This window comes from Heterodontus francisci, chromosome 23, assembly GCF_036365525.1.
Source record: "Heterodontus francisci isolate sHetFra1 chromosome 23, sHetFra1.hap1, whole genome shotgun sequence".
Lineage (NCBI taxonomy): Eukaryota > Metazoa > Chordata > Chondrichthyes > Heterodontiformes > Heterodontidae > Heterodontus > Heterodontus francisci.
Window position 1 is genome coordinate 48,063,419 of NC_090393.1, and position 144,179 is coordinate 48,207,597.

The window sequence follows — 144,179 nt, forward strand, 5'->3', positions numbered from 1 at the left end:
CACTACAAACTTCCCTCCAGCCCGAAAAACATCCATTAACCACCACTCTGTTTCCTGACCCTCAGCCAATTGCGTATCCATGTTGCTACTGTCCCTTTTATTCCATGAGCTATAACTTTGCTCACAAGTCTATTGTGTGGCAATGTATCAAATGCTTTTTGAACATCCATGTACACCACATCAACAGCATTGCCCTCACATCAACAAGGAGCTAATAGGAGGACAGATCTTGTAACAGTCTCTATCACGAGGGACAAAGTATTTGACAAACTAATGAGACTAAAGGCAGACAAGTCGCCAGGACCTGATGGCCTACATCCAAGGGTTTTAAAGGAAGTGGCTGCAGAAATGGTGGAGGCATTAGTCGAAATATCCCAGAACTCACTGGATTCCGGGAGGGTCCCAGCGGATTGGAAAACCACTAATGTGATGCCCCTGTTCAAGAAGGGAGGGAGACACAAAGCAGGAAACTATAGGCCAGTCAGCCTAACATCAGTCATTGGGAAAATGCTAGAGTCCATTATTAAGGAAGAAATAGCAGGACATTTAGAAAAGCTTAACGAAATCAAACAAAGTCAACATGGTTTTGTGAATGGGAAATCATGTTTGATAAATTTGCTAGATTTCTTCGAGGATATCACAAGCAGAGTTGATAAAGGGGAACTGGTAGATGTAGTGTATTTGGATTTCCAGAAAGCATTCGATAAGGCGCCAGATAAAAGATTATTGCACAAGATAGGAGCTCACAGTATTGGGGGTAATGTATTAGCATGGATTGAGGATTGGTTAACACACAGAAGAGAGAGAGTCAGGATTAATGGGTCTTTTTCAGGTTGGAAAGACATAAGTAGTGGAGTGCCACAAAAATCAGTCCTAGAGCCTCAATTATTTACTATTTATATTAATGACTTGGAGGAGGGGGCAGAGTGTAATATATCCAAATTTGCAGATGATACCGTTTCCACTAGTGGGGGAATCTCGAACTAGGGGCCATAGTTACAGAATAAGGGGACACTCATTTAAAACTGAGATACAAAGGAATTTCTTCTCTCAGAGGGTAGTGAATGTCTGGAATTCTCTACCCCAGAGAGTTGTGGAGGCTAGATCACTGAAAGTATTTAAAGAGGAGGTAGATAGATTTTTGAAATATCGGGGAGTTGAGGGCTATGAGGAGCTGGCACAAAAGAGGAGTTGAGGTCTGGGGCAGATCAACCATGATCTTATTAAATGGCGGGGCAGGCTTGAGGGGCCGAATGGCCTACTCTTATTTCTTATGTTCTTATTAAGCCTCTATAACGTCTAGCAACTTAGTTAAGAAATTCCTGCTGGCTTTCCGTAACTAACCCGTATTTGTCCATGTGCCTATTAGTTTTGTCCCAAAATATTGTTTCTAGAGGTTTCCCCATCACCGAAGTTAAACTAACTTGCCAGTTCTGATGACGGGTCACTGACATTAACTCTGCTTCTCTCTCCACAGATGCTGCCAGACCTGTTGAGTATTTCCAGCATTTCTTATTTTTATTTCAGATTTCCAGCATCTGCAGTATTTTGCTTTTATTAAACTAACTGGCCTCTCGATTTTCTGGGCTTATCTTTACACCCTTTTTTTGAACGTTTGCAATTCTCCAGATAAATTTGTTACAGAAAAAGAATAAGGTTGAACTGTGTTCACTGACGTAAGGGGTAAATGAAGAGATTGTCACTGTTTGGATAACTAGTATTTTAGCATCAATGTGGAACAGGAATAAATGTGCAAGTTTGGCAGAGAGTGACATGTGCAAAATATGGAACGCTTCACGAATTTGCGTGTCATCCTTGCGCAGGGGCCATGCTAATCTTCTCTGTATCGTTCCAATTTTAGTATATGTGCTGCCGAAGCGAGCACGATTATTTTATTAGACTTAGTGTATTATAAAGCTTCAATAATATAAGCACTTTTACATGCTGGTGATCTTTTTGCTTTCATTTTGATCTAAATTCTTGCTACAATATAATACACAAGGCACATAGAATCTAAAATAGCAGAGCTCTACTTTATTATTTATAATGTGGTCGTATAAATATTGAAAGTAGATTTTGGCACAGTGGATTATGGTCGGTAAATGCAGATGAGGGCGGTGGGCGGGGCCTCAGCTCGAAGCTGTTGGGTCCAGTAGGCGGGGCATGCTGCTGAGATTAGGGGGCGGGGTCAAGAGCGCGGCGTCTGCTGTTGGGCCCGATTACTGTTGAGTGAAGCTGGTGCTCTCGGTGAAGCGCGATTGGAAGCTAGAGGTTGGAAGTTCACAGTCATGGGCCGAGCAGACGTTTTGGACCCAATCCTGGTGTGGAGAGTGCGGTTGAGAACAGTCTTCAGTTAGTGCCCGAGCCCGCCTTTACCAAAGACATCGGGCTGTGCCTAGGCCCGGGCCCTTCGCCCACCCCCTCAGGTGACTCTTGCCCCCTCCCTCGCCTACTCCCTGCCCAACCTCCTTCTCCCTGTTCCCCTTCACTCGCCTGCCTTTCCACAACATATTATGAAATTTATTATCCTATATATTATCCACTACCATACTATATTATCCACTAATATTCCTTATAAGCCCACTGATTCCCACAGCACAGCTACCTCGACTAAACTTCTTCACACCCTGCCTCCTGTAAGGACTCCAATCCATTCTCCCAGTTTCTCTGTCTCCGACACATCTGTTCTGATGACGCAACCTTCCACAACAGTGCTTCTGATATGTCTTCCTTTTTCCTCAACCGAGGATTCCCCCCCCCCCCCGTTGTGGTTGACAGGGCCCTCAACCGTGTCCGGCCCATTTCCCGCACTTCTGCCCTCACCCCTTCCCCTCCCTTGCACCCCGCCAGCCTCCACATCCAAAGGATCATCCTCTGTCATTTTCGCCACGTCTGGTCCACTCCTCTATTACCCCCGACACCTCATCGCCTTCCCACGGCACCTTCCCATGCAATCGCAGGAGGTGTAATACCTGCCCTTTTACCCCCTCTCTCCTCGCTATCCAAGGCCCCAAACACTCCTTTTAGGTGAATCAGCGATTTACTTGTACTTCCAATTTAATTTACTGTATTCGCTGCTCACAATGTGGTCTCTACATTGGGGAGACCAAACGCGGACTAGGTGATCACTTTGTGGAACACATCCATTCAGTCCAAAAGCATGACCCTGAGATTCCAGTTGCTTGCCATTTCAACACTCCTCCCTGCTCACATGCCCACATCTCTGTCCTGGGATTGCTGCAGTGTTCCAGTGAACATCAATGCAAGCTCGAGGAACAGCACCTCATTTACCGATTAGGCACACTACAGCCTACCGGACTGATCACTGAATTCTTAATTTCAGAGCATGACAGGCCCTTTTATATTATTTATTTTATTTTAGTTTGTTTCGTCATTCATTTTTTTTAACCATGTGCCTGCCCACTGTTTTTTTCATGTTTGTGCTTTTGCCTAGGGCTGTTCATTATTCAGTCATTTAACACCCTCTTTGCACTCATACATTGTCTTTCAACGCACCATTAGCACACTCTTTGCCTTTGCCCCATAACTCCTTGTCAGTTAATCTCTCTGGGCCTCTGCCCTATCAACACCTCCCCTTTTGTTATTTTTCCCCCACCCCCACTTTATTTGCTTAAAACCTATTACATTTCTAACCTTTGCTAGTTCTGATGAAATGTCACTGGCCTGAAAGGTTAATTCTGCTAGCCTCTCCACAGATGCTGCCAGACCTGCTGAATATTTCCAGCACTTTTTGTTTTTATATTATATATTATGAACTTTTCTTTTATTCTAGTTTCTTTTCTTACTCCACTGGTGGTTATTTTTTCAATTTATGCTTACTAATCCTAGTTTTGAATGTGCCCAGCATGTTCTCCATTAGATGAAGGTCATAGAGTCATAGGTATTCCATTTTCTGTCAACTGTGGTATTAACAAATCAAATCAATCCATTTTGTTTCTTCCCAACATTCTTGTAGTTGCACTTTTTAAAATACCTGCATGTGTTGGAGCCTCCCTATTTCTATAACCTGCTACAGAAAAATCTAAGTTCCTCCATTTCTTGCCTCTTATGCATCTCCAATTTCCTTTACCCCATTATTGGCAGCTGTGCCGTCAGTTCTCTAGGCCTCGAGCACTGGAATTCTTTGCTTAAACCTCTCCACCTCTCTGTTCTCCTTTAGGATGCTCCTCAAAACCTACCTCTTTGACGAAGTTTTTGGTCACCTGTGCTAATACCTCATGTCAAATTTTGTCAGATAACACCCCTGTGAAGTGTCTTGGGTTTTACTATGTTAAAGGCACTACATAAATGCAAGTAGTTGCTTTGAACAATGTCAGGATCATTCAAATTAATGTTACTGGTCAGAAGCTATCATTATTTCTGCTCTAATAGGTACTTTGACTCTTTTTCCTTTTTAGGCAACTTGAATGTTGTGCCAAAGATTTAAAGAAAACTGGATGTTCTGTTTGTAATGGAATTAAGACCCAACTCAACACTGAAAAGCATTTCATCACTTCACTCTGTGCGGTCCACACCAAGGCTCTCGGGTCTGGCTCAGATTACACACAGTTTATATTTAAGCAATGCTGTTGCTTCACAAAATCAGAGTCTCTTGCTAGCCAGTGGAGTCACTTGTATAATCAGTGTGACGCCAGAAGTAATCAGTTCTATGTTTCCAGGCACTGAGTATATCAATATTCCTATTGCAGATTCTCCTAGTTCACAGTTAAATGAGTATTTTGACATGGTGGCAGACAAAATCCACCATGTTGAAAAATTGCATGGACGAACACTGCTGCACTGTGTTGCAGGTATCAGTAGATCGGCTACTTTGTGTCTTGCTTACCTCATGAAATACCACCACACATCTCTGGTCGAGGCTCATGCCTGGTTGAGGGCGTGCAGGCCTATAATTAGGCCAAATAGTGGATTCTGGAAGCAGCTGATTGTGTACGAAGACAGACTCTTTGGGAAAACCAGTATCAAAATGGTTACAACGCCTCTGGGAGTCATACCAGACATTTATAAAGAAGAAACAAGAGGAATAATTCCTTTTTAATATTGTACATCCAATGCATAATGTTCATTTTGCCCAGGTATGTTTGTGCTAGAAGTTACTACTCATTTGCCGATAAAGGCATCATGGATAAGATGACATTTCCTTAAGAACCACGCAAAAAATCCCCAAAATTTGATGGCCTTCATGCAAGACAAGGGTCAACTTTAGAAAACTCCTGTACATTAGAATTCTGTTCTTTATAATTCCTGAGGTCCACAAATATCTTCTCTACACCACTTTCATTTCAACCATCCCATGTTCATCCACTCTTGTTCTGATTGACTAGTGCTATGATATTCAATGGAAAATCTCCCTTCTGCAGTCAGTCCTGGGTACTGCTGACTTGAATCTGCTCTTCCAGTAGCTATGCTGCTGGTTAGTTATTGATTTTAAATCTGCAGTGGGACCTTGCAATAACTCTAGTATTCAGGAGGGAAAGCTGCCATTAAAGTCTCAATGCACTGAGGGAATAGCTGATGATTTCAGCTGATAGGAATGCACTTGTGCTTCTGTTGGATGTACTGTCTTTGGAGAATTTGCTGCATTGCGAAGGTATGATCCATGTGTAAGATGAACTCTCTCATCCCCTCAAGCATCACTTCTAATCCAAACTAAGAGACACAATTATAGACTTGTATGTGACTATATATTTAAACAATTTGTTTTTTGTACATTGCATTCAATTCTAAAGGCTTATTAATTTTACACGACTAGCCTTAATTGCAGCACAGCTTAGAGTAAGACATAACCAAAGTGATAAATTTGAAACCGTTTACAAACTACATAGATGTAATGTTTAAATTTGTAGGTGCCCACTTTAGTATACTACCTATAATTAATGCTAAATACTGGTGTTGGAGGTTAAACACAGTGATACTATTTTCATCAGAACAAAGAGGAAAACTGGAATTCACAGGAGCCCTCTTAGTATCTAAAGGACAACGTTTTTTGGGAGGTCTTTAAACAACATAGAAAGGGCCATAGTTGAAGGGTAAATTTCCTTCTCCAATCACTGACTGCACTGCCAGTTATTTTTATTCATTCTTGTAGATGTTACTCTGTGGCATCGATGCACTGGTGGTGGAGTGAGTGAATGTTTAAGGAGGTGGATAAGGTGCACATCAATCTGGCTGCTTTGTCCTGCATGGTGTTGAGCTTCTTGAGTGTCGTTGGAGTTGCATTCATCCACCAAGTGGAGAGTATTCCATCCCACTCCTGACTTGTGCCTTGTAGATAGTGGAAACGTTATGGGGAGTCAGAAGGTGAGTCACTCATCACAGAATATCCAGCCTCTGATCTGCTCTTGTAGCCACTATATTTCTGTGGCTGATTCAGTTAAATTTATGGACAATGGTGATCTTCACCAGGATGTGGATGGTGGGGGAGTTTGACAATGATACTGCCATTGAATGTAAAGGAGAGGTAAGATCTTTTGTTAGAGATGGCCATTGCCTGGTGAATGTTACTTGCCACTTATAAGCCCAAGCCTGAATGTTGTTCAGGTCTTGCTCTGTGCGGGCTGGGACTGCTTTATCTGAGGAGTTGCGACTGGAGCTGAACACTGCAGTCATCAGCGAACATCCCACCTCTGACCTTGTGATGCAGGGAAAGTCATTGTTGATGCAGCTGATGATGGTTCGGCCTAGGACACAACCTAATGGAACTCCTGCAGTAAAGTCCTGGGCTGAGCTGATTGGCCTACTTTGTGCTAAGGTATGACTCCAGCCAATGGAGAGTTTCCCTTGGTTCCTGTTGATTTCAGTTTTACTAGGGTTCCTTGATGCCACACTCAGTCAAATGTTGCCGTGATGTTATGGGCAGTCACCTCATCTCTAGAATTCAACTCTGTTATCCATGTTTGGATCAAGGCTGTAATGTGCTCTGGAGCTGAATGGTCCCAGTGAAACCCAAACTGGCGATCCAGGAACAAGTATGAAAACAGAAAATGCTGGAGACATTCAGCAGGTCTGGCCGCATCTGTGGAGAGAGAAACAGAAGTTAACATTTCAGGTGTGTGACCTTTCATGATGAAAGTTTCTAATGAAAGGTCACAGACCTGAAATCATAACTTCTGTTTCTCTCTCCACAGATGCTGCCAGACCTGCTGACTGTTTCCAGCATTTTCTGTTTTTATTTCAGATTTCCAGCATATGCAGTATTTTGCTTTTGAATTCATGAGCAAGTTATTGGTGAGTAATTGCTGCTTGATAGCACAGTTGATCCCTTCTGTCACTTTGCTGAGGATAGAGAGTAGGCTGATAAAGGCAAATCTTGTTTACCTGGGTCTCCAACTAAGGGTTGCAGTTTCAGAATAAAAAGTCAGCCATTTAGGACTGAGCTGAGGAGAAGATTGTTCATGAATCTCTGAAATTCTGCACCCTTGAGGGATGTGGATGCTCAGTGGTTGAGTATAATGAAGACAAAGATGGATAGGTTTTTTGGTGCAATAGAATTGAGGAATGTGGGATAGGGCAGGAAAGTGGAGTTGAGATAGAATATCAGCCATGACATTATTGAATAGTGGAGCACATTCGAATGGCCTACTCCTGCTCCTATTTCTTATGTTCTGATGGGGCGGTAATTGGATGGATTGGATTTGTCCTTTTTGTGGACAGGACATGCCTGTACAATATTCCACTTTGTCAAGTAGATACCAGTGTGGTAGCTGTACTGGAACAGCTTGGCTACGGCTAGTTCTAGAGCACAATTCTTCACTGCAGCCAGAATGTTGTCCATCTTCTTTGCTGTATCAAATTGGCTGCAAACTGGCCTTGGAGGGGACTTTATGAGGAGGTCAAGATGGGTCATTCATTCGCTTGACACTTCTGAAGATGGTTGCAAATGTTTCAGTCTCATCATTTACACTCACATGCTGGGCTTTTGACATCACTGAGGATGGCAGGGCTAGTGGGGAGGTTCATGAAGCCTCCTCCTCCTTGCATTAGTTGTTTAATTCTCCACCACCATTCACGACTGAATATGCAGGACTGCAGAACTTTGATTTGATCTGTTGATTGTGATATAGTTTAGCTTTGTCTACATGGCTGCTTCCACTGTTTAGCATGGATGTAGTCCTGTGATGTAGCTTCACCGTGTTGGCATCTCATTTTAGGTATACCTGGTGCTGTGCCTTGCTACTCTGTACTTGTCATTGTGCTCTTTGCATTCCCTGTTTTTATTTTTTTCAATCAGAACAAGTTGTTTGAGGGTGGCAGGTACGGCATTTACCATATGCAACCAGCCATGTCTCAATTGTAATCTCAGTCTTCGCTTCCTCCACTCCATTTCTGCTTGCACTGCATTTCTCTACTCCCTTTCGTCTTTCAAGAATTTTCTCCAAATCCTTATGTTTGGCCATGGCTTTCTTCTCCTTTGTAACCTTTGTTTTCATTTGCCCATGCTTGGTGTCTATCATATTTTTTGCTCTATATTGTAAATACTCTAAAACACCTTGCTACATATGAGGAGTGCTATTTAAATGCAAGGTGTTCTTGATGTCATGGAAATAAACAGTGTGCTGAAATTAAAGGAAAATTGGAAGAATGGAACATCATTTTTTGTGACCAGCTGGCTCCTAGATCTGATGCATAGAGAGAGATAGAGCACTGAAACAGGCCCTTCAGCCCACCAAGTCTGTGTTGACCAATCCCATATTCCCTACCATTCTCCTACCTACACTAAGGGCAACTTACAATGGCCAATTCACCGATCAACCTACAAGTCTTTGGCGGTGGGAGGAAACCAGAGCACCCAGCAGAAACCCACACAGTCTCAGGGAGAACTTGCAAACTCCACACAGGCAGTACCCAGAACCGAACCCAGGTTACTGGAGCTGTGCGGTTGCGGTGCTCGCCACTGTGCCGCCCATGCAGCGTAGGTTGAACATATAGTCATGGTCTCTATTATAAGACCTCACCTCTAGGTCTAGAAATCTGCCTCTTATCAATTATTCATTATAGGGCTTGAATTTTTGCCACAGGTTCTTCCCAGGCAACAATAGAAGACTTGAAAGATTCAATGAGTTTGCAGTTTCAGAAATCATGGAAAATCTGAAGGACATGCTCGTTAATGTTTTTCTTGAAGAATGTGGCATTTCGAGAGTCACACACAGGTGTTATTAGCTACAACTGCCTTGCCATTTACCAACTATAGCCTCATGTCATTCATCACAAGAGCAGCACAACTCTGGAAATGTCCAAATGGATGCAACAATCAGCAAAGAATTCTGCATATTAGGCAATTCATACATGCCAATGCAAAAGAACTAGCAAAACATAAACAACAGCTTCAAAAAAGCTAACAACTCAAAAACAGCTCTGACATGAAAACAAGGCAGGGGCTTTGTAACTAGCTGGACGTATGCACAACATCATTCACTGGTATTGGAAGAAGGTACAATATCAATGGTCCAATTTTCAAGTGGCTTTCGGAGACTGCTCCCTGTAAAACTTTGGACTTTGGTGTTAAAATTAATGACACATTCTGCTTAACTTTAAGCACTTTGATGATTCGCAATTGATAGCTTTTTTGTTAAAAACAAAAACACTAAACTTAGATTTTGGATTTTCAACAGACCATCACTTACCCAAAATTAATTCATCCAGCCACGTAGCCATAACTAATCCCCCACACCTCCAATTTACAAAGTCAGTCCACAACTTCTGCCACAGGTCACAGACACAATGTAGCCCTAACACATTCACTGAGGAACTCTCTGCTCAACTTCTACTGCAGGTAAGCTGGTCTTCTTGTTCCGTTCTGGTTGGCCAAAGTCCCACTCCCAGCTCCTCACCTTTTACCCCAAAGCATAGTTCACAGCTTCGACCACATGATTACCATCCATTCTTTTATTCCATCCATTTCACCCCTTTGTGACCTGGAGTAAATACATTTGAAAATACTGTTTCAGCAGAACATCTCCATAATGAAGGACTCCACTGCCTCGGTGTCGAGCTGCCTTTCTCTTCCACCAGGTTCCAGAAAACATGACTGGCCTGTTCTGTCCATCGATACTTTGTGAGTTGCTGAGTATTATCAGCATTTTATGTTTTTGTTCCAAATTTGCAGCATGTGGTATTTTGCTTTTCATTAATCTGCACATATTACAGAATTAATGTTTGAAATATATATTTTAAACGTGAAAAATCTGAAAGCTCGACAACTTTGTGAAGTCAAAAGAAGTTTGAAATGAGTGAGGTAGAGGAGGAGATGAATAAAGAAGCTGAGTTTGTGTGAAGACTTGTGTTTAAAGCAGAGGTGAATGCTTCACAGAAGGTGATATGTTTTGAAAATGTAAAATATGGAATGCTTCAGGAAGTTGCATGTCCTTTCGCAGGGGCCATGCTAATTTTCTCTATTTTTTTCCAAAAATATACATTATTTGTAAAATTTGAAAAAATACATTATATGACAGTTCCATTTTGACATCACATAAAGTGCAATACAGATCAGTTTCTTTCAAAACAGTACCTGAGGTGTCTCACTACACTTGTCTTTATAGGTTATATTGTAGGTTACATCGAACATTTTCTGGTGCATACAGTCTGTTTAGTTTTATACAGTTTCCAGCCCCTCATGTACTATGGGAGGAGGGCCTTACACAGTGGCCTTTCCCCATTGAACCTTTGTGGCGGTTGCCCCAAGCTTTAGTGCGTCCCTCAGCACGTTGTCCTGGACCTCGGATTGTGCCAGTCTGCAACACTCAGTCATCGACAGCTCTTGCACTGGAAGACCAGCAAATTTCAGGCAGACCAAAGTGCATCTTTCACCAAATTGATGGTTCTCCAGCTGCAGTTGATGTTTATCTTGGTGTGCGTTCCTGTGAACAGTCCATAGAGCACTGAGTCCTTCATTATGGAGGTGCTCAGGATGAGCGTCATCAACAACCACTGCATCTATTTCCAGAACTGCTTTGAGAAAGCACATTCCGGAAGAAGTGGATAATGTACACTTCCCCACCACAGCCGCCTCAAGAGCAGTGTGCAGAGGTGGTGAGAATTTGTGCTACAATCAATTGCATAAAACGAATTTTTATGACAATTACTATTTGACTTTCATATTTTGGGACTTCCTAACATAGATATTGAAAGGAAATTAGATTTCTGTGTACTGAATTATGGGCGCTAGTTTACATAGTTCATTGCTACCCTCTTCAGACATGCTGGTTCTACACTACATTCACCCTCAGGATGCAGCAAGACAGGGCAGAAAGGGTTTTCTTCAAGCATTTCCAGAATAGCACATGGATACTATTGACTGTAACCCCCTTGCCATTTACCAGTGATGTAGTGCCCCATGTCATTCATCAAAACTGCAACACCACACTGGAAATATCCAAACGGGTGAAGTAATCAGCAAAAAGTTCTGCATGTCAGGCAATGCATACATGCCATCGTTAATGAACTTGCAAATGAGAAGCAACAGCTTCAGGAAAGCTAACAGCCCTTTCAAAATCAAACAACTCAAGAACAGCCTGTACATATGAAAACAAGACACGGACTTTGTAATCTTAGCTGCAGGTATACAAATATTCACTGGCATTGGAGAAAGGTACAAAATTAATAACTAGGGGGCATAGATTTAAAGTAAGCGGCAGAAGGTTTAGAGGGGAGTTGAAGAATTTTTTCACCCAGAGGGTGGTTGGAATCTGGAACACACTGCCTGAAGGAGTGGTAGAGGCAGGAACACTTACAACATTCAAGAAATATTTAGATGAGCACTTCAAACGCCAAAACATACAAGGCTACGGGCCAAGTGCGGGGAAATGGGATTAATTAGGTCAGGGTGCTTCATGGTCGGCATAGGCTCGTTGGGCTGAAGCGCCTGTTTCTGTGCTGTAAAACTTTATGACGGAATCGTCCAATTATCAACGGGATCTGGGAGAATGCTCCCCGTAAAACATTGGACTTTGGCATTAAAATGAATGATACATTCTCATGAACTTTAGGCACTTTCATAATTCACAATTGATACAACTTTAGTTAAAAAAGGAATATTTATTTATTGATACAGCAAATCAGCCCACCGAGTCTGTGCCGACCATCAACCACCCATTTATACTAATCCTACACTAATCCCATATTCCTACCACATCCCCACCTGTCCCTATATTCCCCTACCACCTACCTATACTAGGCGCAATTTATAATCGCCAATTTACCTATCAACCTGCAAGTCTTTGGCTGTGGGAAGAAACCATAGCACCTGGCAAAAACTCACACAGACACGCAAACAGTACCCAGAATTGAACCCAAGTCACTGGAGCTGTGAGACTGCAGTGCTAGCCACTGCGCCGAATACTAGAGTTATATTTTGGATTTTCAACAGATCATCACTTACCTTAAATTTGCTTCATCCAGTCACATAGCCATATATAATTCCAATTTACAAAGTCAGTCCACAACCTCTGCCTCAGTTCACAGACACACTGAACCCTGAATGCTTTCACTGAGGAACTCTCTTCTCCCCTTCCACTGCAGTTAAGCTGGTCTTCTTAGTCCATTCTGATTGACAAAGTGCCAATCCCAGCTGCTTATCTCTTCGCACAAAGCACAGAGCATAGTTCACAGTTACCATCATATTATTACCATCCATTCTCTGTCTGTTGCAGCCATTTCACCCTGGAGTAAATACATTTGAAAGTATTGTTTCAGCTGAACACTGTGCTGGCGATTTACTGCACAGGATGGTCCGGTTTGCAGTAAATTTGAGTTGTCTGTCCTGTCCATCAATACTGTGTGAGCTGTTGAGTATTATCAGTATTTTGTGTTTTTGTTGGAGATTTGCAGCATGTGTGTTATTTTGTTTCTTTGTAAATCTGCAAGTATTAGAGAATTAATGTTTTAAATGTTTTGATTATGTTAAAGGTATGTTTTAAAAGTTTGAAATGTGTAAGGCTGACGACTTTGTGAAGTGAGATGGTTGAAATGAGTGAATTAAAGAAGGTGCTGAGTTTATGCTGAAAGCAAAGGGAAATATTAATATTCAGCAGCAGGTGAGATGTTTTGAAAGTGTAAAATATGGAACGCTTCACGAATTTGCGTGTCATCCTTGCGCAGGGGCCATGCTAATCTTCTCTGTATCGTTCCAATTTTAGTATATGTGCTGCCGAAGCGAGCACGATTAATGATGTGAACTCAGTGGTTTATCAAGCTTCAATTACGTAAACACTTTTACATGATGTTGGTTTTTTTCTTCCATTTTTGAACTATATTTTGATACTCAAGGAGCAGTGAATCTAAAATAGCGAGCTCTACTTTGTTATTTATAATCCAGTCATCTAAATATTGAAAGTAAAGTAGATATTGGCAGAGTGGATTATGGTCTATAAATGCAGATAAGGGTCACGTGCACAGTATTAGCTCACCCACACTGCATTCAGTGGGCGGGGCCTGTTGCTGGGACCAGGGGGCGGGGTGGAGTGTGTGTGGCCCTGTCCCTCCCACGCTCCTCCTCTGCTCTTCCATGCGCTCTCTCTCCCCCTCCCCCACTCCTTTCACCTCCCACTCTCCCCCTCCCACACTGCCCCCTCCTCTGCTCACCCCTCTTCCTTTGTTGCTGCCTCTCTTCCTGTCATCACCTCTCTCTCCACCCCTTCCACCTCTTTCTCCCTGCCCACTCCTCCTTCCCCTCTCCCCCCTCCCCTCACCCATTACCCATCGCCCCTGCATCCTCGCACTCCCAGTCCCCTCCCAAACTTTCCATCCCTCTCCCCTCTCCTTTTCTCTACCTCTCCTCCCGTTGCCCTCTTTCCCTCCTCCCCTATCCCGTCCCCCTCCTCCCTGCCCACTTCTTCCCTCCTCCCCTCCACCTTCGCCCCGCACCACTCCCCCTCGCCCCTCACCGCTTCCCCTCCCACTCTCACCATTCCTCTCCCACTCCTATCCTCCCCATTCCTTTCTTACCACACCCCTTCCTGTCCCACCCTCTCCTGCTCCCCTTCCCCCATCTCCCCTGACACTTGCACCTCACCGCTCCCCCTTGGCCTTCCCCTGATGAAAGGTTAACTCTGTTTCTCTCTCCACAGATGCTGCCAGACCTGCTGAGTATTTTGAGCACATTCTGTTTTTATCATCTTAACCTTCTGTTTCCCTTTATCCATGCTTGGTGTCTATCATTTCTTTTCCCTCTGTATTGTAAAGTATTCTGAACCACCATGCTGCATATGAGGAGAGGTATTTAAATGCAAGGTGTTCTTAATGTTATGGAAATAAACAGTGTCCTGAAATGAAAGGAAAATTGCAAGTGAAAGAATGCAACACACCTTTTCTGACCAACCGTCTCCCAGATCTGATGCAATGTAGTTTGAACATACAGTCATGGTCATACCATGATAAGATCTCACCTCTAAGTCTAGAAATCTGCCTCTATCACTTATTTTGTCACAGGTTCCTCCCAGGCAATAGTAGGAGACTTGGAAAGAATCAGTGAGTTTGCAGTTCCAGAAACAGGGAAAATCTGTAAGGACATGTTAGTTAGTGTTTTTCTTGAAGGATGTGGCATTTCAAGAGTCGTACCCGGGTGTTATTAGCTACAACCACCTTGCCATTCACCAACTATATATTGCCTTATGTCATTCATCAAACAAACAGCACAACTCTGGAAATGTCCAAATGGGTACAATAATCAGCAAAGAATTCTGCATATCAGAAAAATCAAAAAGCATAAGCAATCGATTCAAAGAAGCTAACACAGGCCTTGCTCAAAAACAGCCCTGTCATATGAAAACAAGACACGGGCTTTGTAACTTTAGCTGGAGGTATGCACAACATCATTCACTGGTATTGGAAGAAGGTACAATATCAATGGTCCATTTTTCACTGGCTTTCGGAGAATGCTCTCCGTAAAACTTTGGACTTTTGCATTAAAATTAATGATACATTCTGGTTAACCTGAACCACTTCCATGATTTGCAATTGATGCTTTTTTAGTTAAAAAAAGAACACTAAACTTAGATTTTGCATTTTCAACAGACCATCACTTACCCAAAATTTACTCCACTCACATTGCCATATCTAAACCCTATAACTCCACTTTACAAGTTTACCAAGTCAGTCGACACCTTCTGCTACTGATCACAGACACACTGTAGCCCTAACACTTTCACAGAGGAACTCTCTTCTCCCCTTCTACTGCAGTTAAACTGGTATTCTTGTTCCATTCTGGTTGGCCTAAGTGCCAATCCCAGCTCCTCACCTTTCATCCCAAAGCATAGTTCATAGCTTCTACCACATGATTACCATCCATTCTCCCATTTATTCAATCCATTTCACTCTTTCATGACCTGGAGTAAATACATTTGAAAGTACTGTTTCAGCAGAACATCACACTGGCAATTTATTCCACAGCCTCAGTGTCAAGCTGCTTTTTGTGATGGAATATAGGTATAATAGGCTTGATTAAGTAGAATTTGGAAATAGTTAATGTATCATGCCTTTAGAGTTAAAGATTGAATAAATAGTTAGTTTTCAGAACTCACTAACATTGCCCTTTAATGTGGTAGAGTTAAACATTTCAAGGTCTCTGTTAGAATAGAATTGCTGCTACCAGGGGCTTGGAAGATAAACACACACATTGAAATGTCCTGTGTGACCTCAGTAAGAGGTAGCAATAAAACTTAATTAGTTTATGGGGTTGTTGTTCAGACAGGTCAGCTCCAGAGGTTGCAGTGGGTACCATGGAAAGGGCAATTAACAATAAATGGAATGTACTCACAGGAACAAGAGAGGTCAAGTAAACACAATTATAAGCATTTTGACCAGATAAAAGCTCACAACTTCAAATTCCAGTAAAACATTAAAGACATGGATTTGAAAAGGAACACAGGAAGGTCACATCTAATGCAAAAGTCATAGGACACCTTAGAAATAGTATCAAAATATAAGGTTCTGAAACAGACACTTAGGAGTGTTGAATCCTCAACAGCATTTCTCATCCCATGCCTTATTCAGGGATTTAAGGTACAAGTTTACTTTAAATTTTGATGGATATTCTGGATATTCTAAGATAATTTTGCTGTAACATGAGCAAGGTTAAACTTTTGCATTCTATGTTAGAAATAAGAATATGTGTTACATCTCTCAGTAATATTTGATATTGTGATGTACTCATCCACTTAAGAAGTTTATTGCATGTTAAATTCTTTAATATATATAATGTAATAAATCGTCTCATGTAGCATTCTATATAAAACTGCAAAAACACCCTCTCTGTGTCTCTTTTAAGTGCAGAGATATGTATTGAAGAGAGTTTCCCAGACCCTTATAATATCTGGGATATTTATGACTTAGCCAGAAAAATATTAGCAGTTGGCTATCCGAAAGATGCTAAAATTCTCTGTTGGTTTTCTTTCTTTGAGGGAAAGCTAGTGCAATTCTTTGGATCCAAATAAGTGTCTGAGAATTTGTCTGGTTTGAACTTAGTTAAAGGAGATTCACGGGGATGTGCTCCTGATTTGGTTTAGTCCCTGCAAGGGGTTAAAGTCATAAATCACTTCAGTTGGTGCCCAAAAACGTGTTCTTGTTGTTAACAGAATCCTGCACTTATATGTTAGCCTTTAATGTATATTTTAGATTTGTAAGTACGGAAGGAATGTTTTCTGTCCGTGGTTTTAAGACCCTGACTTAAGAATCTAGAGATGGCAAACTCTTGATCACGTTTTGTGGATCTTAAATCAGAACTCCCTCATTCTAATTTTGAGGTTCGGAAATTTCCTTTAAAGTTCACTTTAAATCCCAGTTGCGATTAGGTCCTGACGTATTTTAATTCCTAATTCAGGTTCCGTTCTGATATAATGACTAATGAAGAAGGGATTGGCTTAATTTTTCCGTTGGGTGATCCAACAACTTGTTTTAGTAGATTACAGAATCCCATTCCACTGCCACAGGGAGATCAGGTGCTAGTCTTTGAGATAGATGATTTTGATGCCGTGGTTCAGTTAGATCTCATGGTACTATTGTGTACTCATCCCCAGGAGGAAGGGATAACACGTATTCAGTGGGATAATCAGACTGATACCCCAGACCTACAACATCCTTTAATGATAAAATGCACGCCTGCACAATTCAGTGGCCTAATGACTGGTGCACGGCAGGGTGGGGGTATCCATGGTAGAATTGTAGGTCCTGGGTCTCCCTACATAAGTGGTGGCCATGGGTTTCAGATTAGATGGCTTCCTCACAATGAGGTTCGTGATCAAAATTTGTGGGAGGATTATAGACAGCTTCTGATACATCACCTTCAAATGAAACAGGCACTTCTCCAGGCTTTTGCTACTGCTGGTGCTGCAGGCTTTCCTCTGTCTGTGGGACAGCCAGTGCAGTCTCAAATTACACCCTCAGACAATGTGAATCTTAACTCTAATATGCCATGTGTAGCAAGCCCAGTCCCAGTAAACAAGATAAAACAAGGTGGATTTTAAATAACCTTGATAGACTTGACACTTGTTGTCAAGGCTGGAGTGCTGCACATTTATGGCAGCTCCTCTCCCTGATGTTAAATTCTGATCTCGTTCCCCCCCCCTACACAATTAATAAGTGCAACAGCTGGATACAAATATATTCCCACCTCCTGATCACAACTCAGGGAGGGCAAGTAATGGGTTCAATCAAAGAAATTCTTCAAATGGTTTGGTAGCTGCCTATTGATTAGACAAGGACCTTACACATGGCAACTGGGAAATTGTTCTAGGTTGTCTGGCTAACCAGTATCAAAATTCTGCGCTCAGACTATCCTGTGAAGGAGCGTTGGCTGCTTATCCTGGTGACCAGCAGAGGTGGGATAATGCTGAATGCATTATCCGCTCGAAACATACCTTGCTGGGTCTGCCCCACACTCAGCCTGTGGTCCAACCAGATCCTAAGGTTGAAAATAATACGGACAGTGTCTCTGTTTCATACAGGCATGGGACAGGATAGGACTTGGACTCCTTCTTGTTCCAGTCGCCCACAGACTTGTTCCTTTGGGCCCCCAGACGGGCGCTCTGGTTGGTCTACACCGCCATCTTGCCAGGAGCGCGAGCAGCAAATTTACCCAGAACGGTCTAGCATTACACCTCACAGAGATAGCAGGGTCAGCTGGGATCTCTATGGGGATGCATTTTACACTGGCCGTTCCTATCACAGAGTAATGGGAGGTTCCAGGACTGACAGAGGCAGGGATCAGAAAGACTCCAAAGGGGGTGATAGTCATGACTGTAAGCCTTCTGATAGACAACCTAAGGGATCGGTAAAGCATGAGACTCCTAAGAGGGAGGGGCAGACTTCAGTTAAAGTCATCCGAAATCAAGGCAGGACTGATAGTCAGGACTCTGAAGCATTTGACTCTCCACAGTGAAGGGCTGGCACCCAGCCAGGGTCTCTTGAATTCCCCTATGCCCTGGCAACACTGCCCACTGCTGAACAGGTAACGGCACTCTTTGATACGGAGGCTGATTACTCAGTCATGGATCCTGTACTTATAAGAGTCAGATTTGGGAAGCCCACTTTATCAGTTATCATTAGGGGGATTTACACAGTGTAAGACACAGCGGATTGCCTTTTATACAATTCCTGTTATTCTTTATGATATTACTGCCACTCTGGAGGTGGATTTAGTACCTGATTTGGTTTGCCTTCTTATTATAGGACAGCCTGATAATAAATACTTCCTAAAGAATACGTCCAGGCCTGTGGAAGCATCCACGGGCCAGGATGACCGACAGAAATATATTCAGGCACAGCTAGACCGCACATGCCTAGAGGGGGCGATAAGGGTCTATTGGAACAGCTCCTAAACAAGTACTACCCTTATCATCAGCATCATCCGAATCAATGTGGCAAGGTAGATAGAGAACCTCATTCTCTTGATGCAGGCTGGCACAAGCCCAGGAAACAGTGGCATATTCAGGATCACAAAGGGAAATTAGATCTACTCTATACTATTAGGGATTTAGAGGAACAAAGTGTCCGAATATAAATGCCCTCTAGAGCTAATTCGCCATTGTTTGGCGTCCCTAAGCCTGATGGCAGGTAGAGATTACTAGTTCATTACACATCCCTTAATAAAGTTTCAGTGCCGAACACTACTCAACAGCAAAATTCCACTGCCCTTCTTTCTGGAATAAATGTGCCCACTGCTGAACAGGTACAGGCACTCTTTGAAAAGTTTAAATCTTTTATTGATTTGGCTAACGGTTTTTGGTCACATCCACTTGAAGAATCCGATTGGCAAAAATTGTCCATTGGAAAAAAAAAAGTGTAGGTAGGTAGTAGGAGAATTGACGGAAGGTGGGGATGTGAGAGGGAAAATGGGATTAATGTAGGATTAGTATAAATGGGTGGTTGATGGTCGGCGCAGACTCGTTGGGCCGAAGGGCCTGTTTCAGTGCCGTATCTCTCTATGACTCTATGCCTATGACAGCCCTGACGGTTTTCAACACTGTTGGACTAGATTACCCCAGGGATTTCGAAACAGTCCAGTTCTTTTTTCTGCTCATGTTATCAATCTTTAAAAGACCCGCCCAATGTTAACTCTTACGTGGATGACATTTATGTTTCACATAATGTCCTCCAGGAACATTTGCAGGCTATTGACACAGTTTTGTCCCAGCTTACTGCTTTTGGATACCTGATCAACATTAAAAAGAGTCAGTTTATTTGAGAGAAAGTAGATTCCTTAGGCCTCCATATAACTGGGAATGGTAGGGGATTAACTCAGTCCAATACAGAGAAATTAGATTCAATTCAATATCCCCGAACTTTTAAAAATTTGCAGGCAGGTTTAGGACTCCTGAACTTTGCTCGATCAGATACACTGACCTTTGCTGATCTCTCAGCACCTCTGTATGCTAGAGTAGGCGAGACAGTAAAAGGCCCATTCACTTTTTCCCCAGATGATTACTATAGATTGCTAGAAATCCCTCCCTGTTGTCCCCTCCCTCTACCACTCCTCCCCTTCCACCTCTTCCTCTTCCCCCTTCCCGCTCCTCCTTTCCCCTTGCCCCTCCTCCCCTCACCCATTCCATATCGCCCCTCAACCCTCTCCCCCCCAGCCTCCTCCTTCCACTCCCAGTCCCTTCCCAAACCACCCCTCCCCTGCCAGCCCTCTCCCCTCCCTCTTCCTCTAGCTCTCCTCCTGTTCCCCTCTTCCCCACATCCACTACCCCATCTCCCTCCTCCCCTACCCGCTTCTCCCCAATCACCTTTGCCACTCACCATACCCCCTCGCCCCTCACCGCTTCCCCTCCCACTCTCACCATTCCTCTCCCACTCCTATCCTCCCCATTCCTCTCCTGCTACCACACTCCTTCCTCTCCCACCCTCCCCTGCTCCCCTTCTCCCATCTCCCCTGATACCTTGCACCTCACCGCTCCCCCTCGGCCCTCCCCTGATGAAAGGTTAACTCTGTTTCTCTCTCCACAGATGCTGCCAGACCTGCTGAGTATTTTGAGCACATTCTGTTTTTATCATCTTAACCTTCCATTTCCCTTTATCCATGCTTGGTGTCGATTGTATTTTTTTTCCTCCATATTGTTAAGTATTCTAAAACACCTTGCTACATATGAGGAGTGCTATTTAAATGCAAGGTGTTCTTGATGTCATGGAAATAAACAGTGTCCTGAAATTAAAGAAAAATTGGAAGTGGAAGAATGGAACATCATTTTTTGTGGCCAGCTGGCTCCCAGATCTGATGCAGCGTAGGTTGAACATATAGTCATGGTCTCTATTATAAGACCTCACCTCTAGGTCTAGAAATCTGCCTCTTATCAATTATTCATTATAGGGCTTGAATTTTTGCCACAGGTTCTTCCCAGGCAACAATAGAAGACTTGAAAGATTCAATGAGTTTGCAGTTTCAGAAATCATGGAAAATCTGAAGGACATGCTCGTTAATGTTTTTCTTGAAGAATGTGGCATTTCAAGAGTCACACACAGGTGTTATTAGCTACAACTGCCTTGCCATTTACCAACTATAGCCTCATGTCATTCATCACAAGAGCAGCACAACTCTGGAAATGTCCAAATGAATGCAACAATCAGCAAAGAATTCTGCATATCAGGCAATTCATACATGCCAATGCAAAAGAACTAGCAAAACATAAACAACAGCTTCAAAAAAGCTAACAACTCAAAAACAGCTCTGACATGAAAACAAGGCAGGGGCTTTGTAACTAGCTGGACGTATGCACAACATCATTCACTGGTATTGGAAGAAGGTACAATATCAATGGTCCATTTTTCAAGTGGCTTTCGGAGACTGCTCCCTGTAAAACTTTGGACTTTGGTGTTAAAATTAATGACACATTCTGCTTAACTTTAAGCACTTTGATGATTCGCAATTGATAGCTTTTTTGTTAAAAACAAGAACACTAAACTTAGATTTTGGATTTTCAACAGACCATCACTTACCCAAAATTAATTCATCCAGCCACGTAGCCATAACTAATCCCCCACACCTCCAATTTACAAAGTCAGTCCACAACTTCTGCCACAGGTCACAGACACAATGTAGCCCTAACACATTCACTGAGGAACTCTCTGCTCAACTTCTACTGCAGGTAAGCTGGTCTTCTTGTTCCGTTCTGGTTGGCCAAAGTCCCACTCCCAGCTCCTCACCTTTTACCCCAAAGCATAGTTCACAGCTTCTACCACATGATTACCATCCATTCTTTTATTCCATCCATTTCACCCCTTTGTGACCTGGAGTAAATACATTTGAAAATACTGTTTCAGCAGAACATCTCCATAATGAAGGACTCCACTGCCTCAGTGTCGAGCTGCCTTTCTCTTCCACCAGGTTCCAGAAAACATGACTGGCCTGTTCTGTCCATCGATACTTTGTGAGCTGCTGAGTATTATCAGCATTTTATGTTTTTGTTCCAGATTTGCAGCATCTGTAATATTTTGCTTTTCGTTAATCTGCATGTATTACAGAATTAATGTTTTAAATATATATTTTAAACATGAAAAATCTGGAAGCTCGATATGACTTTGTGAAGTCAAAAGAAGTTTGAAATGAGTGAGGTAGAGGAGGAGATGAATAAAGAAGCTGAGTTTGTTTGATGACTTGTGTTTAAAGCAGAGGTGAATGCTTCACAGAAGCTAATATGTTTTGAAAATGTAAAATATGGAATGCTTCAGGAAGTTGCATGTCCTTTCGTTGGGACCATGCTAATTTTCTCTGTATTTTTTTCCAAAAATATACATTATTTGTAAAATTTGAAAAAATACATGACGTAACAGTTCCATTTTGACATCACATAAAGTGCAATACAGATCAGTTTCTTTCAAAACAGTACCTGAGGTGTCTCACTACACTTGTCTTTATAAGTTATATTAACAACATATATTAACATTTCATGTCGAACATTTTGTGGTGCATACAGCCTGTTTAGTTTTATACAGTTTCCAGCCCCTCGTGTACTATGGCAGGAGGGGCTTACACAGTGACCTTTCCCCATTGAACCTTTGTGGCGGTTGCCCCAAGCTTTAGTGCGTCCCTCAGCACGTAGTCCTGGACCTCGGATTGTGCCAGTCTGCAACACTCAGTCATCGACAGCTCTTGCACTGGAAGACCAGCAAGTTTCAGGCAGACCAAAGTGCATCTTTCAGTAAATTGATGGTTCTCCAGCTGCAGTTGATGTTTATCTTGATGTGCGTTCCAGTGAACAGTCCATAGAGCACTGAGTCTTTTTTCCCCCAAAATATACTTTATTCATAAATATCCGTAAAAAATGCATTACAAAACAGTTCAAAACAGCACCAGATTGACATTGCAAAAAGTGCAAAGGAAATCAGTTTTCTCCAATACAGGAGTAAATTGCCTCTCAACCCTTCCATTCTATTTTACATGCCATGGACATTTTACAGTAAATCCATATTTTGGTGTATACAGCCCGAGGGGTTTCCCATGGATCCAGCCCCTCAGTTCACTATGGTGGGAGGACCTGACACAGTGGTCTTTCCCCATTGAACCTTTGCGGCGGCTGCCCCAAGCTTTAGTGTGTCCCTCAGCACGTAGTCCTGGACCTTGGAATGTGCCAGTCTGCAACACTCGGTCGTGGATAACTCTTTGCGCTGGAAGACCAGCAAGTTTTGAGCAGACCAAAGAGCATCTTTCACCAAATTGATGGTCCTCCAGCAGCAGTTGATGTTTATCTCAGTGTGCATTCCTGGGAACAGCCCGTAGAGCACAGACTCCTGTTACAGAGCAGCTTGGGATGAACCTCGACAAAAACCACTGCATCTCTTTCCACACCTGCTTTGCAAAGACACATTCCAGAAGGAGTGGGCAACTGTCTCCTCCCCACCGCAGCCACCGCGAGGGCAGCGTGTGGAAGGGGCAAGACTCTGGGCGTGCAGGAAGGATCTGATGGGGAGGGCCCTTCTCACCACCAGCCAAGCTACGTCATGGTGCTTGTTTGGAAGTTTTGGTGATGAGGCATTCCGCCAAATGACTTTGGCAGTTGGCTCGGGGAACCATCCGACCGGATCCACCATCTCCTTTTCCCGTAGGGCCTTGATGGACCACTGCTTGATGGATTGGTGGTCAAAGGTGTTTTTCCGCAGAAACATTTCCACGAAGGATAGGTGGTATGGCACGGTCCAACTGGATGGAGCGTTCCGCGGCAATGTGACCAGACCCATCCTTTGTAACACCGGGGACAGATAAAACCTCAGCACATAGTGACACTTCATGTTTGCGTACTGGGGATCTACGCACAGCTTAATGCAGCCGCACACGAAGGTGGTCATCAGAATGAGGGCGACGTTGGGTACATTTTTCCCGCCCTTATCCAGAGGTTTGAACATCGTGTCCCTCCGGACCCGGTCCATTTTAGATCTCCAAATAAAATGGAAAATGGCTCGGGTGACCGCCACAGCACAGGAGTGGGGTATGGGCCAGACTTGCGCCACATACAGCAACAAGGTGAGCGCCTCGCACCTGATGACCAGGTTCTTACCCACAATGGAAAGAGCTCGCTGCTCCCACATGCTAAGTGTATTGTGTACCTTGGCTACTCACTCCTTCCAGGTTTTGGCACACACCCGGCCCTTCTGCACCATATCCCCAGCACCTTCAGGTAGTCTGACCTGAGGGTGAAGGGGACAAAGGATCGGTCGGCTCAGTTCCCAAACAACATGGCCTCGCTCTTACCGTGGTTAACTTTGGCTCCCGAGGCTAGTTCGAGCTGGTTGCAGATGCTCATCAGTCTGCGAACGGACAGCGGATCCAAGCAGAAGATGGCGAAGTCGTCCATGTACAGGGAGGTTTTTACCTGAGTGCCTCCACTGCCTGGGATTGTCACCCCTCTTATGCCCGAATCCTTCCTAATGGACTCAGTAAAAGGTTCTATACAGCAAACAAACAAGACAGGGGAGAGAGGACAGCCCTGTCTGACTCCAGATTTGATTGGGAAACTTTCTGATTCCCACCCATTGATTGAGACTGCGAGACTGATGTTTGTGTAGAGCAGTTTGATCCAATTGCGGATTCCCTCCCCAAACCCCATTTTGGAGTCCACGTCCATCATGTGGGTGTGCGATATCCTGTCAAAAGCCTTCTCCTGGTCCAAGCTGATGAGGCAGGTGTCCACCCTCCTGTCCCGTACATAGGCAATTGTATCCCTGAGTAGCGCAAGACTATCAGAGATCTTCCTGCCGGGTACAGTACAGGTCTGATCGGGGTGGATCACCAACTCCAGAGCAGATTTGACCCGACAGACGATGACTTTGGACAGAATCTTGTAGTCCACATGAAGCAGCGAGATGGGGCGCCAATTTCTGATTTCTGCCCTCTCCCCCTTCCGCTTGTAGATGAGGGTGATGATGCCTTTCCTCATGGATTCTGACATGCTGCCGGCCAGAAGCATACTCTCGTATACTTCTTGCATGTCTCGGCCGATCCAGTCCCACAGAGCCGAATACAACTCAACCGGTAAGCTGTCGCTTCCGGGAGTTTTACTCGTCTCAAAGGACCTGACGGAGTTTGTCAGCTCATCCAGAGTTAGCGGCTTGTCCAGACTCTCCCTCATGCTGTCATCTAAGACCTCTGCGATAGATGACAGGAAGGACTGGGAAGCCGTGCTCTCTGTGGGCATCGCATCATACAGCCCAGCATAAAAGGATTTGCTGATCCTTAGTACATCGGACTGCGAAGACGTTACCGAGCCATCTTCTTCCTTCAGGCTGCTGATCACAGAGCTCTCTCTGTGTACCTTTTGGAAGAATTAACGCGAGCACGTCTCATCCTACTCAACGGTGCGGACTCTGGACCGGAAGATGATCTTGGAGGTCTCCATGGCAAACAGCGAGGCCTGCTGGCTCTTCACCTCTTGGAGGTCCTCCTTGACCTCGACCCCCATCGACTGCAGCAGGAGCAGATTTTGCATTCTTTTCTGGAGTCGGGACATTTCCCTCTGTCTCTCTCTCACCCTCTGAACACCTTTGGAGATAAAGAACCTCTTGATGTTCTCCTTGATCGCCTCTCACCAGTGAACTGGAGACTCAAAGAGGGGTTTCACGGTTCTCCAACCTTTGTAATCCCTTTTGAGCTCCTCAACGTCCTCTAGGGTTAGCAGTGTAGCATTGAGCTTCCATGTCCCCCTGCCAACCCGCTGGTCATCCTGTAAGTGACAGTCAGCCAGTAAGAGGCAGTGGTCGGAGAAGAACACTGACTTAACGTCGGTGGATCTGACCGTGATAGCACAGGACACAAACAGGAAGTCAATCCCGGAACAGGCAGACCACTCCAATCTTGATCACGTGTATCTACGCTGTGCTCCATCTGCAGGTTTGCTGAAGATGTCGTGCAGCTTGGCAACTTTTACTGTTTCTGTTAGGAATCTGGACGTAGCGTCCAGTTTGTTGTCATCACTGCCGGATCGTCCAGCTGTATCGATGATGCAGTTGAAGTTAGCGCCTAGAATGACCGGCCTGGACTTCACCAGCAGCAGTGGTAGCTGCTGGAAGACGGTCAGCCGCTCGCTGCATTGAACCGGGGCGTACACGTTGATCAACCGGAGCGGAGCGTTGTTGTACATTACATCTGCTACGAGGAGACGACCGCCCACCACCTCCTTAACTTCGGAGATGGTGAAGTTACCTCCCCGCAGCAGAATACCCAGGCTGGAGGAACCGGAATCATTACCCCCTGACCAGATCGATGGCCCGTGGGACCACCATCGCAAACATTGCCTGTAGGTGCTGAGGTGTGGTATTCCACACTCCTGCAGAAACAGTAGGTCGGCTTTGACCTTGGTGAGGTAGTCCAAGGTTGAAACACATCACGTAGTGGATTTAATGCTACGCACATTAATTGAAGCAATCTTTATAACCATTTTTAAGTTAGTTGTTGCTTCCCACACCATTTGTCCTTGCTAGTCCCAGTCCTTCCTTATGTTCCTGCATATCCATAGTGTACACAAGCTGTTTCACATTCGTTAGGCTCAGAAACCCCTCCTGGTTTCTCATGCAGGGTTTGTTCTGCTGGGGTGACATTGTTGTGGGGGGGGGGGGGGGTCTTGTAGGCAGCAAGGCTTGGGATATCCTCTGCTGTTGGGATCTTTCCCCTCTGTTCCTCCTCGATAATATCAATGCTCCCGGCTTCCCGGAGCTGCAGTGCGCCCGACGCTTCTTTGTTCTCGGTGTCCAGGAGCTGGGATGCGCTGGGCATGTCACTAGGTTCGGTGCTTTGGGTTTGAGGCGCGCTGGGCCCATCACAGCCTCCAGTGCCCTCCGCGGAGCTGGGGGGGGGGGGGTGCTTTATCTTCCAGCTCCTTTGAGTTCTGCCGCTTCTTTTGCAGGTGCCATCATTCCGGCCCTTCCTCGTCCAGTGAGCAGGAGCTGCCATAGTCTGTCTCAGATGGTAGCCTCCTCTTGCCACTGGTTTGGCTTTGGGTCGTGGCCTGTTCCATTTTTGGAGGTTTGTTCTTTGTGGTTTTCCTTTGTACCATCTGCCACTGACCTGTTTGTCCATCTGCTGCCTCCTCCTCCATTGATTCTGTCTGTAGAGGAGGGGTTTCAGGACACAGGATAGGTGTTGGGTCGCTGGTTTCTTCAAGCATTTCCAGAATAGCACACGGATACTATTGACTGTAACCACCTTGCCATTTACCAGTGATGTAGTGCCCCATGTCATTCATCAAAACTGCAACATCACACTGGAAATATCCAAACGGGTGAAGTAATCAGCAAAAAGTTCAGCAAGTCAGGCAATGCAAACATGCCATCGTAAATGAACCTGCAAATGGAAAGCAACAGCTTCAGGAAAGCTAACAGCCCTTTCAAAATCAAACAACTCAAGAACAGCCTGTACATATGAAAACAAGACACGGACTTTGTAACCTTAGCTGCAGGTATACAAATTATTCACTGGCATTGGAGAAAGGTACAAAATTAATCGTCCGATTATCAAAGGGATCTGGGAGAATGCTCCCCGTAAAACATTGGACTTTGGTATTAAAATGAATGACTTTAACTTTAAGCACTTTCATAATTCACAATTGATACATCTTTAGTTAAAAAAGGAATACTAGAGTTACATTCTGGATTTTCAACAGATCATCACTTACCTTAAATTTACTTCATCCAGTCACATAGCCATATCTAATTCCCCCATAACTCCAATTTACAAAGTCAGTCCACAACCTCTGCCTCAGTTCACAGACACACTGAACCCTGAATGCTTTCACTGAGGAACTCTCTTCTCCCCTTCCACTGCAGTTAAGCTGGTCTTCTTAGTCCATTCTGATTGACAAAGTGCCAATCCCAGCTGCTTATCTCTTCGCACAAAGCACAGAGCATAGTTCACAGTTACCATCATATTATTACCATCCATTCTCTGTCTGTTGCAGCCACTTCACCCTGGAGTAAATACATTTGAAAGTATTGTTTCAGCTGAACACTGTGCTGGCGATTTACTGCACAGGATGGTCCGGTTTGCAGTAAATTTGAGTTGTATGTCCTGTCCATCAATACTGTGTGAGCTGTAGAGTATTATCAGTATTTTGTGTTTTTGTTGGAGATTTGCAGCATGTGTGTTATTTTGTATCTTTGTAAATCTGCAAGTATTAGAGAATTAATGTTTTAAATGTTTTAATTATGTTAAAGGTATGTTTTAAAAGTTTGAAATGTGTAAGGCTGACGACTTTGTGAAGTGAGATGGTTGAAATGAGTGAATTAAAGAAGGTGCTGAAGAAAGGTGCTGAGTTTGTGCTGAAAGCAAAGGGAAATGTTAATATTCAGCAGTAGGTGAGATGTTTTGAAAGTGTAAAATATGGAACGCTTCACGAATTTGCGTGTCATCCTTGCGCAGGGGCCATGCTAATCTTCTCTGTATCGTTCCAATTTTAGTATATGTGCTGCCGAAGCGAGCACGATTAATGATGTGAACTAAGTGGTTTATAAAGCTTCAATTACGTAAACACTTTTACATGATGTTGTATTTTTTCTTCCTTTTTTTTTTAACTATATTTTTGCCAGAATGTAATATGCGAGGTGCAGTGAATCTAAATTAGCAGAGCTGTACTTTGTTATTTCTAATCTGGTCATCTAAATATTGAAGGTAAAGTAGTTTTGTCAGAGTGGATTATGGTGTATAAATGCAGATAAGGGTGGTAGGCGGGGCATTAGCTCAGCCACAGGCTCAGTGGGCGGGGCCTGTTCACAGAATCTCAGAATAATACAGTGCAGAAGAGGCCCTTCGGCCCATCGAGTCTGTACCGATGCATTAAAGACACCTGACCTGTCTACCTAATCCCATTTGCCAGCACTTGGCCCATAGCCTTGAATGTTATGACGTGCCAAGTGCTCATCCAGGTACTTTTGAAAGGATGTGAGGCAACCCGCCTCTACCACCCTCCCAGGCAGGGCATACCACCCTCTGGGTAAAAAAGTTCTTCCTCAAATCCCCCTTAAACCTCCTGCTCCTCACATTAAACTTGTGACCCCTCGTGACTGACCCTTCAACTAAGGGAAACAGCTGCTCCCTATCCACCCTGTCCATGCCCCTCATAATCTTGTACACCTCGATCAGGTCACCCCTCAGTCTTCTCTGCTCCAGCGAAAACAACCCAAGCCTATCCAACCTCTCTTCATCGCTTAAATGTTCCATCCCAGGCAACATCCTGGTGAATCGCCTCTGCACCCCATCCAATGCAATCACATCCTTCCTATAATGTGGCGACCAGAATTGCACACAGTACTCCAACTGTGGCCTTACCAAAGTTCTGTACAGCTCCAACATGACCTCCCTGCTTTTGTAATCTATGCCTCGATTGATAAAAGCAAGTGTCCCATATGCCTTTTTCACCACCCTATTAACCTGCCCTTCTGCCTTCAGAGATCTATGGACAAACAAGCCAAGGTCCCTTTGTTCCTCGGAACTTCCCAGTGTCAGGCCATTCATTGAATACTTCCATGTCACATTACTCCTTCCAAAGTGTATCACCTCACACTTTTCAGCATTAAATTCCATCTGCCACTTTTCTGCCCATTTGACCATCCCGTCTATATCTTCCTGTGACCTAAGACACTCCACCTCACTGTTAACCACTCAGCCAATCTTTGTGTCATCCACTAACTTACTGATCCTACCCCCCACATAGTCATCTATGTCGTTTATATAAATGACAAACAGTAGGGGACCCAGCACAGATCCCTGTGGTACGCCACTGGACACTGGCTTCCAGTCACTAAAACAGCCGTCTGTCATCACTCTCTGTCTCCTCCAGCTAAGCCAATTTTGAATCCACCTTATCAAGTTACCTTGTATCCCATGTGCATTTGCTTTCTTGATAAGTCTCCCATGTGGGACCTTGTCAAAGGCTTTGCTGAAATCCATGTAAACTACATCAACTGCACTACCCTTATCTACACACCTGGTCACATGCTCAAAAAATTCAATCAAATTTGTTAGGCATGACCTCCCTCTGACAAAGCCATGCTGACTATTCCTAATCAAATTTTGCCTCTCCAAGTGGTGATAGATTCTCTCCTTCAGAATTTTCTCCAATAGTTTCCCTACCACTGACATGAGACTCACTGGTCTGTAGTTCCCTGGCTTATATCTACAACCTTTCTTAAATAGTGGGACCACATTAGCTGCTCTCCAGTCCTCTGGCACCTCCCCCGTGGCCAGAGAGGAATTAAAAATTACAGTCAGAGCCCCTGCAATCTCCACCCTCACCTCCCACAGTATCTTGGGACACAAATCGTCTGGACCAGGGGATTTATCCACTCTTAAGCCTTCCAAAACCTCCAATACCTTGTCACTCCCGATGACAATTTGCTCAAGAACCTCATTGTCTCTCTCTCTAAGTTCCATATCTACATCTTCATTCTCTTGGGTGAAGACAGATGTGAAGTATTCGTTCAACACCCTACCAATGTCCTCTGGCTCCACCCACAAATTTCCCCCTTGGTCACTAATGGGTCCTACTCTTGCCCTGGTTATCCTCTTCCCATTGATATACTTATAGAATATCTTGGGATTTTCCCTACTTTTACCAGCCAGAGCTTTCTCATATCCCCTCTTTGCTCTCCTAATTGCTTTCTTAAGCTCCATCCTACACTTTCTGTATTCCACTAATGCTTCCATTGATTTGCTCTCCTTGTATTTGCTAAAAGCCTCTCTTTTCCTTCTCATTGTACCCTGAATGTTTCTGGTCATCCATGGTTCTCTGGGCTTGTTGCTCCTAGCTATAACCCTAGAGGGAACATGTTGGGCCCGTACCCTCCCCATTTGTTGTTGGGTCCATGGGGGCGGGGAGGAGTGTGCGTGGCCCTTCCCTCCTCCAACTCTCCCCCTCCCCTCCCACTCTCCTCCTCTCCCCTCCCATGCTCTTTGTCCCCCTCCCCCACTTCTCTCACCTCTCCCTCCAACACGCCCTCCCACACTGCCCCCTCCTCCGCTCAACCTTCTTCCACTGCCACTCCATCCCTCTCTGTCGTCCTCTACCCCACCTCCCCTTCTACCTCTTCCTCCGTTCCCGCTCCTCCTTTTCCCTCATCCCTCTTTCGCTCAGCCATTCCCCATCGGCCCTCCACCCTCTCCTGCCCCACCCTCCTCCTTCCACTTCCGCTACCCTCCCAAACTTCCCCACCACTGTCTTCCATCTCCCCTCCCTCTTTCTCTAGCTCTCCTCCCATTCCCCTCTTCCCATCCCCGTCCCCCTCCACCCCTACCTGCTTCTCCTCTCCTCCCCTCCACCTTCACCCCTCACTATTCCTCCTCACCCCTTCCCCTCCCACTCTCACCATTCCTCTCCCACTCCTATCCTCCCCATTCCTCTCCTCGTACCACACTCTTTCCTCTCCCACCCTGTCCTGCACCCTTTCCCCCATCTCCCCTCATGCCTTGCCACTCACCGCTCCCCCTTGCCCCTCCCCTGATGAAAGGTTAACTCTGTTTCTCTCTCCATAGATGTTGCCAGAGCTGCTGAGTACTTTGAGCACATTCTGTTTTTATCACAACCTTTTGTTTCCCTTTATCCATGCTTGGTGTCTATCATTTTTTTCCCTCTGTATTGCAAAGTATTCTAAAACACCATGCTGCATCTGAGCAGTGCTACTTAAATGCAAGATGTTCTTTTTAGTTTAGTTTTGAGATACAGCACTGAAACAGGCCCTTTGGCCCACCGAGTCTGTGCCGACCATCAACCACCCATTTATACTAATCCTACACTAATTCCATATTCCTACCACATCCCCACCTGTCCCTACATTTCCCTACCACCTACCTATACTAGGGGAAATTTATAATGGCCAATTAACCTATCAACCTGCAAGTCTTTTGGCATGTGGGAGGAAACCGGAGCGCCCGGAGGAAACCCACGCAGACACAGGGAGAACTTGCAAACTCCACACAGGCAGTACCCAGAATTGAACCCGGGTCGCTGGAGTTATGAGGCTGCGGTGCTAACCACGGCGCCACTGTGCCGCCCAAAAAAGCTATCAATTGCGAATCATCAAAGTGCTTAAAGTTAAGCAGAATGTGTCATTAATTTAACACCAAAGTCCAAAGTTTTACAGGGAGCAGTCTCCGAAAGCCACTTGAAAAATGGACCATTGATATTGTACCTTCTTCCAATACCAGTGAATGATGTTGTGCATACGTCCAGCTAAAGTTACAAAGCCCCTGCCTTGTTTTCATGTCAGAGCTGTTTTTGAGTTGTTAGCTTTTTTGAAGCTGTTGTTTATGTTTTGCTAGTTCTTTTGCATTGGCATGTATGAATTGCCTGATATGCAGAATTCTTTGCTGATTGTTGCATTCATTTGGACATTTCCAGATATGTGCTGTTCTTGTGATGAATGACATGAGGCTATAGTTGGTAAATGGCAAGGCAGTTGTAGCTAATAACACCCGTGTGTGACTCTCGAAATGCCACATTCTTCAAGAAAAACATTAACGAGCATGTCCTTCAGATTTTCCATGATTTCTGAAACTGCAAACTCATTGAATCTTTCAAGTCTTCTATTGTTGCCTGGGAAGAACCTGTGGCAAAAATTCAAGCCCTATAATGAATAATTGATAAGAGGCAGATTTCTAGACCTAGAGGTGAGGTCTTATAATAGAGACCATGACTATATGTTCAACCTACGCTGCATGGGCGGCACAGTGGCGAGCACCGCAGCCGCACAGCTCCAGTAACCCGGGTTCGGTTCTGGGTAATGCCTGTGTGGAGTTTGCAAGTTCTCCCTGAGACTGTGTGGGTTTCTGCTGGGTGCTCTGGTTTCCTCCCACCGCCAAAGACTTGTAGGTTGATCGGTGAATTGGCCATTGTAAATTGCCCTTAGTGTAGGTAGGAGAATGGTAGGGAATATGGGATTGATGGTCAGCACAGACTTGGTGGGCTGAAGGGCCTGTTTCAGTGCTCTATCTCTCTCTATGCATCAGATCTAGGAGCCAGCTGGTCACAAAAAATGATGTTCCATTCTTCCAATTTTCCTTTAATTTCAGCACACTGTTTATTTCCATGACATCAAGAACACCTTGCATTTAAATAGCACTCCTCATATGTAGCAAGGTGTTTTAGAGTATTTACAATATAGAGCAAAAAATATGATAGACACCAAGCATGGGCAAATGAAAACAAAGGTTACAAAGGAGAAGAAAGCCATGGCCAAACATAAGGATTTGGAGAAAATTCTTGAAAGACGAAACTGAGTAGAGAAATGCAGTGCAAGCAGAAATGGAGTGGAGGAAGCGAAGACTGAGATTACAATTGAGACATGGCTGGTTGCATATGGTAAATGCCGTACCTGCCACCCTAAAAAAACCTGTTCTGATTGAAAAAAATTAAAACAGGGAATGCAAAGAGCACAATGACAAGTACAGAGTAGCAAGGCACAGCACCAGGTATACCTAAAATGAGATGCCAACACGGTGAAGCTGCAACACAGGACTATATCCATGCTAAACAGTGGAAGCAGCCATGTAGACAAAGCTAAACTATATCACAATCAACAGATCAAATCAAAGTTCTGCAGTCCTGCATATTCAGTCGTGAATGGTGGTGGAGAATTAAACAACTAATGCAAGGAGGAGGAGGCTTCATGAACCTCCCCACTAGCCCTGCCATCCTCAGTGATGTCAAAAGCCCAGCATGTGAATGTAAATGATGAGACTGAAACATTTGCAACCATCTTCAGAAGTGTCAAGCGAATGAATGACCCATCTTGACCTCCTCATAAAGTCCCCTCCAAGGCCAGTTTGCAGCCAATTTGATACAGCAAAGACAATGAACAACATTCTGGCTGCAGTGATGAAGAATTGTGCTCTAGAACTAGCCGTAGCCAAGCTGTTCCAGTACAGCTACCACACTGGTATCTACTTGACAAAGTGGAAAATTGTGCAGGCATGTCCTGTCCACAAAAAGGACAAATCCAATCCATCCAATTACCGCCCCATCAGAACATAAGAAATAGGAGCAGGAGTAGGCCATTCGAATGTGCTCCACTATTCAATAATGTCATGGCTGATATTCTATCTCAACTCCACTTTCCTGCCCTATCCCACATTCCTCAATTCTATTGCACCAAAAAACCTATCCATCTTTGTCTTCATTATACTCAACCACTGAGCATCCACATCCCTCAAGGGTGCAGAATTTCAGAGATTCATGAACAATCTTCTCCTCAGCTCAGTCCTAAATGGCTGTCTTCTTATTCTGAAACTGCAACCCTTAGTTGGAGACCCAGGTAAACAAGATTTGCCTTTATCAGCCTACTCTCTATCCTCAGCAAAGTGACAGAAGGGATTAACTGTGCTATCAAGCAGCAATTACTCACCAATAACTTGCTCATGAATTCAAAAGCAAAATACTGCATATGCTGGAAATCTGAAATAAAAACAGAAAATGCTGGAAACAGTCAGCAGGTCTGGCAGCATCTGTGGAGAGAGAAACAGAAGTTATGATTTCAGGTCTGTGACCTTTCATTAGAAACTTTCATCATGAAAGGTCACACACCTGAAATGTTAACTTCTGTTTCTCTCTCCACAGATGCGGCCAGACCTGCTGAATGTCTCCAGTATTTTCTGTTTTCATACTTGTTCCTGGATCGCCAGTTTGGGTTTCACTGGGACCATTCAGCTCCAGAGCACATTACAGCCTTGATCCAAACATGGATAACAGAGTTGAATTCTAGAGATGAGGTGACTGCCCATAACATCAAGGCAACATTTGACTGAGTGTGGCATCAAGGAACCCTAGTAAAACTGAAATCAATAGGAACCAAGGGAAACTCTCCATTGGCTGGAGTCATACCTTAGCACAAAGTAGGCCAATCAGCTCAGCCCAGGACTTTACTGCAGGAGTTCCATTAGGTTGTGTCCTAGGCCGAACCATCATCAGCTGCATCAACAATGACTTTCCCTGCATCACAAGGTCAGAGGTGGGATGTTCGCTGATGACTGCAGTGTTCAGCTCCAGTCGCAACTCCTCAGATAAAGCAGTCCCAGCCCGCACAGAGCAAGACCTGAACAACATTCAGGCTTGGGCTTATAAGTGGCAAGTAACATTCACCAGGCAATGGCCATCTCTAACAAAAGATGTTACCTCTCCTTTACATTCAATGGCAGTATCATTGTCAAACTCCCCCACCATCCACATCCTGGTGAAGATCACCATTGTCCATAAATTTAACTGAATCAGCCACAGAAATATAGTGGCTACAAGAGCAGATCAGAGGCTGGATATTCTGTGATGAGTGACTCACCTTCTGACTCCCCATAACGTTTCCACTATCTACAAGGCACAAGTCAGGAGTGTGATGGAATACTCTCCACTTGATGGATGAATGCAACTCCAACGACACTCAAGAAGCTCGACACCATGCAGGACAAAGCAGCCAGATTGATGTGCACCTTATCCACCTCCTTAAACATTCACTCACTCCACCACCAGTGCATCGATGCCACAGAGTAACATCTACAAGAATGAATAAAAATAACTGGCAGTGCAGTCAGTGATTGGAGAAGGAAATTTACCCTTCAACTATGGCCCTTTCTACATTGTTTAAAGACCTCCCAAAAAACTTTGTCCTTTAGATACTAAGAGGGCTCCTGTGCATTCCAGTTTTCCTCTTTGTTCTGATGAAAATAGTATCACTGTGTTTAACCTCCAACACCAGTATTTAGCATTAATTATAGGTAGTATACTAAAGTGGGCACCTACAAATTTAAACATTACATCTATGTAGTTTGTAAACGGTTCCAAATTTATCACTTTGGTTATGTCTTACTCTAAGCTGTGCTGCAATTAAGGCTAGTCGTGTAAAATTAATAAGCCTTTAGAATTGAATGCAATGTACAAAAAACAAATTGTTTAAAATGTATAGTCACATACAAGTCTATAATTGTGTCTCTTAGTTTGGATTAGAAGTGATGCTTGAGGGGATGAGAGAGTTCATCTTACACATGGATCATACCTTCGCAATGCAGCAAATTCTCCAAAGACAGTACATCCAACAGAAGCACAAGTGCATTCCTATCAGCTGAAATCATCAGCTATTCCCTCAGTGCTTTGAGACTTTAATGGCAGCTTTCCCTCCTGAATACTAGAGTTATTTCCCATTGCAGATTTAAAATCAATAACTAACCAGCAGCATAGCTACTGGAAGAGCAGATTCAAGTCAGCAGTACCCAGGACTGACTGCAGAAGGGAGATTTTCCATTGAATATCATAGCACCAGTCAATCAGAACAAGAATGGATGAACATGGGATGGTTGAAATGAAAGTGGTGTAGAAAAGATATTTGTGGAGCTCAGGCATTATAAAGAACAGAATTCTAATGTACAGGAGTTTTCCAAAGTTGACCCTTGTCTTGCATGAAGGCCATCAAATTTTGGGGATTTTTTGCGTGGTTCTTAAGGAAATGTCATCTTATCCATGATGCCTTTATCGGCAAATGAGTAGTAACTTCTAGCACAAACATACCTGGACAAAATGAACATTATGCATTGGATGTACAATATTAAAAAGGAATTATTCCTCTTGTTTCTTCTTTATAAATGTCTGGTATGACTTGCAGAGGCGATGTCACCATTTTGATACTAGTTTTCCCAAAGAGTCTGTCTTCGTACACAATCAGCTGCTTCCAGAATCCACTATTTGGCCTAATTATGGGCCTGCACACCCTCAACCAGGCATGAGCCTCGACCAGAGATGTGTGGTGGTATTTCATGAGGTAAGCAAGACACAAAGTAGCAGATCTACTGATAGCTGCAACACAGTGCAGCAGTGTTCGTCCATGCAATTTTTCAACATGGTGGATTTTGTCTGTCACCATGTCAAAATACTCATTTAACTGTGAACTAGGAGAATCTGCAATAGGAATATTGATATACTCAGTGCCTGGAAACATAGAACTGATCACTTCTGGCGTCACACTGATTATACAAGTGACTCCACTGGCTAGCAAGAGACTCTGATTTTGTGAAGCAACAGCATTGCTTAAATATAAACTGTGTGTAATCTGAGCCAGACCCGAGAGCCTTGGTGTGGACCGCACAGAGTGAAGTGATGAAATGCTTTTCAGTGTTGAGTTGGGTCTTAATTCCATTACAAACAGAACATCCAGTTTTCTTTAAATCTTTGGCACAACATTCAAGTTGCCTAAAAAGGAAAAAGAGTCAAAGTACCTATTAGAGCAGAAATAATGATAGCTTCTGACCAGTAACATTAATTTGAATGATCCTGACATTGTTCAAAGCAACTACTTGCATTTATGTAGTGCCTTTAACATAGTAAAACCCAAGACACTTCACAGGGGTGTTATCTGACAAAATTTGACATGAGTTATTAGCACAGGTGACCAAAAACTTCGTCAAAGAGGTAGGTTTTGAGGAGCATCCTAAAGGAGAACAGAGAGGTGGAGAGGTTTAAGCAAAGAATTCCAGTGCTCGAGGCCTAGAGAACTGACGGCACAGCTGCCAATAATGGGGTAAAGGAAATTGGAGATGCATAAGAGGCAAGAAATGGAGGAACTTAGATTTCTCTGTAGCAGGTTATAGAAATAGGGAGGCTCCAACACATGCAGGTATTTTAAAAAGTGCAACTACAAGAATGGAGTTCCAAGAGTGCTGGAAATATTCAGCAGGTCTGGCAGCATCTGTGGAGAGGCTAGCAGAATTAACATTTCAGGCCAGTGACATTTCATCAGAACTAGCAAAGGTTAGAAATGTAATCGGTTTTAAGCAAATAAAGTGGGGGTGGGGGAAAAATAATTTAAGGGAAGGTGTTGATAGGGCAGAGGGCTGGAGAGATTAACTGACAAGGAGTCATGGGGCAAAGGCAAAGAATGTGCTAATGGTGTGATGAAAAACAAAGTATTAGTGCAAACAGTGTCCTGAAATGAAAGGAAAATTGCAAGTGAAAGAATGGACCAAGTGGTTCCCAGATCTGATGCAATGTAGTTTGAACATACAGTCATGGTCATACTATTATAAGATCTCACCTCTCCGTCTAGAATTCTGCCTCAATCACTTATTCATTATAGGGCTTGCATTTTTGCCACAGGTTCCTCCCAGACAACAGTAGGAGACTTGGAAAGAATCAGTGAGTTTGCAGTTCCAGCAATCGTGAAAATCTGTAAGGACATACAGGGCAGAACAGTGAAGCACTGGTTAGCACCACAGCCTCACAGCTCCAGCAACCTGGGTTTGGTTCTGGGTGCTGCCTGTGCAGAGTTTGCAAGTTCTCCCTGTGATTGCGTGGGTCTCCTCTTGGGGCTCCAGTTTCCTCCCACAGGCCAAAGACTTGCAGATTGATAGGTAAATTGGCCATTGTAAATTGCCCCTAGTGTAGGTAGGTGGCAGGCAAATTGAGGGAAGGTGGGGATGAGGTAGGGAATATGGGATCAATGTAGGATAAGTATAAATGAGTGGTTGATGGTCAGCACAGACTTAGTGGGCCAAAGGGCCTGTTTCTGTGCTCTATAACATGTTAGTTAATGTTTTTCTTGAAGGATGTGGCATGTCAAGAGTCGTACGCGGGTGTTGTTAGCTACAACCACCATTTACCATTTACCAACTATATATTGCCTCATGTCATTCATCAAACGAACAGCACAACTCTGGAAATGTCCAAATGGATACAATAATCAGCAAAGAATTCTGCGTATCAGAAAAAGCAAAAAACATAAGCAATAGCTTCAAAGAAGCTAACATAGGCCTTGCTCAAAAACAGCCCTGTCATATGAAAAGAATACACAGGCTTTGTAACTTTAGCTGGACGTATGCACAACATCATTCACTGGTATTGGAAGAAGGTACAATATCAATGGTCCATTTTTCACTGGCTTTTGGAGAATGCTCTCCGTAAAACTTTGGACTTTTGCATTAAAATTAATGACACATTCTAGTTAACCTGAACCACTTCCATGATTTGCAATTGATGCTTTTTTAGTTAAAAAAAGAACACTAAAATTAGATTTTGCATTTTCAACAGACCATCACTTACCCAAAATTTACTTCATCCACTCACATTGCCATATCTAAACCCCATAACTCCACTTTACAAGTTTATCAAGTCTGTCGAAACATTCTGCCTCTGATCACAGGCACACTGTAGCCCTAACACTTTCACAGAGGAACTTTCTGCTCCCCTTCCACTGCAGTTAAGTTGGTATTCCTGTTGCATTCTGGTTGGCCTAAGTGCCAGTCCCAGCTCCTCAGCTTTCACCCCAAAGCATAGTTCATAGCTTCTACCACATGATTACCATCCATTCTCTCATTTATTCCATCCATTTCACCCTTTCATGAACTGGAGTAAATACAATTGAAAGTACTGTTTCAGCAGAACATCACACTGGCAATTTATTCCACAGCCTTGGTGTCAAGCTGTTTTTTCTGATGGAATACAGGTATAATAGGCTTGATTAAGTAGAATTTGGAAATAGTTAATGTATCATGCCTTTAGAGTTAAAGATTGAATAAATAGTTAGTTTTCAGAACTCACTAACATTGCCCTTTAAGATGGTAGAGTTAAACATTTCAAGGTCTCTGTTAGAATAGAATTGCTGCTACCAGGGGCTTGGAAGATAAACACACACATTGAAATGTGCTGTGTGACCTCAGTAAGAGGTAGCAATAAAACTTAATTGGTTTATGGGGTTGTTGTTCAGACAGGTCAGCTCCGGAGGTTGGAATGGGTACCATGGAAAGGGCAATTAACAATAAATGGAATGTACTCACAGGAACAAGAGAGGTCAAGTAAACACAATTATAAGCATTTTGACCAGATAAAAGCTCACAACTTCAAATTCCAGTAAAACATTAAATTAAAGACATGGATTTGAAAAGGAACACAGGAAGGTCACATCTAATGCAAAAGTCATATGACACCTTAGAAATAGTATCAAAATATAAGGTTCTGAAACAAACAGTTAGGAGTGTTGAATCCTCAACAGCATTTCTCATCCCATGCCTTATTCAGGGATTTATGGTACAAGTTTGCTTTAAATTTTGAGGGATATTCTGGATATTCTAAGATAATTTTGCTGTAACATGAGCAAGGTTAAACTTTTGCGTTCTATGTTAGAAATAAGAATATGTGTTACATCTCTCAGTAATATTTGATATTGTGATATACTCATCCACTTAAGAAGTTTATTGCATGTTAATTCTTCAATAAATATATAAAAGTTATTAAATCGTCTCATGTAATATTCTATATGCAATTGCAAGAACACCCTCTCTGTGTCTCTTTAGGTGGAGAGATACGTATTGAAGAGAGTTTCCCAGACCCTTATAATATCTGGGATATTTATGACTTAGCCAGAAAAATATTCGCAGTTGGCTATCCGAAAGATGGTAACATTCTCTGTTGGTTTTCTTTCTTTGAGGGAAAGCTAGTGCAATTCTGTGGACCCAAATAAGTGTCTGAGAATTTGTCTGGTTTGAACTTAGTTAAAGGAGATTCATGGGGATGTGCTCCTGATTTGGTTTAATCCTGACAAGGTGTCAAAGCCATAAATCACTTCAGTTGGTGCCCAAAAACGTGTTCTTGTTTTTAACAGAATCCTGCACTTATATGTTAGCCTTTAATGTATATTTTAGATTTGTAAGTACGGAAGGAATGTTTTATGTCCGTGGTATTAAGAACCTGATTTAAGAATCTAGAGATGGCAAACTCTTGATCATGTTTTGTGGATCTTAAATTAGAACTCCCTCAATCGACTTTTGAGGTTTGGAAATTTCCTTTAAAGTTACCTTTTAAAGTTCACTTTAAATCCCAGTTGCGATTAGGTCCTGACGTATTTTAATTCCTAATTCAGGTTCCGTTCTGATATAATGACTAATGAAGAAGGGATTGGCTTCATTTTTCCGTTGGGTGATCCAACAACTTGTTTTAGTAGATTACAGAATCCCATTCCACTGCCACAGGGAGATCAGGTGCTAGTCTTTGAGATAGATGATTTTGATGCCGTGGTTCAGTTAGATCTCATGGTACTATTGTGTACTCATCCCCAGGAGGAAGGGATAACACATATTCAGTGGGATAATCAGACTGATACCCCAGACCTACAACATTCTTTAATGATAAAATGCACGCCTGCACAATTCGGTGGCCTAATGACTGGTGCACGGCAGGGTGGGGGTATCCATGGTAGAATTGTAGGTCCTGGGTCTCCCTACATAAGTGGTGGCCATGGGTTTCAGATTAGATGGCTTCCTCACAATGAGGTTCATGATCAGAATTTGTGGGAGGATTATAGACAGCTTCTGATACATCACCTTCAAATGAAACAGGCACTTCTCCAGGCTTTTGCTACTGCTGGTGCTGCAGGCTTTCCTCTGTCTGTGGGACAGCCAGTGCAGTCTCAAATTACACCCTTAGACAATGTGAATCTTAACTCTAATATGCCATGTGTAGCAAGCCCAGTCCCAGTAATCAAGATAAAACAAGGTGGATTTTAAATAACCTTGATAGACTTGACACTTGTTGGAGGTGGAGTGCTGCACATTTATGGCAGCTCCTCTCCCTGATGTTAAATTCTGATCTCGTTCCCCCACCACCTCCCCCCCCCCCCCCCCCAACCAATTAATAAGTGCAACAGCTGGATACAAATTTATTCCCACCTCCTGATCACAACTCAGGGAGGGCAGCACAGTGGCGCAGTGACACTACAACCAAAGCTTCCGAGTTTTCTGCCCTCTCAGGTGCGCACTGCTGCTCCTCAGCTTGTCCTATCGAGTGGCGCGCAACTGTCTTCTCTGCCCACATTTTCCCGTTACCAGAGTTTCTGTTCTATTTTTAAACTTGTCATGTGACAACCAGTAAACATTGTTGCCAAACCAGTTCTTTCAGTGTCCCCTTCATGAATCTCGAAAAAAAACTGGTCCAACATTTCTTCAGTTTGACTAAGAATTCCTCAAAATATATTTTAACAAAAAAACAGAAGCACCATCACAACATGCAGAATGGGGCGGCTCAGTGGCGTTAGGGGCGGCACAGTGGCGCAGTGGCTAGCACTGCAGCCTCACAGCTCCAGCGACCTGGGTTCGATTCTGGGTACTGCCTGTGCGGAGCTTGCAAGTTCTCCCTGTGACCGCATGGGTTTCCGCCGGGTGCTCCGGTTTCCTCCCACAGCCAAAGACTTGCAGGTTGATAGGTAAATTGGCCATTGTAAATTGTCCCTAGTGTGGGTAGGAGAATGGTGGGGATGTGGTAGGGAATATGGGATTAATGTAGGATTAGTATAAATGGGTGGTTGTTGGTCGGCACAGACTCGGTGGGCCAAAGGGCCTGTTTCAGTGCTGTATCTCTAAATTTAAAAAAAGTAATGGGTTTAAACAAAGAAGTCCTTCAAATGGTTTGGTAGCTGCCTATTGATTAGACAAGGACCTTACACATTGCAACTGGGAAATTGTTCTCGGTTGTCTGGCTAACCAGTATCAAAATTCTGCGCTCAGACTATCCTGTGAAGGCTGCTTATCCTGGTGACCAGCAGAGGTGGGATAATGTTGAATGCATTATCCACTCGAACCATGCCTTGCTGGGTCTGCCCCACACTCAGCCTGTGGTCCAACCGGATCCTCAGGTTGAAAATAATCTGGACAGTGTCTCTGTTTCATACGGATAGGACTTGGACTCCTTCTTGTTCCAGTCACCCACAGACTTGCTCCTTTGGGCCCTCAGACGGACGCTCTGGTTGGTCTACACCGCCATCTCGCCAGGAGTGCGAGCGGCAAATTTCCCCAGAACGGTGAGAACGGTCTAGCATTACACCTCACAGAGATAGCAGAGTCAGCTGGGATCCCCATGGGGATGAATTTTACACTGGCCGTTCCTATCACAGAGTAATGGGAGGTTCCAGGCCTGACAGAGGCAGGGATCAGAAAGACTCCAAACAGGATTGGCATCCACCCCAACGAGGTGATAGTCGTGACTGTAAGCCTTCTGATAGACAACCTAAAGGATCGGTAAAGCATGAGACTCCTAAGAGGGAGGGGCAGACTTCAGTTAAAGTCATCCGAAATCAAGACAGGACTGATAGTCAGGACTCTGAAGCATCTGACTCTCCACAGTGAAGGGCTGGCACCCAGCCAGGGTCTCTTGAATTCCCCTATGCCCTGGCAACACTGCCCACTGCTGAACAGGTATCGGCAATCTTTGATACGGAAGCTGATTACTCAGTCATGGATCCTGTACTTATAAAGACTCAGTGGTCAGATTTGGGACGGCCACTTTATCAGTTATCATTAGGGGGATTTACACAGTGTAAGACACAGCGGATTGCCTTTTATACAATTCCTGTTATTCTTTATGATATTACAGCCACCCTGGAGGTGGGTTTAGTATCTGATTTGGCCTGATAATAAATACTTCCTTAAGATCATGTCCAGGCCTGTGGAAGCATCCACGGGCCAGGATGACCGACAGAAATATATTCAGGCACAGCTAGACCGCACATGCCTAGAGGGGGCGATAAGGGTCTTTTGGAACAGCTCCTAAACAAGTACTACCCTTATCATCAGCATCATCCGAATCAATGTGGCAAGGTAGATAGAGAACCTCATTCTCTTGATGCAGGCTGGCACAAGCCCAGGAAACAGTGGCCCATTAAGGATCACAAAGGGAAATTAGATCTACTCAATACTATTAGGGATTTAGAGGAGCAAAGTGTCCTAATAAAAATGCCCTCTAGAGCTAATTCGCCATTGTTTGGCGTCCCTAAGCCTGATGGCAGGTGGAGATTACTAGTTCATTACACATCCCTTAATAAAGTTTCAGTGCCGAACACTGCTCAACAGCAAAATTCCACTGCCCTTCTTTCTGGAATAAATGTGCCCACTGCTGAACAGGTACAGGCACTCTTTGAAAAGTTTGAATCTTTTATTGATTTGGCTAACGGTTTTTGGTCACATCCACTTGAAGAATCCGATTGGCAAAATACTGCAATGACAGCCCTGACGGTTTTCAACACTGTTGGACTAGATTACCCCAGGGATTTCGAAACAGTCCAGCTCTTTTTTCTGCTCATGTTATCAATCTTTAAAAGACCCGCCCAATGTTAACTCTTACGTGGATGACATTTATGTTTCACATAATGTCCTCCAGGAACATTTGCAGGCTATTGATACAGTTTTGTCCCGGCTTACTGCTGTTAGATGCCTGATCAACATTAAAAAGAGTCAGTTTATTTGAGAGGAAGTAGATTCCTTAGGCCTCCATATAACTGGGAATGGTAGGGGATTAACTCAGTCCAATACAGAGAAATTAGATTCAATTCAATATCCCCGAACTTTTAAAAATTTGCAGGCAGGTTTAGGACTCCTGAACTTTGCTCGATCAGATACACTGACCTTTGCTGAGCTCTCAGCACCTCTGTATGCTAGAGTAGGCGAGACAGTAAAAGGCCCATTCATTTTTTCCCCAGATGATTACTAGAAATTGCAACAACTGTGTCGTGATGTACAGAAGGCTATAGATTTGGAGCAAGGGGACTTCCAGGTCCCACTTAATCTTCATGTTAAAACATCTCCTAAAGTAGCAGTTGCAGTTTTTTACAATGAAAATCGAATTGTGCCGGTTCAGTTTCATTCTTAGAATTTTTCCAATGTTGAAAGACAGTACAATAAAAAGGAAAGGGTTATGATGATGATAGTTCAGTGCCTCATTGAAGCATGATCCCTTCAAGGGATACACCCCGTTACAATTTATAGTGAAATGCCAGATTTGAGATCAGTTTTGCGAATGGCCTTTGATGAGAGAAAAGCCGCTCAAATCCGATACGACAAATGGGCCTCCTTTTTGAATGATCCCATGCTCATTTTTAAGTTTCTATCCTCAGATATGGACTTAGAACACCTCCCTGTTATGGAAGATGATGATACCGAGGAGGGAGTCAAACAAGTACAAGTTGAATAAGTATTTAATAAAAGCAAAATACTGCGGATGCTGGAAATCTGAAATAAAAACAAGAAATGCTGGAACCCCTCAGCAAGTCTGGCAGCATCTGTGGAAAGAGAAGCAGAATTAATGTTTCGGGTCTAGTTCCGAAGAAGGGTCACTGACCCGAAACGTTAACTCTGCTTCTCTTTCCACAGATGCTGCCAGACCTGCTGAGTGGCTCCAGCATTTCTTGTTTTTATTATTATTGAATAAGTATTTACTGTGATGGGTCATCAATGATGGTTACAAAATGGATATTGCAACAATCCTCAGCTGGGATGGGGATAGTAATAGGTACCTTTCGGGATTCTTATTCTTTCTATCCAGAAGAATTACTATCCATACCCATTGGCCAAGGGACAGCACAGTATGCTAAAGCAGCAGCATTACAGTATGTTTTAGAAAAGGCAGACCCTATTAAGCCCACATTAATTTGTACAGATAGTGACTATTGTAAACAGGCTTACAATCAAGACCTTGGGTTCTGGGAGCAAACAGGTTTAACCAATCATAAAGGTAAACCCATAAAACACAAGTCGTTGTGTGAAGATATTCTCTATTTGCGAAAGGAGAAACATAATTGTCAGGTAATTCACATACCTGGGCATACCACTGGTTCAGTACATTCAAAGGGCAACAGTCTTGCCGATGGACAGGCAAAACCTTCAGTCTGCATGACATCTTCTTGAGAGCGGCCTCCCATAGTTAATGTAATCACTAGGGCAAAACGGGCAGCTAATCGGGATGAGGAACTGATTCAGCTATTAGACCCGACGAAAGAGAATCCAAAAGTATATCCATCAAAGTACTTCTATCCGGAGACCCTGACTGGTATTGTACTGGGTAAGTTGCTCAAGGGTGTCCGGGAAGTACCCCCGAACATCTTGTAAATGAAGCTCACGAAGGTATCGTTCAGGCACATAGTGCTGCCCAAACAACATTCTGTAAATTGACTCCTGTATATTGGTGGCCAGGCATGCTTAAAGCCTGTAAAACATATGTGGCAATTTGTAAGCCATGTAATTTGATCAACAAATCATCACTTTATTAAACTGCCACCATTGGTTCCTGTGAAGCCGAATAAATCATCAAAGAAATTTTTTTGTTGATTTCATTGGACCACTACCCCCATCAATGGGGTATAAACATGTTCTCATTTGTGTTGGTGCCTGCACTTCTTTCTGCTGGCTGGTGCCCACAAAAATTGTTTCGGAAACCGCACTTGTCAATGCTATTATTGACATTATTACTGCAGCTGGTGCACCCAAAATCCTGCACTCTGATCAAGGCGGAGCCTTTGTTTCCAAGATTTTCCAAGATTTCCAAGATGGAAGGTCACAGAGCTGAAACGTTAACTCTGTTTCTCTCTCCACAGATACTTCCAGACCTGCTGACTGTTTCCAGCATTTTCTGTTTTTATTTCAGATTTCCAGCATATGCAGTAATTTGCTTTTGAATCCATGAGCAAGTTATTGGTGAGTAATTGCTGCTTGATAGCACGGTTGATGTTCCCTTCTGTCACTTTGCTGAGGATAGCGAGTAGGCTGATAAAGGCAAATCTTGTTTACCCAGGTCTCCAACCAGGGGTTGCAGTTTCAGAATAAGAGGTCAGCCATTTAGGACTGAGCTGAGGAGAAAACTGTTCATGAATCTCTGAAATTCTGCACCCTTGAGGGCTGTCGATGCTCAGTGGTTGAGGATAATGAAGACAAAGATAGATAGGTTTTTGGATACAATAGAATTGAGGAATGTGGGATAGGGCAGGAAAGTGAAGTTGAGGTAGAAGATCAGCCATGACATTATTGAATAGTGGAGCAGGTTCAAAGGGCCTACTCCTGCTCCTATTTGTTATGTTCTGATGGGGCGGTAATTGGATGGATTGGATTTGTCCTTTTTGTGGACAGGACATGCCTGCACAATTTTCCACTTTGTCAAATAGATGCCAGTTATTTGGCTGTACTGGAAGCGCTTGGCAAGAAGTATGGCTAGTTCTAGAGCACAAGTCTTCATCACTGCAGCCAGGATGTTGTCCATCGTCTTTGCTGTATCGAATTGGCTGCAGACTGGCCTCTGTAATGGAGGGGACTTTATGAGTGATAGAGTTATATCGCACAGAAACAGGCACTTCGGCCCACTGTGTCTGTGCCGGCCATCAAGCACCTAAGTATTCTAATCCCATTTTCCAGCACTTGGCCCGTAGCCTTGTATACTATGGCGTTTCAAATGCTCATCTAAATACTTCTTAAATGTTGTGAGGGCTCCTGCTTGTACTACCCCTTCAAACAGTGTGTTCCAGATTCCAACCACCCTCTGGGTGAAATTTGTTTTCCTCAAATCCCCTCTAAACCTCCTGCCCCTTACCTTAAATCTATGCCCCCTGGTTATTGACCCCTCTGCTAAGGGAAAAAGTTTATTCCTATCTAACCTATTAATGCCCCTCATAATTTTGTATTCCGCAATCATGTTCCCCCCTCAGCCTTCTCTACCCTAAGGAAAACAACCCTAGCCTATCCAGTCTCTCTTCACAGCTGAAATGCTCCAGCCCAGGCAACATCCTGATGAATCTCCTCTGCACCCTCTCCACTACAATCACATCCTTCCTATAGTGTGGTGCCCAGAACTGTACGCAGTACTCCAGCTGTGGCCTAATTAGCGTTTTATACAGCTCCATCATAACCTCCCTGCTCTTATATTCTATGCCTCGGCTAATAAAGGCAAGTATCCCATATGCCTTCCTAACCACCTTATCTACCTGTGCTGCTGCCTTCAGTGATCTATGGACAAGTACACCAAGGTCCCTCTGACTCTCTGTACTTCCTAGGGTCCTACCATCCATTGTATATTCCCTTGCCTTGTTAGTCCTCCCAAAATGCTCTTTCCCTGGTTATCCTCTTGCCCTTAATATACCTGTAAAACACCTTAGGATTTTCCTTTATCTTGCCCGCCAGTGTTTTTTCATGTCCCCTCTTTGCTCTCCTAATTACTTTTTTAAGTACCCCCCCCCCCCCCCTTACACTTCTTATACTCCTCTAGTACCTCCGCTATTTTCAGCACTCTGAGTCTGCCATAAATCTCCTTTATTTTCCTTATCCAATCCTCTACATCCCTTGACATCCAGTGTTCCCTGGACTTGTTGGTCCTACCCTTCACCTTAACCGGTATATGTTGGCTCTGAACTCTCACTATTTCCTCTTTGAATGACTCCCACTGGTCTGATGTAGACTTTCCTACAAGCAGCTGCTCCCAGGCAACTTTGGCCAGATCCTGCTTTATCATATTGAAATCGGCCTTGCCCATTTCAGTACCTTTATTTCCGGTCCATCTTTGTCCTTTTCCATAACTAACTTACATCTTAACAGAGTTATGGTCACTAGCCCCGAAATGTTCCCCCACTGACACTTCTACCACTTGTCCAGCTTCATTCCCTCGGATTAGGTCCAGTACTGCCCATTCTCTTGTTGGACTTTCTACGTACTGGTTCAAAAAGCTCTCCTGTATGCATTTTAAGAAATCCGCCCCTGTAAGCCTTTTACACTAAGACTATCCCAGTTGATATTGGGGAAATTGAAATCCCCTCTTATTATTACCCTATTATTTTTACACCTCTCTGACATTTACCTACATATCTGCTCCTCTATCTCTCCCTGACTGTTTGGAGGCCTGTAGTACACTCCCAGCCAAGTGATTGCCTCCTTTTTGTTTTTAAGTTCTACCCATATGGCGTCATTTGAGGAACCTTCTAAAATATCATCCCTCCTTACTGCAGTAATTGACTCCTTGATCAACAGTGTAATGCCACCTCTTCTTTTACCCCCTTCCCTGTCACACCTGAAGATTCTATACCCTGGAATATTGAGCTGCCAGTCCTGCCCCTCCCTCAACCACGTCTCTGTGATAGCAACACTATCGTAATCCCATGTGCTAATCAGCGCCCTCAATTCATCAGTCTTACTAGTAAGACTCTTTGCATTAAAATAGATGCAATCCAGCCTTGCATTTTTCACTTGTGCCTTAACAGGTCTGTATTTGCTCTGCCTTCCAGACTGACTCAGTTTCCCTTTTATATTTGACTGTGCATCACCCCCTACTGTACCTCTACTCTGTATCCCATCCCCCTGCTAAATTAGTTTAAACCCCCCCCCCCAACAGCACTAGCAAACCTCCCAGCAAGGATGTTGGTCCTGTTCCGGTTCAGGTGCAACCCGTCCAACTTGTAAAGGTCCCACCTTTGCCAGAAACAGACCCAGTGATCCAGGAAACTAAAGCCCTCCCTCCTGCACCATCTCCTCAGCCACGCATTCATCTGCTCTATCCTCCTAATCCTATGCTCATTAGCACGTGGCACCGGGAATAATTCAGAGACAACAACCTTTGAGGTCATGCTTTTTAATCTGCTACTTAGCTCCCTAAATTCTTGTTGCAGAACCACATCCCTCTTTCTACCTATGTCGTTGGTACCAATGTGTACCACGACCTCTGACTGTTTACCCTCCCCCTTCAGAATGTCCTGCAGCCACTCCGTCACATCCTTGACCCTAGCACCAGGGACATAACACGCCATCCTGGAGTCACGTTTGCGGCCTCAGAAATGCCTATCTGTACCCACAACGATAGAATCCCTTATTACTATAGCCCTGCCACTCTTCTTACTTCCCTCCTAGGCAGCTGAGCCACCCATGGTGCCACAAACTTGGCTCTTGCTGCATTCCCCTGAGGAGCTATCTCCCCCCAACAGTATCCAAAGTGGAAAATCTGTTAGATAGGGAGCTGGACCCAGGGGACTCCTGCACTACCTGCCTAGTTCTTCTACTCTGCCTGAGCAGTCTTTACCTGCGGTGTGACCACCTCCCTGTAAGTGCTATCCACGATGATCTCAGCCTGGCGGATGCTCCACAGTGTCTCCAGCCACCGCTCCAGATCCAAAACGCGGATTTCAAGTAGCTGAGGAGGCCAAGATAAGATGAGGAGGCCAAGATGGATCATTCATTTGCTTGGCACTTCTGCTGAAGATGGTTGCAAATGTTTCAGTCTCATCCTTTACACTCACATGCTGAGCTATGACATCACTGAAGATGGGACGGGGGTTCATGAAGCCACCTCCTCCTTGCATTTGTTGTTTAATTCTCCACCACCATTCACGACTGAATATGCAGGACTGCAGAACTTTGATTTGATCTGTTGATTGTGATATAGTTTAGCTTTGTCTACATGGCTGCTTCCACTGTTTAGCATGGATGTAGTCCTGTGTTGTAGCTTCACCGTGTTGGCATCTCATTTTTAGGTATACCTGGTGCTGTACCTTGCTACTCTGTACTTGTCATTGTGCTCTTTGCATTCCCTGTTTTTATTTTTTTTCAATCAGAACAAGTTGTTTGAGGGTGATATTATAATTGGAGCAGGTATGGCATTTATCATATGCAACCAGCCATGTCTCATTGTAATCTCAGTCTTAGCTTCCTCCACTCCATTTCTGCTTGCACTGCATTTCTCTACTCAGTTTCGTCCTTCAAGAATTTTCTCCAAATCCTTATGTTTGGCCATGGCTTTCTTCTCCTTTGTAACCTTTGTTTTCATTTGCCCATGCGGGCGGAGCCTTTTGCTGGGTTCAAGGGCGGGGTGGAGTGTGCGTGGTCCCTCCCTAATCCACCTTTCCCCTTTCCCTCCCACTCTCTGCTCTCTGCCCTCCCATGCTCTCTCTCCCCCTCCCCTAGTCCACTCACCTTCCACCCTCCCCCTCCTTCATCCCCTCCCACACTTCCCCCTCGTCTGCTCACCCCTCTTCCACGCCTGCTCCCTCCTTCTGTCCTCCCCTCCCCCTCTACCCCTCCTCCCCTTCCACCTCTTCCTCCCTTCCCACTCCTCCTTTCCCCTCGCCCCTCCTCCCCTCAGCCATTCCCCATTCCCTCTCCACCCTCTCACCCCCATCCCCTCCTCCTTCCTCTCCCAGTCCCCTCCCAAACCACCCCTCTCCCGCCATCCCTCTCCCCTCCCTCTTTCTCTAGCTCTCCTCCTGTTCCCCTCTTCCCCCCTTCCCCTACCCCATCCCCCTCCTCCCCACCCGCTCCCCCTCCACCTTCACCCCTCACCACTGTCCCTCGCCCCTCACTGCTTCCCCTCCCCCTTTCACCATTCCTCTCCCACTCCTTTCCTCCCCATTCCTCTCCTCCTACCACACCCTTTCCTCTCCCACCCTCACCCAGTTCCAGAAATCATGGAAAATCTGAAGGACATGCTTGTTAATGTTTTTCTTGAAGAATGTGGCATTTCGAGAGTCACACACGGGTGTTATACGATACAACTGCCTTGCCATTTACCAATTATAGCCTCATGTCATTCATCACAAGAACATGTTGGAAATGTCCAAATGGGTGCAACAAATTCATAGGCAAATACAAACGCAATTCATAGATGCCAATGCAAAAGAACTAGCAAAACATTAGCAACAGCTTCATAAAAACTAACAACTCAAAAACAGCCCTGACATGAAAACAAGTCAGGGGCTTTGTAACTTTATCTGGACATATGCACAACATCATTCACTGTGAACAGTCTATAGAGCACTGAGTCCTTCATTATGGAGGTGCTCAGGACGAACGTCAACAACAACCACTGCAACTATTTCCAGAACTGCTTTGAGAAAGCACATTCCGGAAGAAGTGGATAATGTACACTTCCCCACCACAGCCGCCTCAAGAGCAGTGTGCAGAGGTGGTGAGAATTTGTGCGACAATCAATTGCATAAAATGAATTTTTATGACAATTACTATTTGACTTTCATATTTTGGGACTTCCTAACATAGATATTGAAAGGAAATTAGATTTCTGTGTACTGAATTATGGGCGCTAGTTTACATAGGTCATTGCTACCCTCTTCAGACATGCTGGTTCTACACTACATTCACCCTCAGGATGCAGCAAGACAGGGCAGAAAGGGTTTTCTTCAAGCATTTCCAGAATAGCACATGGATACTATTGACTGTAACCACCTTGCCATTTACCAGTGATGTAGTGCCCATGTCATTCATCAAAACTGCAACACCACACTGGAAATATCCAAACGGGTGAAGTAATCAGCAAAAAGTTCTGCATGTCAGGCAATGCATACATGCCATCGTTAATGAACTTGCAAATGAGAAGCAACAGCTTCAGGAAAGCTAACACAGCCCTTTCAAAATCAAACAACTCAAGAACAGCCTGTACATATGAAAACAAGACACGGACTTTGTAATCTTAGCTGCAGGTATACAAATATTCACTGGCATTGGAGAAAGGTACAAAATTAATCGTCCAATTATCAAAGGGATCTGGGAGAATGCTCCCCGTAAAACATTGGACTTTGGTATTAAAATGAATGATACATTCTCATTAACTTTAAGCACTTTCATAATTCACAATTGATACATCTTTAGTTAAAAAAGGAATACTAGAGTTACATTTTGGATTTTCAACAGATCATCACTTACCTTAAATGTACTGCATCCAGTCACATAGCCATATATAATTCCAATTTACAAAGTCAGTCCACAACCTCTGCCTCAGTTCACAGACATACTGAACCCTGAATGCTTTCACTGAGGAACTCTCTTCTCCCCTTCCACTGCAGTTAAGCTGGTTTTCTTAGTCCATTCTGATTGACAAAGTGCCAATCCCAGCTGCTTATCTCTTCGCACGAAGCACAGAGCATAGTTCACAGTTACCATCATATTATTACCATCCATTCTCTGTCTGTTGCAGCCATTTCACCCTGGAGTAAATACATTTGAAAGTATTGTTTCAGCTGAACACTGTGCTGGCGATTTACTGCACAGGATGGTCCGGTTTGCAGTAAATTTGAGTTGTCTGTCCTGTCCATCAATACTGTGTGAGCTGTTGAGTATTATCAGTATTTTATGTTTTTGTTGGAGATTTGCAGCATGTGTGTTATTTTGTTTCTTTGTAAATCTGCAAGTATTAGAGAATTAATGTTTTAAATGTTTTGATTATGTTAAAGGTATGTTTTAAAAGTTTGAAATGTGTAAGGCTGACGACTTTGTGAAGTGAGATGGTTGAAATGAGTGAATTAAAGAAGGTGCTGAAGAAAGGTGCTGAGTTTGTGCTGAAAGCAAAGGGAAATATTAATATTCAGCAGCAGGTGAGATGTTTTGAAAGTGCAAAATATGGAACGCTTCACGAATTTGCGTGTCATCCTTGCGCAGGGGCCATGCTAATCTTCTCTGTATCGTTCCAATTTTAGTATATGTGCTGCCGAAGCGAGCACGATTAATGATGTGAATTGAGAGGTTTATAAAGCTTTAATTACGTAAACACTTTTACATGATGTTGGTTTTTTTCTTCCATTTTTGAATTATATTTTTGCCAGAATGTAATATACAAGGTGCAGCGAATCTAAAATAGCAGAGCTGTACTTTGTTATTTATAATCCAGTCATCGAGATATTGAAAGTAAAGTAGATTTTGTCAGAGTGGATTATGGTATATAAATGCAGATAAGGGTGGTAGGCGGAGTATTAGCACAGCCTCTGGGCTCAGTGGGCGGGGCCTGTTGCTGGGTCCAGGGAGCAGGGTGGAGTGTGCATGGCACCCCCCACTTCCAACTCTCCCCCTCCCCTCCCTCTCTATCCTCCTCTCCCCTCCCATGCTCACTCTCTCCCCCTCCCCCACTCCTCTCACCTCAGCCTCCCTCTCCCCCTCCCACACTGCCCCTTCCACTGCCACTCCATCCCTCTCTGTCGTCCCCTACCCCTCCTCCCCTTCCACATCTTCCTCCGTTCCTGCTCCTCCTTTCCCCTCATCCCTCCTCCCCTTAGCCATTCCCCATCGCCCCACCACCCTCTTCCACCCCACCCCCCCCTTCCACTCCCAGTCCCTTCCCAAACTTCCCCTCCCTTGTCCTCCTTCTTCCCTCTCTTTTCCTCTAGCTCTCCTCCCATTCCCTCTTTCCCTCCTCCCCAACTCCATCCCCCTCCTCCCTACCCGCTTCTCCCCTCCCGCTTATCCCTCCACCTTCGCCTCTCACCACTTCCCCTCGCCGCTCACCGCTTCCCCTCCCACTCTAACCATTCCTCTCCTCCTCCTATCCTCCCCATTCCTTTCTTACCACACCCCTTCCTGTCCCACCCTCTCCTGCTCCCCTTCCCCCATCTCCCCTGACACTTGCACCTCACCGCTCCCCCTTGGCCCTCCCCTGATGCAAGGTTAACTCTGTTTCTCTCTCCAGAGATGCTGCCAGACCTGCTGCGTATTTTAAGCACATTCTGTTTCAACCTTAACCTTCTGTTTCCCTTTATCCATGCTTGGTGTCTATCATTTTTTTCCCTCCGTATTGTAAAGTATTCTAAAACACCATGCTGCATATGAGGAGTGGTATTTAAAAGCAAGGTGTTCTTGATGTCATGGAAATAAACAGTGTCCTGAAATGAAAGGAAAATTGGAAGTGAAAGAATGGACCAACTGGTTCCCAGATCTGATGCAATGTAGGATGAACATACAGTCATGGTCATGCTATTATAAGATCTCACCTCTAGGTCTAGAAATCTGCCTCTATCACTTATTCATTATAGGGCTTGCATTTTTGTCACAGGTTCCTGCCAGGCAACAGTAGGAGACTGGAAAGAATCATTGAGTTTGCAGTTCCAGCAATCGTGGAAATCTGTCAGAACATGCTCGTTAATGTTTTTCTTGAAAGAGGTGACATTTCAAGAGTCGCACACAGGTGTTATTAGATACAACCACCATTTACCATTTACCAACAATATATTGCATCATGTCATTCATCAAACAAACAGCACAACTCTGGAAATGTCCAAATGGGTACAATAATCAGCAAAGAATTCTGCATATCAGAAAAATCAACAAAATAAGCAATAGCTTCAATGTAGCTAACACAGGCCTTGCTCACAAACAGCCCTGACATATGAAAAGAATACACAGGCTTTGTAACTTTAGCTGGAGGTATGCACAACATCATTCAATGGTATTGGAAGAAGGTACAATATCAATGGTCCATTTTTCAGTGGCTTTCGGAGAATGCTCTCCGTAAAACTTTGGACTTTTGCATTAAAATTAATGATACATTCTGGTTAACCTGACCCACTTCCATGATTTGCAATTGATGCTTCTTTAGTTAAAGAAAAGAACTAAACTTAGATTTTGGATTTTCAAAATTTACCCAAAATTTACTTTATCCACTCACATTGCCATATCTAAACCCTATAACTCCACTTTACAGGTTTACAAAATCAATCCACTTCTTCTGCCACTGATCACAGACACACTGTAGCCCTAACACTTTCACAGAGGAACTCTCTTCTCCCCTTCTACTGCAGTTAAACTGGTATTCTTGTTCCATTCTGGTTGGCCTAAGTGCCAGTCCAAGCTCCTCATCTTTCACCCCAAAGCATAGTTCATAGCTTCTACCACATGATTACCATCCATTCTCCCATTTATTCAATCCATTTCACCCTTTCATGACCTGGAGTAAGTACATTTGAAAGTACTGTTTCAGCCGAACATCACACTGGCAATTTATTCCACAGTCTTGGTGTCAAGCTGCTTTTCTCTTCCACCAGTTTCACTAAACGTTGAGTATTATCAGCAATTTGTGTTTTTGTTCCAGATTTGCAGCATCTGTGGTATTTTGCTTCTTTTGTAACTCTGCAAGTATTACAGAATTTATGTTTTAAATGTTTTGTATGTATATTTTAAATGTGTAAAATCTGGAAGCTTGACGACTTTGTGAAGTCAAAAGAAGGTTGAAATGAGTGGAGTAATGAAAGTATTGAATAAAGAAGATGAGTTTGTGTGTTTAAAGTAGAGGAAAATAACAATGTTTTGCAGAAGGTGATAAGTTTTGAAATTTTAAAATATGGAACGCCTCACGAATTTGTGTGTCATTCTAATGCAGGTGCCAGGCTAATCTTCTCTGTATTATTTCTATTTTAGTATTTGTGCTGCCAAAGTGAGCACAAAGTCATAGTGAAGATCAGTGCCTTATGAAACCTCAATATTGAAAACACTTCTTGTCATAGTGAAACAAAAACAAGAAATGCTGGATTCACTCAGCAGGTCTGGCAGCATCTGTGGAAAGAGAAGCAGAGTTAACGTTTCGGGTCAGTGACCCTTCTTCGGAACTGACAAATATTAGAAAAGTCACAGATTAAAAACAAGTGAGGTGGGGGTTGGGCAAGAGATAACAAAGGAGAAGGTGCAGATTGGACCAGGCCAGATAGCTGACCAAAAGGGCACGGAGCAAAGGCAAACAATATGTTAATGGTGTGTTGAAAGACAAAGCATTAGTACAGATTAGTGGTGAATATACTGAATATTGAACAGCAGCAAGTGCAAACCTGAAGAAAAACAACCTGAAAAAAACAGTGGGTAAGCAAACTGAACAAACTAAGATGAAATGAAATAAATGCAAAAAAAGATTGTAAAAAATGTAAAAAGGAATGTAAAAAAAAAGGAAGAAAAAATAACTAAAAATGACTAAAAATGAAAGTAAGGTGGGGGGCTGTCATGCTCTGAAATTATTGAACTCAATGTTCAGTCCGGCAGGCTGTAGTGTGCCTAATCGGTAGATGAGGTGCTGTTCCTCGAGCTTGCGTTGATGTTCACTGGAACACTGCAGCAATCCCAGGACAGAGATGTGAGCATGAGAACAGGGGGGAGTGTTGAAATGGCAAGCAACCGGAAGCTCAGGGTCCTGCTTGCGGACTGAGCGGAGATGTTCCGCAAAGCGGTCACCCAGTCTGCGCTTGGTCTCCCCAATGTAGAGGAGACCACACTGTGAGCAGCGAATACAGTATACTACATTGAAAGAAGTACAAGTAAATCGCTGTATTTGAGATAAGGTGAGACGGTGCTGCTGGAGAGAGAGGTCCAGTGTGTGCATATGGCGGCGCATAGCACTGAGTGTGGATCTCAGGATGCGGCGAGAGTAACAGTCCAAGGAACGTTGTATTTCTCGGAGATACCTGTGATCCTGGGTGGTTTCAAAGCATGATGGGTGAAACTGCAGTTGGAATCCACGTGGAATCAGCCGGAGCCGGAGACAGCCACTGAGGAAGGAGATGTGGCTGTGAAAACGAGTTTTGGTAGATACCTTATCAAACACCTGGAGGGAAATAGAAAGCAATGAAGGTGAACAAGGTAAAAGAGACAAACGAAAATCCCGTCAGAGAGAAGAGCAGAACTTCTTTAAGGTAGGCATTCCTGGAAGAGAAGTGGCAGTGAATTAAACACTAAAATAAAAGCAAAATACTGCAGATGCTTTAAATCTGAAATAAAACAGAAAATGCTGGAAACTGTCAGCAGGTCTGGCAGTATCTGTGGAGAGAGAAACAGAGTTAACGTTTCACGTTCTGATGGAAGGTCACTTATCACTAACATTCTCTTCAGCCATGCTGGTGTCTACACTACATTCACCCTCAGGATGCAGCAAGACAGGGCAGAAAGGATTTTCTTCAAGCATTTCCAGAATTGCACACGGATACTATTGACTGCAACCACCTTGCCATTTACCAATGATGTAGTGCCCCATGTCACTCATCAAAACTGCAACACCACACTAGAAAAAGTGGCCAAAACGAATGCTCGTCTCCCTACCACCCAGTTGGCTTGCCACAGTCAATGTGCATCTCCCAATGCGGTCAAACTACAACAGAGATGGAAACGCGAACTCCTAACCTCACTTCAAAAGGTGGGAAAAGAAGAAAAATTCTGAAACGCGCCTGCTGGAACATGAGAACAATGTTCGACTCTGGTGACAACAGCAACCCCCCTCCCCCACCTCCCACCAACAACGCTCAGCTCTGTGGCCCATGAGCTAGCCAGACTAGACATTGATATAGTGGCCCTGAGTGAGGTCTGCTTCTCGGAGCAAGGCAGCCTGACAGAACACAACGCTGGCTACACACTCAAGGTGAACAATGCCTCTTCGGTGTCGGCTTCATGGTGAAGAAGACTATCGCCACTAAACTTTCAAGCCTGCCAATCGACCATTCTGAACGCATTATGTTCCTGCGCCTCCCCCTCCAAGACCAGCAGCATGCAACCCTCATCAGTGTTTATGCTCCAACCCTGAAGGCTAACCCAGCTGATAAAGGTAAGCTCTACACAGATCTCCACAAACTCATCCAGATTGCTCCTCCCAAGGACAAAATTGTCGTCCTTGGCGATTTCAACGCCAGAGTGGGCCATGATAGCCTGGCATGGAAGGAAGTGTTCGGAAACCATGGAGTTGGAAACTGTAATGAAAACGGATGTTTACTCTTGGAATTCTGTGCAGAAAAGCAGCTGTCCATAACCAACATCTTCTTTCAACAAAAAGATCGCTTCGAGACCACATGGATGCATCCCCGCTGTAAACACTGGCACCTGATAGATTACATCTTGGTGTGCCAGTGTGACCTAAAGGACATCCTGCATACTAGAGTCATGTCCAGTGCTGTCTGTCATACAGACCACCGGCTCGTTCATTCAAAGCTGAACTTCAACTTCAAGCCTAAGCCCAAGAACAGGCCTAGAGACAACCCATCAAAGAAAGTTCAAGTCAGCAACCTGCAAACCTCATCTTGCAGAGATAGATACCAAGCAACCTTACAAACCCAAAAGGTCATGGGCATGAAAGATCCCATGGCATTGTTTAAAAGAAGGGCAGGGGAGTTATCCCTGGTGCCCTAGGTTGAAAAGGCCTCCCTCAGTCTGGAAGCATACGTAAACTCCCTCCTTAAAGTCTTCCGTTGCCTGCTGCAGCATCATGCTGAAAAAGATGTTGAATAAGGTCGGGGCCAGCGCACATCCCCGCTTCATGCCATTGGAGATTCGGAAGGGTCTCGAGAGGTCGTTGTTTTGCTTGACTTGTCTATATTGATTTTCATGAAACTGCTTCACCACGGCCAGGAACCTGGGTGGGTATCCAAGTTTTTCAAGGATTTTCCAAAGTACATCTCTGCTCACAGTGTCCAATGCCTTGGTGAGGTCTAAGAAAGTGACGTACAGGCCTTTGTTTTGCTCACGACACATTTCTTGTAATTGTCTGAGTGTAAATATCATGTCTGTGGTGCCTCTGTTTGCTCTGAAATCACACTGACTCTCTGGGAGGTTTTGTTCTGCAATTGTAGGCACAAGCCTGTTCGGAAGTGTTCTCGCCAGGATCTTCCCAGCAATAGAAATGAGGGTGATCCCACAATAGTTGGAGCAGTCTGATTTTTCTCCTTTGTTTTTGTACAAGGTGATGATGACAGCATCACAAAGATCCCGTGGAATCCTGCCTGTTCCCAGCAGGCCATGAAAAACTCATGGAGCTTGGTGTATAGGGCAGAGCCACCATGCTTCAAGGGTGGAATTCCATTGGCTCCAGGAGCTTTGTTGTTTTTCATCTGGTTGATGGCGGTCACAGTTTCCTCCAGAGCTGGGCTCTCATCCAGTTCTTCTTTGACAGGCTGTTTTTTGATGCAATTGAAGGCAGTATCATGCACTGTGCACTTGGCGCTGAAGAGAGTTTCAAAGTGCTCTGACCAGCGATCCAGGACTGACTCTAGTTGGTGTGTAGGCTTTTGCATTGGCGCTCCTCAAGGGGTTTTGGGTTTGATGTCGCCAGTATCAGCGTACAGTTGAGTTTTTTCCGCAAGTGCAATCCACCAGTCATTTTGGATGTTCCGCAGTTTACATTGAAGGTGCTGCATGTTTGACGATAGGCTGTCTTTTTCTCTTGGCTGGCCGGCTGAGCCAGGTGAGCCTGATGAGCTGACCTTTTTATTTTTAGCAGCTCTTGAATTTCCTTGTCATTTTCATCAAACCAGTCCCTATTCTTCATGCTATAAAAACAAGAAATGCTGGAAATACTCAGCAGGTCTGGCAGCATCTGTGGAAAGAGAAGCAGAGTTAACGTTTCGGGTCAGTGACCCTTCTTCGGAACTGACAAATATTAGAAATGTCAAAGGTTATAAGCAAATGAGGTGGGGGTGGGGCAAGAGATAGTGTCCCATGTCATTCATCAAAACTACAACACCACACTGGAAACATCCAAATGGGTGCAGCAATCAGCAAAAGTTCTGCATGTCAGGCAATTCATACATGCCAACTTAAATGAACTTGCGAATGGGAATGTAAGCAACAGTTTCAGGAAAGCTAACACAGCCCTTTCAAAAACAAACAACTCAAGAACAGCCCGTACATAGGAAAACAAGACATGGGCTTTGTAATTAGCTGGAGGTATGTAAATATCATTCACTGGCATTGGAGGAAGTTACAAAATCCATTTATCAAAGGAGTCTGGAAGAATGGTCCCCATAAAACATTGGTGTTAGAATAAATGATATATTCTGGTTATGTGTAAATATTTTCATAATTTACAATTGATAGATTTTTAGTGAAAAAAACGGAATACTAGAATTACATTTAGGATTTTCAACAGACTATGGCTTACCCAAAATTTACTTCATCCAGTCACATAGCCATGTCTAATCCCTCGCACCTCAAAGTTACAAAGTCAGTCCACAAATTCTGCCTCAGTTCACAGACACACTGTACCTCTTCTCCCCTCTAGTGCAGTTAACACACCTTACCAGTGCGTCAGTATACAGCAGCAATGCCTTGTGCAGTGGAAGGCAAGAAAAGAACAGGCCATACAGCCCATGGCCAAAATGGGCACTATGCACGTGGTAAATTGCACAGTCAATACTCTGAGGTATGATCTCAAAATTAAGTCCTGAAGTTCAAGCCAGTAGGAAGCTCTGGGACGGAGAAGAGTAGAGAGACTGGACAAAGCAAACTGCATTCATACACCTATAACACTTGGACATTAAGAACAGAATCACTGTATCATTTGATGGAAGAATTAGAGGAATTTAAGTGGAACATCATAGGTTTAGCAAAAACAAGAAGGGGAGAAAATCTAGAAGAGGTTCAAGAAGGTGCATCGAGGAAAAATGGAAGACAATAAAGAAGCAAGAGGAATTAGATTCCTCATACACCCCAAGGTGACAGACTATGTTAAACAAGTCAGTAGTTACTCAGATCGAGTCATATTATTTCAAATATAGTTCTCAATAATAATACATTTGAAATATATTATTGAAATATATTTTCAAATATATAGAAAAGGAGCACTCGTGTATAGTCCAAGTATTAAATTAAATTAAATTAATTTAAAAATTTAATTAAAATTATATGCGCACCAACCAGTGATTACACAGAGAAGGAAGTCGAGCAATTCTATGAAATTGTTACGAAGGCAATAGAACAGAAATCAAGGTATACAGTTGTCATGAGAGATTTCAATGCTGAGATTGGAAAATCCGAAGAATTAGTTATAAGATAATTTGGAGTTGGAGAAAGACATAAGAGGAGAAACGCAAATTACATTTAAAGCCCAGCATGGACTTATTATCACAAACACATATTTCAGGAAAAATAAAAGCCAGTATTAGACCTGGGAAAGTCCAAATGGAACTTTCAAGAATTAAACTGAGTTTAAACGAAGCAGTGAAAGGGGTATAGTGGAAAACAGTGAAGTCAACACCAAGGTGGATATTGCAGTGACCAGATAAGATCAATGCTGAGCATCAATAAAAAAAACTAACTGGACTGAAATTTAACAACATCGAGAAAAAGAAGCAATTAAATCTCTTGGAGCTTAGAGAAAAGAGGGAGGAATTCAAACACAGACTCAAAAATAGATTTGATGGTCTAGAGGTCAAAGAGATGGACTTTGGCACAAGATGTATTAAAGTTAGTGCAATAATAATTGAAGAAGCTGCAAAAATTGCACCAGCAAACAAGACGACCAGTCGAAAAACCTACGAGGTCAAAGAAATTGATGTTATTGATGGAAGATGTTAGGTACTCAGGAGAATACCATGCAAAATAGTCTCTGAGCAAACTGAATATGCTGAAGCGATTAAAATAACTAGGAAAAAGTGACACCAAAGCAAAAGGATGAGAAGAGAGGAGCAAATTATAACAATATTAGAAACAGGAAGAGGACCAAAAGAAATCTTTAGAAGGAACAGGGCAAAAACAAGAATTCAACAATTTAAAAAAACAGATGGCAACCTGACATCAAATAAGGATGAAGTGCTTAAGGTATGTTTGGCCTTCTACTAGGACTTATACAGTTGCAAAGCATACGGATCTGAAGATAAAGAAACAACAGTGCCATGAGACGCAAATGAAATACCAAGTGTTACCATGGCAGAAGTTGAAAATGCATTGAAACAGATGAAAAGAAACAGGGCCCCAGGGAAGGATGAGCTAACAAGTAATATACTCAAGGAGCGCGGTAATGAGACAATCACACAGCTCACTATATTATATAACCAGATATTCAAGGAACAAAAGATACCGAGAAGTGGGAAAGAAGCAAAAATGATTCTTCTTGACAAAAAATAAGACAGAGCAGACATTATGATTCACTGACCTATCAGTCTGTTATCTCATTTGTACAAAATTCTAACTAGAATTATTCAAAATAAGATAAAGACAACATTAGACGAACACCAGACAAGAGAACAAGCAGGGTTTAAGGAAGGATACTTTACAACAGACCATCTACATACAATGAACCAACTCATTGAGAAGACAAATGAATATCAGTTGAACCAGTGTGTTGAATTTATTGACTATGAGAAGGCATTTGATTCAGTGGAACACAGATTTATTTATAGCTTTAAGGAAAACAGGAATAAGTGAGGGATATGTGAAGATTATAGAGAGCACTTACACTGTGATGGAAATCCCACATGCCAAATGGAAAATATTAATTTTGTCATATGCCTGAGACCTTTACTGAAATTGTTCCAAATAACTTTTAAAAAAAGGAACAGAGCAGCCAAGATGGCCACGAATTTGCTGTGAAAAAACTAAAGAATCAGCCAGGAGACAGAGGTGCTTACCCAGTCTAGCCAGAACAATGGGGGTGTTCTCTATTCAATTACCCAGAATGGTTTTGTCAATGTTGATCATCAAAAGCCATCGACACCCATTTACTTTGAAAGAGCCAAACCCCTCCTCCCCGCATACCAAGTATGTCTGAAGAGCCTTGAATTTCAAAGATCCTTTCAGAAGGTGTTGGAGTGCTGTTGGAGCTGCACCCATCCAGGCAAGTGGAAAGTATTCCATCACACTCCTTACTTGTGTCTTATAGACGGTTTCAAACAAAGAGGTGGTCACATGACATGACTCCTATGTAACTCTGAGAGTTTGTGAATTGCGTCTCAGAAAGCAGACAGTAACTGAACTCCAAAGAAGGAACATCTTCTCTCTCTCCCCCTCCAGCAAAGTCCCAGGGAAGCCTTGGCTGCAGTTAGACCTCAAATCTACAGATCCTCACAGTCAGCAACAAAGAGGATGGATAAAGCCTCTCTTCGGCCTTCCGGACCCAGAGAAGCAAGCCCAAATTGTGCATGTGACCCAGCGAGGACTTCAAGACTTCAATTTCAACTAAGGACACTGGGACTACACGTCCGTATTTAAATTCCATTTTTATTAAGGACTCTACTCCAACCTCCCAACTCTGTTTTTTCCCCTCTGTATCTAATTGTGTGCGTGTGTGTGTGTCTCTCTCATGTAAATGTGAGCGTGCATACGTCGCGTATTTTAGTAATTTTAACCGGTTTAGAGTGATAAGGTTAATAAACTTACATCTTTCTTGTTTAACCTCAAGAAAAGCTGTCTGATTGGTTCATTTGCAAGTATATATTAGAGTAACAGAAGCAAGTGCTCACTGAGGTGATAAGTTAAATCACTGTGTTAAAAATCCCTGTTGCAGTCAAACCTGAGAAAGGGTGAAAGGGGAGCCTGAGACCTCTTCCTCACCTGGTCTTAACAACACAGACGCAACAGCCAAAATACACACAGAAAAATACCTAACAATTGATAAATGTTGAAAGAGTAATGAAACAAGGGGATACAATCTCACCAAAAATATTCACCACATTTATTTATACAACACAGAAACAGGCCCTTCAGCCCACCAAGTCTGTGCCAACCAACAGCCACCCATTTATACTAACCCTACCACCTACCTATACTAGGGGCAATTTACAATGGCCAATTTACCTATCACCTGCAAGTCTTTAGCTGTGGGAGGAAACTAGAGCACCCGGCAGAAACCCACGCGGTCACAGGGAGAACTTGCAAACGCCACACAGGCAATACGCAGAATCGAACCAGCTGTGAAGCTGCAGTGCTAACCACTGTGCCACTGTGTCACCCTAATGGAAGACATTTTTTGAATTCATTCATGGGATGTGGGCAATGCTGGCGAGGCCAGCATTTATTGCCTATTCCTAATTACACTTGAGAAGGTTGTGGTGAGCTGCCTTCTTGACTCGCTGCAGTCCTTGGTATGTAGGTACACCAACAGTGCTGTTAGGAAGGAAGTTCCAGGATTTTGACCCAGCAACAGTGAAGGGACAGTGATATAGTTCCAAGTCAGAATGGTGTGTAGCGAGTTGCTGCAGTGCACCTTGTAGATTGTACACACTGCTGCCACTGTGCGTCGGTGGTGGAGGAAGTAAATGTTGAAGGTGGTGGATGCCAATCAAGCGGGCTGTTCTGCATGGATGGTGATGAGATTCTTGAGTGTTGTTGGAGTTGCACCCATCCAGGCAAGTGGAAAGTACTCCATCACACTCCTTACTTGTGTCTTGTAGACGGTGGGCAGGCATAATGGAGACAGGAGGTGAGTTACTCGCTGCAGAATTCCCAGCCTTTGCCCTGCTGTTGTAGCCACAGCACTTATGCGCTGGTCCAATTCAGTTTCTGGTCAATGGTAACCCCCAGGACGTTGACAGTGGGGGATTCAATGATGGTAATGCCATTGAACATCAAGGGGTGATAATTAGATTCTTGTTTGAGATGGTCATTGCCTGGCACTTGTGTGGCATGAATGTTACTTGCCACTTATCAGCCCAAGCCTGGATGTTGTCCAGGTCTTGCTGCATCTGGACATGGGCTGCTTCATTATCTGAGGAGTTGCGAATGATGCTGAACATTGTGTAATCATCAGCGAACATCCCCACTTCTGACCTTATGATGGAGGGAAGGTCATTGATGAAGCAAGTGAAAATGGTTGGGCCTAGGACACTACCCTGAGGAACTCCTGCAATGATGTCCTGGGACTGAGATGATTGAACTCCAACAACTACAACCATCTTCCTTTGTGCTAGTTATGCCTCTGACCAGCAGAGAGTTTTCCCCCGATCCCCATTAACTTCAGTTTTTTCAGGGCTCCTTGATGCCATGCTTGGTCAAATGCTGCCTTGATGACAAGGGCAGGCACTCCCAACTCACCTCTGGAGATGGATTATACACTTGGCACTTCTGGCTGAAGACGGATGCAAATGATTCAGCCTTATCTTTTGCACTGATGTGCTGGGCTCCCCCATCATTGAGGATGGGGATATTTGTGGAGCCTCCTCCTCCTATTAGTTGTTTAATTGTCCACCACTATTCATGACTGGATGTTGGCTCCTGGCATGCCCTCCTGCACTCTCCATTGAACCAGGGTTGGCCCCCGGCTTGATGGTAATGGTAGAGTAGAGGATATGGTGGGCCATAAGGTTACAGATTGTGGTTGAATACAATTCTGCTGCTGCTGATGTCCCACAGCGCATCATGGATGCCCAGTTTTGAGTTGCTAGATCTGTTCAAAATCTATGCCATTTAGCACAATGATGGTAGGTATTCTCAAGTGAAGATGGAACTTTGTTTCCACAAGGTCTGTGCGGAGGTCACTCCTACCAATACTGTCATTGACAGATGCATCTGCGACAGGTAGATTGGTGAGGATGCGGATGAGGTCAAGTAGGGTTTTCCCTCTTGTTGGGTCCCTCATCACCTGATGCAGACCCAGTCTTGTAGCTACGTCCTCGAGGACCTGGTCAGCTTGGTCAGTAGTGGTGCTACCAATCCACTCTTGCTGATGGACATTGAAGTCTCCCACCCAGAGTACATTCTATGCCCTTGCTACCCTCAGTGTTTCTTCCAGTTCAACATGGAGAAGCACTGATTCATCAGCTGAGGGTGGGGGGCAGGCAGTAGGTGATAATCAAGCTTGTTTGACCTGATGCCATGAGACTTCATGGGGTCCGGAGTCCAACTCCACGCCCCCCGCCACCCGCCCCCCCCCCCCCCCACCCCACCTCCACCCTGACTGTAATTATTGATGGGGAATACTAACAGGCTTATGCTTTGCAGATGGTGTTGCATTAATTAATTCATCTGTTAAAAATTTGGAAGTACAACTAAATAACTTAAAGAGTGTAAAAATACCGGACTGAAAATGCACAAATGTAAAACAAAGTATATGACGAACTTTAGGACATAAAGTACCATACAAATTGAAGACCAAGAAATTGAGAAGTGACTGAATACAAATATCTACGCTATGCATTAAGGATGGAGGATTGCACAAATTAAGAGGAACTGAGTAGGATTTGGGCAGGATTGAGTTGTTTTGGGAGATACAGAGGTATTCCGTGTGATAATAAAATACCACTGGCATTAAGAAGGAGGGTGTATGATCACTGTGTGCTTCTGACCAAGACATACGGGGCAGAAGCAAGGACAACGACAAAATCTATAGAAGAAAATCTGTGTTCAGCTCAGGGAGCAATGGAAAGGCAAATGTTACACATCTTCATTCGTGATAAAAACAGGTTTGAAGAGATACGCCAGAAAAGCAGAGAAAGTATAAAATATGGAACGCTTCACGAATTTGCGTGTCATCCTTGCGCAGGGGCCATGCTAATCTTCTCTGTATCGTTCCAATTTTAGTATATGTGCTGCCGAAGCGAGCACGACATACAAATGGTACCCAGTTCTTTATAAATATTGAAGATACCATACACATTACTGTCCTTGTAGGGTGTTTCTCAGTTTTAATTAAACTTTTGCTAGTTTAGTGTATATAACAGCGATGATCTAAAATAAAAAGTGTTTGCTTTTAATATTATGATTTCTGGGCAAAAATATTGAAATTAATGTGGAGTTTGGTGCATTGCATTATGGTCCATGTAGGCGCGAAAGGTAGATAAGAGAGGTGGGCGGGGCTTCTCGTGACCTCTGCGTTCAGTAGGTGGAGCCTGTTGACGTTTTCTCAGTGGGCGGGGCTTCTCGTGACCTCTGCGTTCAGTAGGTGGAGCCTGTTGACGTTTTCTCAGTGGGCGGGGCCTGTTGCAGGGTCTGGTGTTGGGTTCGGTGAGTTTGCTGCTGCCGCTCCAATGGTCTGGAATATAGAGGTTCATAGCCGTGGCCCAGCCAGGTTGCGAGGCTGTTGTAGTCGCACTGTAGCGAGTGTGGCTGAAGACGGCCTGCAGTCAGGGCCCGAGCCTGCCTTTTCCAGATCCACTCCTGCACTCTCTCTGAGGCCTTGACATCCCTCTTCAAGTGTGGTATCCAGAATTGAACACGCTATACTAGCTGAGGCCTGACCAGTGTTTTGTACAGGTTTAGTATAACTCCCTAGCTTTATTCTCAAGGATTTCATATTTTTCATTTTAAACCGCCTTCTTAACTTGTCAGCCGTCTTCACCTACACCCCGTTTAAAATTGTACCTTCAATTCTTCCCACCAAAATGTTCATGCTTTTCTGTGTTAAATTTCATCTGCCATGGTCCTGCCCATTTTGCCAGTCTGTGTTCTCCTGAAGTAACTTCATTGTTTTATTTATTAGAACTGAGATGAGGAATATCTTCACTCAGAGGGTGTTGAATCTTAGGAATTCTCTACCCCAGAGGGCTTTGGAGGCTCAGTCATTGAGTATGCTGAAAACAGAAATTGATAGATTTTTTTTTTAGTTCATTCATGGGATGTGGGTGACGCTGGCCAGGTCAGCATTTATTGCCTATTTTTAATTGCCCTTGAGAAGGTGGTGGTGATCTGCCTTTAGTAAAGCCTTTGACAAGGTACCGCATGGCAGACTGGTACAAAAGGTGAAGTCACACGGGATCAGAGGTGAGCTGGCAAGATGGATACAGAACTGGCTCGGTCATAGAAGACAGAGGGTATCAGTGGATGGGTGTTTTTCTGAATGGATGGATGTGACTAGTGGTGTTCCGCAGGGATCAGTGCTGGGACCTTTGCTGTCTGTAGTATATATAAATGATTTGGAGGAAAATGTAGCTGGTCTGATTGGTAAGTTTGCAGACGACACAAAGGTTGGTGGAGTTGCGGATAATGAGGAGGATTGTCGGAGGATACAGCAGAATATAGATCGGTTGGAGACTTGGGTGGAGAAATGGCAGATGGAGTTTAATCCGGACAAATGTGAGGTAATGCATTTTGGAAGGTCCAATGCAGGTGGGAAGTATACAGTAAATGGCAGAACCCTTAGGAGTATTGACAGGCAGAGAGATCTGGGCGTACAGGTCCATAGGTCACTGAAAGTGGCAACGCAGGTGGAAAAGGTAGTCAAGAAGGCATACGGCATGCTTGCCTTCATCGGTCGGGGCATAGAGTATAAAAATTGGCAAGCCATGTTGCAGCTGTACAGAACCTTGTTTAGGCCACACTTAGAATATTGCGTGCAATTCTGGTCGCCACACTACCAGAAGAACGTGGAGGCTTTGGAGAGGGTACAGAGGAGGTTTACCAGGATGTTGCCTGGTCTGGAGGGCATTAGTTATGAGGAGAGGTTGGAAAAACTCGGATTGTTTTCACTGGAACGACGGAGGTGGAGGGGCGACATGATAGAGGTTTACAAAGTTATGAGCGGCATGGACAGAGTGGATAGTCAGAAGCTTTTTCCCAGGGTGGAAGAGTCAGTTACTAGGGGGACATAGGTTTAAGGTGCGAGGGGCAAAGCTTAGAGGGGATGTGCGAGGCAAGTTTTTTACACGGAGGGTAGTGAGTGCCTGGAACTTGCTGCCAGGGGAGGTGGTGGAAGCAGATACGATAGCGACGTTTAAGAGACATCATGACAAATACATGAATAGGAAGGGAATAGAGGGATATGGGCCCCGGACGTGCAGAAGGTTTTAGTTTAGGCAGGCATCAAGATCGGCGCAGGCTTGGAGGGCCGAATGGCCTGTTCCTGTGCTGTACTGTTCTTTGTTCTTGAACCGCTGCTGTCCATTTGGGGTAGGTATACCCACAGTGCTGTTAGGAAGGGAGTTCCCGGATTTTGGCCCAGCGACAGTGAAGGAACGGCGATATAGCTCCAAGTCAGGATGGTGTGTGACTTGGAGGGGAACTTGCAGGTGGTGGTGTTCCCATGTATTTGCTGCCCTTGTCGTTCTAGTTGGTAGAGGTCGTGGGTTTGGAAGGTGCTGTCTAAGGAGCCTTGGTGCATTGCTGCAGTACATCTTGTAGATCGTACACATTGCTGCCACTGTGTGTCGGTGGTGGAGGGAGTGAATGTTTGTAGATTGGGTGCCAATCAAGTGGGCTGCTTTGTCCTGGATGGTGTCGAGCTTCTTGAGTGTTGTTGAAGCTGCACCCATCCAGGCAAGTGGAGAGTATTCCATCACACTCCTGACTTGTGCCTTGTAGATGGTGGACAGGCTTTTGGGAGTCAGGAGGTGAGTTACTCGCCTCAGGATTCCTAGCCTCTGACCTGCTCTTGTAGCCACTGTATTTATATGGCTACTCCAGTTCAGTTTCTGGTCAATGGTAGCCGCTAGGATGTTGATAGTGGGGGATTCAGCGATGGTAATGCTGTTGAATGTCAAGGAGAGATGGTTAGATTGTCTCTTGTTGGAGATGGTCATTGCCTGGCACGAATGTTACTTGCCTCTTATCAGCCCAAGCCTGGATATTGTCCAAGTCTTTCTGCATTTCTACACTGATTGCTTCAGTATCTGAGGAGTCGCGAATGGTGCTGAACATTGTGCAATCATCAGCGAACATCCCCATTTCTGACCTTATGATTGAAGGATGGTCATTGATGAAGCAGCTGAAGATGGTTGGGCCCAGGACACTGCCCTGAGGAACTCCTGCAGTGATGTCCTAGATATTGAAGGCATGAAGGGATATGGGGATAGTGTGAGGAAATTCTGTTGAGGTAGAAGATCAGCCATGAGGCTTCAAGGGGACTTGGACAGGCTAAGTAAATGGGCAAGAACATGGCAGATGTAATAGAATGTAAATAAGTGTGAAATTATCCACTTTGGTAGAAAAAAAACAGAAATGCAGAAATTTCTTAAATGGTGAGAGGTTGGGAAGTGTTGATGGCCAAAGGGACCTGGGCATCCTTGCTCATGAGTCACTGCAGGTGCAGCAAGCAGTTAGGAAGGCAAATGGTATGTTGGCCTTCATCGCAAGGGATTTTGAGTACAGGAGTAAAGAAGTCTTGCTGTAATTGTCTAGAGCCTTGGTGAGACCACACCTAGAGTGTTGTATCCAGTTTTGGTCTCGTCTAAGGAAGGATATACTTGCCATAGAGGGAGTGCAATGGAGGTTTACCAGACTAATCCTTGGGATGGTGGGATAGTCTTGTGAGGAGAGATTGAGGAAACTGGGCCTGTATTCTGTAGAGTTTTGAAGAATGAGAGCTGATTGCATTGGAACATACTAAATTCTTACAGGGTGTGACAGGGTGGATGGAGATGGGAGGTTTCCCTTGGCTGGTGAGTCTTGAACCAGGGGACATCGTCTCAGAATAAGGGGTAGGCCATTTAAGACTGAGATGAGGAGGAATTTCTTCATTCAGAGGGTGGTGAATCTTTGGAGTTCTCTACCCCAGAAGGCTGCGGAAGCTCAGTCTTTGAGCATGTCCAAGACAGAAGTTGATGGATCTGGATTCTAATGACATCAAGAGATATGGGGATTACGTGGGAAAGTGGCATTGAGATAGATGATCAGCCGTGATCTAATTGAATGGTGAAGCAGGCCCGAGGGGCTGAATGGCCTACTCCTGCTCCTATTTCCTACGTTCCTAAGTTTACTATATTTCCCAGTTTTGTAACCTTTGAAATTATACCCTGTATACCCAAATCCAGGTCACTAATATTGATCATAAAGAGCAGTGGCCCTAATACTGATCCCTGGGGAAACCGCTGCAACCCTTCAGCCTGAAGAGCAACTGTTCGCTGCTATGTTCCTTAACCAATTTAATCCTATCGGCTTTGACTTTGTTGACAAGCCTGTTACGTGGTACTTTGTCAAATGGTTTGTAAAAATCCATATACACAACATCAACCACATTAATCTTATCCACCTTTTTCATTGCTTCATCAAAGTACTTGATCAAATTAGTCAAACATGGTTTATCTTTAACAAATTTGTGCTGACTCATTTATTAGCTCATGTTTCCAAATGCCAATTAATCTTTTTTGGATTATTGTCTCAAAAGGTTTTCCCACTACCAATTTTGGCCTGTAGTTGATGGGTTTATCCCTCTTCCCTTCTGCTCTCTCCCTTCAGTGCTGCTCTCATCTTCTCCCCTCAGCACTGATCTAGCCTTTACCCCATTTCCCCACACCTCGGCCCAGGTCTCGCTTTTTCTCCATAGTGCCCAAAACCCATTCCGTGCTTTTCCCAATTTTCCTCATTTCCCCTACATTCCTGTGCTGCTCTCATTTTTCCCCTGCTCTCTGCTGAGTGCTTGGTGGTATTGAAGGTGGTCTGGAGAGTGCAGAGTGACTGTTGAGGTAGCTTTTGATGGAGTAACTGTCGGAAACTTATTCTTCCTGTTCCTTTGACATTAATACAACAACGGGAAGGTAAGAATGAAAGGCATTTGACGTAACCTAATATCACCATTTTTATTTTTCTGAGGAGAATGTCCAGAAATACACCAGGAGTAAGCAATGAGAGGGAAGGGATGGATAATAGCATTTGGAAGAAGTGTACAGTTCTACATTGTTCTCTACAGCCCTGGATGGAATGATCAAGAATACTGTGTTTTTGTGATAGGTTATCTGCTGTTGATGGAAGAAATACATTAGAAAATATGTAAGTGTTCCAGAGCTGGAACACCCCAGTGGTGTGTGGAGGGTGCATCTCGTTGAATAAATTGTTACTGATGAGTGCCATCTCTCAGAAGCCCTCATCCTGGCGACTGTCCTAGGTACTGATCATTTCTCAGAATATCTGAGATGAGGAACAGCATGTTTTCTGTTTAATAACTTATCTGCATAGTTCTAAAACTACTGAAAGTAAAGGTAATTATCCATCGCCTTCATATGTAAGAAAGTACACATCCTTACACATTAGTGTTTTTGTAAAGTTCTCGGTCTGCATGTAGACTGTCTTGTATCCCTATGTACTAAATAGTTTTAAGCCATTGTTACTCAAATTTTCACCCATCTTTGAGGTTATTCTTTTTGGGTCTCTTCGAGCTTTCTGCTGTCTTTATTTTCCTTTATGTTGCATTTGCGGCAGGTTACTAGATCAGTTTGGATTAAGTATACTAAACAATGAAAGCGAACCTAGAAACATCTCAATAATTTACTTTGGCAAAATTGATTCTCTATATACAAGGCACTGAAATTTACTTGGTCATCCTCATTGCTCACTTTTGTCCTTTCAGATGAGACATTGAACTGAGATCCCTTATGTCTATTTGGTAGACGTAAAAAAATCCCATGACACTATGAAGAAGAGAAGGGAGTTCTCTTGGTGTACTGACCAAAATTAACTGCAAAATTAACTAATTATCTTATTTGGTGTGCATGGAATCTTACTATGTGAAAATGGTTGGAACGGTGACTGCTCTTTAAAAGTAATTAATTGGTTGTGAAGGGCTTTGAGAGTAATCTTTCTTGGCTGTTGGAACCACACAGAACACTGCATGTACTCGAGCCATCTACTGAGATCTTAATCAGTAAATTGGGGTTTGTACTATCCCCATATTTACCTCAGGAATTGTGTACTCTGTAGCTGAATTGTACTAGTTAAGTATCTGTTTACTTAGTTCAACATTATATTAATGTATTATTGTACCAAACATCAAGCCATTGTAAGCAGGACTATAACTGAACTGATCTCATCTCCTCTGGCGATCTTCCCTCCATGACCTTCAACCTTATAGTTCCACAACCCCATACAGTCTGCTTCCACCTTCCCAAAATCGACAAGCAAGACTGCTCTGGTAGACCCATTGTTTCAGCCTGTTCCTGCCCCACTGAACTGATTTCTTCCTATCTCGACTCTATTTTTACTGCCCTTGACCAGTCTCTCTCCATTTACATCCATGAATCTTCTGATGCCCTCTGTCACTTTGACAGTTTCCTAACCCCCTCAAACTTGTATTCACCATGGATGTCTAATCTCTCTACAACCCCATCCCCCACCAGGATGGTCTGAGAGCTCACTGCTGCTTCCTAGAATGGGGGCACAAACAGTCCCCAACCACCACCACCCTCCTCTGACTGGCTGAACTTGTTCTCACAATCAACTACTTCAACTCCAGTCACTTCGTCCAAATAAAAGGTGTTTCTGTGGGTACCCACTTGGATCCTAGCTATGTCTGCCTTTTTGTGGAACATTCCTTGTTCCAGTCCTACTCAGGCCCCCTCCCTCACGACGGTACATTGATGACTATCTGTGCCACTTCCTGCCCTTGCCTTGAACTGGAAAATTTCATTGACTTTTTTCCAATTTCCACTCGCGTCTCTCCTTCAAGTGGCCATCTCTGACTCTTTCCTTGCCTTCTCTGTCTCCATTTCTGGAGATCGGCTGTTAACCTATATGCACTATAGGTCCACGGACTCCCACAGCTACCTGACTACGTTTCCTCACACTCCATTTCCTGCAAGGCCTCGATTCCGTTCTCCCAGTTTCTCCATCTCCGTTGCATCTCTTCAGATGATGCAACTTTTCATACTAGCACGTCCGATATGTCGTCTTTTTCCCTCAACCAAGGATTACCCCCCGCCCCCACCGTCCACCATAGTTGACAGGGCCCTCGACTATGTCCAATCTATTTCACGCACTTCTGCTCTCACTCCTTCCCAGAATGATAGGGTTCCTCTTGTCCTCAACTACCACCCCAACGACCTTCGTATTCAACGGATCATCTGCTGCCATTTCCGTGACCTCCAGCATGATGCCATCACCAAACGCATCTTCCCCTCCCCTCCCCTCCCCTTTCAGCATTCCGAAGGGACCTTTTCTTCCACAACACCCTAGTCCACTCCTCAGACACCCCCAACAACCCTCCCCTTCCCTTGGCACCTTTTAATGCGAGTGCAGGAGATGCAACACCTGCCCTTTTACCTCCTCCCTTCCCACCGTCCAGGGCCCCAAACTCTCCTTCCAGGTGAAACAGCGATTTACTTGTACTGCTTTCAATTCAGTATACTGTATTCGCTGCTCACAATGTGGTCATCTCTACCCTTTCTGTCCATGGCCTGCCACAATGATCACCAATGAAGCTGAACGTTAGCTTGAGGACCAGTGCCTCACCTTTTGTCTGGGCATTTTACACAGCCTTCTGGACTCAACATTGAATTCAATAATTTTAGATCAAAATCTCTGCCCTCTTTTATTTTTGCTGTTTTGTCCCCTCCTCCCACACCCTCACTCCCACCCCCACCTGCGTTTCTTTCTTAATCCCTTTACTTTGTGTTTGGACAGCTGCTATTCTGCCATTTACACCTCATCCATCACGTTATTTGTTTCTTTACTTGGCTTTGTATCATGAAACCTTTGGTCATTTTATCTCTCCTGCCTTCCATCCTATCACAGACCTTCCTACTTGTTCTTCCCCCACTCCCCGCTTTCACTTGCTCAGAACCTATTCTATTTCTAACTTGCCAGTTCCGATGAAAGGTCACAAGCTACAGCGTTAACTCTGATTCTCTCTCCCCACATGCTGCCTGAGCTGCTGAGTAGTTCCTGCACTTTATGTTCTTGTATTAATGTGGTTGCTTTTGAATTGGTCTCTTGGTTATGCATTCATTTTAGTACACTTAGTCCAGAAAGCTGAGAGTAAAGCTGTGCATTCATCATAGTATAGTTGTTTTAAAAAAAAAAGAGACACTGTTTAGTGCATTGTTCATGTGACACAAGGAATTTCACCCCCTTTTCCCATTTTTCCCCTGAAATTATCAAGACTGAGATTGCTTAATTTTTTCATGTAAGGGTATCAAGGGATCTCATTGAATCGCAGAACAGGCTCAAGGGGCTGAAAGGCCTACTTCTGTTCTTGTGGTAAATAAAACCTTATAATGTTTCAAATTCTGTGTTATTCAGTAGCACTAATTTTCCACCTAAATCTTGGGAAAAGCTCATCAATATCACATTCAACAGCATTCTTAATGTACAATTATAAAACTTTTTTGAGTGGGGGAGCCAGGTATTGAACTATAAATGGTAAAAATCATCCTATTTTTGATGCAGAAAGCAGAGTTGACCTCAGTATTTATTTTTATTTAGAGTTACAGCACTGAAACATGCCCTTCGGCCCACCGAGTCTGTGCCGACCAAGAACCACCCATTTATACTAACCCTGCAGTAATCCCATATTCCCTACCACCTACCTACTCTAGGGGCAATTTACAATAGCCAATTTACCTATCACCTGCAAGTCTTTGGCGATGGGAGGAAACCGGAGCACCCGGTGAAAACCCACGCGGTCACAGGGAGAACTTGCAAACTTCACACAGGCAGTACCAAGAATTGAACCCGGGTCCCTGTGGAGCTGTGAGACTGCGGTGCTAGCCACTGTGCCGCTGTATCTTGGCTTCCTCTTTAGCTTTCACTCATATGTCTACCTGCCATTTCCCAGCTGATGTTTTCGATCACTGGGCCTCACTGAGTGTAAATACTTGAGCTGCAGTGCCACGTTACTTGCACATTCCTCTGGTGTGTAAACAGAGTGATGTATGCAATATTGATGCAGGAATCAAAGTGGGGAGGGGAATCCCATTAAGCATGGGAGCTTCGGTATACACTGTCAAATTGGTTTAATACATAAATTCACTTTCTGACCTAAAGCCATTTTTACCACAATACTTTGTTTAAAAAGGAAAACAACCAGTGCAATTTTCCAACATGGTTTTCATGGTTATTCGTTGTGCCTTCCCTGAGTTCCGTCTGTGCTATCAATAGATTATATTTGTTTCGTCTCAGCAAAATTACGTTTGTCAGACAAGAAAAGTCTCTGAAGCATCACGTATAGACAGTTAACACCTTTAAACCATCCTAAAATATTTTTCTTAGCACATAATACAGAGTGCCTTTGACAAAACAGTCCACTCTGAAAAGAGTTCTTTGATTCTGAGAATAAATACAGTTTGTAGTCATTGAGCTGCAGGAACAGTAAAATCTTTAGGATTGGTGTCCAAGCAGTTTGGTACAAGAACTGTGAGGCTTGCTACATTCAAGGCCTCAGAATTTTCCGTGGGTGCGATGAGGTCTGGTAAATTTGAATCCACACAGTTTAGCCAAAAGTTTGCACAGCTTGCATGATAGCAACAGCCATTATGGAGCACTGAATTTTCTGTGTCGTTCAAGTCCTATAAGAAAGGAATGAGAGTTAAATGTTTCTGTTAAGCATACTTAGAGGCAGTAAATATATTTCTAAAAGACCCAGCATATTCACCTGTGATTTGAAAACCTTAATACATCATGTGAGAGACCCATAACATTTCCTTTATTTATGCAGCATAAGATATGTGTTATCAATATCAATATTCCAAAGCTTTAAAATGCATCTAGAGCACATCCAAGAGAGTTAGTATATTGGTTAACGCAAAGTTGATGGGAGATGGGCACATCTTGAGGTTTGATGCTGAAAATCCTATGGAAAATGTGTTTCTACTAAAATTTGACGATTCCTGACCTAAGATGAAAGAAAATGTACTTCAAAAAAATCAATCATTTATACTTGCATTAGTTTCATTCCGTGTCCTGAGCAGACATACTCCACAGGTTTTGTTCTGAGCATTTTCTGATGCAGTTACAGCTGAACAGTCAAGGGTAGATTCAGCAGGCTGCAGAATATGAAAGTAAAAATCTCCCATTAGCTAGAGAATCATTGCTTGGACACATTTCAACCAAAAAAGGACAAGTTTTGGCTGATTTTTTTTTTATACTAGAGACTGTAATTCAGTGTACCAAACCATGGAAATAAACATAGCCAATGTTCCAATTACCTAAAACACATGCTGCAATAATGTCCCCTTTTAATAAAAGAAAACTTGCTAATGGCATTCCACGAGATGCCACCAGGTGGCGGGCTACACAAACCACTTGAAATGTGACAAATGCAGAAAGTGTTGGGTTGATCTGATTAGTTCTGAAGAAGGGTTACATCCTAAATGTTCATTTGCAACTTAATATTCTGCAGTCCAACCTTTTTGAGTAGAGGGCCCGACCTACATGCCGCAACTGTGTATGCTTTAGAGTCAGGCAGAATCATGGTTAACTCCATTATCATAATCAATTTCCTTTCTCATTAAACTTTTACATATTGATTGGACAAACATTTGCACACACTTACGTAATAGCAGTTTTTCACACAAAATCTGGACCTTGTACTTATAGCAAAATATACTTACCTTGATTGGACCACCATTTACCTCTCAACACTCCCAGTCAGTTTTTCTCAGCGCTAGAGCTGGGCTTGTTTTTCTTTGCTTGTGGACAGCCATAGGATGTCCTGCATGTGTTCAATAGCGTTAAGCAGAAGTGGAAGTTCTGCAGATTTGCTTGTAAAAATATTTGTTTGCCCACATGTGCTACCAGATACTGACAGCATTTGCTGGGCTTCAGACCACAGACAGGATAAGTAGCGCTGCTGAGTTGATTTTCCAATTTACTTTCTCCCTTAAATTTGACTTTATGTCTGACCTTGCAGTGGTGTGACATGTTTTTAACCCTTTTAACCCTTTTAACACTGTGCACAGTTTACTTCTCATGAGACAAAGGCTCTGTGTTCCACAAAAAGATAGCAATATGTTTACTCATCTGGAAGGATATGACCCTCAGAATGTATTTTCCTTTTTTTGTAGTCCTGATTTGCTATTTTCAAGATAGCTTAAAGAAACAAAAGTAGGCGCGTAACACAGGCACTGCTCAAGTTGAAAACTAAGAGATGATGGGATAAATCAAGCTGTAAACCTTGGGTTTAAATTAAGGCAGAAAGGAAGGCTGATCCATAATCTAAATATTGTGTCCTCAGGAATCGAAGTAACCAAAAATATTGCACAGCTAGTTTCAAGAAGGTCTGGGAGTGTAATTTTAACAGGACTTTGTGTCAAAGCTGCTGCGAGATGTAGAAGCTTTATAGTCTCTTCGTAGCACTGACATTTTTCTATATTAAAGGTTACTACTTGTAGTAAACAGGAGCTAGTTTACCCCATAATTCAGCTTCCATTTCTCACGATATGTATGGTAAATTTCTTTATTCTGACTTGCCCTTTAAGTGAATTTCTGAAATGGAGAGTCATAGAGTCATACAGCACAGAAACAGGCCCTTCATCCCATCGTGTCTGTGCTGGCCATCAAGCACCTATCCTAATCCCATTTTCCTGCACTTGGCTCGTAGCCTTGTATGCTATGGCATTTCAAATACATCTAAATATTTCTTAAGTGTTGTGAGGGTTCCTGCCTCTCCCACCCCTTTAGGCATCATGAGCTCTGACCATCAATCTGCTTTGCATAAGCAGTGTCCAACTTTCCTTTGGTCATTTCATTTGTTTGGCTATCTTTTCATGAGAAATGAGTCTGCGTCCCTTTCCTCAAACTTAGGGTGAGCTTGTATAAATTTAAACAACTTTTTGCTTGTTCCTGAGCTGGACTCAGATTCTTCCTCACTAGAATCTCCACTGGCATCAAGACCACTGTTGTCTTAGTTCCATTTCACTTTCCCACTGCAGAACAGTGGCTGTGCTGAAAATGAAGGCAATTCCAATCATAATGATCTGCAATTGTCTACTGGTGTAAAAGTTAGAATTAATACTTTCTGGCTACAAGCCTACTCAAAGCAGAGGAAGATGTGTATAGGGCAATATTTTTCACACAGCGAATGGTTAGGATCTGGAATGCACTGCCTGAGAGTGTGGTGGAGGCAGGTTCAATCGAGGCATTGAAGAGGGAATTGAATTGTTATCTAAAAAGAATGTGCAGGGCTATGGGAAGAAGGTCGGGGACTGACACTAGGTAAATTGCTCTCTCGGAGAGCCATGCAGTCACGATGGGCCGAATGGCCTCCTCCTGTGCTGTAACAATTCTGTGATTCTATTAAAATAGCAAAGTAGTGTCATATGAACACTTGAAGCATCTTATAGTAATATCACTTGCAATAATTTCTAGCCTTAAATGTGCTTACCAACATCCGTAACACAGAGGGGCTGAATGACAGGAAAGCTTGCAGATTGTTCCAGATTATCTCAATGTCCCTCAGACTATGCTGGAGTGTTTCATTGCTAATACTTAGAGTCTTCATTCCACCTTCGACCCTCTTTGCCACTCGATAAACCTCAGTAACACCTGGCAATTGTAAAAACAAACTGGAGTATGATAATGTGCTGGGTGGGCAAGCATTCACTTGATATTCCATGGATATGTCCAGGACAAAAATAACTATTCCTTTCCATGATCTACTAAGTTATTGGCTTGTTTATTTGTCACAGGACATACAAGTTTCACAACCGCTCGAAGAAAATTTCCCAGTTTTGTTATACAATAGCCCGGAACAGACTATCTGCTATGCGTATCCAAGGGAGGCCAAGCTGTTCAAATAATATATGCTGATATGGTATCTTTAACGTAGAATATACCCAAGGTGCTTTACAGATGAGGGAGAAAAAAAGAGCATCAAAAGACCATGAAAGGAATAGATTAAAAGGGACAACCAAAATCTTGGTGGAAAGGATGAGTTTTGAGGAAGTTTATAAAAGATGCAGAACAAAGGATTTTGAGAGGTAGTATTAGCGAGTAAATCAGACACCCCGTGGCAGCGAGGCCTGGACAACGTATGTCAGCCAAGAGCGACGTCTCAATTCATTCCATCTTCGCTGCCTCCGGAGAATCCTTGGCATCAGGTGGCAGGACCGTATCTCTAACACAGAAGTCCTTGAGGCGGCCAACATCCCCAGCATATACACCCTACTGAGCCAGCGGCGCTTGAGATGGCTTGGCCATGTGAGCCGCATGGAAGATGGCAGGATCCCCAAGGACACAATGTACAGCGAGCTCGCCACCGGTATCAGACCCACCAGCCGTCCATGTCTCCGCTTTAAAGACGTCTGCAAACGCGACATGAAGTCCTGTGACATTGATCACAAGTCGTGGGAGTCAGTTGCCAGTGTCCGCCAGAGCTGGCGGGCAGCCATAAAGGCGGGGCTAAAGTGTGGCGAGTCGAAGAGACTTAGTAGTTGGCAGGAAAAAAGACAGAGGCGCAAGGGGAGAGCCAACTGTGTAACAGCCCCGACAAACAAATTTCTCTGCAGCACCTGTGGAAGAGCCTGTCACTCTAGAGTTGGCCTTTATAGCCACTCCAGGTGCTGCTTCACAAACCACTGACCACCTCCAGGCGCTTACCCATTGTCTATCGAGGCAAGGAGGAGGCCAAAGAAGAAGAAGAAAGTCTGATTGACAGCTGAGTTTAAGAGATGCACATTTAAATTTTGATTGCCCTTGTCAAATTTTCAGCACAGTTGTTCTAACTGAGTAGTCTGTCTGAGGCCATTGAAAAGATATAGATAGGCCAAAGAGATTCCATGAATGGCCAGTAGTGAACCATATCTAATATGTCTGGTACAACGCCCCTGAATAAGTGCCTCTTGAATCTTCCAGAGACGGATAGTTAAGTATAGAACAGCTGTAAATCTGCCATATGTCATTGCTACTGTTCACTTATCCAATTGCTGTTTAACAGATTTGTTTGGCAGTTTGTAATCTTAAGCCAAAGTCTAGTGAAGTATATTGTACCACCCTCCAAAGTCAAGGAAGATGTCTTGAGGGCAAGTGATACAGTTAATAAGCTGAGGGTTTTTTTTGTTCAGTCCCTGGGCTTGATCTAGTTAGTAGGCAGGAAAAGGCTCACTCTGGTTAATACCTCTGGGAGAAGCTGCACTGAAGAAAAACATCTGCAGTAAAACCCCCAAAATGTAAATGTTTTCTTGGATGAAAATTTATTTTGAGCAAAGTTGAAGTTATTTCAGGGGTTGGATGTAAAGTTAACAGCAATATGTTATCTCTCCAGCTTTTTTAGCTAACTTTCTCCCTTTCCCTTGCTATGATGCATTCTCAGCGATGTCCTCCAGGACTTCACTCTAGTGGTCATTCTCCACATGTAAACCTAGACAGCTTGATCATGCTCTCTGCCAACTTCTAGACATATGCTTCTTGCCTGGCCAAGTTTCTCCTGCCTACAGCTGCACTAAGGCAAATTGTCCCTTTTCCCCAGTAGTGAGATCATCTAACTCAATGCAGGCTCCTACTGCTCCTAATTCATATTTTTGTATGTACTAATTCTACTGAGCTCTACTTGTCTACAAAATACTATTCTCTGCAACATCTAAAATTGTTGATTTTTGCCCATCTAGAATGAAGCTATGCTCTATCAGTCTTTACCCTGCCCTCACAAACCACTGCACCATTCCCAGACAAGAAAGGGTATGTAGATGACATGCTCCCACGCCTCTATCAACAGCAGTCAGCCAGCTACCAGGAGGTATTCAAGAACAGCCTGAGGGTGACTCAGCTGAGTGTGGCAGAGGACGAGGTCAAGGGTGAGATGATAACTGGTGTTTGGACTGGAAATAACTCACATGGAGACTCTACTTAATTGAGCATGTTGTCTCCCTCCTTTATTCATCACTCCTCCCAACAGAGACAGCAGTATTACAATATGATTAGCTCATACCATACACTACAGTCTCTCCCCAGTTTAAAAAAATGATTACCTCACAATACAATATGACTCAACCAATCTCAACAATCCTTGCAATTTAACAGGTTGGGTTGCATTTTTGTTTTTCCTGTAATCACAACCAATACCTATATGGGCAGTACAACCAGAGTAAATTACTTGTAAAAATAAATCTTTGCCTGAACACCAGAATGTGTATAACAAAAATCATCATTTGACAAAAATAATGAAAAGAATACCACCTTTCCTGAAATAACACTGAAATATGTATATGTATCTTGGGTTTTGTGTACTATTTGCATACGCAATATTTGACTGCACTACTTCAAGAATTTCAACATACCATTTTAGTTTAATGGCCTTTTATTCAACAAAACAAAATATAAAAAATTTAACTTCTCTTGCAATGGAAGTAGGCTTATACTTCCAAACTTCCAATTTCCCAATTCCTCTTTAACTTCTTGCTTCTTCCTTCCCACATACACTCAACTAAACTATCTGGCTTCTTTTTCTGCCTGAGTATCTTCTCTCATTTTCAATTCCATGAGCTTGATTCTGCTCTCTCAACAACCCGAACTTTGACTTTGACTACCAACTCCACTTAATGGTTGGGACTGTGACATTGATTGATTAGTCTTAATCAAAGCCACTGGCTCACTTTGCTGTAACAGTGGATTTGGTGATACTGGAAAACTTTCAGTTTCTTTGTGACTTTCCCTTTCTTCCTGACTTCCACTTTGGACTATAAGAGGAATTTGGATTAGAGAAGGGTTATCATGCTATCCTATCGTCTGATTCCCTTGTTAAAGCAAATGATCTGCATGACACTGACAGAGTCTCTCTCCAGTCTTCACTAGATATGTGAATGCACCTAGTTTCTTTACAACAACTTCAAACCATACTTCTCCTTACCACCTCTGTAGTTTTTCACCATGACCTTCTGACCAGCACTGAACTCTCACAGTTTCATGCCTGGTATATCATGACTCATCTTCACTTTGCCTTGCTTTTCTCTTACTTTGCTATTGATGTCAGGCTTAAGCAAACTAAACCTTATCCTAGGAGTGTGTTTAAATGCTAACTCATAAGGTGAGCAACCTATTGTAGACTGTGGGGTTATTCTGTAAGAGAACAGAAAATTGTCTAGCCTGTGTTGAAGGGAAACAGGGGAATCACTGCTGCGCTTGTCACCTAACTTTTGCAAAGACCCCTTTATAATCTGCACACTCTTCTGCAACACCATTCGATGCTGGGCGATATGTTGGTACAAGAGTGTTTGACTCCATTCTTACTCAGAAATATTCCGAACTCTTCTGACATAAACTGTAGGTTGTTGTCTGAACCCAACAACTCCGGCATCCCATAAATTGCAAAGCAAATTCTCAAAGCTTCAACAATTTTGCTGCTTATGGTATTGGGCATAAACTTAACAATTATCCAGTTGCTATAGCTATCTACCCAAACAAAGTACTCTTTCCCTTCCAGTTCAAAGAAATCAACATGTACTCGTTCCCAGGGTTTCCTTGTGTTTGACCATGGAATAAAAGGAACTTTGGATGGGTTATTTCTCATTCAAACACACTTCACAACTTTTCACCAATTCTTCAATATCTCTGTCTATCTTTGGATACCAAAAATAGCTTCTTGCTACTGCTTTCATATGGACTATCCCTGTGTGCTCTTGATGTAGTTCTTCTAACAATCTCTCTCTAAATCTTAGTGGAATAATGGCTTTTAAACCCCAAAGGAGACAGCCTTGATCTACACTCAGTTCATTTCTACGATGTAGTTTATTATCATCACACTGCTTAGGCCAGCCATTCATGACATAATTTAGCACTTCACTGAGCACCACATCTCTGCGAATTTCTTCACTAACCTCTCTGGTAGACACTGACATGTCATTTATGTATGTAAAATAAATGACAAGTAACTCAGTGGCGAAGAATGAAAAAGAACATCCGCATTAGCATAATCTGCTGACTTACGATATTTAATATCGTACTGATGTGCCATCAAAATCAATGCCCACCTCTGAAGCCATGCTGTCGCTCGGGATGGTATCTCTTTCTTTGAACCAAATATGATCGTAAGGCCTTGGTAGTCAGTTAACAAAGTGAATTTCCTACCATACAGGTACTTGCGGAGCTTTGCAACACCATGTATGATGGTGAACGCCTCTTTCTCAACTTGAGTAAGTTTGCTGCTTTGTTAACTTACATGAAGCATATGCTACAGGCCTCTCCACACCATCTTCCATTATGAGATTATACCTTGTCTAAACCTTGTGGTGAGGCATTGCATGCTAAAACCAGTTGTTTAGTGGAATCGTAGTGGGCCAAAACAGCATCACTGGTCAGTACTTTCTTCACTTCTTCAAATGTTATCTGACACTCTACAGACCACTCCCAAGTGATTCCGTTTTTGAGCAGTTCATACAGTGGGACGAATGTGTCAGCTAAGTCGGGAATGAACTTAGAATAATACACAACAATACGAACGGATGTTCTAAGTTCTTCTTTGTACTCTGGTCTCTTTGCTTTCAAAATTCCCTCAACCTTCTGCGTTAGGTGGATACCTTCTCAGAATCACAGAATTGTTACAACACAGAAGGAGGCCATCTGGCACATCATGTCTGCACCCACTCTCTGAATGAGCAATTCACCTAATGCCATTCCCTTGCCTTCTCCCCCCTGCATATTCTTCCTTTTCAGATAACGGTCTGATTCCCTTTTGAATGCTTCAATTGGACCTGCCTCCACCACACTCTCAGGCAGTGCATTCCAGACCTTAGCCACTAGCTACGTGAAAATGTTTTTCATGTCGCTTTTGCTTCTTTTACCAATTACTTTAAATCTGTGCCCTCTTGATCCTTTCAAGAGTGGGAACAGTTTCTCCCTATCTACTCTGTCCAGACACCTCATGATTTTGAATACCTCTATCAAATGTCCTCTCAGCCGCCTTTTCTCCAAAGAAAACAGTCCCAATTTCTGAAATCTATCTTCATAACTGAAGTTCGTCATCCCTGGAACCAGTCTCATAAATCTTTTCTGTACTCTCGCCAATGCCTTCACATCTTTCCTAAAGTGCGGCGCCCAGAACTGGACACAGTACTCCAGCTGAGGTTGAACTAGTGTCGTATAAAAGTTCAATATAACCGCCTTGCTCTTGTACTCTGTGGCCCTATTAATAAAGCCCAGGACACTGTATGCTTTATTAACCGCTCTCTCAAACTGTCCTGCCGCCTTCAATGACTTATGCACAGATACACCCAGGTCCCTCTGCTCCTGCACCCCTTTTAGAATTGTACCCTTTATATTATATTGTCTCTCCATGTTCTTCCTAGCAAAATGAATGACATCACATTTATCCGCATTGAACTTCATCTGGCACCTGTCTGCCCATGCCACCAACTTGTCTATATCCTTTTGAAGTTCTACATTATCCTCCTCACAGTCTTCAATGCTTCCAAGTTCATATCATCTGTAAACTTTGAAATTGTGCCCTGTACACCAAGGCCTAGGTCATTGATATATATATATATATATATATATATATATATATGGAAAAGCAAGGGTCCCAACATTGACCCCTGGGGAACTCCACTACAAACTTTCCTCCAGCCCGAAAAACATCCATTAACCACTGTTTCTTTGTTTCCTGTCACTTAGCCAATTTTGTATCCGTGTTGCTACCTTCCCTTTTATTCCATTAGCTACAAGTTTGCTCACAAGTCTGTTGTGTGGCACTGTATCAAACACCTTTTAGAAGTCCATGTACATTACATCAAGTGCATTGCCCTCATCAACCCCTCTTCAAAAACCTCCAGCAAGCTAGTTAAACATGATTTTCCTTTAAGAAATCCATGCTGGCTTGACTTAATTAACCTGCATTTGTCCATGTGACTATTAATTTTGTCCCGAATTATTCTTTCACGAAGTTTCCCCACCACCGAAGTTAAACTGAGTGGCCTGTAGTTTCTGGGCTTACCTTTGTAACCTTATCTATTTGGTGACCCAGGTATGTTACTCTTGACACTGTGGGCTGAATTTTACAGATCCCCCAACATCGGGGTTTTGGTGGGGCGGGGGGGGGGGGGGGGCGACCGGAAAATGCCTCTGGGAGAGGGCCATGACGCATCCCGATGCCGGGAGGGCCTGGCCCGATATTGCTGGTGGCAGCAACCTCTCATGGCGACTCCCCCCCACCCCCCGCCACTTGGTGACAGCAACCCATTTACATATTCAAATGAATTAAAATGGATGCATTAATTACTTACGCCGTCGCCTTCCATCCTGGTGCGATCTTCCTGCTGCTGGCCAGCACTCCCGCGCCTTCAGATCCCTGTCCAGGGAACCGAGGCAGAACACTGGTGAGGACAAGAGAGGAGGTATGTTTCTCAGTGGGTGGGGGGGTGGGGGGGTAGAATGGGGTCAAAGTGACATCATAGGTGTAGGGGGATGGTGGGAAGGGTTTTAGGTCAAAGTTTATGCACTTTTGGGGGGGGTGGGGAAGGTCAGGTAGTCATAAGTATTTTTGGGGGAGGGGGAAGAGGGCAAGTAATTTAATTGTTATTGGGGGGTGGGAGACAGGCAAAATAAATGTATTTAATTTTTTTTTCTTACACTTTAGCTTTAAATATTTAACTTCTACACACAGGCAGCTGACGCTATTGCCTGGGATGGACAGCCCGCCCCCCTCACACATGATCGGGTCGGGGAGGAGGCCCACCCCGGCTATTTAAATGAGCTGCCTCGCTTAGGATCGTGGCATCTCCGTGACATGATGCCCACACGGGCAGGCTGCCATTGTAATCGTGGCAGGCTTCTAAAATTCAGCCCCATGAAGCAACACTTGTGCTTTTTGCTTTGATGTTATACTCTTGAAATCAATCTAAAATGTGCTCTTCCTCTATCTTACTGCTAATTAGAATGTCATTTAATAAGCAGAACACTCCCTTCATCCCATTTAGTTCCTGAACCATGACACTCTGGAAATGGTAACCTTTCATACTGTTGCAACCCTTTGTGTGTATGAATAGGAAGCAATTCCTTGTTCTTGTCAGTTAATTCTAATTGCAGGTATGCATTTATTTTTTTAAAAATTTTTATTTAGAGATACAGCACTGAAACAGGCCCTTCAGCCCCCCGAGTCTGTGCCGACCATTAACCACCCATTTATACTAATCCTACACTAATCCCATATTCCTACCACATCCTCACCTGTCCCTATATTCCCCTACCACCTACCTATACTAGGGGCAATTTATAATGGCCAATTTACCTATCAACCTGCAAGTCTTTTGGCTGTGGGAGGAAACCGGAGCACCCGGAGAAAACCCACGTGGTCACAGGGAGAACTTGCAAACTCCACACAGGCAGTACCCAGAATTGAAACCGGGTCGCTGGAGCTGTGAGGCTCCGGTGCCCAAGACAGATCTGTCTTATTGAACACCTTTCCATTAGCTAAGTTAGAAAACAAATCTTCACTGGTAAGCCACAAGTAAGTATCATTTTTGATCACCTTATTTTCCTTTTGCTTGTAGTCTCCACAAATCCGAACGGACCCATCTACTTTTTATAACTACCACAATGTGTGCAACCCATTCCCTGCTCTTCACCTTTTTAATTGCCCCGATCTTTCTAATCTATCTAATGCTTCACTTACTGCTTCTAACTAGGTGTAAGGCACAGGCATAGCCTTGCAAAATGTCGGCTGAACATCGTCCTTTATCTTGACTTCAGCCTTGTGATGCCGAATTTTATCATTTGGTCCTCCTTGCTCAAAAACCACTTTGTGCTCTCTTAGCAATTTCTCAATATCAAACGTACTCTTACTAATCCTTACTGTAAATCTTCTTAAGCCAATTCCTTCTCATCAGGGAGACTTTGTTCCCTCCAACGACTACCAATGGTAAGTAATAGGATGCATCATCCTATTCTACCCTAACACTAACTTGACCTACCACTGGAATACTGTTATTGGATAACTAGTCAGTTTCACACCTGTTTTGTGGAAGGGAATGTGACTTAGGGATTTCTTATACTCTCCTTCGGTGATAACAGACACTGCTGCAGCTGTATCAATGATGAAAGTGAGTTGAGGATTTTCTACTTTCTACTGTGGGCACTGGAAATTATATCTTTAGCCCTTTTACTCTCATCTTCCATGTGTTGTTTTTGTTGGTCTCTGACGGAGTACAACTCTCGATAACATCAACTTCTGCTTACATATCTATCATACGCATGTTCGAGGACTTCTAGGCTCCCGAACTAGATTCTGATCTATCCCGACCCGGCCATGGTGCTTGACTGCGAACCAATGCTTGGCCCCAACCAGCTGCTTGCCTGCGACCTGATGCTTGACTACGACTTGGAACATTACTGTTTACTGTAGTCATATATGCCGTCTGGGTATGAACCAACTTTCCCACAGGCATAGCACTTTGACTGGAAATCGAGACATTGAGATGGTTTGTGGATACCATGGCAACTTTAACATCTCAACTTCTGACCGACATCCTGCTGAAATCCAGTGTACCTTTAACCAAGACATTGGTTAAAAAACACAAAAAATTAATTTCATAAATGCACTTCCTTGCAATTTGCAACTATCTCTGCCATTTCCATGGCCGTGACCTCATCGCAGACCTCCCTCCATGTCAGCTAATTTCCTTTAATCAGCAGCTTGCCTGATTTTATCGTTCTTCAAGCCTCCTATGAAATTGTCTCGAAGGCGTATCTCTAAGTTTGCACCACACCCACAGTAGCAGGAGAGTTTCTTTAACTCAAGAATGTAATCCGCTACAGATTCACTTGGCAACTGTTTCCTTTGATGGAATGTAACTCTCAGTGCGATTTCATTCTTAGCCATGCCGTAATAGGAATCCAGAATCTCATTTATTTTGGTGTATCTCATAGTACTGGGGTCTTGTTAGACACTACGTCAAAGGCATCTGGCCCCATCATGGCGAGGAAGACAATAACTTTATCGTTATTGGCTATTTTATTTGCTTTCATCCAAATGTTAAGCCTTCATTTATAATTACTCCAGTCCTCTTTATCAGGGTTGAAGTCTTCCATTGTCCCCATTTAAGCTTTTTGTGCCATTTTTTCATGCAATGACCCACACCACTCAATCGAAATTCAAAGTGACTCCTGACAACGCAGCGGCCCGCTGACATCATCAGAGCACTCCAAGCTGTGCACATGCGCAAACGGTCTCAGATGCTGCGCGCGCGCAGCCTATGTCTTGCCTTGCCAGGACTAACTGGCGCATGCGCAGGTAAATGCTAACTGGCGCATGTGCAGGAAAACCCTCCCATCCCCCCGGCCACTCACTCCAGGCCGCTTGCTCCCCGCTCCTTGCTTCCCCCCCTCCCCCACTCTCCGGTAGCTCGCTTCCCCCCACCCTCCAGCTGCTTGCTCCCCACTTTCGCTGCCCCCCCCCCCCCACCACCACCACCCTGACGGGTGACGGGGCAATGTATGAGCAAGTGGCCGAGAGAAGGGAAGCGGTGCGGCCCGTGGCCTAGAGCTAGTGTCTGGGGGGGTGGGGAAGTGGGGAGTGAGCAGTGGGGGAGTTGGGGGGAAGCGGGGACCGAGCGGCTGGAGAGCAGGGGGGGCAGGGAAGCGGGTAGCAAGCGGCCAGAGAGCAGGATGGCACTGAAACCTCAGTGAGTTACGGAGGGTGTGTATTGCTGTCAGAGGTGCTGTACTTCTGATGAAACGTTAAACAGCACAACGTTCTCTGAGTATCAAACATGTCCGTTGTGCGCTGCCATGGGTTGAAGTGTTTTTCTGTGATAAATTAAGCAGCGCCATCTTTAATCCTGGCAGCTGCCTGAACGTCTCAGACAGTGATGTTTCAGAGGAACAGGCTGTATTTGCATATGTGCTAGTACAGCTCCACCTAGTGGTTGTCAGCAAATGCAGCAATCTAAATTTGCATCTGTTCACCATTCATATCTCCTGTGGTGCAAAAAAAAGCTATACCTTCCACCTTACATACCATATGCTGACTAACTGAGCTGTGCAGTAATGCAACGTGCACATGGAGCAATCTTTCTAAACCATTCAAACATCCTCAAATTTAACTTCAGGGGTTCCCAAACGAGTCACAATGTCCTCAGGTCCTTGATTATTCCAATGAAACATAAAAAAAATCCATACCTCCTTGTCTCCATCTTTCTGTGGTGTTTGGACTGGAAGCTTAATCAGTCATGTTGTCTCCCTCCTTTTTATTCAACACTCCTCCCAACAGAGAGGACAGTATTACAATATGGTCAGCTCTTAGCAAATACTACAATAACAAAGAACAGTACAGCACAGGAACAGGCCATTCGGCCCTCCAAGCCTGCGCCGATCTTGATGCATGCCTAAACTAAAACCTTCTGTACTTCCGGGGTCCGTATCCCTCTATTCCCATCCTATTCATGTATTTGTCAAGATGCCTCTATGGTACCTGCTTCCACCATCTCCCCCGGCAACAAGTACCAGGCACTCACCACCCTCTATGTATAGAACTTGCCTCGCACATCCCCTCTAAACTTTGCCCCTCTCACCTTAAACCTATGTCCCCTAGAAACTGACTCTTCCACCCTGGGAAAAAGCTTCTGACTATCCACTCTGTCCATGCCGCTTATAACTTTGTAAACCTCTATCATGTCGCCCCTCCACCTCCGTCGTTCCAGTGAAAACAATCCGAGTTTATCCAACCTCTCCTCATAGCTAATGCCCTCCAGACCAGGCAACATCCTGGTAAACCTCTTCTGTACCCTCTCCAAAGCCTCCACGTCCTTCTGGTAGTGTGGCGACCAGAATTGCACGCAATATTCTAAGTGTGGCCTAACTAAGGTTCTGCACAGCTGCAGCAGGACTTGCTTATTTTTATACTCTATGCCCCGACCGATGAAGGCAAGCATGCCATATGCCTTCTTGACTACCTTATCCACCTGCGTTGCACTTTCAGTGACCTGTGGACCTGTACGCCCAGATCTCTCTGCCTGTCAATACTCCTAAGGGTTCTGCCATTTACTGTATACTTCCCACCTGCATTAGACCTTCCAAAATGCATTACCTCACATTTGTCCGAATTAAACTCCATCTGCCATTTCTCCGCCCAAGTCTCCAACCGATCTATATCCTGCTGTATCCTCTGACAATCCTCATCACTGTCCGCAACTCCACCAACCTTTGTGTCGTCCGCAAACTTACTAATCAGACCAGCTACATTTTCCTCCAAATCATTTATATATACTACAGACAGCAAAGGTCCCAGCATTGATCCCTGCGGAACACCACTAGTCACATCCCTCCATTCAGAAAAGCACTCTTCCACTGCTACCTTCTGTCTCTATGACCGAGCCAGTTCTGTATCCATCTTGCCAGCTCCCCTCTGATCCTATGTGACTTCACCTTTTGTATCAGTCTGCCATGAGGGACCTTGTCAAAGGCTTTACTGAAGTCCGTATAGATAACATCCACTGCCCTTCCTTCATCAAACATCTTTGTCACTTCCTCAAAAAACTCAATCAAATTAGTGAGATACGACCTCCCCTTCACAAAACCATGCTGCCTCTCGCTAATAAGTCCATTTGTTTCCAAATGGGAGTAAATCCTGTCCCGAAGAATCCTCTCTAATAATTTCCCTACCACTGACGTAAGGCTCACCGGCCTATAAATTCCTGGATTATCCTTGCTACCCTTCTTAAACAAAGGAACAACATTGGCTATTCTCCAGTCCTTTGGGACCTCACCTGTAGTCAATGAGGATGCAAAGATTTCTGTCAAGGCCCCAGCAATTTCTTCCCTTGCCTCCCTCAGTATTCTGGGGTAGATCCCATCAGGCCCTGGGGACTTATCTACCTTAATGCTTTGCAAGACACCCAACACCTCCTTTTTGATAATGAGATGACTGAGACTATCTACACTCCCTTCCCTATCCTCATCATCCACCAAGTCCTTCTCCTTGGTGAATACTGACGCAAAGTACTCATTTAGTACCTCGCCCATTTCCTCTGGCTCCACGCATAGATTCCCTTCTCTGTCCTTGAGTGGGCCAACCCTTTCCCTGGTTACCCTATTGCTCTTTATATATGTATAAAAAGCCTTGGGATTTTCCTTAATCCTGTTTGCCAATGACTTCTCATAACCCCTTTTAGCCCTCCTGACTCCTTGCTTAAGTTCCTTCCTACTGTATTTATATTCCTCAAGGGCTTCGTCTGGTCCCAGCCTTCCAGCCCTTATGAATGCTTCCTTTTTCTTTTTGACGAGGCTCACAATATCCCGCGTTATCCAAGGTTCCCGAAACTTGCCAAACTTATCCTTCCTCACAGGAACATGCTGGTCCTGGATGCTAATCAACTGACATTTGAAAGACTCCCACATGTCAGATGTTGATTTACCCTCAAACAGCCATCCCCAATCTAAATTCTTCAGTACCTGCCTAATATTGTTATAATTAGCCTTTCCCAAATTTAGCACCTTCACCCGAGGACTACTCTTATCCTTATCCACAAGTACCTTAAAACTTATGGAATTATGGTCACTGTTCCCGAAATGCACCCCTACTGAAACTTTGACCACCTGGCCGGGCTCATTCCCCAATACCAGGTCCAGTACGGCCCCATCCCTAGTTGGCCTATCTACGTATTGTTTCAAGAAGTCCTCCTGGATGCTCCTTACAAATTCTGCCCCATCCAAGCCCCTAGCACTAAGTGAGTCCCAGTCAATACAGGGGAAGTTAAAATCACTCACCACTACAACCCTGTTACCTTTACATCTTTCCAAAATCTGTCTACATATCTGCTCCTCTACCTCCCGCTGGCTGTTGGGAGACCTGTAGTAAACCCCCAACATCGCGACTGCACCCTTCCTATTCCTGAGCTCCACCCATATTGCCTCGCTGCATGACCCCTCCGAGGTGTCCTCCCGCAGTACAGCTGTGATATTCTCCTTAACCAGTAATGCAACTCCCCCACCCCTTTTACATCCTCCTCTATCCCGCCTGAAGCTTCTAAATCCTGGAACATTTAGCTGCCAATCCTGTCCTTCCCTCAACCAAGTCTCTGTAATAGCAACATCATAGTTCCAAGTACTAATCCAAGCTCTAAGTTCATCTGCCTTACCTGTTATACTTCTTGCATTGAAACAAATGCACTTCAGACCACCAGTCCTGCTGTTCTCCGCAACATCTCCCTGCCTGCTCTTCCTCTTAGTCTTACTGGTCTTATTTACTTGTTCCCCTTCATTTATTTCACTTGTTGTCCTACTGCTCTGGTTCCCACCCCCCTGCCACACTAGTTTAAACCCTCCCGAGTGACGCTAGCAAACCTCGCAGCCAGGATATTTGTGCCCCTCCAGTTTAGATGCAACCAGTCCTTCTTGTACAGGTCCCATCTGTCCCTGAAGAGATCCCAATGGTCCAGATATCTGAAACGCTCCCTTCTACACCAGCTGTTCAGCCACGTGTTTAGCTGCACTATCTTCCTATTTCTAGCCTCACTGGCACGTGGCACAAGGGGTAATCCCGAGATTACAACCCTCGAGGTCCTGTTTTTTAACTTTCTACCTAACTCCCTAAACTCCCCCTGCAGGACCTCATCACTCTTCCTGCCTATGTCGTTGGTACCGATGTGTACCACAACCTCTGGCTGTTCACCCTCCCCCTTCAGAATGCCCCCTGTCCGTTCAGAAACATCCTTGACCCTGGCACCAGGGAGGCAACATACCATCCTGGAGTCTCTTTCACGTCCACAGAAGCGCCTATCTGTGCCCCTGACTATAGAGTCCCCTATAACTATTGCTCTTCTGCGCTTTGTCCCTCCCTGCTGAACAACAGTGCCAGCCGTGGTGCCACTGCTCTGGCTGCTGCTGTTTTCCCCTGATAGGCCATCCCCCCAACAGTATCGAAAACGGTATACATGTTAGAGAGGGGGATAGCCACAGGGGATTCCTGCATGACTGCCTGCCCCTTCTAGCGGTCACCCATCTATCTGCCTGCACCTTGGGTGTAACCACGTCTCTAAAACTCCTGTCTATGACACTTTCTGCCACCTGCACGCTCCTAAGTGCATCCAGTTGCCGCTCCACTGATCCATGCGGTCTGTGAGGAGCTGCAACTGGGTACACTTCCTGCAGATGTAATCCTCCGGAACGCTGGAAGCGTCACGGACTTCCCACATCTCACAGGTGAAGCACTTCTCCCCTCTAAGTGTTATTTCTAGCACTAGTTAGTTAATTAATATAAAATAAATAAATACTTATTAAATCCTTACTAAATCGAATACAAAAGTTACTAACTTACTAACCTGAATACAAAAGTTGTTAAAAAAGAGTAATTTAGGAAATATATTGGAAAATAAAATATTTTGAAAATAAAACCAAAGCAGCACAAAGAGAGTGATCCTGAAACATTGGGTCTTCGCTCCACTGACCACCAATCTTTCATTCATACTAATGAAACCCTTTTGATTCATTCTCCATTGAATGTTGCTATTCCTACCATTTCTATGTTGCACTGAGTACTGGTGTTGATGAAGTCTCCATGACAACCTGGGTTTGTTTATGTAAAAGGAGGATTTATTTTATTTGCAAGAATTGCTCAATGAGTAACAGGATGGGAGAGCTAGTCATGGGTCTAAAGAAAGTAAACACAATCTCTAGCGAGTAATCCTCAGCCACAGTTCAATACAAGTCATGGAGATAAGTCTTAAAAATACAGTTGATAGAGATGGTAACCCCTGCTTCTTCAGTGTTTACAAACTTAACATCTTAAATAAAAGCTTCACGTTAAAGAAGATTTTCCTTTTCTTCAAGTCATTCTTTAACCCATTCAAAGTTTGTTAGGTTTGAAAGGTTACAAGATCATAAGATAGGTTCAGATGAAGAGGGCCCTACAGACTGCATCCTTCCAGAGTGCCAATCCTACCATCCTCTCTTTACAGCATCCAGCTGGTTCTTAAATTAATCCAAGATCCTTTTGATGAACAAAATAGTTCCTCATATCTGTCCTAAACTTTCACTTTATAACCCTTAGCCTGCATCCTCCTCTTCTGCTTCCTTAGCTTATCAAAGACTTTTTCCAGTTACTTTCTCCATCCCATTAAATATCCTGACTATCTTCCTAAACTCGACTGAGACTTCAGAGCCCGAACCAATCTGCGGGATATTTGTGCCTTAACTGACATTTCTGGTAGCATATTTATTAATACTGTGATGCCCCCCATCCACAGCTATTAATTAAAAGTGTTTTAAAAATCTCACTGAGTAGAATGCCTGCTAGTACTGCCATGTAGAGGTGAGCCAAGTAGACCAGTTCCTGGTAGCCATAGTATCCTAGCTGCCATTACCTTCCTTAGTGGCTAAGATGATCCAATCGGAAACTCTACTGCTTTCCTGGCTGCTGAGCCATGCCAGTAACAGAAAAAAGATAGATAGCATTCTCTTCCTGTTTTGGCAGAATTTATATAGCAATGGGAGAAGACTGGGCTGTTTTTTTAAATGGGGAACTCAACAGCTCCAGAAGCAGCTGGTTTACTTTACAGTACTGCCCCCAAAGTGGGCATTGTTCTGTTGGGGTGCCAACAGTACTATACAGTGAATGGGTTATAGAAAAGCTGCAAACAGTCACCCAAACAAGTTTAGGGCTGGATTTTTGCATCGTGGATTGGAAATGGAAGTGGGGACTGTTTTGTCATGCAGGCCCCCACCAGCCAAGAATGAGGCACACATTATTTTGCCATATAAACATTAAAACTTAAAATTGCTGCTGGGAAGAAAAGAGGGCCTATCACAAGGAATTGCTAGGCCCCTTGCCGGGAAAAACCTCTTTTGCCTGCCAGCAGACAGTGTTGGAACAAAGGACCCAGTTCATGCTTCTCCAATACACAGAAGACCTGGTCAGACCAGTTTAGTCACATGACTAACTGGCTGTTTGAATTTGTACTTGTGAACTTGAAGAGTGTTTGAAAACTCAGAAAGCTCTTTGCTCCTGGACTGAAAAGACCTCTCTCCTGTCAGCTCTCATCTCTTTCTCATGGAACTGAAGACCCATTGAGGACACATGAACCCCAAGAGAGAAAAGTCTCCTACAGTGAACAAGGTTTAAGAAGACTACTGGGCCCCAACAAAAAGCAAGATTACTCACAAAGGGACTACAGTGAGCTCGAAGCCCAGTAAACAAGAAACTCTTCTGATTGCATCAAACCTCCCTATTTTTCTTCTCTTTTCTGACCCTATTTGTATGTGTGTGTCGCGTGTGCATGCTAGCGTGAGAGTGTCGTATTTCCGTAGGCGTTAACTGAATTAGAGTTTAAGTTTTAATAAATTTCACTTTTCTTCTTTAAACCTAAGAAAACCTGGTGTGCTCATTTCTTTGCCTTATAATTGGAAAGCAGTGAACAAGGATTCACTAAGGGGTGCTTTAAACAGTGTGTTTAAAAATTAAACCCTGTTACAATAAGACCAGGTGAAGACAGTAACAGATCCCTAGACACCTTTCTCACCTGGTCGTAACAGAAATTTGGGTGCTAACGTCCGGAATTCTACCCAAAGACAAACGAGAAATTGGAAGTGGGAAGCCAAATTGTTCCCAATCAAAAAAAACCAGCAAGATTAATACAGGTTTTCTTGTGGTTGTGTGTGATTGAATACTAACATGTCTGCAACTGAAGCGAGTAGTTGTCTAAGCAAGGGTGAAGTAACTTGGGATAAGTTAAAAACACTGTCTATGGAGGAGTTGAGGAAAATGGCCGAGCAGAGTGGGATCACTGTACGTGGCAAGGCTAGGAAATCTGAACTCCTAAGGCTAGAGGCCTATCATTTTTCCCTTGAATCTGAAGAAGCAGAAGCAGTACTAGGGAGAAAGTTCCAGGAGGAGCAGAATTCAGAGCTGGGTACAAAATTGCTAAAACACACTCAATTAATTCTAAAATTCAATGAGGAAGATGAGTCTTTTGAGAAACTGTCAAGGCAGCCATAATGAACAGAGAACAGTACAGCACAGGAACAGGCTTTTCGGCCCTCCAAGCCTGCGCTGATCTTGATGCCTGCCTAAACTAACACCTTCTGCACTTCCGGGGCCCATATCCCTCTATTCCCTTCCTATTCATGCATTTGTCAAGATGTCTCTTAAACGTCGCTATCGTATCTGCTTCTACCACCTCCCCTGGCAGCAATGGCCAGCTGAGACCTGGTCTCTCTTATTGCAAAGCAAACAAACTGGAAAAGCCCCTGAGGTTTATTCCTTATTGCCAGATGAGAGTTCATCAAATTATGAACTGACCAAACATGACTTCTTCAGGGCATATGAATTAGTATCCGAAGCCTATCACCAAATGTTTATAACCCTCAAAAAACAAACTAATCTGACTTATCTGGAATTTGAAAGAAGTAAGCAGCTGGCTTTGACCAGTAGCTGAGGGGTCTTAAAATATAGCTCAGCTATGAGACCCTCAGAGAAGTAGTCCTGTTAGAGGAATTTTAAAACTCTCTCCCACTCTCCATAAAGACGCATGTAGAGGAGCGGCGGGGGCAGGAACGGAGGCAGGTCAAATGAAGTGCGGGCTCAATTTAAACTCCCCATGGTAGCCATTATTGTGGCTGCTGTTTCCCTGCTGCAGGTGGAGAGAGAAGACTGTCATTGAGCTTTGGGCTGCATCTCTTTATCTCATGATGTCTCAGGAGAGCTGGAGGCCTTGGACCCGGAACAGGGGTGTTTTTCTGACAATGGATGGAATTTTATGTAGAGGCGGTGTCCCCACCCACTGGCTAAAAGGTCGGGCAAGCCCACCTCTGCTGGGCCTGGAAGCCACTCAGCAATTTTGTATGGACCAGGCCCCTAATTGGTCTCGGTCGGGACTTCTGCCCCTTTGAGGCAGGAAGTCCCACCTCCAAGAGCTGCTGGCCAGTCAGAGGGTCAGCAGCTGCTAAGTCCCAGCAGCGCCATTGGGAGCGATGGCCACTGCTGAGACTGCACCCAGCCAGAAGAGGACGATGCAAATTGCCCTTCAGAAAAATAAGTGGGGATTGAGTCTCGGCAGGGACAATTGGCTGGACAAGGGAGATGGGGATTGGACTGTAGGGCTGGGGGATAGCTTCAGCGGGGGCAGTCTGTGCTGTTGGCGGGGGCCCTTCTGTGGAGCACAGGGCGCCGATCAGGATGGCTGCTCCAGCCCGTAAAAAGGCCGCCAGGTATTACTGGGCAGCCTCTTCAGGTGGCGAAGTGCCCGTCCACTACTAATAAGATAGCAGCGGCAGTGAGAGGAAGCCCGTAAGTGGCAATTAATGGGCCACTTAAGGGCCTCAATTGACCTAGCTCAGGTGGGCCTTTTCCCCCCTGTCGCCCACTTGATTTTATGCCCCTTGCCTCCCAGGCCCGCTCCTGGGGAGTGTAAAATTCCAGCCAATGACCTTGAAGTTATGCTGAAGAGGAGGGAGGTTCTTTTCACAGAGGGTGGCAGGAGGAGGCCACCCATTCAGATAAAACAGACCTAGGTTGAGATAGCCGCTCCAGCCAGTGACGACCCAGGATTCAGTGTAGGAAGAAGTTCAATGTCCTCCTACGTTCTGGCAAGATGAGTGCAACCCCCCAGTAACTGGGTCACTGGGAGTTTTCTTACTGTATCTGTGCACTGTTTTCCTTTTTGAACACTACATTAATAATGACAGACTCTTTTTATTGATGACAGGATAAGAAAATAGGTATGAAGTAGTAAAGGAGATCAACAGTGATGGCAAAGCCTTTAGGCAGATGTGTTCATTCATTGGCAGTAAGAGTTTAGATGTTCCAGGTTGCTTGTTCAGTGGATATGACTGGCTCCCACTGTATACCCACCTCCCTTCACCTGGTCAGCCCAGACAGCCTGTGACCCTGTGAAAATCTCAACACTGCCCCCCCCCCCCCCCCCCCACACCCCCAATTAACGAGCTTTTAATGAGCTCCTCAACCACCTTAATTGGTCTTAATCGGGGATCAGACAGGATTGTGATCCCACCGTCCCCCCTGCCCTGGCGAACATGGCCAGTGCTGGGGATGGTGTCAGGAAACCTGTGGTGAAGGTTTTGGATCCCGTCTGCTTCCATTCCCACCCCCAGCAGGACCCAAAGGTCAGCCCTAAGGCTTTTGTCAGTAAATGTAAAGCGTCAACTTTGAAACAACAACAATTTGCATTTGTATAGCACCTTTAATGTAGTAAAATGTCCCAAGGCATTTCACAGGATGATTATCAAACAAACTTTGACCCCAAGCCACATAAGGAGATATTAGGCCAGGTGGCCAAAAGTTTGGTCAAGGGTGGAGGTTTTAATGAGCACCTTAAGGAAGGAGAGAGAGGGGGAGAGGCTTAGGGAGGAATTTCAAAGCCTAGCTCCCAGGAAGCAGAAGGCATGGAGGAACACTGAGATCTCAAAGGGTTGTAGGGCTGGAGAAGGTTACAGAGATAGGAAGGAGTGAGGCCATGGACAGATTTGAAAACGAATGAGAATTTAAAATGCAGACATTGCCAAACTTGAAGCCAGAGTAGGTCACCGAGCACAGGGATTATGGGTGAACGGGACTTGGTGCAGATCAGAACATGGATTATAAAGTTTAGGATGAGTTCAAGTTTATGGAGGGCAGAAGATGGGAGGCCACACAGGAAAGCATTAGCATAGTCAACTCAGGTAACAAAGACACGGATGAGGATTTGAGGAGCACATGAGCTGAGGCAGGCGTGAAGATGTGCAATGTTGCTGCTGTTTCTGGTCTGAATGGAACCAGTGTAGGAAGTATATATTGTAAATAGAATGCACTCTCTGTTCATAGAAATTTATTGGAGCCTGGAGCTTCTCTGCAATACAAATATTCTCCAAATCTGCTCATTATCCGAGCTGCAAGTATAGTCCTGTGGTGAAGTGTCACTCACCTAAGATGTAAGCAATTCCTTCTGGAGACAGCAGCACTTCGCTGCACACCGATGGCTTGCTGATGCCACACAAGGTATCATTTGCAGTTCTAATAACCTAGAAAGGACCACAACTGAGATAAATGTAGGTATTTTGTAACTGACTTCTCAAGAATTTATATTCATATCTATCTTTTATAAAGCCCTTGTACATTTTGATTACACAGGAGTACATTGAGGCATTTAGGTTTCTCGGTATGGATAAGCCTATGCTGGGACCTTTAAGCTATAGGAGCTTGTCTGTTCTTAGATCCTGGGGATGAGTCGGCTTGGGAGTAGTGGTTAGGGCTAGGCAGTCATGTTGACTATCTTTCCACATAGGCAACTGGATCACCATTTCAACAACAACAACAATAACGAGTATCTATTTAACATCTTTAACCCAGTAAAACATCCCAAGCCACTTCACAGGAGTGTAATCAGACAAAAGTTGACTCTGAGCCATGGAAGGCGATATTAGGATAGTTGGCCAAACATTTGGTCTAGGAGGTAAGTTTTAAGCAGCTTTTCGAAGGGGGAGAGAGAGGTAGAGAGGCAAAGAGGTTTTGGGAGTGAATTCCAGAGCTTAAGGCCTACGTGACTGAAGGCATGGCTGCTAATGTGACGAGGAACGTGGGGGATGCACAAGAAGCCAGAGTCATAGGAAAGCACAGTTCTCTTGAGGGCATTGTGGGGATAGGTCAGGTTCATCAAGTGAGCCTGCCAGAACTGAACCCAAATTGCTTGGTATTTCCTCAGTGCCAGACAGAGGCCAAACACTCATTCTGATTGAAATGTGTACCATATGTGATTTAGCCAGACCCTTTGTAAGGAGCACTGCCCACCACCACGGAGGTGCATTCTTTGATGAACACTGACTGGCAAATGGTCTCAGAAAAGTCATAAAAACAGCTGGAATAATAAAATAGAATCAGCACAAGTGCAGCAGGGGGTGATTGAGGCTTGTTAAGGCAGTGGAATGTTACTTTATTATTAATGCTAGGAGTCTGAATTGGGGCAAAAACCTAGTGCAAGAGGAGACCTCTCTGACTTCCAAACACTGATCTTTCCTTGTTATTGCACCAGCATGTTGGCAGTCCCTGTTTGATGAGCTAAAGCAGACATCCTGCATTTTCCATGCCTGCAATAGTTACTGTTGGGATCCATAAACAGTTGATGATGGCGCTGTCCAAGGCATAGAGTTTGTCTCTGTTACAATATAGTATGTCAGCAGCAGCACAGGTACAGGATACCTGCTGCTGACCACATATAATCTCAAAAAAGTAGCTATAAAGAAGAAATCCAAGTTATACTTGAAATGCGTGATATTAAGTCCAAATAGTAGGAAATGATTCCCACTGATATTTCAATTTTATGATATATATACTTTTTTAAAGAAATACTCTTTCGTATCAACTGCTATTTGCCAATGCCCTCAAAGTCTCTACTTCACAATAAGCAACAATAACAAGAATCGTTACACTTTGTATAAATACTCTTTTTGGTTAGTTGATTATCTGATGCTTGGAAATTAATCACCATACTTGAGAAACATGAATTACACATTCACATTCCACTTATTCAAGTCCAGAATCTTTGGGCATTATTGAAAAGAGCCAACTTTAAAGCAGTCCCAAGTTTGGTAGGAGTGTCACCAGAGATTAACTGCCAAAAATTGGCTATCTAACTAACACCAAGCATTGGTAAACTTTCTGAAACTTGCCCAACTAGGATTACCCTACTAGTTAGAGTATTGGCTTGCAGAGTTCCCGGCCCCAGTGACAAGATTACTTCCCCAGTCCCCAGTCCCATCAGTGATCCTGGCTGGTCAATCATCAGCAAAATGTCCTGAAGTACTGCAGTCCTACCTAGCTAAGGTAATAAATTGCTGAGTATGCTACCAAGTGTTGACTCATTTCCAGTCTCTCACTGCCATCTTCACTCCACTCACTCCTCAAAGCTGGAGAATTAATAATTGGTCATTACACAACGATAAGGATGGAATTGAATGTTCATGAGGCTGACAATCGATACTAGAAAAGCCTCACCAGTGTTGTGACTAGCACAACTCACAATGACTTTTAATTTAACAAATAGAGAGGTGAGTTTAGTGTTTAGTTGTGTAACAAAAATTTGGATGCAGCTGCACCTGGAATTTCAGCAAATCAGCAAATGTTTGAATCACAATGTTGGTCCAGTGTTTAGCTGCACCAGAGGTGAACATACAACAGATATTCAGTTGGCTTACGCCATATGCAAAATGTTCATGCTTAAGTCAGCAATTGATAAGAATTGATGAGCATGACAAAGGGACATTCAGTATCAGTACAGTTTTACATTACCTCCATGGTGGTTGTTGTCACATAATGCTAGGGACAATGCATTAGCCCTATCTCAAAACAGCATTGCACAACTGTTTTTTTTTTAAAAAGAGCAGGGAGAGAGAGGCTGGATTGGAACAGGTGGAAAAAAAAAGAATTTGGCAGAATGCTACAACATCCTGGGTGACATTGGAATATCAAGAGCCAAAAATCTCTGACGTCAAATGAAACGTTGCTGGAGACGCAAAATGAGCGGTAGGGAATTGGCTGCCCATTATACACATCAGTCAACTTTCCATTAAAGGTGGGTTGTATAGCAGGCGGCTTATCCGCTACCACCCGTTTTGTGCCCTCCTTAAGATTAATTTTATCCTCGCTGTGTTTTAAATTTGTTTATTCATGTCAAGGATGTTAAAATGGAACATGTCTCCAGATTCCTGAACCAGGTATAACAGGAGATCGTTCCCACCTGCACCAGAACACATTTTTCAATTTCGAACATCCATATAGTCTTCTGTGTGAGGCTGACAATTTAGTGCAATCCTTTATTGACCTAAGGAAAATTTACTGCTGTTTATTCACATCAATACGGAACTGGGACGAGACTCCCTCAACCTAATTTTTCACAACTTACTTAAAGTGAGTAGGAAATGTTTTTAATTTAAAATTTCTTTTAAAATTTATATTGGAAAAGGAAATAGTAATTGCGCCTAATGTTTTTTCACCTATAAAAAGAGACAGCAGACTTTCATCCCATAAATCAGAACAAGTTCCTGGCAGTAAAAAAGCAGTGCTGGAACTCACTGCCCGGCCCATTCACCTAAATCCCCATCCATTTGCTTATCATTAGGTGCAGGGGTATTTTGTACAAACCCACACAAAACCAAATGGTGCAGACTCGATGGGCCGAAGGGCCTCTTCTGCACTGTATTATTCTGTGATTCTGTGATGTTTGTACCAAATGCCTTTGTCCGCTATTTTAACTAATCCATTAACAGCCCCGCGTTAATTTGACAGCACCATGTCAACTTACTAATGTAAAAAAGTATAAATTATAGCATTTATACCCAAAATTGCATTTCCAGTAGAAGTGAAGCATCATCAAACTTAAAACAAAAGTTTTTGTACTTATTAAGGGAGAAGCTGTTAGCTGTAGAAAATGGGGCATTTGTCTATTTTAGAGGCCTCATGTTAGCATCAATCATTCAATTCACAAAAAAACATTGATTATAGAGCAGACAACCAAAGAATAAAATTCCCTTTGCTCTACCCTCCAAGTAGAGACCAGCATCCCTAGTGTACCCTCTAAGTAAAATACTTGGATCTCGGCATTAGAAGAGAACATTATCAGAAATGGTAGAAGTCAATGAAACTATTAAAATAAAGATTCTGTATTTTACCTTATAAATACTGTTGAGGCATCTCTGCAAACTGTTGACTTTGGCTTCCATGATGCACTGTACATGAATATCGACTGTCTGAATAAAAGTGAAAACATTTTTAAATTAATGATGCATGGGGGCGAAAATGAAAGTTGTGCTGCAATGCTCAATGCAGTCCATAAATGGTTAAACACATTTGTTGCCGAGAGTTTTTTTCTCTCCGGAGGTTGTACTTTAGGAAGCGACTCAGGCAAGGTTTCCAGATCTTTCCTTTTAAACAAACAGTTTGAAACAATAAGCAATTCTCAGCAGTGTGTGGACAATTTATAACATTATATGGTTCTCTAATTGCTAGGAAACTTGCTGTTCACCACTTTATCCTTAAGAACCTTTCATACAAATTTGGGCCTCATTGCAAACTGTAATGTATCTTTTATAGAAACATGTTAATAAACAAACTACGTACATACAGATTGCAAGTTATGGAGGTTGGATCTTTTACTCCATATGGTTAAACACTTCCTGTACTGTTACTGGTTGGGTTATGCCCTTCCTGATGATGTGCTTGAGCAAAGCCTGTAGATTACCAATGTAACAGACAGTGCCGAATGACTTCAAAACAATATGACAGCAGCATTATTGAAAGGTTGGCGATTATAGGAATGCAATGGATTATATACATGTTTAAACCTGTGCGAATGGCTTGTTTTTCATCGACTGGAACATGCAGAAAGAGGCCAGTTACGTTGAACATAAAATAAGGAATGATAAGAAAAGGAGAGATAAACTAGGAAATTAGAGGCATATTAGTCTAATGTCTGTTGTGGGGAAGTTACTAAAATCTGTTAGTAGGGACAAAGTGAATGGACAAACATGGACTGACCAAAGAGAGTCAACATGGACTTGTTAATATAAGTCATATCTAACATGGTAGGTAAATTGGCCATTATAAATTGCCCCTAGTATAGGTAGGTGGTAGGGAAATATAGAGACAGGTGGGTATGTGGTAGGAATATGGGATTAGTGTAGGATTAGTATAAATGGGTGGTTGATGGTCGGCACAGACTCGGTGGGCCGAAGGGCCTGTTTCAGTGCTGTATCTCTAAACTAAACTAAACTAAATCTAGTTGACTTTTTTGAGGCAGTAGATAAGGGAGTCTCTGGATTTTACTTATAGAGATTTCCAGAAAGCATTCAATAAGGTTCCACATAAAAGATTGTTATCAAAAATGAGACCACATGGAATTGGAGGAAACCTATTGATATGCGTGAGAACAGAAAATGCCGGAAATACTCAATAGGTCTGGCAGCATCTGTGGAGAGAGAAACAGAGTTAACGTTTCAGATCTGCGACCCTTCATCAGAACTGGCAAAAGTTAGAAACGTAACAGTCTTTGAGCAAGTGAGGGGGGGTTGGGGGGTGGGGGGGGGGGGGGGGAAGTAGAACAAGAAGGAAGGACTGATAGGATGGATGGGGAGGGGTTAAATGACAGATGTCATGGAACAGAATGCAAATGGAGTGCTAAATAGTTGTAGTGAAAGACAAAGCAAGAGTCCAGAGAGAGTGCTACAAGTCTGTATGAAAGCAAAAACATGAAAAATAAGTTTAAGACTAGCACATGGTTAAAAATTAAATAAACAAAACTAATATATATATATATATAAAATATAAATAAATAAACAAAAATAAATGGGGCTCATGGTCTGAAATTATTGAACTCACTATGCAGTCCAGAAGGCTGCAGAGTGCCTAATTGGAAAATGAGGTGCTATTCCTCAAGCTGTGTTGATGTTGACTGGAACACTGCAGCAGGCCAAAGACAGAAATGTGGGCATGGGAACAAGGTGGTGAATTAAAATGGCAAGGCAACCAGAGCTCAGGATCATGCTTGCGGACCGAGCTGAGGCGTTCTGCAAAGTGGTCACCCGATCTGCATTTGGTCTCCCCAGTGTAGAGGAGACTGCACTGTGAGCAGCGAATACAGTATACTAAATTGCAAGAAGTACAAGTAAATCGCTGCTCTGGAAGGAGTGTTTGGGGCCTTACATGTTGAGGAGAGAGGAGGTAAAAGGGCAGGTATTACACCTCCTGCAATGGCATGGGAAGGTGCTGTGGGAAAGGGAACAGGTGTTGGAGGAGTGGACCAGGGTGTCGCAGAGGGAGCGATCCCTTCGGAATATTGACCAGAGGGGAGGGGAAGATGTGTTTGGCGGTGGCACCATACTGGAGGTGGCGGAAATGGCAGAGGATGATCCTTTGGATGTGGAAGCTGGTGGGGTGGAAAGTGAAGACAAGGGGGAATCCTGTCACAGTTCTGGGAGGGAGGGGAAGGGGTGAGGGCAGAAGTGTGGGAAATGGGTCGGACACGGTCGAGGGCCCTGTCAACCACAGTGCAGGGGAATCCTCAGTTGAGGAAAAAGGAAGTCATATCAGAGGCGCTGTTGTGGAAGGTTGCATCATCGGAACAGATGCATAGAGACTGGAAGAAGGGTCACAGACCTGAAACGTTAACTCTGTTTCTCTCTCCACAGATGCTGCCAGACCTGCTGACTATTTCCGGCACTTTTTGTTCTCATTTCAGAGTTCCAGCATCCTCGGTATTTTGCTCTTATTGACATGCGTAGGGAATTGGATAGGAGGTAGGAAATAGAGAGTAGGGGTAATGGGTATATACTCAAATTGGAAGTACGTGACTAGTGGTGTCCTCTGGGAATCTGTGCTGGGGCCTCAGCTTTTCGCCTTATTTAAAATGACATAGACAAAGGAATAAAGAGCCATATATCCAACTGCTGGTAACACCAGGTTAAGTGGCACAGTAAGTACTGTAGGTAGGAGCAGAAAATAACAGAGACATTGATAGATTAAGTGAGTGGGCAAAACTGTCGTAGATGGCATTCAATGTGGGGAAGTATGAGATCATCCACTTTTGACTTAAAAGATAGATCAGCGTATTTTCTAAATGATGAAAATCTGGGAACTGTATAGGAGCAGAGAAATTTAAGGATGCGAGTACAGAAATCACTAAAAGTTACTGGACAAGTGCAAAAAAAATTTAAAAGACTAATGGAATGTTGTCCTTTATCTCAAAGGGGTTGAAATACAAAGTGGTGGAAATTACGTTACAGTTATATAAAAGTCCAGTTAGACCCCATTTAGAGTACTGTGTTCAGTTCAGGGCACTGCACTTCAGGTAGGATATTATTGGCCTTTGTGGCGCAGATTCATCATAATGATATTGTGGCTAAAAGGGTTAAATTATGATGACGGGTTTCATGGACTAGACATGTATTCCCTTGAGAATAGAAGATTAAGGGGTAATCTAAGTGAGGTGATTAAGATGATTAAAGGAATTGATAGAGCAGATAGAGAAAAACATATTTCTTCTGGTGGGAGAATCTAGAATAAGGAGGCATAGCCTTAAAATTCAGGGATGTGTCAGCTGTAAAATGGTTCTAAGTGAGATGTTGTAAGCAAAACATACTTGTTGCAATTTCTGTGAAGGTTCTCCTGACCTCCCACCAGACATTTAATCAGTGGAAATGCTGCAGAAACAACACACACTATTTATGCAGTTTCTACAGGGTTTACCTCCGATCTTCCATCGCAGTTGCTGGTTCTCGATCAGGGAAGGTCAAAGATTCTATCCTCCTGTTTTTGAGAGACTACACAGTTGCCAATCAGTAACTTTTTGTTGAAAGCCACATAACCCAGTAGGGTCATCTTCAAGGGTTACACCATGGATTTACAGGAAACTATTGCCCCTGGTATGTGGGATTCCAGAACATGGTGGCATAACCTTAAAATTAGAACTAGGCCATTCAGGGGTGACGTAAGGAAGCACTTATTCATGGGGTAGTATAAATCTCCCCAAAAAGCTTTTGGGTCAATTGAAAATTTCAAAACTGAGATTGATAGACTTTTGTTAGACAAGGGCATTAAGGGTTACAGAGCCAAGGTGAGTAGATGCATTTAAGATACAGATAAGCCATAATCTAACTGAATGAGAGAACAGGCCTGAGGGGCTGAATGGTCTACTTCTATTCCTATGCTCCAAAGATGTGGGACTTAGCAGCCTGAAATGAGAATATGATGTAGTGCATTGAAGTTGGCAGAAGTTTAGTACATTCTGCCCATTAGTTTATAAAAATGAAAGGAATGTTCTGGGCGATCCACTTGCATTGTCTCATAATTGCATGGTCTTTCCATAATCCAGTATTAATAGCCAAATTGCTCCCAACAAGTATTGACATGTTGCCCTTGCAACTGAAAAAGAAATATCTGTACACTTAATGATACTGTTACGACCAGGTGCGAACGGTGTTTAGGAGTCTGTTACTGTCTTCACCTGGTCTTATTGTAACAGGGTTTTATTTTTAAACACACTGTTTTGAAATCCCCCTTTTGTGAATCCTTGTTCAGAGCTTTCCAATTATAAGGCAAAGAAACCAACACACTAGGTTTTCTCAGGTTTAAAGGAGAAAAGTGAAATTTATTAGAACTTAAACTCTAATATGGTTAACGCCTACGGTTATACGATGTGCCCACGCTAGCATGCACACGTAATACACACATGCAAATAGGGACAGAAAAGAGGAGAGGAAAATATAGTAAAGAGGGGTTTGAGGCAATATCAGAAGAGTTTCTTGTTTACTGTGTTTCAAGCTCACTTGATTGTAGGTAGTCTTGCTGTTCATCGGGGCCCAGTGTTCTTCTTAAGCCTTGTTCACGTAGGAGACTTTTCTCTCTTTCAGGGACACGTTTTTCACAAAATTCAGTTCCGTGGGAAAGCGATGGAGGTAGGCAGGACAGGAGAGGAGGTTCTGTTCCAACTGGGAGCACATGGCTTTCTGAGTTCAAATCCTCTGTTGGAAGTTCAAATTTTAAACCGCCAACAGTCAGTCAATCATGTGATCAAAGCTGGTCTGACCACTTCTTCCGTGTATTGGGGAAGCAACGACTGGGTTACCTGTCCAACACTGTCGGTTACTATGCAAATGTCTTTCCAGTCAGGGGCTTGCAATTTTCAGTTTTCATGTTCATGTGGCGAAATCATGTGCGCCTCAGTCTTGGCAGGTGAGGGGTTTGCCTGAAACCTCCACACCCAGGGTAATGAAATGCAATTAGAAGAAAATGGCGCATTTCATTACAGAGTTTGAGAGAAATATAAGATACAGAAAGAAAACCATGCATTTCTCTCATTCATTTTCATTCATTCACCAATCTTAAAGCTTAATAAAAATGGTCTGTTCTGGGTGCCAGGGCTGCTTTAATTTTCTCTTTTTTTCTCAGGACAGTAGGGGGCAGGTCTATCCTGAACACTGAGTCATGCAAAGACTTTTGACTTCAGGGGATGGGTGGTTCCCTTTCCCTCTGACTGTGGGGGAGGAGTCTTTGTTACTCTCCCATTTGTTCTCTGGGACACTCCTACCTGCAGGTATTTGTGCAGACTTAACTGCATTCTCCTGTGACACTTCGACTAGGTGAGGAATCACCCTCACAGTTTCTCTGCCCCCTAGTGGTCTCTCTTTGTCTCTGCCGGTTCCTGTAAGCGCTGTTCGCAGCTCTGGTGGCATGCTTCTGGAGTCTGTATTTGCATAGGAGGATGTGGGGTCTAACCTTTGACATTTTTTGGGGTTGGTTGGCCAGACAGTAGGAGTTTTCATCTGGGATTCTTCCCGGACTTCCTTTAACCTGCCCTCTTGGTCACTTTTTCCCCTTCTCTTTCTAAACTTTTGCCAGCCAGGTGCCTGCCTGCCCCCATTTGTTCTCGGCGGAAGTCTCTTACACTTCACCAGCCCTCTGCTGGAGGGTCCTCCTAACACCAGTACAGGACTTAGGGGTGCAGGTTTCACTGTAAGTTGGGGTTTACCCTCAACCTGGCACATGTGGAAATTTGCAGTACCCCACCACATCTTTGTAGAGTTTTGCCCAGTCAAACTGCTGTCTTACGCGGGCTTTAGTCTTTCATATACTGGCATGTACAGCCACTGCAATCTTGTGGGCGCTTCTTAATATTTCTCCCCGGTACCTCTGTGGCACCACTAACTGGTGAACTACTGACCACTCCTTGCCCTCAGGTCTGTGAGGAGAACTCCATTTCCTCAACAGTACCTCATTCTTTAAATAGTAACAATCAGGGACTCCGTCTGCTTCACTTTCAGACTGGGCAGCCTGTGCTAAAGGTCTGCTCAGGTCAGGAAAAAGAACCCGACCTGAACCCGAATGATCTACAGCGGACCCGAGCCCCTCCAATTTCGCCGCGGGCCCAAGCCCGACCCTACACGACCCGACCCAAGCCCGACCCGACCATCCCTTACCTTCCGACTGGGAAGTTCCACGAAGCTGCAGCCCGTGCGTGATGACATCATAGTGACATCACTCGCTCACTGTGCAGACTCAGTTTCATCTCAGACTCTCCGCTCAGGTAAATTTTTTATTTTTAATACTTAACAGCAGAGCACTTACCGTGTGTGTCTGGCTCGATGCGACGCGGACGTGGCCTGACCCGACCTGGGCCCGTTGGGTTCGGGTCGGGTAGCAGGTCTTTAGCCTGTGCAAACTCTCGCAATATTGGGTCGGCTCACTGAGCCTCACCTAGGGAAATTCATTTAATTAATTCCCTGGGTCTCCGAACTTTCCAAAGAAAGTCTCGGACAGGCAGACCTCATGGCCATTTGCCTGCAGTGACAATGCAGTCTCCTCCGGGGGAGCTTTGTGATCATGGCCTGACCCACTACACATTCAGGGACTCGTCAGGGGACCGTCTCCTGCCACAGCCCTGTCTCTCTGACCTCCTGCGATCTTTCTTTCACTACTGGGGGGGCTACCACCTTCACCCCTGCCAGATCATTACCCAGAAGCATTACCCCATCCACAGGCAAACTAGGGACAATCCCTACAGTCACCGATCCTGAAACTAGATCGCACTCCACGTGCACCCGGTGTACAGGTACAGGCATACACTGCCCTCCAGTACCATTCACCACCATTTTGGTGTTCACTGCACTCTCTGGGGGTAAGGTCAGGCCTTTTCCCAGTAAAAGGAATCTGGTCGCCTCTGTGTCCTGAGAATTACTACGGGCTTGGTTGCCCCCCTCGAGGGATATGGGGTTACTTTCCCTTCAAATACAAAACCCTGACAACCTTCAGGAAGCCTGTTAACTTTTCCTGCACTGGCCATAGTAAGCTTCCTGGGTTGCACTCTTACTGCAACTAAAGCCACAGCTTATTCTGTGTTTTCCATCAGGCCCTCGTCTTCATTGAGTGGTTAAGAACAAAGAACAAAGAACAAAGATAATTACAGCACAGGAACAGGCCCTTCGGCCCTCCAAGCCTGCGCCGATCCAGATCCTCTCTCTAAACATGTCGCCTATTTTCTAAGGTTCTGTATCTCTTTTCTTCCTGCCCATTCATGTATCTGTCTAGATACATCTTAAAAGACTCCATCGTGCCCGCGTCTACCACCTCCGCTGGCAACGCGTTCCAGGTGCCCACCACCCTCTGCGTAAAGAACTTTCCACGCATATCCCCTCTAAACATTTCCCCTTTCACTTTGAACTCGTGTCCTCTAGTAATTGAAACCCCCACTCTGGGAAAAAGCCTCTTGCTGTCCACCCTGTCTATACCTCTCATGATTTTGTACACCTCAATCAGGTCCCCCCTCAACCTCCGTCTTTCTAATGAAAATAATCCTAATCTACTCAACCTCTCTTCATAGCTAGCGCCCTCCATACCAGGCAACATCCTGGTGAACCTCCTCTGCACCCTCTCCAAAGCATCCACATCCTTTTGATAATGTGGCGACCAGAACTGTACGCAGTATTCCAAATGTGGCCGAACCAAAGTCCTATACAACTGTAACATGACCTGCCAACTCTTGTACTCAATGCCCCGTCCGATGAAGGAAAGCATGCCGTATGCCTTCTTGACCACTCTATTTATCTGCGTTGCTACCTTCAGGGAACAGTGGACCTGAACACCCAAATCTCTCTGGACATCAATTTTCCCCAGGACTTTTCCATTTACTGTATAGTTCACTCTTGAATTGGATCTTCCAAAATGCATCACCTCGCATTTGCCCTGATTGAACTCCATCTGCCATTTCTCTGCCCAACTCTCTAATCTATCTATATTCTGCTGTATTCTCTGACAGTCCCCTTCACTATCTGCTACTCCACCAATCTTAGTGTCGTCTGCAAACTTGCTAATCAGTCCACCTATACTTTCCTCCAAATCATTAATGTATATCACAAACAACAGTGGTCCCAGCACGGATCCCTGTGGAAGACCACTGGTCACACGTCTCCATTTTGAGAAACTCCCCTCTACTGCTACTCTCTGTCTCCTGTTGCCCAGCCAGTTCTTTATCCATCTAGCTAGTACACCTTGGACCCCAAGCGCCTTCACTTTCTCCATCAGCCTGCCATGGGGAACCTTATCAAACGCCTTACTGAAGTCCATGTATATGACATCGACAGCCCTTCCCTCATCAATCAACTTTGTCACTTCCTCAAAGAATTCTATTAAGTTGGTAAGACATGACCTTCCCTGCACAAAACCATGTTGCCTATCACTGATGAGCCCATTTTCTTCCAAATGGGAATAGATCCTATCCCTCAGTATCTTCTCCAGCAGCTTCCCTACCACTGACATCAGGCTCACCGGTCTATAATTACCTGGATTATCCCTGCTACCCTTCTTAAACAAGGGGACAACATTAGCAATTCTCCATTCCTCCGGGACCTCACCCGTGTTTAAGGATGCTGGTTGTGCCCTGATTAACCCTACAGATTTCCCCTTTAGTTTCCAGCAGTCAGCTTTTAAATGCCCTGCCTTATTACAAAAAGAACATAAGAAATAGCAGCAGCAGTAGGCCATTCAGCCCTTCAAGCCTGCCCCGCCACTCAATAATATCATGGCTGATCTGCCCCAGTCCTCAACTCTTCTTTCGTGCCAGTTCCTCATAGCCCTCAACTCCCCAATATTTCAAAAATCTGTCTACCTCCTCTTTAAATATTTTCAGTGATCTAGCCTCCACAACTCTTTGGAATGGAGAATTCCAGACATTCACTACCCTCCAAGAGAAGAAATTCCTTCGCATCTCAGTTTTAAATGAGTGTCTCCTTATTCTGTAACTATGTCCCCTTGTTCGAGATTCCCCCACTAGTGGAAATATCTTCTCAACATCTAACCTGTCAAGCCCTCTCAGAATCTTGTACGTTTCAATAAGATAATCCCTCATTCTTCTAAACTCTAATGAATAAAGGCCTAACCTGTTTAGCCATTCTTGATAAGTCAACCCCTTCATCCCAGGAATCAGTCTAGTGAATCTCTTTTGAAATGCCTTCAATGCCAGTTTATCCTTTCTTAAATACGAGTACCAAAACTGTACACAGTACTCCAGGTGCGGCCTCACCAACACCCTGTATAGTTGTAACAAGACTTCCCTATTTTTAAGCTCCAATCCTCTAGCAATAAAGGTCAAAATTACATTTGCCTTCTTAAATACTTGCTGCACCTGTACACTAACTTTTTGTGTTTCATGTACAAGAACACCCAGATCCCTCTGTGCTGCACTTTTTTGGAGTCTCTCTCCACTTAAATAATAATCTGCCTTTTGATTCTTCCTACCAAAGTGCATGACTTCACACCTTCCTACATTAAACTCCATATGCCAAGTTTTTGCCCACTCACTCAACCTATCTATATCCCCTTGAGATTCCTTATGTCCTCATCACAACATGCCTTCCCACCTATTTTTGTATCGTCTGTAAATTTGGATATATTACACTCTAACCCCTCCTCCAAGTCATTAATATAGATAGTAAATAATTGAGGCCCTAGGACTGATCGTTGTGTACTCCACTAGTTACGTCTTTCCAACCTGAAAAAACCCATTAATCCCGACTCTCTCTCTTCTATGTGTTAACCAATCTTCCATTCATGCTAATACATTACCCCCAATACTGCGAGCTCCTATCTTGTGCAATAATCTTTTATGTGGCACCTTATCGAATTCCTTCTGGAAATCCAAATACACTACATCTATCGGTTCCCCTTTATCAACTCTGCCTTTTATATCCTCAATGAACTCCAGCATCCTTGTCAAACATGATTTCCCTTTCACAAAACCATGTTTACTCTGTTTGATCGTGGTAAGCTTTTCTAAATGTCCTGCTATCTCTTCCTTAATAATGGACTCTAGCATTTTCCCAATGACCGATGTTAGGCTGGCTGGCCTATAGTTTCCTGCTTTTTGTCTCCCTCCCTTCTTGAACAGGGGCGTCATATTAGCGGTTTTCCAATCCACTGAGACCCTCCCAGAATCCAGTGAGTTATGGAATATTTCAACCAATGCCTCCACTATCTCTGCAGCCATTTCCTTTAAAACCTTTGGCTGCAGGCCATCAGTTCCTGGCGACTTGTCTGCCTTTAGTCCCATTAGTTTGTCAAATACTTTGTCCCTCGTGATAGAGACTGTTACAAGATCTTTCCTCCCATTAGCTCCTTGCTTATCTGATATCTGTGAGATGTTTATAGTGTCCTCCACCGTGAAGACCGATGCAAAATATTGGTTTAAATTATCTGCCATTTCCCTGTTCCCCGTTAACAATTCTCCAGTCGCATCCTCCAAGGGTCCCACGCTCACTTTAGCTACTCTCTTTTTGTATACCTGTAGAAGCTCTTACTGTTTGTTTTTATATTTCTTGCCACTTTACTTCCATAATCAATTTTTTCCCTCTTTATTAGTTTTTTAGTCATCCGCTGCTGGTTCCTAAAAAAATTTCCCAATCCTCTGGCCTACCACTAGTTTTTGCTGCTTTATATGCCTTAATTTTTGATTTGATACTCTCCTTGACTGCCTTTGTTAACCATGGGTGGTTCATCCTTCTCATCGAGTCCTTCTTTTTGACAGGCATAAATTTTTGCTGAATGTTATGAAATATCTGCTTAAATGTCTGACACTGCTCATCCACTGACCTTCCCCTTAGTCTATCTTCCCAGCCCGCTTTAAACAACTCTTTCTTCATACCTCTATAATATCCCTTGTTTAAGTTGAGGACACTTGTTTGAGACCCGAGTTGCTCATCCTCAAACTGAATTTGAAATTCTACCATGTTGTGATCGCTAGAGGATCCTTAACTAAGATACCTCTTATTAATCCTACCTCATTACACATTAGTAGATCTAAAATAGCCTGTTCCCGGGTAGGTTCTGCAACGTATTGCTCGAAGTAACAATCCCTGATGCACTCTACAAATTCGTCTTCCATGTTACCTTTGCCAATCTGATTTGCCCAGTCAATATGCAGATTAAAATCACCCATGACAATTGTAGCGCCCTTCTTACATGCCTCTGTTATTTCCCGATTTATACTTGGTCCTACAGTGAGGCAACTCTGCGGGAGCCTATAGACGACTCCCACCCATGACTTCTTACCCTTACTATTCCTTATTCCAACCCAACTGATTCCACTTCATGAGCTATTGCACCTATATCGCTACTCACCTCTGCACTAATACCTTCCTTTATTAACAAAGCTATCCCACCTTCTTTTCCTTTCTGTCTATTTTTCCAGAACTTTGAATACCCTTGAATATTGAGTTCCCAGTCTTGGTCACCCTGCAACCACATCTCTGTAATAGCTATCAAGTCATATTTATTTATTTCTATTTGTGCCATCAACTCATCTATCTTGTTACAAATGCTGCGTGCATTCAGATAAAGAGCCTTAAGCTTTGACTTTTTACCATTATTACTCATTCTGGTGCTAATTTCTGCTGCACTCTTCTGCTGATATTTTCTGCCCCTTCCTGTCATACCTTGATTACCATTCGCCTCTTCACTACCCTGCACCTCTGCTCTCTTGTTTCTTTTTGAATTCTTAAACTTCCTTGCAACTGAACCCTTCCCCCCCACTAATTAGTTTAAAGTCCTATCTACAACCCTAGTTATATGATTCACCGGGACACTGGTCCCAGCATGGTTCAAATAAAGCCCATCCCAACGGAACAGCTCTCTCCTTCCCCAGTGCTGGTGCCAGTGCCCCATGAATCGGAATCCATTTCTCCCACACCAGTCTTTGAGCCACGCATTTACCTTATCTTATTTACCCTACGCCATTTCGTACATGGCTCAGGTAGTAATTTGGAGATTATTACCTTTGTGGTTCTGCTTTTTAATTTAGCCCACAGGTCTCTGGGTCTCACTGTTGCTCACAACACCTTCCTTTTTGGCTGGAGGAGGACCCCTTGTGTCTCCTGCTTTCCTTTCTCTTCCAGGACTGTTTGGGTGGATATCACCTTCCCACCCTTTGTCCTTTTTGGATTTGTGGGGGTGATTAGGAAAGGTTCTCCCCTGGGAAACTGACATAAATTAAAGCAAACCCATCGGCCAGAATGGCTGCTTGCTGGGCTCCCTGAACCCACTGCTCCTCTACATAGGTCTTTAATGAGAATGGGAGAGAGTTTTTAAATTCCTCTAACAGGATTACTTCTGAGAGTCTCATAGCTGAGTTGTATTTTTAAAACCTTCAGCCACTGGTCAAAAGCCAGCTGCTTGCTTCTTTCAAACTCCAGATAAATTTGATTGGCTTGCATTTTGAGGGTTCTAAACTTTTGGCAATAGGTTTTAGGTACTAATTCATATGACCTGAGGAATACATTTTTGGTCAGTTCATAATTTGATGAATTCTCATTTGGCAACAAGGAGTAAACCTCACAGGCTTTTCCAGTTAGTTTGCTTTGCAATAAGAGAGACCAGGTCACAGCTGGTCATTTTAGCTGCCTTGCCAGTTTCCCAAAAGACACGAAAAATGCTTCCACAGCTTCCTCATTGGAATTAGTTGAATGAGTTTTAGCAAACTTGTACCCAGCCCTGAATTATGCTCCTCCATATTGGCCATGCTTTCACTGGGGATACGAGTGGGGCCTTCGAGCTAACTCAAGCCGCTTCAGTTCTCTCTCCTCGAATTCTTTCCGGAATATTCTTTCTCTCTCGCTCTCCTGCCTTTCATTCTCTTCAGGTTCCTTTTGGAAGACTCTTTCTTTCTCTCTCTCCTGCCTCTCTCTCTCTTTTTCCTGTCTCTCTTTTTCCCTTTCCTCAAATTCAAGTTTCCTGTGTTCCAATTATATCTTTGCTAACAATACCCTGTCAGATTCTGTTTCTAACACTGCTTCTGCTTCTTCAAATTTAAGGGAAAAATGGTTGGTCACTAGCCTTAGGAGCTCAGACTCCCTCACCTTGCCACGTACAGTGATCCCACACTGCTCAGAGCCATTTTTCTCAACTCCTCCATAGACAGTGCTTTTAACTTATCCCAAGTTACTTCACCCTAGCTTGGAGAGCTACTCACTCATGCAGACATGTTAGTATTTAGTCACACACAACCTCAAGAAAACCTGTATTAATCTTTGCTCTTTTTTATTGGGAATAATTTGGCTTCCCATTTCCAATTTCACTCGGTTGTGGGTAAAATTCCAGGCACTAGCACCCAAATTTGTGTTACGACCAGGTGCGAAAGGTGTCTAAGGGTCTGTTACTATCTTCACCTGGTCTTATTGTAACAGGGTTTTATTTTTAAACACACTGTTTTGAGCTCCCCTTTTGTGAGTCCTTGTTCACAGCTTTCCAATTATAAGGCAAAGAAACCAACACACCAGATTTTCTCAGGTTTAAAGGAGAAAAGTGAAATTTATTAAAACTTAAACTCTAATATGGTTAACACCTATGGAAATATGATATGCCCAGGTTAGCATGCACACGTGATACACACATGCAACTCGGGACAGAAAAGAGGAGAGGAAAATATAGTAGAGAGGGGTTTGACGCAATATCAAAGAAGTTTCTTGTTTACTGTGTTTCAAGCTGACTTGGTTGTGGGTAGTCTTGCTGTTCATCTGGACCCAATGTTCTTCTTAAACCTTGTTCATGTAGGAGACTTTCCTCTCTTTGAGGGTCACGTTTTTTCACAAGATTCAGTTCCGTGGGAAAGTGATGGAAGCAGGCAGGACTGGAGAGGAGGTTCTGTTCCAGCCGGGAGCACACGGCTTTCTGAGTTCAAATCCTCTGTTGGAAGTTCAAATTCAAAATCTCCAGCAATCAGTCATGTGACCAAAACTGGTCTGACCACTTATTCTGTGTATTGGGGAAGCAACAACTGGGTTCCCTGTCCAACACTGTCGGTAACTATGCAAATGTCTTTCTCGTCAAGGGCTTGCAGTTTTCAGTTTTAATGTTCATGTGGCGAAATCATGTGTGCCTCAGTCTTGGCAGGTAGTTTGCTTGACAATACCTTAGTTACCTCTTTTTACTACATCTTATTCTTTTAAACTTGTCAGAATCAGCATGAGAGTAGATACTATTTTTCTGTAAAACCTCCCCTGATGGGACATCACAAAGATCCATTTTAGCAGCTTAGTGATATCCTGTCTGAAACAAGCGTGACATATTTACAAGTGTGACATATTTACATTATTCCACAACAACCACTAACTTGAGTTCTCTCATTTTGAGTATGATAAAAGGAAATTCATATTTCCTGAAAACAGCAAAATCAAGAATAGTACAGTATATTCATTTCAACATTTCATATGTTTGAAATACTTCTTTTAAACTGTAGTGCAATGTATTCAAACTAATCACCAATAATAACTTGCCTTTAACAGGTTTTATGTTGAAAGCAGAGACCTCAGGCTGAACAGATATTAGAAGGAAAGGAAGTAGTTGCATTTAAGTAGCAGGTTTTGAACCAATGAAGTACTTCTGAAGTGTAGCCACTATTATAAGATATGACAATCATTTTGTGCACAGCAAAATCCTACAAACAGCAATGAGATAAATGACCAAATAATCTGTTTTGATGCTAAGGGATCATTTACATCTACCTGAGAGGGTAGATTGCACCTTAATTTAACATCTCATCTAAGATACCACACCTCTCACACTACTATACTTGGTGGATTATATGCTTAGTTTTCTGGAGTGGGAGTTGAACCCACAACCTTCTGAATCAGAAGCAAGGGTGCTATCACAGACCTAATTTTGGTTCCTCCACTTTATCCTGTGCATCAGTTCTTAGTTTCTATTACAGCATAGGACAGGGTAAGATATTGTCACAAAAACAAGATGGTCAGGCACCATGGTGTGGATTTGATCTCCATGCACACAGCAAGACTGATCCTGATTATGGCCTGACACATTTGTGCCCACACACACAACATATAGATATGAACACGGCTTTAAGTTACCAAATCAATATATCTTTAAAAAATACACAGCATATCCATGACATTAAAATGTACTCAGTGTATTACACGCATTTATTTAATACCACATACTACTGCAATGATATATATTCTTACCATGCCTGTCAAGTCCTTCTGCCTGTTTGCCTTCTGTCATTCACCACCTTGGAGGAAATACATTACATCCATTTTGTAGATAAGTCAGCAACAAACTGCAGGTTAATTAAAACAAGACACAACCGGTAGTCCAGAGAATGTTAGTAATTTCGATTCCTCATTCGAGGAGAGTATCAACACAGAATGGACTTAATTAACAGTGCAACAAAGTACATAAACTGCTCCTACAGCACTCAGGTATTCAAAGTATCTTTCGGAGATCTGAGATAAAGGGAAGTTAGGTTCAGTGCACTTTGCCCTGTAATAAAGAATTTCTGGGTTTGAACTTCCTGTTCTAGGTCATGTGATTAATGGCTGGACTGCTTTCTGCACAGATATGAGATTCTTTCGACAATTCAAATTAACCAGGGCAAAATCAGACTCAGCTGCCTTTTGAAAAATAAATTATAGTGTACGTCCTTCACAACTATAGTTCAAGCCTTTAACTTAATTCCACTATATATAGCCTCCAGTTGTTAAAGGGGCAGTGTTACAGTTCCTTTGGCTGCACCTATTATGTCTTATAATGTGCATAAAAAACATGTGTTGTAGTTTCTATTGAGTGGCGTTATTCAGTTTTTGCCAGTCTGTTGCTTTGCCAAAAATGGCTCAGTGCAGAAGCCGACAGGCAGTGTACTCCTTGTTATTAATGCATGATTATATCCACACTGAAGGATTAAAGACTGAAATGTTAACAAGATTTTTTGTAAATAAATCAATAATTGATTAACAAGCATAGTATCATGTAGAGAATTTACAGATACCTGGGAAAAAAACACCCTCTAGGTCAGCTAAAGTCACAGTCTACAAACAGGAAGCTCAAGAACATTATAACTCTGAGATGGGTTTATTCCCAAGAAGCATTCCCATGTATACATTTCTTTATAACATACTACTGGATCTCACATTGTGCTGCTGACAATTAATCAGATAATTAGAATTAGAACATTACAGCGCTGTACAGGCCCTTCGGCCCTCGATGTTGCGCCGACCTGTGAAACCATCTGACCTACACTATTCCATTTTCATCCATATGTCTATCCAATGACCACTTAAATGCCCTTAAAGTTGGCGAGTCTACTACTGCTGCAGGCAGGGCGTTCCACGCCCCTACTACTCACTGAGTAAAGAAACTACCTCTGACATCTGTCCTATATCTATCACCCCTCAACTTAAAGCTATGTCCCCTCGTGTTTGCCATCACCATCCGAGGAAAAAGACTCTCACTATCCACCCTATCTAACCCTCTGATTATCTTATATGTCTCTATTAAGTCACCTCTCCTCCTCCTTCTCTCCAACGAAAACAACCTCAAGTCCCTCAGCCTTTCCTCGTAAGACCTTCCCTCCATACCAGGCAACATCCTAGTAAATCTCCTCTGCACCCTTTCCATAGCTTCCACATCCTTCCTATAGTGCAGTGACCAGAACTGCACGCAATACTCCAGGTGCGGTCTCACCAGAGTTTTGTACAGCTGCAGCATGACCTCGTGGCTCCGAAACTCGATCCCCCTACTAATAAAAGCTAACACACCATATGCCTTCTTAACAGCCCTATTAACCTGGGTAGCAACCTTCAGGGATTTATGCACCTGGACACCAAGATCTCTCTGTTCATCTACACTACCAAGAATCTTCCCATTAGCCCAGTACTCTGCATTCCTGTTACTCCTTCCAAAGTGAATCACCTCGCACTTTTCCGCATTAAACTCCATTTGCCATCTCTCAGCCCAGCTCTGCAGCCCTCTGTACCCTACAACATCCTTCGGCACTATCCACAACTCCACCGACCTTAGTGTCATCCGCAAATTTACTAACCCACCCTTCTACACCCTCTTCCAGGTCATTTATAAAAATGACAAACAACAGTGGCCCCAAAACAGATCCTTGCGGTACACCACTAGTAACTAAACTCCAGGATGAACATTTGCCATCAACCACCACTGTCTTCTTTCAGCTAGCCAATTTCTGATCCAAAGCTCTAAATCACCTTCAACCCCATACTTCCGTATTTTCTGCAATAGCCTACCGTGGGGAACCTTATCAAACGCCTTACTGAAATCCATATACACCACATCCACTGCTTTACCCTCATCCACCCGTTTGGACACCTTCTCGAAAAACTCAATAAGGTTTGTGAGGCACGACCTACCCGTCACAAAACCGTGCTGACTATCGCTAATGAACTTATTCTTTTCAAGATGATTATAAATCCAGTCTCATAACCTTTTCCAACATTTTACCCACAACCTAAGTAAGGCTCACAGGTCTATAATTAAAAGGGCTGTCTCTACTCCCCTTCTTGAACAAGGGGACAACATTTGCTATCCTCCAGTCTTCCGGCACTATTCCTGTCGACAATGACGACATAAAGATCAAGGACAAAGGCTCTGCAATCTCCTCCCTAGCTTCCCAGAGAATCCTAGGATAAATCCCATCTGGCCCAGGGGACTTATCTATTTTCACACTTTCCAAAATTGCTAACATCTCCTCCTTGTGGACCTCAATCCCATCTAGCCTAGTAGCCTGAATCTCAGTATTCTCCTCGTCAACATTTTCTTTCTCTACTGTAAATACTGACGCAAAATATTCATTTAACACTTCCCCTACCTCCTCTGAGGTGCTTTCTTGCAACATCATAGAATTACATCGAATTTGCAGCACAGGATAAGGGCATTTGGCCCAACTGCTCTATGCAGGTGTTAATGCTCCACTCGAGCATAACCCACCCAATTTCATCGAACCGGATCTATGCATCCTGCTATATGCCTTAACTACGCATGTGGTAGCAAGTTCCACATTCTAACAACTCTCTGGTTGAAGACGTTTCTTTGAGTTCCTATTGGATGTATTAGTGACTATTTATGACCCTAGTTTTGGATTCCCCCACAAGTAAAAATATCTTTTCTACATCTACCCTATTAAAACACTTCATAATTTTAATAACCTCTACTAGGTCATTCCTCAGCCTTTTAGTTTCTACAGCAAAACCCCCCAGCTTATTTATTCTTTCCTAATAGTTATAATCTCTCAGTTTTCATAATCCTGGTAAATTTTTTTGGCACCTTCTCCAGTGCCCCATATCCTTTTTATAATATGGAGACCAGTACTGTACACGGTACTCTAAGCTTGGTCTAAACAAGGCACTGTAGAAGTTGAACATAACTTCCTTGCTTTTCAATTCTATTCATCAAGAATTGAACCCCCAGTTCTTTGTTTGCATTTTTATGGCCTTGTTAACTTCCATTGCTACTTTTAATGATCTGTGAATGTGTACCCCTAGATCCCTTTGCTCCTTGGCCCCATTTAGACTCTTATTTTCCAAGGAGTATGTGCCCTCCTTATTCCTCCTAACAAGAAGCACCACCTCACACCTACTTACATTAAGATTCATTATCCATTTGCATGTCCATTTTACAAGTTTATTAACCTCTTGTATTTTGTCACAGTCCTCCTCAGTATTAACTATACCCTCAAGTGTGGTGTCATATGCAAATTTTGAAGTTGTACTTTGATTCCCAAATCGTTTATGTAAATGGTGAACAGCAGTGATCCCAGCACCAATCCTTGTGGAATACCACTTCCAAACTTCTGTCAGTTTGAATAACTACCTTTAAGCCTTTTTTTTGGTTTGTGCTACAACTTGTTCACTGACTGTACATGCACCTTAGTTGTGATTCTGCTATTTGGTACCTTATCAAAGGCCATACAAAAATCCAAATATATTAAATCTACTACATTACCCTTGACTATTCTTTCTGTTTTGTCTTCAAAGAATTCAGTAGGCTTGGTCAAGCATGGTCTTCCCTTATAGAACCTGTATTGACTATTATATTTCCGATTTCTAGATGCTTTTCATCTTTAAGTAAAATTCCATTATAGAATCATACAGAACAGAATGAGGCCTTGCAGCCCATCATACCTGTGCTATCTATTAGTAATTAGTCCAACTCCCTCACTCTTTCCCCATATACCTGTAAATCTTTCCTTTTCAAATATATATCCAATTCCTTAATGAAATTGCTACCATCATACCTTCAGGCAGTGTATTCCAGATTATAACAATATACTGTTCAAAAACATTTCTCTTCATCTACCCAATGGTTCTTTTGTCAATTATCTTAAATCTATGTCCTTTGGTTATCGACCCCTTCCCCCCCCCCCCCCCCCCCACCCAACTCCCCTACTGCTGCCACCCCCAGCCAGTGGAAATGGTTATCTCCAATCTACTCCATCAAAATCCTTCATAACATTGAACAACTTTGTTAATTCCTACCTTAATCTTATTTGCTTGGAAGAAAACAGCTCCAAAATCACTTGTCTTTCCACATAACTGAAGTACCTCCTCCCTGGTACCATACTAATAAATCTTAACTGCACTCTCTCCAAGGCCTTGCCAACAATAAGTATTATACCATGAAAAATGTGATATATTATTCTGTCACTAAGTAGAGATGTGTTTAAAATGACTAGTCTGTTTAATGCCACAAACATCATTAGGTGTTAATTGTTGTGGAAGAAAATTTGGAAATTGCCAGATGTTTGTAAATTTCTGGTTCCAGATCAAATTGTGCATTTCTCTGACTAAAACAGGTTAGCTTGTAATCCAGTCTAAACTGTGTCACTGGGGCAATGGTCAGGTGCATGGAGGTGTGAGAACTGGATATGACAAAGGGATACCAGTGGAATTCCACTGTATATAAAGTTGCACATAATTATATTATTACAAATGAATGCACATGATTTTCCCAGATCTGTCTATAGTTCGACTATATTATGTGTTCTCCCTGTGTCTCTCTGCCATGGCTGCATGGATAGAGAGAAAGTTGGAGGGCAGAAAACAAAGGGCAAATGTAAAAGGAAATATGTGGTGAGTCATCATGGGGGCCTCAATCAGGGTCATACTTACTTCCAACATAGATAAATGATTTGGACTTAGGAACTGAGGGAACAATATCCAAAGTTGCTGATGACATCAAATGACAGGTTGTGAAAGACTGCAGCAAAACTGGAACAACTAGCAGGATGGGCAGATTGGCAGCAGATGCAATTTGATGTAGAAAATGTTTTTGTATAAAACCCTGCATGGGGGAGCCCTCACCTTTACTGGTTTTGTGCGAGTGTCAGTCTCGGGGCAAGTAAACGAGGACTGGAAGTTAAAATCAAGCTCTTGATGGCCAGGCAGTTGACTGCCCACTTTGGGTCCCACAATAAGTTAAAATCAGCCCTTAGAAGTCATTGGTATGAGGCCTTTGGGGCCGAAATCGCATATTGCTTGGGCTTGACACTGTGAGGAATGTAATTCCAATACTGTGGTGGACCAAGGTTTAAAAATTGCTCAGAGTGTCAGTTGGGCCTGTTGGCCACTTTATAAAATTAAGCAGAATTATTTTTAAATGTTTTAAGAAAGCAGATGCTTTGGCCCACACTCACAAAACATTCAAAGCTTTCCACTGGGAGCGAAGCTCTGTGCATATGCCCAAGTATGCACAAATGACCATAGCTCACTCCTGACCTCTATGAATGTAAATTGCAACCCACCGCATAAATCAGGTGCAGCCACTATGGACTGCACTGCAGTTAACAACCTTAGATTGATTGTGCACTAGAACTGTAGCATAATTCTTTTATCTGATACATGTAAATGGGAATTAATGAAAATTATTTTGCATTTCTGAAACAGAATTATAAGATTAAGACTCTGAAGTAATTTATACAGTGAATGTTGCAGAATTTTGCCCTTCAATTTGATAAAATCAAAATTGATATTCTATTACATTCATTGATTGATAAAAACTGGTCCGACAAAACCGGTTTGCCTGTATTTGGTGCAAGTTTGCTTATCTGAGTGTTTATTTGCTGTGGCTCTTAAAGAGGTATTATCATCGGTATTTTAATACATCACCACTTATTGTGCTCAGCTTCTGGCCACCAAAGCTCTGATTTTTCCTTCTTTCTATTATTGAAAGAATAAATAAAAGCTGCAGATGAATGCTTGGGATTAGGACATGGCAGCTGGGGAGCTTAAACCTCGTGGGGGGAGGTCTGCCGATCGCAGGGTGTTTAAAAAGTAAGCTTGGTTGGCCAGGAGGGAAACACTTCTGCTCCTTCTAGCCCACAAGCAGCGCAATAAAGATACTTACCTCATGGATCCAACCCTCCTCATCTCCTTTCATCTACTAGATTTCCTGGCCTGCAAATGTGAAAAATAAAACATTAGTTAAACTGGAGGAACGTAGCCTCCTTATAATATTTTAGTGACTGGCCTGTCTCCTGAGCGCAGTTTGCTTGCCTGCCCTTTGACCCGCCTCCCATTAAAACTGGAAATGGTGGGTTGGGGTTATGTTTGGCTTTCCCTTTTTTATTTTTAACCCATTACCTGCCTGAGGAAGTTAAAATTATCCCCATTGTTCTGGAAAACTAACCCCAAATACATTTCATTGCTTTTACTACTTAAGCTGTTCTGCTTCTTCAGTCTATACGAAAATTAAAATCCCCCATTATCACTACATTCTTTTTGCTACATGCTTCCATGATCTTCATATTTATACATCACTCCTTCCCCTTCACTACATCACGACCATCAGGAAGTTGGTAGACAACTCCTACCAGAGTCTTGCATCATTCTGCCCACAGTGCTTCCATTGCCTGGTCACACTTAGTGAAATCCTTTCTTTCTACTGCTGTAATTGTGACTTTTATCAATATTACTATTCCCTCTCCTCCCAATTTCCTTGTACTTTCCTATCGTCTGGAATATTTAGCTCCTGGTCATGCCCATCTTGTAGCCAGCTCTCTGTAATGGCTACTGCACTGTACCCTTTAAGTCATTGTGGAAGGAAGCTCCTTAATACAAGAAGTTTATCAATTATTTAATGTTATCCCATAACTAGGTCAAAGTTCTGGATTATAACTACTTTTTAATCTTTTTCTCCGAAAACTGTTACAGTCAATTCACCACTTTATGTGAAGGGCATATTTAGAAATTGCAACAAAGTGCAAAGCAAGATAATGTAAGTACATTTCAACATAGGATGTTTCCTTATTCAAACATAGAGGCCTTGAGGAGCTCACGGCATTGCATGCAGGGCAATCAATCTAAATAAGGATGCCAAGCTCGAACATCAGTCATTCAATTTAACAGGAATCTCAGACATATACTGTGGGGTGTCTTGGGGACAGTGCATATAATGTTATTTTCTCCCACTGCAGGAAAAATGGGGGAAACTTTATCCCCAAAATGTAGATTTGGGTTGGGTGGCTTGTTAAAATGTTAAAAATCTCAAACCTGAACCCAACCTAGTCTGAACCCACCCGCTTCTAGATTTAAAAATGTTACGATAGGAGGGGGATTGGCAGTGTGGGGGACCACCAACTAATTTTCTCCCAGGAGGCAGGTTGCTCATTTAAATATGTTAGTGAGGCTCCATGCTTCACAGTTTTTATCCTAACCAGCAGGGTGTCTGGCCCTTGGGAAACTCAACAGCTGATGGGAGGCAAGGACTGCTGGATCCAGTCACTTTCCAGCACTGCTTTTCAATGAGGAGGAGGAGGAGTGCTGTCCTCCAGCCCGCCAAACTAACATGGTTCTCCCACCGATTGATCGACCATTACCACCACTCTCCCTGCCCCACTCCGCCCACGACTAAACCCTTACTGTGATCCGATCTCCCCAGCAACTTGACCCTTTGGGGCTCCTCCCATGCCCTGGCCTTCCTGAATCCACTCTGTCTCTTTTCCACCATGGTTGTGGCCTGTTGCCGAAGGCCTACTCACCCAGTCAGCCTTTCAATCTGGCTGGCTGTGGCCATTAAATTCGGCAGGGCCTGAGGGATCACACCGCTCATATGACTCCCCACCTCCCAGTAAATATCAGCCAAATACTTCAGTGAGCGAGTGGTCAGTCTATGGAACAGGCTCCCTAGGGAGATGGTGGAAACAGTTCGACTTGATTCATTCAAGTGCAACTTAGATAGATTTCTTTCAGAAAATAACATTTTGAGATGCAGTATAGGCATAATTTAAGACATGACATGATAAGTATAGCATGTTTGAGAACAGATGATTTTGGGCCTATAGTATCCAAAGCTCTTCACCACTAGGGCTTTCCTTGTGTGATTTCTATGTCTTGTAGACTTATTGATAGAGATTGATCGCTATGATTGGTTAATAACTCCATTATTGTTGCATCATGCAACTACCGAGATGGTAGAAGGTGAACTAGATGGATCCTGGTTGTTTTTCATCTAGCAATTTCAGTTTTCCCTGTGTGTCTGCCATTTCCTATCTTCCTGCTCCAGTGCTCGAATTAGCATTAGGTTAGAGTATTGTAGCCCATGGGTAAGCTCAGGCACATCTGCAATAGTTCTGTTCCTTTTACCTCATTTTGCGGCCTGGGGACCATTTTCTTTTCACTTGCTCTTCAACTGTGTCTCAATTCATCATCCTAATGTTGACTAAACTAGGATTAAGTGTTGCTTCTTCTCAGATACATACCAACCATTCCCTACGTTCTTTTCCTGTTTAAATGCTGTTCATTTGTAATATCCTCCAGTTTTGATGAAGGGTCCATGCCTGAAATGTTAACTTTCTCCAAATGATGCCTGATCTTTCAGATTTCCAACATCTACAGTTTTTTTTTGGTTTTATACATTTTCCTGGATACCAATTTAAGCTGACCTTCATCATCCTGCTAAACCCTGAGCTCAGCTTCAAACCATCAACAAGGCTGCCTATTTCCATCAATGAAGTACTGCCCCATCTCCAGCTCTAACTCACTCCCACTACTGCTGAAACTCTCGTCTATGCCTTTTTTTTACCATTAAATTCAACTTTACCAATGTCCCCTCGAGCTCCAGGGCTCCACCTCACGTTTCGAACTCCAGGGCACCACCTTAGGTACACTTCAAGTTTTCCAGAACTCCACCACTCGCAACCTCTTGCTCACATCCATCACTCCATTCCTGTTGACCTCCATAAGCTCCCCATCCCTCAAAATCCTCCACTTAATTTTCAAATCCTCCCACAGTTTTGCCTTTTGTGACCATTTCGTCTTCTGAAGCCCTACAGGCAGTATTTTATCTTAACAGACCCATTGGTAGCCGGGAGGCCAGTAACGGGTCGGGAACCAGTTTGTTCTATCAATGGGTTTCACCTTGGCTCTTTAACTCAGTTATGACATTAGCATCCCACTTCCAGGTTTTGCAACCAATCAGAGAGGTGGGCAGGATGATATGCCAAATCTATCAAAGGAAGGATTTCTAGTTAAAGAGACCCCAGCAGGGTTCAGAATGGCTGAACTGTACATTGATTCCTGAGGCTTCAGCAACCACAGGAACGGAAAGGACACCTGGGAAGGCTGGCCCCAGGTCTTTGACTCTTACCTGGAGGTCCTGCTGCAGGATCTGAGGAACTGAAGATGTTTGCCAAAGATGAGAGGAAACAGCCAGCCTCTCAAATCAAACAGGTGTGGATGGAAGGAGTGTGGTCCCTCAAACCTGGATACAGTGCACTATTGTGATGTTCTCGAAACTGGAGTGTGGTTTAGCCGCGATTAGTAAGATATATGAGGCAGAGACAGAATGCTGTTGAACAACAATAGATTCTTCTTTATTCTCTTTTTTTACTTTCACTTTCCCATTGCTGGCTCATGTGTATTGTACAGCAACCTCAAGTGTACAAAATACACAATGCAAATCTCAAAACACTACATCTAAGAGGTTGAAGACCAGGAAAGGTGAGTGGCATAGCAATTTCAAGTGTCAACCCAAACATTCTGACTTTCCAGCATTCTCATGTACAACATTCCTCACAGCAAGACACACTACAGCTCCACTCTTCTCCAGGCACCTCACATCCCCCATCTGAGCAGCAAGCACTCACACTCACCCTCATCTTTCTACCATCTCACATCCAAGCCTCACAGTCACCCCCCCACCCCACCACCACAAATGTTGTCCTTCACTATTCACAAAATTCCTTTCTCACATTCACTGCTCTCCTTTTCCTCCTTGAAGGAGAAGAGAGTGCAGAACTCCAGGAAGAGGCAGAGAACTGGGGGTGGGTTCTCCTCCAGTGATCTTGATGGCCACTGGCAATGCATACCACCTGGTCCACCGGGAGGGAGGTCTTTTTCCAGGAGGCTGCAGATATCAGCAAAGACCTGCTGTGAAAGTCTGGGGCTCCTGAGGCACTGGTACTCAGACATTTCAAGAAAGCTGATCCTCTGCCTGTAGACCCTGTGTTGCAGGTCCTGCCTCTAGGAACTGGAGGGGCATGTAGCTGAGGAGAAGGCAGTTGGTGCTGCTGGTGTTGCTCCTGCTGCTGGTGGTGTTGCAGGAACTGCTCCTCATTCCTTATCAGAGCTGCAAGGTAGAGCTGCATTAATGCTCCCATGCCATGGTGCAAGCTGACATCAGGGAAGGGCAGATCATGGTGATTGAAGACCAAGATAGATGAACTAACCTCCAAGAAGTTGGAAATCACCTGTCAAGCACTAAAGAGTACACTCTCAGAAGAAGTGCTGTGAGCACCAGTGTCTCACCTAGACAGGGCTGCAGCTATTCAGTTTCACTCTTTGAAAACTCCCCAGCCTGTCAGGTTCCCTGAAGAAGTATTCCCCGCTATGCAGTCACCTGGTTGACCCTGGTGAGGTCCACACAGCTTAGGAAATTTGTGTGCTAGCTGTTGAAGTTAGAATGCTGGGTTAAATCCTCAGTTAATGTCTCCACCCACACCCTTCACTTTTCCAACTCTGATCTATTGCCTTCCTAAACACCTTCATCCTACATCTCTTTTCAGTATAAAAAGCCTCCTTAAAATCTACTTCTTTAACCGCACTTGTGCTCAGTTCCTTTAATCACCTCCCTACTCCTACTTGGGTCTGATGTTCAACCTTGGGATATTTTGCTACATTAAATGCAGTATATAAATGCACGCTGTTGTTCACAAACTATATAAACATTATTTGCCAAATGACCACTTTTCCAAGTGTAATACTATATTTTTTATCATGGTCACAGACTATTTGATGTTGTCCTTCATTATAAAACAACCAGTACTAAAGGTGCCTTGATAATTGTATTGCCTTTGTGTGGAAGTGGGTCCTACAGATCTTGGAGGTGTCAGGTTCAATCTCTGATCTGTGCTGATTGAGCTGATCTCAGCTGGGGCTATTACAATTCGCTCAGCGCTAACCTGACATCTGAGGAGGAGAAAATCTTGACTGCTTTAAAATGTCTCTTGTTGAAATGTTGTGGACATAGGATCAGGTGTAACACTGCCCCCCTCCATTGTTGAGTAGCTTGCTGACACTCAATGCTTAGTCTTGAGCATTTGAACAAGATACTAGAGGGCGGACAGCCTCATGAAAGCATCACCAAGCATCAGTTAGCCTGTCAGGAAAGGAATCCGAAAATATTGAGAGAAAAGTAATATTTTAAAAACAGTAGATAGTCTGTTTCTCAATTAGCCTAACAGCAGTACCCCATCATTTCAAGAATGTCTTCCATTTTCTTCTAAATTCCCACTTAATTGGGGTAGGATTCATTGAAATTACTATTATTACATGTGATGCAATAATCCAGTGACAGCAGTGAAATAGCCCAGCAGACTGTGGGTCTGCAATCAAACGCTACAGTAATACAATCTCGATCACTTACTGCTGTGTATTAAGAAATCTGAGGCGACAGTACATTTGGTCATTAAGGAAAGGCTTTAGTCCTGGTTTTATATATAACCTCTAGGATAAACAAATTTCACATTCTCCTAAAGCAATATGAAGAATCCTGTGGGATTTGCAATTTGGCCCAGATGATCCTGCAGCTTTGTGAAGAAATTTCCTATGTGATATTTTTGTAAGGGTTTCTTAATCATTTTTGTAAATGTGCTCCAGTCTTTTTACCTGTAAAATAGGGTACTGATGAGTTTTATGATACACTTGGAAAGCATGCAATCCATTCCATCAACAGTCTTATTCAAACTAGAAATCACATTCCTCATTTCAAAAACATCTGTTTTTATTATATATTTTCTTTGATGGGACTCCAGTTGGGGCACAGATATGAACATACGAATTAGGAGCAGGAGTAGGCCACTCGGCCCCTAGAGCCTGCTCCACCATTCAATAAGATCATGGCTGATCTGAATATATATATATATATAATGTATATATATGCTGTAGTATAGGTGAGGTATCCAATATACCATTCAGGAACGCTAACACTGTGGTGTCAAAATAGAAACATGGTCTTAAAGTGTGTTTTTTTTTTAAAGTATAACAACAATCACATGCTGTATTCCTGAGAGGTTCCCAGTAATGTGAAATGTCAAAATTTACTAACACATTCTCTGCTCATTTTCATAGGGTTTTGCTTTTATGCCAACCATCAATATCCAGAAACTATGACCAATTACACTTCCAGTCAGTGATTGTAAACAAGGATTTTTTTTTAAATGCTAGATTATTCATCTATGGGATGTGAGCATCACTGGCATCCTTAATTGCCCTCGAGAAGGTGGTGGCATGCCACCTTTTTGAACTGCTGCAGTCTTTGTGGTGGAAGTACTCCCACAGTGCTATTAGGCAGGGAACTCCAGGATTTTGATCCAGTGACAAAGGAATGACAATATATTTCCAAGTCAGATTGGTGGTTTGGAGGGGAACTTGTAGGTGGCAATGTTTCTATGTGCCTGCAGCTCTTGCCCTTCTAGGTTGTAGAGATCATGGGCTTGGGAGATGCTGTTGACGAAGTCTTGACAAGTGGCTACAGTTCAACTTGTCGATGGTACTCGCTGCAGCCACATTGCACCGGTGTTGGAGGGAGTGAATGTTTAAGGTGGTGGATGGGCTGTTGCTCAAACAGGCAGCTTTGTCCTGGATGATGTCAAACTTCTTGTTGGAACTGCAACCATCCAGGCTGGAGAGCATTCCATCACACTCCTGACTTGTGGATGGTGGAAAGGCTTTGGGGAGTCAGGTGTGTCACTCACCACAGAACACCCAGCCTCTGACCTGCTCTTGTAGACACAGTACATAAAACTGTTGTAAAACGTGGCAACCAATTTGTGCACAGCAAGGTCCCACACAAAGCAGTGAGATTTAAAATAATTGGCAAAATAGCCAGCGGGGAAATGAGAAGAATTTTTTACAATGGGTTGCTATGATTTGCAATGCTCTGCCAGAATGGGTGGTGAAGCAAATTCAGTAGTAACTTTTCAAAAGGGAATTGGATCTCTCTTTTTATTTATTCATTCATGGAGTGTGAGTTTTTGACTTGCTTGTGTAGCCACAGTATTTACGTGGCTGCTCAAGTTAAGTTTTTGGTCAATGGTGAGCCCCAGGATGTTGATGGTGGGAATTGGACAATGGTAATACCATTGAAGGTCAGGGATGGTGGTTAGACTCAGTCTTGTTGGAGATGGTCATTGTCTGGCACTTTTGTGGCACAAATGTTACTTGCCATTTGTCAGCCCAAGCCTGGATGTTGCATGCAGCCACAAACTGCTTTGTTATCTGAGGAATTGCAAATGGAACTGAGCACTGTGCAATCATCAGCGAGCATCCTCACTTCTGACTGTATGATGGAGGGAAGACCACTGATGAAGCAGCTAAAGATTATTGGGGATAGGACAGTGCCCTGAGGAACTCCTGCAGCGAAGTCCTGGGGCTGAGATGATTGGCCTTCAACAACTGCAACCATCTTCCTTTGTGCTAGATGGGACTCCAGCCAGTGGAGAGATTTCCCCAACTGAACTGACACAATTTAACTTAAATAAAAACAGAAAATGCTGGAAATACTCAGCAGGTCAGGCAGCATCTGTGGAGAGAGAAGCAGAGTTAACGTTTCAGGTCTGTGACCTTTCATCAGAACTGGCAAATGTCGGAAAAGAATTAGATTCTAACCTTTCTAGTTCTTTTTTAACCTTTGCCAGTTCTGATGAAAGGTCACAGACCTGAAACGTTAACTCTGCTTCTCTCTCCACAGATGCTGCCTGACCTGCTGAGTATTTCCAGCACTTCCTGTTTTTATTTCAGATTTCCAGCATCTGCAGTATTTTGCTTTTATCTTACAATTTAACTTAAGAGTTCTTACAAATCTAAATGATTATGCGCCAGTGATCTCCTTTGCAGTCTTCAAAAGCACGCATCTGGTATAGTATGTAGGACAACTACAAAGCCAAGGCTAGATTGCACTACATTGCCAGCTACAGTAAGACAACCATCCCTGACAAAACTCAGTAGTTGACTGAATAATGAACCACAATTTTGTTAACAGGCTACAGAGCCCCATTTTGCAAATGAATTACATAGATGGTTAATTTTTAAATCTTATTTACATATGAAAATGAGATCCATTAGAAATTAGCCAATCTCTACAACTTGATTTCCTTTCATTCTCATACATGTATACATCAGAATCTATATTATATTTCAGGGGATGGTTATTATTCAACTTTGGGACTATTTTATGTTGACTGTTCCAATAATTTCTATTGGAACTTTGTTGGGCACATCGGTCCAGGATTTAATACCAGGGATTGATGGCAGGATTCCATACATTTATTTTCTGAAAACTTCCTGGACTTAACTTTCTCGTAAATACAACTTACTAACTTTGAAGAAAGCATAGTCTCATTTTAGTTTATACTTTTGCTTTAGATGTGAGGTATCAGAACTCTAAATGTCAGCCAAATAAAGACTTAATATCTGCCTCCAGCACTGTAGTAAGCTTTTGTTTTAATGATAGGGGGCAAAAAAATACCAGAGGACTGCACATCTTGAATTTTTCTGTCTCCTACACAACTACCCTGGAAGGGAAGTTTATTTTTAAATGCAAAATAAGTAATTGGACTGGGAGCGAGTCCAGTGCCCAATTAGAGGTGCCAGAAGGATTGTGGAGGTGGGAACGGGGAATTGAATGTGATTTTTAAAGGCAAGCGACAGCCATCACTGGGCTTGTCATTGAGAAGCTCAGACTAATGCCCTGGCAACGCGGGTTCAAATCCCACCATGGCAGCTAGTGGAATTTAAATTCAATGAATTAATTAAAAAAAAAATAGAGTTGAAATCTAGTGTCAGTAATGATGCCGTAAAACTATCAATTATTGTAATAACCCATCTGGTTCACTAATGTCCATTAGGGAAGGAAATCTGCTATCCTTACCTGGTCTGGCCTAAATGTGACTCCAGACCCACAGCAATGTGGTTGAGTCTTAACAGCTCTCTGAAATGGCCTAGCAAGCCACTCAGTTCAAGGGCGATGAGGGGTGGGCAACAATTGCGGGCCTGCCAGCAATGTCCACATCCCAAGAAAGAATAAGAAAAATTACTATACCAATAAGTCACCAGGGATCTTGGAGGGCCTGTGTTGGCATGGGAACGCATCCCTGGGCCCTACCACACTTTTCTGATGCCTCTCTGGAGGCTCTAATAGATGCGGTGTCCGACAGGAGAGAGGTCTTTTACTCAGCCTCAGGGAGCAGACATCTCCCCACCGAGACCAGGAGGATGTGGATGGAGGTAACCATGGAGGTCAGCAGCCAGGGACCCAAGAGAAGGACTGGGATGCAGTGCAGTAAAAGATTTAATGTTCTCTTATGGTCTGGTAAGGTGAGTGGCCCAGCGGCAGCCAGTTGAATGGGCACAAATTCTCTAAACACTAGAATGCACACACGAGATGACCTCACAGCATGTCCATAGATCTCCCTCACATTGTCAGTTTAAGTGTGCACTTGAATGCCATGCTTGGAGAGATGGGGGTGGGGGTGGGGGGTGGCAGGGCTGCAGGAGGGAGTACAGCATATTTATGGATCTTTCTTATCTGATCCTGTAGGAGAAGAGAGCCCATAACGCAAGGGAGATGGCCAGAACGGGAGGTGGAGTGGCCCAGCTCCATGCTGTAACTTCAGCGGAGGACATTCCAACATTCAGTGGGGATGGCAAGACAGGAGGCCATGAGTAGCAGGGTCATTGGATAGCTCTTTCATGAAGTGAAGGCCATTGAGAAGAGTCCTGGCCAATGTGAACTCTGGATCGAAGACCTCTGTCATATAAGGGGCTGGATGTGCTGGGGCACTTGATGATTAGAACCACTTCTCATTACTATTGTCTTCTGTCTCCCGCAGGGCCAGCCACAGACAGGCTTCCAAAGCAATGCTCTGTTTAGGCACTGACATCAATGGCTGGGGACGAATCCATGGAAACTGCACTGTCACATCGTACCTCAGCACCATCCACCAGCTCAGATGCACTTACCTCAGTTGGGCCACAGATCACCATAGAAAAGGGAGCACGAGGTGAACCTTACATCACATATGAGCAGAAGGAGGAGGGTGAGGCAGATTCAGCTGTGGGCAGTCCCGCTCGGAGGACAGACAAAGCGATGCTCCGTTGGCTAAGAAGCTGCGCCTCAGACAAGGAGGACCTTCCTCAAGAACCAGAAGCAGATAAGTTCCTGTTTCTCAGAGTTCCCTGAGGCTTTGTAGAGTCATGGGCAGGCAATGGAGGATTGCATGCAGCCCTTGTGCTCAGTCATGATGCAGGGTTTCGAGCTCATCCATAGAGAGATTGGGCAACCTCTTAGTGAGCCAAATGAAGCACCACGTTCAGTACGTGCAGGAGCAGCGCACTGATCTGCACAAAAGGAGTGAAACTCAATGCAGCATAGACTGTCCAGTGTCGCTGATGGTGCAGAGGTGGTTGGAATGGATGCAGGCTGCGTCCCAGCCAGTGCCTGCTTCCAGCAGTGCCCCGAAAGGGCTGAGATGGACCTAACGGGAATTGATGGGGGAGCTCATTCAAGGGACTCCGATGTCACCCTTCGGCCTCTTGCCCCCTCCAACTCAGGAGTTGTGTGTGCGCCAGGGCCCTGTAACAGAGGCAGTCTCAGTGGCAGAGCAGGGAGCCTCCACCTCATCCTCGGCCACAGGGGAAGCACCCCATGAAGTGTTCGGGAAAGGTGCCACATTGCTGAATTCACCTCTAGGGTCACTTGGGTGCTTATTATCATGTCTTTATTTTCTAATGTCTCACAATAAATATCTCGTCATCACTCAGACATGTGTGTTGTTCATGTGTCTTCTTGAAAGGTGGACGTCGCATTGTGGTGCTGGTGATAACTGCATGGTGATCTGAGACCACCATGTGCCCAAGCTCTTCAATGTTGGACATATGTGGATGGAGGAAAGCTCCATATGAGTGTTAATGGCTGCCAATGGAACCTCTCAGTCTTGGATCTAAGAGGTGCAATAGTTCTGTATGTTGGAGATGAGTAGTGGGCTTCTCAGCTGCAAGGGATAGGTGGAGATCAAGTGAACAGCAGCTGAATCAGCATTGCCCTTGTTGCCATTCCAGCCAGCAGCTTCCTTTCCTGTTCCTCCTCTTCTTCTACCTCCCAGTTCGAGTAGCGTTCCTGCTCCTCCACCTCCTCAACCATTTCCAGGCCTCTTTGCATTGCCATAGCAGACGACCATGAAATGAGACACTCTGGCTGACTCTTACCTACCCAACTGGTCAAGGCAACGGAAGCATCTCTTCAAGAGGCCAATGGTCTGCTCTATGAGGGTCTGTGTTAGGAGATGGCTCATGTTATAGCACCTCTCACCATCCATCTCTGGGTCTCCAAAAGGAGGTGTTAAACTTTATCTCAAAGTCAACCCACTGTGCTCCTCTGGCCTCCTGCCTTCTGGGAGATAGCATCTGCCGCAGCTCATCCTGGCTGCCCTGTCCAATGTCAGGGTAGCCTGTTCCCATCTGACCTCCGTCAGCTGGGCTTTGAACACTCACCAGGTCTTCCTGTGACAATCCAGTTGCCACTGATGCTAGCAGGCTCACTTCCCTATCCGGTTTCTTGGAACTCCCCGCGGTGACATTAAACTCTTCCAGCTACAGCAATATCCACACTGAGACACATCTGAAGCAGCTAAGCTTTATTTGCTGCCTCTAAATTAACTTAATCAGCCCTACCCATAGCTCTCATGGCCCTCCGCACTGGTTATGTCTTCACAACCCTGTCGTACTCCCCCCACCACGGCATCTTCGCCATTCCCAGTTTTTAAAAATTGCTCCTTGCTACTGACATGATGAGCTCTTTAATGAGCTCAACTTAATTGGAGGCATGTACCCAACCTGTTCCCTCCCTGCCAGCGGCACTTTGAAAATTGCATTGCGTTCCAGAGACAGCAGGACCCAGAACGCGATGTTCAAATTGTCCTCGCTGCCTTTCCTGCTGTCAATGGAGTTTGAAAATCCGGCCCCTAGAATTTCATTAAGCGCTTCCTCTTCATTCACTGGTGTCAGCCATGACTTAGTTGTAATGGTCAACTTTTTCCTTGTGTGCAATAATGCTCAAAGCACATTTACAATAAAAATTGGACTTTTTAATAATCTGGTCCAGAACTATATGATGTAATATATACAATTCCAGTCACAGTCTCTTCATACATTTGAATAGGACAAAATATTGGAGTAAAGCATTAATTTAAATAAGGCGAAGTGCTTTACTTTAATAACTTTAGCATTTTGTCTGCCCGCAGTTTGGCAAAATTCAACCCTACAGAATTACAAATACGTCATCTCCTGCCTATACACAAGGCTTTCTTTCAGTCAGTTTTTAAACTTGTTTTGCTGTTCATGATGCTTACTTCTTGAATTCAAATAGTCCGTTATTAAGTCTGAGTTCTGATACATCAACACGCCGGTTAGCGTCAGCCCGATTCCAGCGTAGCTCAACGCGGTCATCTCGCTGCCAAAGAGGACTTGCGAAATAACGAGGTTTCCGACCATGTTGAGGTTGCCCACAACGTGCAGAGTGACAGCAGAAGTAAGAGTGGTCACACAGAAGCTCGCCAGGTTGTACAGTACTGAGCCCAGGCAGCTAAGGAGGATGAAAATCCAAAGTCTGTTGTCATACTTGATGGATGGTTCCCATTCAGCACCACTCTCCAGCAGTAATGCAGCTGAAATAAGGATACAGAAGCTCGGGATGGACATCAAGTACAGCAGAATGACAGAGTTGATCTTTTCTTCTTGAAGAAGGATACCTAGAAAAGAAAGAGAGGCAATGATGAGTGTTGTCATAGATGACACATTAGTCTCTCCTCTGAACAGATGTGCAATATATAATTATTAAACATCAAGGGCCTCTTTGGAATATTACTAATGGAGGCATAAGGGAGCACACAAGGGACAGAATTAGAAGCAGAAGCATAGACAGAACAAAAGAAACAGAGAACAACCGTTAAGTGAATGGTACACAAGTGTTACTTACAACTGACTTTTACAGCATTTTTGATGACTCTACTGTAAGCCTACACTTTGGAATCTACTCTAATTTCAAATGAATTTGAACAGGTTCAATGTGTTTTCCAAACATGAAAGAATTCTTAATTGAAGAGTTCCTTTGAAACACCAGTCACTGCATGAGCTGTATAGTGTTTCCATAGTAATTGATTCAGCACAGCAAAACTGATGTTTCCTCAAGCCATGTAAAATGTAAATGTGGAAAAAACATATACTCCCTGTACTCAACTTACTGAAACTTGTTGTAACTATGAAGTGTTCCATTCGATTCAGTAACCACAAAACCAAATTTTGTGGAGGTGAAGTGGGTGTGGTTCTTCCTAAATACCAGTACTGTGACTTCATACACAAGATCTTTTTTCATTAGTTCTTTCTGCCAATAGTCGTAACAAGTCCCTTCCTGAACAATACTCAGTGATGGTGAAAGTGACTCACTAATTTTAAAAGCAAATGTGCTTCCACAGTGTCATAATTGTTAATGTTGATTCTAAAGCAGCAGAGCTCCTTTTTTAAAAACAAAATGGTCATTTTCAGGTCAATTTACTAAATTATAATGATAATGATCCTGCACATATGGACAGAACTGCTATATAAACAGAGATGGTGCACAGATTATTGAAGTAAAACCACCTGACAAGGAAAATTGACTGTCAGAGATAATGATTGTGACTCCAACAGAGTCTAGCATTACTTTGCTTTGATATGCTTCAAAATGCCCCATTCGAGATGAGATGCAGTAAGACAAGAAAGTGGCTTCCCTAGTGCCTCAGGTGGTAAATACACCTCTTGCTATGTTACTGAACCATACAGACCAGGAAAGCCTTCAGTATGATCCATGATCTGTGGTGAGTTTGCTGTCTTAGCCAGGAACACTACAACAGTCCTCAGTGTCTCCAAGCTAGGTCGGATAACTTGGCAATTCATTGCAGAAATCAATTTAAAAGCTTCTTACTCACTCTGTTTTTCACCCTTCAAAAGAGTTTGTTTTGGGATGTGGATAGAAAATAGAAGACCACAGGAACTGAGAAATGACTGCCACATTGTTACAGTAGCTGTTTGACAGTGGAAACCGGGATGAGCATTTTACCCAATTGGCATTTCATGCCTAATGGAGACTGACCTCTGTGGATAATCTTCCTCTCTCCCTTTCTCAGCAAAATTAGCCAGAGCTGCTGAACCTAATTCAATGGTAACTGCTATGAGGGGTACAATGAGCATTGGGTAAAGACAGGATTGGGCACACCTGTAATGCTCCTTACAGTCACAAACCCTGCCAGCACTCTCAGTTACACGCATGAAAACAATTTACCTGGCTGAGGTACTGGAGGTGCCCATACAATAGTATCTTTATTAAATGTCAGTGCCTTCAGGAGATGAGAGGAGAAAAGTGAAAAATATGGTGTCTTGCTTTGAAAGGAAAGCTGTTCGTTGATGATGGAAGACTAAATGAGAGCAAGCACACTGCACATGCATGAATGGCTTTTATTTCCTGACCATATTTATTTATGTATCTATGTATGTATTTATTTATAAGAACATGCAATTCAGATGTGTGCGCTCTAAATATACCCATTGCATATCAAGTGTCTGCATCTGTTTACGCACTGCCAGAGGGAAAGTGACCTTAGCCCATGTGATTGCTCTGAATCACAGTCTATGTATAGGCTGGTGAAATTGCAGCAGTAGCAGGTTTAACAACACATGACATGAATGAGTAGAAAAGTAACTATTTGCAACACCAGTATATATTCAGTTCTGTTATGGTGTTTGCAGTTACAACTTCCTGTTGGGGTGGGAAGGGCTGGTCTGGAAAAGCATTCCTAAAACATATGACGACATTATCATGATGCCATAAATTAACATCCACAATGTTCTACTTCCCATTTAATAGAAAGCTGCAATAATTGAAATGTAAGTAGTTTGTTACATCAATTGGGACATATAGGTCCAGAATTTACTGGGAAAAATAATTGAGTTTAATAGGAACACCAACATTAGTGTGTAAATAACCCAGCAATTAGTGGTGAGGAAGAGATATGCCACAAGTTGCAAATCGCCTCAAATTGCTGGAAGATTTGCACAACTCAGTGAGCCTGCCAAAAACCGGAGCTTGCCGTCAATCTTCCCATAAGTTTCAAGAAATTGCTGCATTTGCACCGTGGAAACAAATTACACTTGTCACAGAATATTAGGACTGGTATTTAACAATGTAAGGTTCCTGGTTAATGATGGGATTTATGTTACTGCAATGGCACTCAACCTTGATGGCCCAGAAAGGAAACAATTGAAGCTGTGGAGTCTCATTCTGCAGATAATACATATATATTTAATATACCGGCCTATACTATACAGGGCAGCATCTAAATGTGCGCTAGAAGTTTTTAAAATTCAAATTCTAAAAGGAAGTTCTTACTGTTCCCTTTCAACCCTCTTCTCTCGCTCTCTCTTAATCCAATCTTTCTTTCCTCCTCTTTCTGTATCTAATTTGACTCTAATTCACACAAATTCCTTCTCAGCCATTCATGTGTTTCTCTTGCTATCCTTAAATATCATTGGTTATGCAGGTAGGCTGTTGGTCCCATCAGTCACCAAAAAGTCACAGATGCCCACTGACCTTCGTGTCACATTTGACCCAGAGATGAGCTTCCGACCTCATATTCATGCCACCATTAAGATCACCTATTTTCACCTCCATAACATCGCCCGACTTTGCTTATCTGCTATTGAAACCCTCATTCATGCCTTCATTACCTCTAGACTTGACTATTCCAACGCACCCCTGACTGGTCTCCGTAAACTTGAAGTCATCCAAAACTCTGTTGCTCGTGTCTTAACTCACATCAAGCCCTGTTCCCCCATCAGCCCTGTGCTAGCTGATCTACATTGGCTCCCGGTTAAGCAACGTCTTGATTTTAAAATTCTCATCCTTGTTTTCAAATCCCTCCATGGCCTCGCCCCTCCCTATCTATGTAATATCCTCCAGCCCCACAACACTCAGATATTTGCACTCCTCTAATTCTAGCCTCTTGTGTATCCCTGATTTTAATCACTCCATCAGTGGTGGCCGTGCCTTCAATTGCCTAGGCCCCAAGCTTTGGAATGCCCTTCCTACATCTCTCTGCCTCGCTTTCCTCCTTTCAGACACTCCTTAAAACCTACCTTTTTGACTAAGCTTTTGGTCATCTGACCTAGTATCTACTTTTGTGGCTTGGTGTCAAACTGTGATTTATAATGCTCCTGTAAAGCATCCTGAGACGTTTTATTACGTTAAAAGGTGCTATATAAATACAAGTTGTTGTTGTTGACCTGGTCATGCCAATATCAATTCACACTTCCAGCCATTTGCAGTGTGAAAAATATGAACTCTGGAGTGAAGGATTAAATCTAACAAGATGCTCCACTCCAGCAAATTCTGGGCCAATAACTCCAACATTGCTGGGCTTCCATACTACTAAGTGGGTCTTCCAGCCATATCTGGAAATAGCTGACTCCATCTCAAATCCAAGGGTGCTGGTCACTTCTCTGGGATCAATTACCTTTGCCTCTATGTTTTGGAGGCCTTCAGTAGGCACACAATGAAATACACTTAAGTGCATAATATGCGTAACTTTTCTAGACCCAAGGAGGGTTTGCTGGACATAATTCCTGGGGTACCTACGCCACCCACAGCTGGCTGCAGACATGGTGCAGGGGGTAGGGGTAGAAGACTTGATACCTACTGGCCTCCCCCTGCCAATCCGAATTTCAGTTGCAGGTTCTGGCCAAAGCTGCTCCAGGAAGTGGTTTAGATAAAATTTTGTAATCTATTTCAATCCTGTTGTTGACCAGTTTAAAGTAAACATGTTAATGGCTATTATAATAGCACAAAATGTAATTTTACATGAACGAATTAACTAATGGAACTAATTAACTACCAGAAGAAATTATACTAAACAGGCTTCAACATTAACCCTTCCACTTTACTCATTGGTAGAACCTCTTCTATGATATATAACACTGCCATGGTTGTGTCTGGGCTTTTGAATCAAAGCCAGTTTTTGACAAATGAAGATGTTTGCTTCCATATCCAAATTGGAACTACAACAGAAAAAGGAGGAAACAGAAGTTTTTATAAGTGTTTTTTTTTCGGGGCGGAGGATTGGTATAGTTGGAAAAGCAAAGGTAAGTTAGATTAGTTAGGGAAAAAATAAAATTAAAAAGGATAAAACAGGAGAGAGAGAGAGAATGGGAAGGAAGAGAGGAATAGGAGAAAGCAGGGGCTGCATGACAATAATGTTCAAATGTTTAAAATTTGCTTTGATGTAAACCATGTTGTAAGTGTTTTATTTTTGTAGCTTAGGATTAATATTGCAGTAACAAAAGCTACTCCTGACAACCAAGCAGTGTTATGACTGTTACATTAATGTTCAGAATAGTGTTACAGAATGTGAGGGCCCAGGGACACAATCAACAGTTTGAAGTTTAAAAGGAGCTGAAAGCAATTCAAAATAGAAGGAAGCAATGAGATTAAAAGTGAGTATATTTTTAGCCCATGTTGATACTTCAGTGAAAAATTGTGAGAAAGTACTAATAATCGTGAGTAGATATCACAAGGAGCATTCAACTGTCAATGTGAGGCAGCTACTCCATGAAAGGAGCTACCCTCCAGAGTAAAGTTCAACAAGATCAGCTTTTAAAATTATGTACTTTTTGTCCTAGTGCAAAAACACATAAAAAAGTAAAACACCAATTTCTAGAAATCCAATTTTGTCAGTCAGTGGTGGCCATCACCTATGCTGTGACTGGCTGTCAGTTTTCCTCTTCCCCAGTGATCAGATATTTCTGTATTTTTCTCCTTTTCTAAACATCAGTCATATCATGCAAAAGATGTTCTCTAATTTCAATTTTCTCTGCAATCGTATGTACCTAAAAAGTTCTAAGATATAGTTGCCATGACAGTTCCTCACCCATTCTTACTACAAACCCCTTAAAATGTCATACATGAAACAGAGAAGTATCCCCCAAAAAACCTGATGTGCCCAGAAATGTGGTTTAAACAACTCCCTCCCCATTCTATGTCACGAATTCCAACTACACCCTTCCCCAATTAAGGACATTATCTCCTCCACCACCCATAACAGCTCCCCCAGAACTACAATTCTAAGGTATTCCTACAGCATTCTTTGTCAGAGGTACTCCCAGGAACTACTGCATTGTCATAGCCTCCATACCTAAACACACACACAAGGCATCATCCACTGGAATCTGTCCACCTGCTTCCGAGGCAAAAGAATCCTGAGAAGCCACCATTCTCCCACTCCCACCCTCCAGCACCACCTCCCCACATGTGCACACAATCATAAATCCATTTACAGGAACTCTCCTTTCTTTCCCCAATGCCCAGGACCATCATTCCAGAAGTATCCCTGAGCAACATTACCATGGCCCATCCTCTTCTGATCCTTGTGCTTTTCCCATGACCTGTTCAGATAGTCTTTCATCAAGGTCCTGAGGCACAAGGGTAAAGGGACACCATGCCTCATGAAAAGGAAAAGTACAAGCTCCCACATGAAGCTTGACAAAAACCACTGCATCTCTTTCCACACCTGCAATGTGCCTTTGCAAAGCAGGTGTGGAAAGAGATGCAGTGGTTTTTGTCGAGCTTCATCCCAAGCAGCTCTGTAACACAGGAGTCTGTGCTCTACGGGCTGTTCCCAGGGACACATACCGAGATAAACATCAACTGCTGCTGGAGGACCATCAATTCGGTGAAAGACGCTCTTTGGTCTGCCTGAAACTTGCTGGTCTTCCAGCGCAAAGAGCTGTCCACAACAGAGTGTTGCAAACTGGTACATTCCAAGGTCCAGGACTACGTGCTGAGGGACGCACTAAAGCTTGGGGCAGCTGCCGCAAAGGCTCAATGGGGAAAGACCGCTGTGTAAGGTCCTCCTGCCATAGTGAACTGAGGGGTTGGACCCATGGGAAATCCCTCGGGCTGTATACACCAAGTATGGTTTTGCTGTAAAAATGTACATGGCATGTAAAATGGAATGGAAGGGTTGTAATGCAACTCACTCCTGCATTGGAGAAAACTGATTTCCTTTGGACTTTCTGGAATGTCAACTTGGTGTTGTTTTGAACTATTTTGTAATTTTTTTTTTTAAAAAACAGA

At 43.5% G+C, this 144,179-nt stretch overlaps 4 protein-coding genes, 1 long non-coding RNA gene and 8 other non-coding genes across 16 annotated transcripts in view; 2 read left to right on the forward strand and 11 right to left on the reverse strand.

Moving 5' to 3' along the window:
- Window positions 1–1,778: 1,778 nt before the first annotated feature.
- LOC137383061 (U6 spliceosomal RNA) lies at window positions 1,779–1,885 on the reverse strand. Its single transcript, XR_010977338.1, has one exon. It is a non-coding gene; the product is annotated as a U6 spliceosomal RNA (small nuclear RNA).
- A 304-nt stretch (window positions 1,886–2,189) lies between these two features.
- LOC137382783 (dual specificity protein phosphatase 18-like) lies at window positions 2,190–8,622 on the forward strand. 2 transcript variants are annotated; one of them, XM_068055198.1, is made up of 2 exons: window positions 2,190–2,426; window positions 4,419–8,622. In XM_068055198.1, exon 2 carries the CDS (start codon window positions 4,472–4,474, stop codon window positions 5,057–5,059), a length of 588 nt encoding a protein of 195 aa, XP_067911299.1. In that variant the 5' UTR covers window positions 2,190–2,426; window positions 4,419–4,471; the 3' UTR covers window positions 5,060–8,622. The 2 variants fall into 2 exon arrangements, with proteins under 2 accessions (XP_067911299.1, XP_067911300.1); XM_068055199.1 differs by having other exon boundaries at window positions 2,190–2,321.
- Window positions 8,623–10,352: 1,730 nt separating this feature from the next.
- Window positions 10,353–10,458, reverse strand: LOC137383064 (U6 spliceosomal RNA). The gene has a single exon (XR_010977341.1). It is a non-coding gene; the product is annotated as a U6 spliceosomal RNA (small nuclear RNA).
- Window positions 10,459–13,071: 2,613 nt separating this feature from the next.
- On the reverse strand, window positions 13,072–13,178 carry LOC137383057 (U6 spliceosomal RNA). Its single transcript, XR_010977335.1, has one exon. It is a non-coding gene; the product is annotated as a U6 spliceosomal RNA (small nuclear RNA).
- An 8,978-nt stretch (window positions 13,179–22,156) lies between these two features.
- Window positions 22,157–22,262, reverse strand: LOC137383067 (U6 spliceosomal RNA). The gene has a single exon (XR_010977343.1). It is a non-coding gene; the product is annotated as a U6 spliceosomal RNA (small nuclear RNA).
- A 6,044-nt stretch (window positions 22,263–28,306) lies between these two features.
- Window positions 28,307–28,413, reverse strand: LOC137383058 (U6 spliceosomal RNA). Its single transcript, XR_010977336.1, has one exon. It is a non-coding gene; the product is annotated as a U6 spliceosomal RNA (small nuclear RNA).
- A 7,696-nt stretch (window positions 28,414–36,109) lies between these two features.
- On the reverse strand, window positions 36,110–37,147 carry LOC137383000 (dual specificity protein phosphatase 18-like). Its single transcript, XM_068055587.1, has one exon. It carries the CDS (start codon window positions 37,096–37,098, stop codon window positions 36,511–36,513), a length of 588 nt encoding a protein of 195 aa, XP_067911688.1. The 5' UTR covers window positions 37,099–37,147; the 3' UTR covers window positions 36,110–36,510.
- Window positions 37,148–53,083: 15,936 nt separating this feature from the next.
- On the reverse strand, window positions 53,084–53,190 carry LOC137383062 (U6 spliceosomal RNA). Its single transcript, XR_010977339.1, has one exon. It is a non-coding gene; the product is annotated as a U6 spliceosomal RNA (small nuclear RNA).
- A 2,600-nt stretch (window positions 53,191–55,790) lies between these two features.
- On the reverse strand, window positions 55,791–55,897 carry LOC137383063 (U6 spliceosomal RNA). Its single transcript, XR_010977340.1, has one exon. It is a non-coding gene; the product is annotated as a U6 spliceosomal RNA (small nuclear RNA).
- Window positions 55,898–66,629: 10,732 nt separating this feature from the next.
- Window positions 66,630–66,736, reverse strand: LOC137383060 (U6 spliceosomal RNA). The gene has a single exon (XR_010977337.1). It is a non-coding gene; the product is annotated as a U6 spliceosomal RNA (small nuclear RNA).
- A 340-nt stretch (window positions 66,737–67,076) lies between these two features.
- On the forward strand, window positions 67,077–81,948 carry LOC137382785 (uncharacterized). Its single transcript, XR_010977288.1, has 3 exons — window positions 67,077–67,135; window positions 71,792–71,945; window positions 81,376–81,948. It is a non-coding gene; the product is annotated as an uncharacterized lncRNA (long non-coding RNA).
- LOC137382784 (synergin gamma-like) lies at window positions 74,847–118,996 on the reverse strand. 2 transcript variants are annotated; one of them, XM_068055202.1, is made up of 7 exons: window positions 118,691–118,996; window positions 117,986–118,105; window positions 103,346–103,423; window positions 99,607–99,703; window positions 79,155–79,315; window positions 76,714–76,815; window positions 74,847–76,338 (listed from the first exon to the last, which is right to left on the reverse strand). In XM_068055202.1, the coding sequence occupies exons 3-7, from the start codon at window positions 103,394–103,396 to the stop codon at window positions 76,123–76,125; spliced, it is 627 nt and encodes a 208-aa protein (XP_067911303.1). In that variant the 5' UTR covers window positions 103,397–103,423; window positions 117,986–118,105; window positions 118,691–118,996; the 3' UTR covers window positions 74,847–76,122. The 2 variants fall into 2 exon arrangements, with proteins under 2 accessions (XP_067911303.1, XP_067911302.1); XM_068055201.1 differs by lacking the exon at window positions 117,986–118,105 and having other exon boundaries at window positions 118,691–118,995.
- Window positions 118,997–137,084: 18,088 nt separating this feature from the next.
- slc35e4 (solute carrier family 35 member E4) overlaps window positions 137,085–144,179 on the reverse strand; it is a 13,593-nt gene continuing 6,498 nt past the window's right edge. For both annotated transcript variants that reach the window (XM_068055589.1, XM_068055588.1), the window contains exon 3: window positions 137,085–137,769. In XM_068055589.1, the coding sequence (XP_067911690.1) occupies window positions 137,333–137,769 (437 nt within the window). In that variant the 3' untranslated portion in view covers window positions 137,085–137,332. The remainder of the gene's footprint in view (window positions 137,770–144,179) is intronic.

Bases quoted from the DNA above. Each gene is read 5' to 3' on its own strand.
- LOC137382783 (XM_068055198.1), top strand. From the start codon at position 4,472: ATGGAATTAAGACCCAACTCAACACTGAAAAGCATTTCATCACTTCAC.
- LOC137383000 (XM_068055587.1), bottom strand. From the start codon at position 37,098: ATGGAATTAAGACCCAACTCAACACTGAAAAGCATTTCATCACTTCAC.
- LOC137382784 (XM_068055201.1), bottom strand. The intron at 76,816-79,154 runs GTAAGCACATTT...CATATTCTGCAG, and splicing joins CCTCTGTGTTACGGATGTTG to CCTGCTGAATCTACCCTTGA. The intron at 76,339-76,713 runs GCAAGTATAAAT...CCTTTCTTATAG, and splicing joins GGACACGGAATGAAACTAAT to GACTTGAACGACACAGAAAA.